This window comes from Pseudochaenichthys georgianus, chromosome 4, assembly GCF_902827115.2.
Source record: "Pseudochaenichthys georgianus chromosome 4, fPseGeo1.2, whole genome shotgun sequence".
Classification (NCBI taxonomy): Eukaryota; Metazoa; Chordata; class Actinopteri; order Perciformes; family Channichthyidae; genus Pseudochaenichthys; species Pseudochaenichthys georgianus.
The window spans coordinates 11,192,454-11,336,632 of NC_047506.1; the positions used below are offsets into that span (position 1 = coordinate 11,192,454).

General features: G+C 43.1%; 4 protein-coding genes across 6 annotated transcripts; 2 read left to right on the forward strand and 2 right to left on the reverse strand.

Moving 5' to 3' along the window:
- Positions 1-7,393: 7,393 nt before the first annotated feature.
- Positions 7,394-58,395, forward strand: clocka (clock circadian regulator a). Of its 2 annotated transcripts, XM_034081705.2 has the most exons (23): positions 7,643-7,822; positions 22,180-22,254; positions 36,491-36,720; positions 36,824-36,915; positions 43,254-43,313; positions 43,888-44,036; positions 44,120-44,211; positions 45,121-45,210; positions 45,360-45,480; positions 45,624-45,737; positions 45,819-45,937; positions 46,534-46,616; positions 47,191-47,297; positions 47,384-47,531; positions 47,633-47,708; positions 47,802-47,946; positions 48,045-48,145; positions 48,580-48,705; positions 49,186-49,347; positions 49,467-49,670; positions 55,403-55,563; positions 56,050-56,326; positions 56,825-58,395. In XM_034081705.2, the coding sequence occupies exons 4-23, from the start codon at positions 36,896-36,898 to the stop codon at positions 57,110-57,112; spliced, it is 2,643 nt and encodes an 880-aa protein (XP_033937596.1). In that variant the 5' UTR covers positions 7,643-7,822; positions 22,180-22,254; positions 36,491-36,720; positions 36,824-36,895; the 3' UTR covers positions 57,113-58,395. The 2 variants fall into 2 exon arrangements, with proteins under 2 accessions (XP_033937597.1, XP_033937596.1); XM_034081706.2 differs by lacking the exons at positions 7,643-7,822; positions 43,254-43,313 and adding an exon at positions 7,394-7,481.
- Positions 58,396-61,386: 2,991 nt separating this feature from the next.
- On the reverse strand, positions 61,387-69,648 carry tmem165 (transmembrane protein 165). The gene is made up of 6 exons (XM_034081103.1): positions 69,295-69,648; positions 68,290-68,515; positions 68,009-68,184; positions 65,888-66,070; positions 64,077-64,182; positions 61,387-63,012 (listed from the first exon to the last, which is right to left on the reverse strand). The coding sequence occupies exons 1-6, from the start codon at positions 69,445-69,447 to the stop codon at positions 62,936-62,938; spliced, it is 921 nt and encodes a 306-aa protein (XP_033936994.1). The 5' UTR covers positions 69,448-69,648; the 3' UTR covers positions 61,387-62,935.
- A 503-nt stretch (positions 69,649-70,151) lies between these two features.
- srd5a3 (steroid 5 alpha-reductase 3) lies at positions 70,152-72,374 on the reverse strand. The gene is made up of 5 exons (XM_034081429.2): positions 72,098-72,374; positions 71,773-71,924; positions 71,520-71,705; positions 71,189-71,314; positions 70,152-70,898 (listed from the first exon to the last, which is right to left on the reverse strand). The coding sequence occupies exons 1-5, from the start codon at positions 72,319-72,321 to the stop codon at positions 70,639-70,641; spliced, it is 948 nt and encodes a 315-aa protein (XP_033937320.2). The 5' UTR covers positions 72,322-72,374; the 3' UTR covers positions 70,152-70,638.
- A 31,068-nt stretch (positions 72,375-103,442) lies between these two features.
- On the forward strand, positions 103,443-123,260 carry kdr (kinase insert domain receptor (a type III receptor tyrosine kinase)). 2 transcript variants are annotated; one of them, XM_034081044.2, is made up of 31 exons: positions 103,443-103,755; positions 104,583-104,676; positions 104,767-104,969; positions 105,545-105,666; positions 106,613-106,781; positions 107,065-107,204; positions 107,614-107,797; positions 108,845-108,959; positions 109,121-109,287; positions 109,389-109,545; positions 110,987-111,107; positions 111,244-111,355; positions 111,449-111,648; positions 112,179-112,347; positions 112,780-112,926; positions 113,010-113,141; positions 114,701-114,807; positions 115,171-115,306; positions 116,260-116,364; positions 116,471-116,584; positions 116,839-116,927; positions 117,144-117,306; positions 117,426-117,517; positions 117,631-117,753; positions 117,839-117,950; positions 118,282-118,381; positions 118,470-118,575; positions 121,558-121,703; positions 121,795-121,852; positions 122,307-122,389; positions 122,508-123,260. In XM_034081044.2, the coding sequence occupies exons 1-31, from the start codon at positions 103,695-103,697 to the stop codon at positions 122,722-122,724; spliced, it is 4,044 nt and encodes a 1,347-aa protein (XP_033936935.1). In that variant the 5' UTR covers positions 103,443-103,694; the 3' UTR covers positions 122,725-123,260. The 2 variants fall into 2 exon arrangements, with proteins under 2 accessions (XP_033936935.1, XP_033936936.1); XM_034081045.2 differs by having other exon boundaries at positions 106,616-106,781.
- Positions 123,261-144,179: the final 20,919 nt, after the last annotated feature.

Below are 144,179 nucleotides of genomic sequence, written 5' to 3' on the forward strand. Positions count from 1 at the left end.
TTTATGCTGGCTGCAATTCAGTTTTACATTTTTTATTTGTATTGTTTAATGGCATGCCTTTGATACAACATTTGTATTTTTATACTGCCATCAATAAAGTACTTCTTTGACTTATCTTATCTCTTGTTGATAATGAATGGCACCCAACATAAAAAAAAATCATAAACATACATGAATTTATAAAGCAATAACAAACACCATCAGTTAGGAAAAAGCCCCTTACTTTTAAGAGATTTAAAGCAAGAAATTGAGTTTGCTAGCTAGAGGTCCTACTCTAAAACATTATTACATGTTTATTTTGTAATGGTATTAAGAATACATGATAAATACATGTAGAAATTGCTCAATTGTAATACCCTCGTTCTACTAGACTCAAACAACACATTCCTTATATATTTTAAAGACCAAAATAAACCTATAACCCATTCAAGCAAGCTTTTAACATGTCTAGAAGAAAGATTGAGGTTATATTTAATATATTATTTTATGTTGTGGATACTTTAGTCTCCATCCATGTTTACAATTGTCCACACTATTTTACACTTGCATTTATGAATATAGTTTTGCTGTGTTTTACACTTTAGTATTTTGTTTATAGTCAGCTTTGATATTTGCTTAATTGATTAGAAAGATTTTCTTTCCATGATCTGATATTTCCTCAAATGTTATTATGGGGCAGTACTTACTGGTGCTTGAATTTCAAATATTCAATTCAGATAATATTTGTTTAAAACATTTGACAAACACATGTATATGAAAAAAAAAAAGGATTTATTTATGTTCAATACAATGAATACAATGCAATGCTTGCTGTGATCACTTTCCTTCTTGCTGTGATAACAAGCCACACACCAAGAAACAAGTAAACGATCGCTTCCACATCCTCCATTGTTGTGTGTGTTTGTGAGTTGTGTCGCATTGAAGATGACGCCACTGCAGTTTTACCCAGCGTCGCTCCGCCCAAAAAGCTGATCGCCCCGCCTACACTGCGTTGCTACCCCAGGTCCTAAAGTGTAATGGAAATGCGCCACGGCCTCGGACGGCCAGCGAGGCAGCCCGAGGCCTGAGCGAGGACGCTTAGGGACGCTTAAACGGGGCTACCCCGTTGCAGTGGAAATGCGCCATAAATGACCCCTTAGCGAAAAATGCTAACGGACATTGGCACAGAACTGAAGATAAAAGTACCCTTATTACCCTTATTACTTAATATCCGATTAAAGCTGAGGTTCCACAGATTATTTAGGTATATAGTATCATCACTGAGTGATCCGAACTCGCGACAGGGGAAGCAAACACAGACATCACAACACGTACCTTTACGGAGCTTCTAGGGCAGGGGTGTCAAACTCAAGGCCCGGGGGCCAAATCCGGCCCGCGACTTCATTTCATGTGGCCCCACAAGAGCTTGCAAAAATATGATATGTTTATTATGCGGTTACATGCTACTTTACAGAAGCACGTTGCCAATAAACTACATGTCCCACAATGCATCTCAGAATTTGACTTTTCTTTTTTTAAATGTAACTTTTCTTTCAAAATGTCATTTAATGTCATTTAAATCATTTTGTGACATTCTCACTGAAGAGACTTGCAATTATTTGCCCTAGACTTCTGCTTTCAGACGTAGTTAATTATGAAGTTATTACCCTATCCGATAATAATCCAATGCCAGTGGCGAGCCGTCAGGGCCCTCTAGGCCCTCTGTGAGGGCCTAAGATATTCTAAAAAATAATATTTGAAAACATTAAAAAAAACGTTTTTTTTTAAATATTATTTTTTATATTTTTTTGTTGTTACATTTTTCATTAGTTTTACCAAAATAACTTGATTTAATTGTATTTAAAATAATATTTCCAAAGAAATAAATCCTTCGAATCTGCCTGTTCAGTTTCTGTTGGAATGTGAAGGGTTAAATGCCGTCTCTGCGAGTTATGTGAAGACCGGAGGGCTTGTTGGTCCCTCTGTAGATTCACAGAGGGCCCGCCATAGTAACTCAATGAGAGAGTAATGTCAAATGACAGTACAATTGACCAATCATATCTTCCCTCTAAATGGGCGGGCTTTATTTTCGCGGACTTTATGACAGGTTCCGCCCGCTGTGAGGTCTATGCAAGTGGTCCAGTGACGCGTCCTAAAACCCGGAAGTAAGCTTCGCTCGGATTCCCTCGACAGAAAGCAGTGGGATTTCTCCATAAGGTTTTGGAAAATAGCTCGAAATAAGGTCTGTGGAAAACGAACTTGTTAGATAAATGCACGTTTTGTTCAGCCGGATAATATCCACATGTCTACCCTACTTTTATTATTTTCGAATCAAAATCTAATCGATAGATTTATGATCGATAGATTTATAATTAGCATAAGTTCGTTCTTGATGGCTCACTTCAGTGATAGTGAGGACATCTTTGCGAAATTATTAACCGAGTCATTTTAAAGATTGAGTTACAATGATAAATTGGAGTGGCAAAGGATCAGCTGAATGACCCCGCCATGAAGTGCTTCATCCAAAAGAACAGAAGGATGGACTTTGTGTTTCAGTGATTTGATCATCAAAGGTAGGCCTAAGTCATTTTCAATGCGGGCCGCCGTGCCGACTTAATTCATTTGTAATTGCTACTTGGCTGTGTGTGCCCTGTCATGATGACAGATTATCTTCTATTGGTATCACTGACACATCCCACACCTGGTTTAGATCTTTCCTCTCCGGCCGTACTCACTTTGTCCAACTCAAACACTTCAAATCACAGTCCCATCCAGTCTTCACTGGTGTTCCTCAGGGTTCTGTCTTGGGCCCCCTCCTATTTATCATCTACCTCCTACCTCTCGGCCATATCTTCAGAAAATACGCAATCCAATTTCACTGCTACGCGGATGACACCCAGCTCTATTTTTCCACCAAACCCACCTCCACTCTCCCCCCCCTGCCCTTTCCGACTGCTTACTGGAAATCAAATCCTGGTTCTCATCCAACTTCTTAAAACTCAACAGTGATAAAACCGAGTTTCTCCTAGTTGGCTCCAAGTCCACTCTGGCTAAAACTGACAAATTCTTCCTCACTATTGACAATTCCACAGTCTCACCCACCCTCCCCCCAAGTTAAGAGTCTGGGTGTCATCCTTGACAGCACCTTATCATTTGAAGCTCACATCAACAACATCACTCGATCTGCCTACTTCCACCTCCGCAATATTAACCGCCTCCGCCCGTCACTCACACCCAACAGCACCGCCATCCTCGTCCACGCCCTTGTTACGTCCCGTATCGATTATTGCAACTCCATCCTCTCTGGTCTTCCTCAGAAATCCCTACGTAAGCTCCAACAGGTCCAAAACTCAGCCGCCCGTATCATCACCAGAACTCCTTTCATTAATCATATCACTCCGGTTCTCCAACAACTCCATTGGCTCCCCGTTAAGCAGCGCATAGACTTCAAAGTGCTGCTCCTCACCTTCAAGGCCCTTCACACTCTTGCACCTCCATATCTCTCTGAGCTCCTTCACACCTACACTCCCTCTCGTACTCTCCGATCCTCCTCTGCCTTCCAACTCATTGTACCTTCTGCACGCCTGATCACCATGGGGTCACGAGCCTTCAGCCACTCTGCCCCCCGTCTCTGGAACTCTCTCCCACAAGACATCCGCAATATGGACTCACTCCCAACCTTCAAATCCAGCCTGAAAACACACCTTTTTAAACTGGCATATTCAATTTCTTAATCTCTGCTAAACTGATTGTTGTTTTTAATTTTTTAAGTCTTGTACTGTGTGCTCTTCTTTAATTATGCTCTGTAAGGTGTCCTTGAGAGTTTTGAAAGGCGCCCATAAATAAAATGCATTATTATTATTATGATAGGTGTATAAATGATGTTATTTTGTGTGGTAGAGGGTCGCTGTCATTGATGCGTTTCACCCCAGACCGCTGTTTTGATATTCCGCTGAAGTATACGTTGAGACGTAATATCTCCTTTTTTTTCGAGGGAAGGGGGGGTCAGAGGGCCTAGGTATAAAAGTCACGGCTCGCCACTGTCCAATGCAGAGGCAATAATGTAATATAATACATTATTTTATATATATTAAATATTCATATATGCATTTTTATATAGTCTTAAAGTTACAACCGGCCCTTTGAGTGCAACCATAATGCTGATGTGGCCTGCAATGAAATTGAGTTTGACCCCCCTGTTCTAGGGGGATCGTCTCACCGTAGCTGTCAATCTGATCAAAAGACGTGTTCAATGGCATTAAAACGAGAAAAAAACGTGGCTGAATCGGTTAATCCATGGGTTTTTAACGTCTCTGTAAAAAAAAATGATTTAATTTATAATCCATAATTCCATTTGTATGTAAACATTTCAGAGCAAAAGTTAGCTGCTAATGGTAGCCACCAGAGTGGCTGCTGCTTCCGGTCTTGGCTATGCGGCAGTCTACCACACACACATTACCAAATAAGGACTATGTGGGAGTTCCCCTTGATTCCATTGGCGGTTAGAAAGATATGTCACATGTCAAAAATATTTTTTTTATACAGAGACGTTAAAAACCTATGGATTAACCGATTCAGCCGCGTTTTTTCTCGTTTTAATGCCATTGAACACGTCTTTTGATCAGATTGACAGCTACGGTGAGACGATCTCTCCCTAGAAGCTCCGTAAAGGTATACGTGTTGTGATGTCTGTGTTTGCTTCCCCTGTCGCGAGTTCGGATCACTCAGTGATGATACTATATAATAATCTGTGGAACCTCAGCTTTAATCGGATATCTTGTATGTGCAGCTACGATAAGTAATAAGGGTACTTTTATCTTGAGTTCTGTGCCAATGTCCGTTAGCATTTTTCGCTAAGGGGTCATTTAGATGCTTCTTATGAGACTTGTGTTTTGTTTTGGTAAAAATGGTTTGTATCGTCAATTAGCTGAGATCATTTCCGTTAATCTGGTATAACACATTAATAGGTTCTTAAATATTAAGATCCCCTGAGACAAAGTGTTGTGGAAAAAAAAACAGGGTCCTCGACGACGGGGACTTTGGGGTTTAACAGGTTTTTAAAAGGTATGGTAGGTAAGAATGGAGAAATCAGCTCGAGTAAACTAGAATTTGAGCACAACCGAAAAAAATCTGCCCCTTCTTTCAGACTTCCTCACATAGCCTCTCCTCCAACACACACGAACCCGCACATGACCAATGAGGGCACGAGATAAATTTGTGCACAGATGGAAGGCTGACAGGCAGGTAGGCCATCCAATTATCTGCCGCGGGCCGAGGCAGATAATTGGTCTTGCTTTTTACAGCGCCACGGCTTCCACAGATGAAATATTTGTATATATTTATTGTCAAAGCATATCATTTATTCATTTCTATCGGGATGTTAAAGGAATGGTATGCTCATGACACTCATTTTTAAATAATTATCATCCGATAAAACAGACCAGTCTCTGCCAGTCTTTCTTTTTTTTTTTTAATCCGATGACATTATCAGTGATTTTAAACTGATTATATACTGAAATAACATCAACACTGTGGGCGCCGCCATTTTCCGGACGTGACGTAAACCATGCGTTTGGTTTTCGAGGACACGTTGATCTCCATGTTATTTACTGTAGTTTCTCTCTTCAAATATGCCTCACTGTATCGCGAAATATTGCCACAATTCTGATAGGAACAATCCACGGAATGCTTAGTTCCATCTGTTGCCAAAAGGTAAGCGTAAGAAGTACATTCAGAGGCAGTGGCTAGCGAAATGTGGCCGGCCCGAACCGAAAGATTCACAGGCTCATGTATGCAGCGAACATTTCAAATTTCCGGACGACTACTCTGAGAGTATGATAAAACATAACATGGGATTTATGGAACAACCATTACTTAATGGAGATGCAGTACCATTGGTCTTTCTGATGTCATCACCGACCAGGACACCAGTTCGGCCAGTTGAGAAATCGCCCTCTGCAAGTGTGAAGCGACGGAGGAGCAGAAGTAGTGCTCGGAGTAAGAATAAGGTATGTTATAGCGCATTTCCATTGCAGCGGCTAGTCCCGTTTTAACGTCCTTTAGCGTCCAGGCCAGGCCAGTTTTTGGTGGCCTTTCCATATAGCGTAGTACCGGCTAGTGTGTATTTTCCCCCAGTTTTTTCCGGCCCCATAAAATCGTGATTCTATGGCCAGGGACAACGAAGCTGAGTATGCTAAACTAGAGAGGGAATCGCTAGCAAGGGTGGTACTACATGCATACATATAGTATCTTATATCATCTTCCTATTATACACACATGCATTTCCAAACATCTGGACTACCTATGTTGCAAATGTATTATCTCTTCAATTTACACACGGCATCTATTGCACGTCTGTCCGTCCTGGGAGAGGGATCCCTCCTTTGTTGCTCTCCCTGAGGTTTCTCCCATGTTCCCTTTAAACTGGGGGTTTTCTTCGGAAGTTTTTCCTTGTACGATGTGAGGGTCTACGGACAGAGGGTGTCGTATTGTCATACTGATAAAACATCAAAACTTCTTCCTCTGCTGACGAGTCCGAACTCAAATATTCAGCCATGTTTCCGTGTGTTGACAAAGTGAACGCATGGATGACGTCACGACCATCACGTGACTACTGAAAATGGTAAAAATGGCGGCGGCCAGACGGAATATAAAGGTTTTGATAAAAAAGAGCTATAAAATCATTATTTACCGGGGAATATCGCTGATTTCTTCAGGGTATGGTTTAAACATAATGTTTCACTAAATACTGAAGTTTTGATTAATTATCTAATGAGTGGACCATTCCTTTAAGGGCATTCTATGGAATATAACAAAAAGTGTTTCTGAAGTGAATTACCTACCTATACCTTTAAGTGCCTCTTCTAATCATAAACATGTTTCCAAAGGGATTTAGAAAGTAGATGTGGTATTTCACAATCGTTTTAATTATAAAAAGTGAGAAATTACATTTAAAAAGAAAACTAGAGTTTTCAATTGTTTTTCAGCTGAGGGCCCAAGCTTACACAATATAACCGAGAGGGCCCCCTCATGTCTGGCCCTTAGAATAACTTGAAAGTCTATTTTTAACACTTTTTCAACAAAATCAGAAGTGCATTTCAAAACATAATCATGGCCTACAAATCACACACATTTTATAAAATGTATAGCATTGATTGTAATGTAAAATTGAAGAATCAAGTTAGCATGTATAATTACAGACCTGAATAAGGGGTATTCAATTAATACATTTTCCTTTCCACATGTGGCTCAATTTGATGAAACACATTTAAGCTTTACTATATCAAATAAAAACAGACTACACTTAAAAGTTCACTGAGTCCAATCCAGGTAATGTAACCTGTCGCCCAGCTCTCTCTAAACGGGCATGTGATGTGTGATTCTCGGGGAGTGTGGACCGTAGGTCGGCCCTTTTGGCTCCAGCTCCAGCCCGGTGCGCCTGCCCTGCACAGTTAGCGCCACTGGGTGCAGGGATATCCCGATGAAGGGGGAGACTGTTCGGGGTAAGTGTGACATCTCTACCGGCGAACTCCGCTGCGTATTTTAAATATTTCATATCTGCAGCCAATCTGTGTAGGCCTATTGTGGACACACAACAGCTGCCACAGGGAACAGCTTTGCGTGTGTGTGTTTAGTGACAGAGTCTGGCCAGAGGCCCGGTGACCCACATTATTATCTAACGTTGCATGTTAGCTAGCTAGCTCCAGCTAAAAGTGGGTTAGAGTCATAGACTGTTGCAGACGAGTTGAAAGCCCGCTACGTTAGACCTGAAAACGGAGAAAGACTGCGGCTGTCCAATGTGTCACGGATACAGGTGCCATGTCAGTGTGTGTCTCATGTCGCAGTAAGTTTGTTCAAATGTATTAAGCTGTTGTTATGTTTCTGTAATAAACGTAAGTCAGAATGCTAGGCGGAGTTAGCTTTCTAGCAATCACTGCCCGGTTTACCGACCGGTGTTACCTGGCAGCAGCGGGGCGGTAGACGTGCTGAACCCACCTCTGTCACTTCAAGGCTGGCTTTAGTTCAGGTGACTTTACATACTGGAAAACCGTTCACATCTCACCGGCAAAATATTTTTCTACATCTAATGCCTTTTTTGAATGTTTTCCCCCCGGTGTTAATTACAAACTCTGTGGCAGCTGCGTTTCTCTCAAACCAAGTCTGGTTTCGCATGGATCTATTCTGCTGCTTCCCATTCAACGGACATGAAATCGATCACAATGTCACTAAATCCGCTCAGTCGCTGATCTACATGTCAGGCAGCTGAATTGTTCCTGGATCATACATGTGAACATGACAGGAAATAGATGGTTATGCAGCCTGATTTATTGGTTTTTATTTCTGAACCTGCCATTCTTTTATTATTATTATTATTATTATTATTATTATTATTATTATTATTTTTTATTTTTTTCATACACAAGAGGTGTATGAAAAAATAATGGCGGCTTCTTGTTTCCCCAAATTGTCAGTAAAATAGGTGTACAGGACAATATTTTGTTTATTTTCAATTATTTGTCACAGTCATTTATTGAAACTTGAGATGTTGAATGTCTAGTTTTGTGTCAAATAAATTATGTTTTTATAATTTACTCAAGACATCAACTGTATTGCTCTCTATGGGTAAATTAAAGCAAGTACTAGGGAAAAGTTTCTTCTGACACTTTTACACATTAGAAAATAGCTTGAATGATAGCTGGGTCAGTGACAAATAAGGGTTGGTATGATGTCCAAATCAAAAATATGCTTTAAACTTATTAAAACAACATGTTAGATGTTTGTAAATGTATAGTTTGCATTTCTGTTGGTGTCATAGTGTTTATATGACATTTCTACCATTTTTAATCAATTAAAGAATCACAGTCCCATTCAATTGTCAAATGGTGTAACCACAAAACATGACGAGTATTACATAATTCACCCTCATGGAAGTTATGTAAGTATACTGATGAAAATAATTCACAAGGATTACCCATCCTGGCTTTGAGTCTGGAATTTTTTCCAGTCTTCTGTTGTAAGTTGGGAATGGCGGGAGTTGACAGGCTCTGGCTCGGAGATCATGAAGAGCACATCAGATTCATAGGAGGTCAGGTGGATGGGGCCAGGTGAAAACATTCTTTGCACTCAGTTGTTTCATGCAGCTCACCTCTATCTCATCGCCCACAACCTGAACGATTTGCCCCACAAAAGGCTTACCCTCATAATTCACAACAATGAATTTGCCTCTCTGATTCAGCCTGGGTGGTTCTGGGACTTCTGACACATTTCTGAAGTCTACTGTCGACGGATTGTAACATTTGCAAATGGCTGCTGGTCTTGAACAGAAGTATGAAATGTCTCTGTACAGAATTGTGGCTGGCTTTGTGGAGATGACTTGATGCAGCTTCATGGTGCCCTTTACAGCTGGCACGACCTCTGGCACTTTTTCATCAAACTTTACAATATCCTCCTCAGATATCCAGGAGAAGTTAACGGTAGACTTCTGTTTAATCCGGAAGTCATAAACATCCTCAGGGGTCTGCAAATCTTTTCCTCTCTGCACTGCTGTGTCGGCAAGACGCTTCACAGTTGCCCCAACTCCATCTGGTGCGCCTTTCCCGTGTGCTTTCTCACTGAAATTCCAAGTCACACTCTTGAAACCCAAGAGAAAAGGCATAGTACTCAAGAGGTAAAAGTTATTTCGGTTCCTGTACTGTGTTACAGGTCCATCACTTATAATGTGGAGGGAGGAACGCGGCATTTCACATTTTTGTTATGGCATCACAACAGGTTCTAAAACTGCCTAAACAGCACGTTCGTCATGGCGAAGACAGCCAGAGATGGTGGCATAGGTGTGAGTGGCATCACCTGTGTATACCACACAGGTGTGGATGGTGGCCTGTTTCCGGCTGCTACCAAAGTGAAACGCCTGGATCTCGCGATTTAGCTTGCAACCATAATTTTCGGAGAAATCAATATGAACACACAGTTCATCTCTAAGAAAAGGCATCTAGCTTCTTGTTCAGGAGACTAAGAAGGTCTGCCGTCCTGCCACTCTTTTCAATCTTTTGATATTTTGCAGATGTTTTCTCCTCCACTGTAACAACAATCCGCTCCCACTGCTCCCATGTGATGATGCTATCATGTAGTGGGCCCTCAAACTCCACTTCATTGTAGCAACACTTAGTACATAAGCGGTACATGCACTTCTGGTTGGTCGGGTCACAAACAATGGTTTCCAGAAGTTCCGAAATGCTGTTCGTCAACAGAATGCCTTTCTGACAGAGTCTGTCAACGATCATTTTAAAGTTGTCATGGTCAAAGCAGCTACAGGTGTTTCGGTCGGACTCTTTCGCTTGAGTAACATAAAAAGGGCAGTATCTGAGGAACTGTCGATAGGAGACTGCATGATGTTTCAGGGCGGTTGTATTGTACTTGAAGTGGAGGTCTTTCAGAGAATGAAGAAGTACTCTCCTTTGGTGTTTCATTTTATTTTTTGTAACTGTGTCTTTCTTACCCGACAGCATGCGGCTATTTTCATCTCTACAGAGAAAGCCGACAACCCTCTCCTTTTTCTCCTCTGCAATTTTCTTGTTGTCTCTCTTCGTGTTTCTCACACTTACTTCCTTTCCTTTATTCACTTTGAGCTTATCAACTTTCCGCTGCAGATTTTTGTTGCCTTCATTCTTTCACTCTTAAGTTCCTTCTTTATTTTGATGAGCTCAAACCTTAGCTTTTCCCTTTCCTTCAGCACTGCTCTATATTGCTGGTACTTTTCTGCACTGCCCTCACAGGAGTTGAGGATGCCTGTGGTCTCTCTAAACTTGGCTGCACTTAGTCATGATCAGCAAACAACCACTATGGGCTCTGGAGGGCCAATAAGCTGGTCATCTTCTATTGAATTCAGTGAGGGAGGAGTAACCCCCTGATCCCACCGGAAGCGTCTGCACTGCGCCGCGCTGCGACCCTCCTCCTGTGTCATAACCCACCAGGCGCGTTTCAAAACGTTGCGGGAGCGTCGTGTGTGCAGCCCTCGCAGTTGTTGGATGAACGTTCCACTTCCTGCCTGCACTGCGCTGCGCCGCGTCAAAAATAGGATTCATCCTATATTTGAGAAATTCCGGCACAGCGCGGCGCAGCACGGCGCAGCGCGGCACAGCGGGTCTGGTGGAATAGCACCCATTGACTAGAGTGGCCGCGATCGCTAAAAACGCCGCAGCCGCAGCGCAGACGCTCCTGGTGGGATTAGGGGGTTAGGTTCAAAACTTTAGCAAGCACCCTTTTCTTCTCTCTGTACTGCCTCTGATACTGCTTCCACTTTTTCCTCATCTGCACCTGTTTTTCCCTGGACAGATCTGCGACTGGGATGTTTGTGATCTTTCCTTGTCTCTTTCTCCTTTGATAGCCAAGAGTAAAGATGAATAAAACTGTTAGTCCTATGTCCAGAGCTTTAATTCATCTTCCATTTTAACTTCACATCTCTCACTAAAACTACCCTTTTAGGAGATCTACAATCACTGATATTTTGCTTTCTCATGAAGTGTGTGTGTGTGTGTGTGTGGTGTGTGTGTGTGTGGTGTGTGTGTGTGTGTGTGTGTGTGTGTGTGTGTGTGTGTGTGTGTGTGTGTGTGTGTGTGTGTGTGTGTGTGTGTGTGTGTGTGTGTGGGTGTGTGTGTGTGTGTGTGTGTGTGTGTGTGTGTGTGTGTGTGTGTGTGTGTGTGTGTGTACCTTTGCCCTCTTTTAGCCAGGTAATTTGCCCTTGCAGCAGGATCCGCATTAACCCGCGCTCTGTGGCGAGCCACTTTTTCTTTACTTGTAAGAGGCATCTATTAGGAGAAGAAGAGAGAGTTCGTTGTTTGCATACACACACAAGTTCCATCTACATACTGCTTGCTTACGTGCATTATCCTATAGGAATGTGAAACAAAAAAAAGATTGATTTATAGATTTTAAAGTTCTTTTAGACTATATGTCAAGCTGCACATCATATTATCATTTTAACAGTAACAACGATAATCATTTTGAAGTTATTCTTAAGAAGTTATTCTTATTATTACTAGTATTATTATTACTATTAATAATACACATTATTAATAATACACATCCTATTATCATTTTAACAGTAACAACAATAATCATTTTGAAGTTATTCTTATTACTAGTATTATTATTATTAATAATAATAATAATAATAAACATTACAAAAGAAGAACTATTGTCCATACATTGATCAAATTACTCTCATGAAGGAAGAGGTCAAATGGAGTAACCCGGTTACACCACTGGACATTTCAAATTTAAACCAACATTTGCAGGCATTATTGTGGACGACTATGTAAACTATTCTTCATATTCATTTGAATATTTTATGATGATCCATGTTTATCAACATTTTACTGAGGCCATACCATTTGACATGTATTCTAATCATACTTGACCTTGACCTGAAAATGCTTTATTTTGTCAAATTTTAGAGAGAGTTACTAACCTTGACTTGTGGCAGTTGGGGTCTTCAGGGGTCCTTCTGTTTGACATCACATTATGTCACATGATCTTCTGGCTCAACATTTTCAAAATGGCTCCAAAAAGGGTGGGTACACCCATAGACATATAAAGAGTAGATGCCGCATCGACCGCTACTGCCTATTGGCGCTGGCGAGCCGTGGGGCTGCCATCTTGGACCGGTCACCCGCTCCACTCAGTGTAATCTGTCTGGCAGGCGCAATGAAGTGTCAGCGCATTTTATCATAACTCGCTGAATACAAAACTGATTTTCACGTTTTTTTTTTTCTGCAAACGTCATATATGTAGGCATGATACCGGATACATGATTCGGCGTATTTTAATATTCATAGTAGGCTTAACGGCAATAGAATATTCTGGTATTTGATAGCCTATAATATGTTATGTATGATAGGTATTTTGCAAAAGACACACAATATATAATATAGGCTAATATATACACACACACACACACACACACACACACACACACACACACACACACACACACACACACACACACACACACACACACACACACACACACACACCACACACACACACACACACACACATACAAAAACACTAATGGTCTATATCAGTGTTTTTCAAAGCGGGGGCCCGCCAGGGGGTGCCAGGGGGGTCACGCAAAGTTTGAGGGAAAGGGGAAGGGAAATTTTTTTTTTTAAAGTTACATTTATTTATTTTTTCAGATGTTATTAATAACTGCATATCTATCAATCTATGTGTCCTCCTTTGATGCCAATTTTTAAATATTTTTTATTTATTAATATTTTATTTTATTGTTTTTAAATCTCACGACCGCCCTTCAAGCCAATCAGAATCGAGCTGCCGCTACTGAGAGTGAAACTGAGTATCTGCTCAGCTTTTGGAGCAAGTGAGAGCTAGTGAATATTTTGCTCTGCAGCTGGATGAGAGCACGGATGTAGCAAATATTGTTGTTTATATATATGAATTTAAATATGTTTATTGTTAATATTACTGTTGAATATTATATATAATATTATTAAGGCATAAGTAGCTTTCAAAATGCTAAAAATATGTTAATTGTTCATATTACTGTTCAAAATTATATAATATTATAAAGACAGAAATCACTTTAAAAATATGTTTACTGTTGGTATTACTGTTTAATATTGTGTTAAGAATGTGTATAACAGAAGACACAATCAATGTAATGAATGACAAACAAAGATAAATACAACATTTTTTTAGAAGAATAACTGATTATTAATTATTAATACAAATATATATTAAGAAAATGTATTAAGCTGTATGATTAATTTGTCATATTTTCCATCATAATGTACTCATCATTTAAAAAAATAAAAATTGCAACAGGGGGGTCCCTGCCAGACGATAATGCTATATGGGCATGGCAAAGTTTGGGAACCCCTGGTCTATATGATAGAGAAGCAGAAGCAGATTGTGTAGGCCTACTACTCAGCTATTTTAATAAGTTGAAAAGGAAGAAACAATAATACATTATACATAGACAGAAGTTATATATCAGTAAAAATGAATATCTATATCTATGTCAGAAAAAATGAAATCTACTTCTATATCTATATAAAAAATGTAAATGTTCAAGTTAAACACAAGAACATGACACCACCCCGCCCCAAACCATATTTACACAAAGTTGCTCATGACACCCGAATGCCCCGTGCATTTCGTCAGGTAATATGCAATGGGAGCCTTCCAATGTCCTTGTAGGCCAGGGGTGCCCAACCATCACAGCTGATTAATAACGGTATCTAACTTGAGTTTTTATCATATCAAAAACCTGTTGAAATGCTACTGTTATTTTTATTACGCATCGGCAGCCTCCAGGAATGCTTCTTTCACAACTTCGCCGTCTTTGAAAGACTTTATGTGTTTCACAAGAACGTGACTGACACGTTAAGATTCTATGGTAGCAGCCTTGCTCTTGTTGTTGGGCCTGGTGAAAATGGACTGCTGTGCATTTAGCTGTCCTATCAGGCCCCTCCCCTTTTGGGAGTGTAGGGCAGAATTAGGAGGGAATTCCGTCTCGTAGCGTTTATGCACTGTTTGAAATGCCGCTCCTAAATTACCCTTCTTCGATAAGCCACGCTCACATTGCAGATGAGACAGATGAACTTTGAATTGGAATAGATACAAAAATAATCATCCTCCCACTCGGAGTGCAAATTATATATGTTTTGCTTCTGCCATGATTGCGGTCTTGTGTGTGTGCGGACTGTCACTCCTGTTGACACCGACAACGTTAGCGAACTAGTGCACTGCCCAATGCCCACCAGCCACGCCCTGACACATGGGGTCACGCCGGCCAATCACAAAGCTTTGATGCGTTCAAGTGCATTATTCTTGCACAGGAAGATTATGTTATAGGACATTAACGATAAAACAGAATATTGTTGTTCTATTTTTAGACACATCTCGCGATTGACTGGTAATCTCCCCGCGATCGACCCCGGTCGATCGCGATCGACTGGTTGGGCACCCCTGTTGTAGGCCAACCACCATGAACACAAGAGCCTCAGTAGCAACATCGGTCTCATTGTTTCCATCCCCCATGTCTACAAAACCAGACATTGACTGGTTATGTGGATTATATTGCACATGTTTTCTGATGGCCATGGCATCCAACATGAGTGCAACACATCCATATTTAGCCTGGTCTTCCTGGCATCTTCTCTCCAGCATATCCAGCATCATCTTATCATCGGGTGGCGCAGTGGTCTGTGCGTTTGATCAGCAGATCAAGGGGGCGTTGGGGAACTCCAGTTCGAAACCCGCTCCCGCCCCACTGCGTCAGGCCGTTGTGTCCTTGGGCAAGACACTTCACCCGAATTTGCTCCTGTGGGTATTGTCCACAGTAGATGACCATTACATGTATGATCTGTATGTGTAATGTGTATTTGTAAAACGCTTTGAGAGTCATTGAGGAAGCGCTATAATAAATATAAGGATTATTATCTTGTTCAGGCCAGGCTTTGCCATCCATCGTACACAGCCACTTGTAAAAAAATTGAGAAGTAGCTATTTTACGTATTTGCAACCGTAATTTCCAAAAATGAAATTGAACAACATTAAGACTACCTTTTTTTTTAGTCTCTCTGAGGTATTTGTATGCCTTTAGACCATGTAGATGGAGTGTGAGGGCAAACTCTCTGTGGTCCTTTGAGTACTCATGGCCCTGCTAAGTCTATTTGAAGATCTGAAATTGTATGAGAAAAAATTAATAAGTCCCCTTCATATAATAACAAAGGAGTTTAATAAAGAGTGTAAGAGTAAGATGTACATGAATTTCAAAGTGCTAATTTCATCTTACCTGAGTAGAAATCAAGCCTCTCTTTGAGTTCTTCATTAATGAGGTTCTTTTCCCTCAAATCCCCCAAAAGACTCCTCACTGTGGTCTTTGCCCTCTTTTCTCTAGCCATGGCATTCTTCCTCTCTCGCTCGAGACTCTCCACTCTTGCTAAAGCTTCATAGGGTCTGGCCTTAAGAGCAGTAGGAGAAGCAGGCAAGACATAGCTATGATCCTAGTAGAAAGAGGGATGAACATGGTTTGAGTGATGTTTCACTTCACACACATCACTTTGACACAACTAGAGTATGGCCCACATTCTTTCTTATAGTCATCACCTGTCAAAGCCACTGCCAGCATCATGCGTGTGTGTGTGTGTGTGTGTGTGTGTGTGTGTGTGTGAGTGTGCCAGGAATGCATGTTCAACATGTCTTCAATTGTGTGTGTATGGGTTTATTTGTGAGTGTGTTTAATATGAGTGGCAGCAAACAAGAGAGATTTTACTTTGTCTTGGACCATTATGATATGATGTTGAAAATAGAAATACTCACATCATTAGGCTGAGGTTGTGAGTGTGAGGTTGAATCTTCTGGGTTGTCCTGAGGGGCCACAGACAGGCTCTCTTCAGCTTTTCTGGAAGTAGACGTTCCTGCCCTTTTCCGGCTAAAATGAAAAAGCATAATACTTGAAAAGAATATATATACACACACACACACACACACACACACACACACACACACACACACACACACACACCACACACACACACACACACACACACACACACACACACACACACACACACACACACACACACACACACACACACACACACACACACACACACACACACACACACACACACACACACACACAGGGATAGGTATTTCACCCTGCCCTGTTATTGATAATAGAATGTTTACATTTATGAATACTAATAGCCTTATGATGATACACCTACTCTTTGGAGGTGAACCGGGAAGCTGAAGATGGAGGGAATAATACCATCTCTGAGTCGGACAATCTGTCCTGTCAAACTCGTCCTGCTTAAAATGCTCACTGCAAATCACGGATGACTCGCTTGCAGTGAACCCTTCCCTCCTCAAAGCAACTTCCCACTTCTTCCTCATATCTTTGTCTTTGGGAAACCTTCAAAATAAAAACGGGAGATTTGAGAGAGTCAACACAAAAACATTTTAAGAAGGAGGTCAAGCTTATTTTCTTCCTTCTTCTTCTTCCTAGATAGATTAGATTAGATTTTACTTTATTCATCCCACAACGGGGAAATTCACTTGTTACAGCAGCATATGATTTATAAAGTCTCAGTTGGCCATAAACATAATGTTTGCTGTCTACAATTTCGCTGGCGGACATCAATACAGTACAATAATATTCTATTTACAAAATACAACCAATAATAATGTTGAATCTTACTTGTGAAAAGTAATCCCCCGACCCCTGTTCACAATCGTCCGCCGATTTGCACAGCAATACGCCACACAGTGCTCTGGCATCTTGAAACCTCTGCTGTCTATGGGTAGAATGTCTGTACAATATGGGTAGGATGACCGGTCCAAGATGGCGGCCGTATTTCTTGCGCCCCAGCAGCCAATGCGGCGTCTACTCTTTATATGTCTATGGTTACACCACAAGACATACCAGAAGTTTGACTTAGCAGACATGATTCCCCATGTTAATGGAAATATTCAGAACTGCTATGTGTCTCTATTATTATTTGGTATTAAAAAATACTTGTTTAAGATTATGCCAATGTATTACACATTTTTTCAACAATTTATATTCTTGGTACTGCGTTTTTATGGTTACACCATTTAGACAATATTGCCCTTATTCTCTCAATATTATCTCAAAACTTAACAAAATCAGGGATTTCAAGATATGGGCCCAAAGAAAATGATATTTTAAAGTAAATTATAACTTTATTGTGAAATGTTCACATTTTTAAAGTTATTCAAACCTCAGGGACAGAACAATGAGTGGCAGGTCTTTCACCCAGCTGCACTTGAAGTCCACTTTATGCAGCCATTTCTCAAACACATTGATTTGGAGTCAGTGTGTGATGTGGGACATTACATTATGCAATGATATTTGAATGAAGGTTTCAATTAAGTTATATCCACAGCAACACTGTTGTGAGTCTGTTTGTCGTCATGGCAAACTATTCTCGTAGACACTTACAAACCCAGTGGAGGTTTTAAGCTAAAAGTGTGTAGGCCTATTTGGGAAATAATTGTTAAGTATTTTATGACTATTATACCTCATTCCTTCAAAGTGGCCATAATAATACCTTGCAGGCATTTTTTATTTGGTGATACCTTATTATTGCTCAGAGTTGTTGTTGCTAATAGTGCTCAATAGTTTGACACCTTTTTATGTAGCTGCCAGCCTGGCACTGGGGCTGGCTGCAGGTCAGGAGAAGAAAGTGTTTGGCAGACTGTTACCACTAACTGTTTCATTGTAGCTTGCTAGAAAATAATATGCAGATTACCGAATAACAATCAGCCCATACTATACTATAGACTGTCTATACAATAACAACTTCTAGTCATCTTGGAGACCTGTTCATGAATGCTGAAGATTGGCAATTAGCAGCCGTTTTAAATCGCAATGAGACATTTCATGTTCTGCAACATCCACAATTCAAATTCCAGATTTACAAGCAGAAGGCTATCACGCTTTATAACCCTTGAAATCCTGTTTTCTAATATAGACCACAGGATTTGTACAGTCTGCAAAGGCCGGCTATCATGAGGTTAAGGACGCTGTGCTTTGCCAGACGTGACCCTGACTCTGAAGTCATCTGGAATCTTTTGCAGTTGAATCCCTGTTACTTATCGTCATGTTTATGATGCGTCACACACATGAGGTCGTTATTGAATGCAGAATATGTTCATAAATTGGTCCTTTCTCAACAGTGAGTCTTTATTTCTGCCTTCACCTTATAATGTAATATTAAAGTCATATAAGGTCAAAACATCCTTTTCCAAGTACTTTTTGTTAAATATGACTATCAGATTAACTACATTTACCATTTTCTTCCTTTTATTACATGGTTTAGTTGAATACTCGATTCTGATCACGTGACACGTTGTTAATCCAGAACAGAAAGACCGCTGTCAAGGATTTATTGACCGTTGTTAAGGACGCTCACATCTGCACAAAGAAGTCCGTTCGATTTAACTGTATACAGTTTGGCTGAAAAGCAAACTGCATGCAGCCCACATCGGGATCCTGATCTGCCTGTCGGGTGTTCTTTTACCCATAATGACCGCCTCGCTGCACATTATCCCTTACTTATTATATGCAGATTTAATAGACGGCATGTGACTGTATCATGGCAACAATCAAACATGCCCCCTTCACCACTGGAGCCCTGTTGTTGTGGCTACAGACTAATCTCCTGCTGGCAATATTCAGTCTGCTTCACACAGTAATTGCTGCTAACTGTTTGTTGAGATATATTGCCTTTTTGAAAGGAAAATGTGTTTGTCGTGAGACCATCTGAATCTGGCCTTAGCAGACATCTAGTTTATACTTATGGCTCACTTTTTTGTTGTTGCTAAATTTAAAAGGATCTATTGACATACAACATACGTATGCCCAACACGCCTGTAGTAACCATAGTAACCCATAAAATCAGCACAGAGCTGATTTGTTAACAGACTTGTCACTCACTTCCAGACCAACTGACATTACTGACCATTTATTCTTGTTATGAAGGAATATGTTGTCAGCTTTATATATTTATGTTCCCACCCAAGGCAGCTGTAGTATGACCCTTAAATATGTTTATTTACGTGTTTTTTTCCAATATAGTTTAATGTCATAAGGTTATTGAGTTATCCACTGACAGGAACATGAGCTTGAGTAATCCTTTACCATCCATACAGGGTTATTTCGGTCAGATTGACCTTTCTCTGAGAGTTTAGAGGATCTTCAGCAGTTATATCTTTGGGTGGGCTTATGCACTGAATCACCAACCAAATCATCAAAATAATGTCCCATTACTTGTCGAAACTCTTAACCCTTAGATGCATAAGTAGGTCTTTGTGGACCCGGTGAGGTGGTTTTCTTGAAGTATCTTTGTAATTACATTTTTTTATCATTTCATATTCCAGCTATTCCTCAAAGAACATGTTTTGGATATCATGCCATTCACATTTTAAATTTACATTTTAAGAAATTGTAGTTTTTGTATTACTACCCTAAGCTTCCATAAGTGGGTAAAAAATGACCCGCATGCATTTTCTATGGGATCCTATGGGTACCTTTGATTCTTATCACCTGTGGCTGTCAGGAATACATTCACTGTAGACCACACAGACTACATCACAAGTGACACCTCTCAGGAAGATTATTTTACACAGCAAGATCTGATACCTGTCAGTATAATAATAATAATAATAATATAATAATCCTTATATTTATTATAGCGCTTTATCAAAGACTCTCAAAGCAAATTTGGGTGAAGTGTCTTGCCCAAGGACACAACGGCCTGACGCAGTGGGGCGGGAGCGGGTTTATAATAATAATAATAATACATTATATCTGTATAGGGCTTTTTTAAAGGACTCAAAATCGCTTTACAATATAAGGGAAGGTTAGGGTGGGGGGTAATAGGACTATCAAAGTTGATCAACCGGCATGGATTGATGGGGAGTGGGCTATGAGTAGACAAGAGGAGAAGAGATGAGTTTTGAAAAGGGACTGGAATACTGTGAGGGTCTCAGAATAGCCGAGATCTTTGGGACAATATGTTTAAAACGGTTTTTTTCAAAATGTAAAAAAAAATTCTGAAATTATGAAAAATTAAATATAAAATATTTCTAGTGTGAACCAAAATATAATACTAAATATTATACAAGTGATTTTTCTTCACCAAAAATGGCATAAAAACACATATTATTCACTTATGGAAGAGTGTAGGGTCCAGTCACTCGTGCATCTAAGGGTTAAACTAGTGAATTAATTCACTGATCTCACGGCCAACCTTCTTCATGGTGGACAAAGATTAGGTAATGTATTGGAAAAGCTCACACACATACATACATACAAAATCATGAATGTTCCAACACCATCATGTGCAAACAGAAATAAAGTTAGTAAGATAAAGAATATGTCTCACCTAAATATAGATAATAAAAACAGTCTCTCAGTGAGAAGTATTGTTGATTCTTGTAAAAATGGAGAACACGCTGACCTAGTAGATTTGCAATCAAAGTCTTATAATAACGCTTTCTGCTTTTGTGATGATGAACAATTGGGTCAAGTCTATAGGGTTTCCCCTAAAAAGGGATGAAAGTAGAGTTGCATCAGTTTTATCTGTAGCATCATTGATAGCTCCTCAGTACTCAAATTAAGCATTAGCGAATTAATTTATTGTTTTGGAAGCTGCAACTGATTGTGTTACCAAACGATGTGATGAGGTGATTGTTGTCATTAAAACAACATGATGTCACTGCAATTTAAGTGGCTTGGCCTACAAAATAAATGAGGTCAACTAGAAAACATTCATATAACAAAAATAATAATGTAACAGGAAATTAACCAACAACACTTTTACTTAGCAATACTTGTTATTCATGTATTTAATTGTATTTCTTTATCTGTTTAAATCATTGATCAATAAAAACATAAATGTGTTTGCCAGATCTAGCCTCTCATATCAAAGATTTGATGCATTTTGAGTTCAGGGAACCTTTTATTGACAATTTATTTTAACTTTACTTACATACAGATAACATGCTATGAACACAATAGGAAGTAAGTCTGTACAACAACATTAGTTTAAAGGCTCCATTTCATGAACCTGTGATTGGTATTTACTACTCATTCAACTAAAAGATACCAATACATTCAAGAGGTTTGTCATAAGAATTATCCTACCAATAAATGTTTTTATTTTTTATTTGAGGCCAATAAATCATCACTGGATGAGACTTAACTCAGTAGTGTGATAGAATTCTTTACATGGATTCTTTATCAGTACAAGGGTTATTACATTTCCAAAGCCTTTGCTGAAACACTCACTCACATGTACACTCACACCTAAGCAACTATTTTTACAATAATGACACAAAGTAACCTCACATTAATGCACTTCTCGGAGCAAATGCTTGTTTACGCTTCCTGGAAGTAAACGTCCCAGCTGATGGCCGGGGGCTCGGGTTGCTAATGAATGAACTGCCAAGAGTCGCGTGAGTCTGTGTGTGGGTGTGTGTTTGACAGTGCATGTGTTTAGAGCTGTTCTCTTATTCTGCAGTGCTGTACGAGGCTTATGGTAACCCAGACGCTTCAGTTCTGATTCAGAAATGTGAGTTTCTTCGCTTTAAGCCACACGTTAGTTACTATTTAACTATTCTAGCTTTTCTCTTTCCGTTCAACAGATGAAGAATTCAGAGTTGACTCATCCATCATGAGGTGAAGCGGTTCCTTAATTGACCACCACTCAAGGAAACAAGGTAAGGGATTGTACACTTGGATAATTATAATTATCTAGAGCTTTTGGAGAGACGTTATACACCAATTCAGTAATGTTCTATTTTTGTTCTTCAGTCTACCGATGTTTCACATAAATATAATGAAAATTGAATTGAATGCGCATGTGATGCATATGATGTGAGGGTTGAATGGATGTTTGTGAACTGCAACCTACTGCTTAGTTATTTTTCTTATCTTGTCTTAAGTGTAAATGGACAGCAGACTATGAAATGTAGCTCCTTAAGTGTCTCTACACAAGTCATATTTGCAGCTTGACCATTATTATTTACTATTAAATATAACTAAAGCTTCTGAAGCAGCTCATGATGGGTTAAAATGTTTCACAGAAAAGTTTAAAACGTGATGAAGTAGAAGTCTTGAGTTGTTTTGATGATACTTGAGAAGTGTAAACAATATTCTGGACATTAGGTAGCATGATTTCTTAATTTAAGGTTAAAACACTATTGTAACTATGGCTGTAACCAACAAGTATTTTCATTATTGATTTACAAAAAAAAAAAAAAGTTTAGTCTGCAGTTCAGACAAAAGCAACAAGTCCTAACATATTAGAAACTAGAATGGTGCATTTCGCTTGATTGATGATTTATTAGTTGTCATACTGTCTCATTGTTTCAGCAATAATAACCACAAGTTTGAATATTTACTACAATGCATGTTTGAATGGGTCTTTTGAGGAGGCAGATCCTGGATCAGCTGTCTACTTCTGCATCATCATCATCATCATCATCATCTTTATTTAAAGAGACTCTCTTGGTCCATTATTACAAGACATACAACACTCAAATATATGCATGATGAATGGTGTTTAATTTAGGATCGTGCAGTGGCACGGTATGGAAGGGCTCTCTTTATCTGAGATGAGCTGCAGTCAATAAAGTGTGATTCTAACTTTGACACATTCATCTGTAGAGTATAATACATATCGTGCAAAGTCTTCCCGGACACTACAAGGCCATTAAGCGTCTTTGAGTTTCATGAAAAGCGCTATAAAAGTCCCATGTATTATTATTATTATTATTATTATTACTCATATAACGCAAAGTCAAGTTAAGGCCTTAGTTATTAAGGTTTCTAATGGTTCATACTTGCTTTACTGTTTATTGTAGGGACAACATGTTGATTCTTAATATAAGGCTAGCTGAGTAGCTGTTTAGCATAAATACAATTTTAAATATACCAGATTTAGTGTTGGTGGTGAAATACAGTATCAGTGATATATTTTGAAAATAGGCTCTGTCTGACAGGGCTGCGTGTCTAGTCCTTCATGATGCTTCTATTTTGCCGCCAGTACTCCTTCTGAACTCAAATGTCCTACTTGGCACCGGTATGAGGCCCCTGACCGACTTTCTTCTCCTCTGGAACAGGAGGCAGTCGAGGGGGCCCCTGCCAACCGCTGCTGCTAGCCCCTCAAACATTCCTGTCTGTGGGCTGTGGAGGGAAAAAGCAAAAACAAAGACCATTTTGTGCTGCTGGGCCTGTGGATGTGTGCTTTAAGAGGAAACACAGCTTGCTGCCTCCAGTCGAGGGTTTGGGTGGTACCGCAGTGTGGTGGGCCCTGTTGACAAGCTTGTTGTGGGTTTTAATACTTAAAGGGCAAGTGACCATGACATTATTAAAAACATCCATGGTCGATCTCACATCCTAGTCACGAGGAAACCTCTATGCCTATTTCTCTACCTTTGAACCTGTAACAAAAATCCTTTATTTGTTCTTCAATGTTACAGCAAAAGTGACAACATATATAAAAAGGCAAGCACAATATTTGATATATAGGCTGTGTTTGAAATCGCATAGATATTTAATCATTTCTATTTGCCTTCATAAAATACAGAAACATATACAATTGAGTGAAAGAGGGATTGTTTATTTACTATTCTTGCACAAATGACATTATGATCAATATTGTCTTGTGATGCAGAATGTACCTTTTGCTTGATTATACTTTAGTCGGCTGGTAATGGCATGTTTCATTTTTTATTTAGTAGGTGTTCGGCAGAAGATTTAGATTGAATTTGCAGTATGTGGTTTTAAACACTATCATATTCATGTTCTTTGTAGATGCTGCCTGGATGTGCACACCTAGATTATGCTTCAGACAGGATGTGAGACTCATTTATTCATTCATGTGTTTTTGTGTGACTTCCGCCTACCGGCTGTTAAACATCTGAATAATATTATCCTAGATATTTCCCACACTTGGGGCTCTGAATATAGTTATCATAGATATTTCCTAACACTTAGGGCAGGATTTGACCTTCACCTGTGTACCAAGTATGTTTTGCAAGAGGCTGTATTGATGTCTAATGTTCCAGTGATTTTAAATTGTAAACGGCCGACTGAAGTTACTTGTCTTTCTTGGAATGTTTGTTCAACACTGGGATATTTTAGAGCAGTGGTTCCCAAACGGTGTGCCGTGGGATTTTGTGACAACCATACATTATTATTGCAATATACTACACAAAAATAATTATTTTTTAATTTACTATCAGTACTTTGTAGGTTTATATGTACGTAATCTGCGCGACTTGCGCGTCCACATCTCCACGTGCAGTGCTGCATAAACATGGCTGAGTCAGCGATAACTTTCGAGGGGTGGAGGTATGCCCATTATTTTGAGTTCGTCCGAAGAATAGACAGGAATGTGACGGTGAGGTGCAAACTGTGTCCAGGCCAGATGCTGTTATCCACTGCTGGAAACACCACGTCAAACCTCAACAAACACCAGTAAAGAACACATGCTAAGGTGAAGCTACCGCACACGCTATTTGTTGTTTGTCACGTGACGTCGTCTGTTTTTCTTCTCTGTATTCCGGTTGTTGCCTGTTTTGAATGACAAATACACACTACCGCCGCCTGCTGGTAAGGAAAGTTATTGCCACTCACGCATGCGCAGTTCGTACGTGCTCGGCGAGTAAAGTAACGAGTTACTTTATGTAGATAGTAACGAAGTAGTGTAATATATTACTTTTTTAAAAAAAGTAATATGTAATATATTACATTTTTTTTAGTAACGACCCCATCTCTGGAGTTGGCGTTCTCTACTCTGATTTACATGAAGAACAACAGGAGGTCACGGCTCTCTGTTGAACAGGACTTGCGAGTTGCCCTCTCCTCAGTGCCACCAAGGATTACAAAATGCTGTGCGCCCCGACAGGCACATGTATCTCACTAATGTGTAAAAAATATTTACAATAGCACATGTTTCAATGCTGATTGCTGAAATGTTACATTTATAATTTGTAGTTCAGGACCATGGACAATGCAGCTTCCTTGCATTGACAGTTCTCTGTGCTGAATTTCTGCTGAGTTTACTTTGCCTCATTTTTAATGTTGTGACCTGTCTGGTTTAAATGAGTGTTGCTGCTTTAATGAAGCCTAATTTGATAAAGTTTCAAAATAATTTCTGAAATATTTCGTTAATAAATATTTCATGAGTAATATAGTTGTCTTTGTCACATTTTATTTGGCATTAGTAAATAAGTATGCACATTTACAGATATTTTACATGATATGAGTGATAACACGTGTTATAAGGGCTATTTTGCACAATAGGTGTGCCTTGAGATTTTTACTTGTCCTTTGGTGTGCCTTGGGCACAAAAAGTTTGGGAACCACTGTTTTAGAGGTTCACTAATCCCCTACTCTCGGGTTTCAGGGTATGACGCAGAAGAAAACTAATGAAGAAACTCAAGGGTTTATATGACACCAATTTAGCTAACCATGTGATACAAGCCCTACCAGACAGCTTCAGCATAATAGAAAAGCTTGGTATAGCAGCACAGTGTTTCCCCTATATACAAATAGCGGCGGCGCAGCTATTTTTGCTAAATCTTGAGACATTGCCACTGTATGTACTGGCAGGGCCGATTTTTGACATAGGCGCTGTAAGTGATGAAAGTGGGGGATGTTGGGCTTATCAGGCTGTTACGATTATTGTGTTATGTCACGTTTTGTATGTCTTGTTTTGGGTGTTTTGCTGTTCTCCCTGTCATGTTTTCCTCTTGGTATATTGTCTGGTCCTTTTCCCTGTCTTTTTCCTCCTGTTGTTAGTTTCCCTGGTGTGTCTAGTTGTCTGATTGTGTTCACCTGTGGCCCTTGTGTTTCTCCTCCCCTGCCCGGCTGTTTCTCGTCTTGTGATTACCCCTCCCTGTATTTAGTCTTGTCTCTTCCTGTGTTCAGTGTTGGTTCGTCGTTTGTCTGTGACTGTGTTCACCGGGGAGTGTTCTGATTGTCAGTGTGCCATATCCTTGAAATAAAGGTATTTTCAGTTTTTTCTGCATTTGGGGGCCACAGTTCTCAACAAGGCTCCTTTCAAGGACCCTTTCGCTGGGTCTTGTCTGGCTTTTGGAGGACCTCTGAGCCTCCACAAGGCTTCAAGGCAGCATGGAAGGAAACGCAAGGCCAGGATTCCAGCACCGGCAGCCATGGTTCCGGCTCCGGTCCTAGCCCCAGCAGCCATGTTTCCGGCTTCAGAACCAGACCTTACAGCCATGATTCTGGCTTCAATTCCGGCTCCAGAGCCGGCCCATTCAGCCATGTTTCCGGCTCCAGAACCGGACCTTACAGCCATGATTCTGGCTTCAATTCCGGCCCCAGCAGCCATGGTTCCAGACCCAGTTCTGGCCCCAGCGGCCATGGTTCCAGACCCAGCTCTGGCCCCAGCTGCCATAGTCCCATCTCTTGTCCCATCTCTGCTCCCTTCTCTAGTCTTTTCTCGAGTCCTAACTCAAGTCCCTTCTCTGGTCCCCTCTCTAGTCTCTTCTCGAGTTCCCCCTCTAGTCCCATCGCAAATCCCTTCCCAAGTCCCTTCTCTAGTCCCTTCCCTAGTCCCTCCTCAGGTCATTTCTCTAGTCCCTTCTCTAGTCCCTTCTCCAGTCCCACCTGTAGTCACTTCTCTAGTCACTTCTCAGGTACCAACTCTAGTCCCATCTCAAGTCCCTTCTCTAGTCCCTTCTCTGGTCCCCTCTCTGGTCCCCTCTCTCTTCTCGAGTTCCCCCTCTAGTCCCTTCCCTAGTCCCTCCTCAGGTCACTTCTCTAGTCCCTACTCAATTCCTTTCTCAAGTCTCTCCTCTCTCCTCTAGGCTCTCCTCTAGTCCCATCTCTAGTCCCATCTCCAGTCCCTCCTTTAGTCACTTCTCTAGTCCCTTCTCAAATCCCAACTCTAGTCCCATCTCAGGTTCCCTCTCGAGTCCCCTCTCCAGTTCCCTCTCAAGTCCCCTCTCAAGTCCCCTCTCAAGTCACCTCTCGAGTTCCCTCTCAAATCCCCTCTCGAGTCCCCTCTCGAGTTCCCTCTCCAGTCCCAACTCAAGTCCCAATTCAAGTCCCTATAAGTGCCGTTGGAGGTTCCGCTGGGGGTCCTGCCGGCTCCATGCTCTGTCCTGTTGGGGGTCCCGCCGACTACTCTCCTGCCGGGGGTCCTGCCAACCCTACGTCCTGTGCCGATGGAGGTTCCGCTGGGGGTCCTGCCGGCTCCATGTCCAGTCCCGTTGGAGGTCCCGCCGACTACTCTCCTGCCGGGGGTCCTGCCAACCCTATGTCCTGTCCCGTTGGAGGTCCCACCGACTGCTCTCCTGCCGGGGGTCCTGCCAATCCCGTGTCCTGGTCCTCTTCCGTGGGGGATCCTGCTGAGGCCTGTCCCACCAGCTCCGGGTCCTGCCCGGCCTCCGGAGCTGTCTGGTCTTCGCCCTCGAGCCCGGCCCCCTGAGAGTCGCGGTCTTCGCCCTCGAGCCCGGCCCTCTGAGAGCCCGGCCCTCTGAGAGCCGCAGTCTTCACCCTCGATCCCGGCCCCCTGAGAGCCGTGGTCTTCGCCCTCGAGCCCGGCCCCCTATGAGCCCGGCCCCCTGTGAGCCGCATTCTTCGCCCTCGAGCCCGGCCACCGGAGGGCCACGGCCTTCAGCCTCGAGCCCGGCCCCCTGACTTTCCCGGCCGCGGCCCTCGCCCTCATGCTCAGCCCCCTGAGTTCGCCCGCGGTGGCCTTCGCCCCTCCATAACCCCCACCTTGGACTCTGTCTTGCCCCCGGGCCGTCCGCCCGAGTCCCCCTTCTCGGCTTCTGCCTTGCCCCCGGGCCCTCCGCCCGAGATCCCTTCCGGGTCCTCCGCGGTGCTCCTGGGTTGTCAGCCCAAACCCGTCCTCCTGACCCCCTCCACCCACCCTGGTGGCCCTAGTTTTGTGTCCCTCCTCCGGTCCCCCTCCATCCACCCTGCTGGACATTGTGTTTTTGGACGTTTATTGGACTGTTTTGGTGTTTTAGGGACGTCTGGAATCCGTCCCTTGAGGGGGGGGGGGGGGTTCTGTTACGATTAGTTGTCTCGTCTGGCTTTTGGAGGACCTCTGAGCCTCCACAAAGCTTCAAGGCAGCATGGAAGGAAACGCAAGGCCAGGATTCCAGCACCGGCAGCCATGGTTCCGGCTCCGGTCCTAGCCCCAGCAGCCATGTTTCCGGCTTCAGAACCGGACCTTACAGCCATGATTCTGGCTTCAATTCCGGCTCCAGAGCCGGCCCATTCAGCCATGTTTCCGGCTCCAGAACCGGACCTTACAGCCATGATTCTGGCTTCAATTCCGGCCCCAGCAGCCATGGTTCCAGACCCAGTTCTGGCCCCAGCGCCCATGGTTCCAGACCCAGCTCTGGCCCCAGCTGCCATAGTCCCATCTCTTGTCCCATCTCTGGTCCCTTCTCTAGTCTTTTCTCGAGTCCTAACTCAAGTCCCTTCTCTGGTCCCCTCTCTAGTCTCTTCTCGAGTTCCCCCTCTAGTCCCATCCCAAGTCCCTTCTCTAGTCCCTTCCCTAGTCCCTCCTCAGGTCATTTCTCTAGTCCCTTCTCTAGTCCCTTCTCCAGTCCCACCTCTAGTCACTTCTCAGGTACCAACTCTAGTCCCATCTCAAGTCCCTTCTCTAGTCCCTTCTCTGGTCCCCTCTCTAGTCTCTTCTCGAGTTCCCCCTCTAGTCCCTTCTCTAGTCCCTTCCCTAGTCCCTCCTCAGGTCACTTCTCTAGTCCCTTCTCTAGTCCCTACTCAATTCCTTTCTCAAGTCTCTCCTCTCTCCTCTAGGCTCTCCTCTAGTCCCTTCTCTAGTCCCATCTCTAGTCCCATCTCCAGTCCCTCCTTTAGTCACTTCTCTAGTCCCTTCTCAAATCCCAACTCTAGTCCCATCTCAGGTTCCCTCTCGAGTCCCCTCTCCAGTTTCCTCTCAAGTTCCCTCTCAAGTCCCCTCTCAAGTCCCCTCTCAAGTCACCTCTCGCGTTCCCTCTCAAATCCCCTCTCGAGTCCCCCCAGTCCCAACTCAAGTCCCAATTCAAGTCCCTACTGAACCGCTGGGGGTCCTGCCGGCTCCATGTTCTGTCCTGTTGGGGGTCCCGCCGACTACTCTCCTGCCGGGGGTCCTGCCAACCCTACGTCCTGTGCCGATGGAGGTTCCGCTGGGGGTCCTGCCGGCTCCATGTCCAGTCCCGTTGGAGGTCCCGCCGACTACTCTCCTGCCGGGGGTCCTGCCAACCCTATGTCCTGTCCCGTTGGAGGTCCCGCCGACTGCTCTCCTGCCGGGGGTCCTGCCAATCCCGTGTCCTGGTCCTCTTCCGTGGGGGATCCTGCCGAGGCCTGTCCCACCAGCTCCAGGTCCTGCCCGGCCTCCGGCGCTGTCCCGCCAGCGCCTTCCTGCCCGGCCTCCGGAGCTGTCTGGTCTTCGCCCTCGAGCCCCGGCCCCCTGAGAGTCGCGGTCTTCGCCCTCGAGCCCGGCCCTCTGAGAGCCCGGCCCTCTGAGAGCCCGGCCCTCTGAGAGCCCGGCCCTCTGAGAGCCGCAGTCTTCACCCTCAATCCCGGCCCCCTGAGAGCCGCGGTCTTCGCCCTCGAGCCCGGCCCCCTGTGAGCCGCATTCTTCGCCCTCGAGCCCGGCCACCGGAGGGCCACGGCCTTCAGCCTCGAGCCCGGCCCCCTGACTTTCCCGGCCGCGGCCCTCGCCCTCATGCTCGGCCCCCTGAGTTCGCCCGCGGTGGCCTTCGCCCCTCCATAACCCCCACCTTGGACTCTGTCTTGCCCCCGGGCCGTCCGCCCGAGTCCCCCTTCTCGGCTTCTGCCTTGCCCCCGGGCCGTCCGCCCGAGTCCCCCTTCTCGGCTTCTGCCTTGCCCCCGGGCCGTCCGCCCGAGATCCCTTCCGGGTCCTCCGAGGTGCTCCTGGGTTGTCAGCCCAAACCCGTCCTCCTGACCCCCTCCACCCACCCTGGTGGCCCTAGTTTTGTGTGCCTCCTCCAGTCCCCCTCCATCCACCCTGCTGGACATTGTTTTTTTGGACGTTTATTGGACTGTTTTGGTGTTTTAGGGACGTCTGGAATCCGTCCCTTGAGGGGGGGGTTCTGTTACGATTATTGTGTTATGTCACATTTTGTATGTCTTGTTCTGGGTGTTTTGCTGTTCTCCCTGTCATGTTTTCCTCTTGGTATATTGTCTGGTCCTTTTTCCTGTGTTTTTCCTCCTGTTGTTAGTTTCCCTGGTGTGTCTAGTTGTCTGATTGTGTTCACCTGTGGCCCTTGTGTTTCTCCTCCCCTGCCCGGCTGTTTCTCGTCTTGTGATTACCCCTCCCTGTATTTAGTCTTGTCTCTTCCTGTGTTTAGTGTTGGTTCGTCGTTTGTCTGTGACTGTGTTCACCGGGGAGTGTTCTGATTGTCCGTGTGCCATATCCTTGAAATAAAGGTATTTTAAGTTTTTTCTGCATTTGGGTCCTGCCTGCTTCACTCACCGTAACACAGGCGCTCACAGCCAAAATGCGAGCGTGGGAGCGAGCGAGGTAGAGAGAGAGAGGGCGCACCGGTACCGGCGCTGTTGTTATTAGAATCTGGTGCTAGCTGCGCTAACGGATATAAGAAGTAGATCTTTCTACAACCAGGGTGGAGGAGAGCTCTCCTGTCAGACTGAGAGGCTCAGTGAGGTAAAGGACTCTCTGAGCAGGGGTGGGGAACCTCCGGCCCCCGGGCCGTATACGGCCCGCGAGACCATTTGGTACGGCCCTCGAGGTAATTTATAAACACACGCAAAAAAGAAAACAAATTAAAGAAATCTAGACCACAAAAAAAATTAAACAAGCGAGTGCCTGTTTTTCCTGGCCAAGGTCAGGGTCCTTGAACACAACACAAGCCTAACGTGTCATCACGTGGTATATGTCTCGTCTGACAGGGGTGGAGTTCTGCCGGAGAGCACCAGAACGCCGCTCCGGGCCGGGACTTCACAAATTGCAGTACCCATAAGGAGCCATAGGCTACACATGCCGCAGTTTTTGCGTGGCTGTGTCTTTAGTTGAGAGCCCAGTGGTGATCTGTTCATCTGTCATACTGATCATACAGTCAATAACTTTGTTGTTGTTATTAGCATCTGGTTAGCTAGCTATGCTAACGAATAAGAAGCTTTTTCTACAACCAGTGAGGTAAAGGCACCTCTTTATATGATCATTATAGTTATAAAAAGACAAAATAAAGGAAACAGGTATAAAATACTATATGACGGTAAACAAAAGTTCTTATTAATAAACAAGAATACAGTTTAAAAGGGGAGTGATTTGTAAAATATCCATAAAGAAAAATAAAATCTGTTTACAGTTCTGTTTCATATGGATGTTGAGAGATGTATCCATAGATCTCTTCATTTTGCTCTCAAAGTGCACCAGATTGATGCTTTTAACTTCAATATTTAAAAAATAAATCTTCCCGGGCGAGCATGGGACCCGCCTAGAGGAGGTTAGGTCCCCCCCGACTTAAATCATGTTCACATGGATAGGAAACTAAATACATTTGCACACATCTTGTGTCCATATCTTTCTGTTTTGGTGGTCATGCCACAACTGTGCACGTGCATGCATGCACGAGTCATGGTGAGATATCTGGATTAAGAGGTTGCTTTTTCTTTGCACAGCATGAAAGAAAGGCCAAATGAATGGGCTGATATTTTTAAGCAGAGGTCAATAATTTGTACGGCCCTCGGAGGATGTTCAAAACATTGAAATGGCCCTAGAGAGCAAAAAGGTATCCCCATCCTTGGTTTAGTTAATTTTAGTCTAAGTTATCTCAGTGGGTCTCAAACAAATATGTGTTTACAAATTATGTAAACACATATTTCCAAGGCACTCCTTTATCATTATTAGGCTAAATAAAAACAGGTTTGAAATCATTCCAATGTATACTATAGGACAGTAAACCAAAAATATCGTTTAAAGTTGGAGAGATACAAAAATATGCATGAATAAATAAATGTTAACTAGGTAAAATAAGATATAAATGAACAACTAAAATAAGTTACATTTATTTGTTATTGGCTATGGTAGGTTATTGGTTTTGTTCACGTACTTATTTTATTATTAAAATGTAAACCGATCTTTTTTATATGGGTGTTTTAGAGTTGTACCCCCTAGATCAGGTCTCTAGTAATCGTGTGCTCAAAGTTCACCAGATTGAAGCATTTTACTTGTGGGTCCCAATCCTGGGGGCATACCCCCGGACCCCCCTAGAGGATGTGACGTCCACCCCCCAATTAAAACATGTTCATACAATACTGAATACATTTGAAGCCATTTTGACGTATATGACCTATGTCAATAAGTTTCTGTTTTTCTAGTGTATTTGTCTTTTGTAGAGATTTTTCATTTATTCTTTATATATAAAATCTCGCCTAGGGCAGCAAATTGTCTAAAAGCGGCTCTAGTACTAGGCCTCAAGAGCCTTTCTTGTGCTGGCAGACACATAGAAACAAATTGGCGGGGCGCCAATTTTAGTGCACACACTAAAACATTCCACGCGCTCCGCGCTCACATTATGCTGGGCCCACGTGCCTTAGCACCGCTGCTATGACTCCATCCTAGGGGAAACACTGCAGCATATTGGTTATAAGGGATGCATCCTGATGAATTTCAAAGAGCTGTTTGAGGCTTTATCCTGCATCTGTATTGTCAACTGCTGGTCCAGCCTTATGAACAAGTAGTTCCTTCCAACATTAAACAGGTTTTCTAATATGCAGTGATATTATCCTGTCCTGTGTGGTGTATGAGAATAGTTGTATACCTGCTGGTGGATATTAAATACTGGTCCTTTGGTAAACATTTGGATTATCATCACAGGGTACATTTTATGTCACCTTAATGAATGTCTGAGCCTACATATTTTTTTTTTTAGCTCTTTTTTTTACTCTCTCAGTTAACAGTGTCTCTTAATCCAATACTAGAAATACTCCCTGAGAATCTGCTTCATAATACAATAACAATGGGAGGGATTGGTTCTGTCTAATTGATGCAGAAAGCAGGCCACTCCATCAGAAAATACACATTAATGTTTACATGACGAGGATGCAGAGGTGCCATTGTTTTACATGCACAGACTTCAAACTTTAGTCTAATAGTTCTCAGTGTATGATGAAGGAAGTGCGATCTGTGCAGGAATTCAGCCAGGCTATTTTAGCTCCACACGGTGAGGCTGGTTGCCATGGTGTTGCCCATTAACACTGTTGCTGTGCTGGCTTCTCTGCACCGGGTGTGGAGGGGTGCAGCCGGGTGCGTGATGAACAGCGCCACAGATCCACTTCAGAGTGACTCATTTCCTCACAGCTCTGCTGCCCTACATCTCAGTATGTGTGCACACACAATATCAACAGACCTTCAACTGTAAACAATAGGAACATTATTATTAAAAAGTGTTTTCAGTCTGTGATTTGATGTGTGTCAGGGTGAAAAACACTTGTGTCGTTGTTTTCATTTGAATACGTCTGTGCTAGTCTATATGGTTGACATTGTGTACTGTTGACATTTTGTACGGTTGACATTATGTTTGGCTTTAAAATGAAAATTGGCTGTTTACATGTCGGGCGCTGTTTCCTTGACGCCTGTGCCCGCGACGCCTGTGCCCGCTGAGGCTCAGGGAACACCAGGACGCCTTTGTAAATAATGTGAATACATAGGGAAATCTGATATGCAGACAGTGGGATGCCATACTGCCGTCTTTTGTGAAGGAGCCATCTGTGTAAAATGTGTGGCTTTAAAGGATTTGTGTTGCCAGGGAGCGCAGTGTTATTAGTAAGAGCATGAAGGTGTTGCCTGTGGAGCTGTGATTAAGTTAGATTGGAGGAGGAGGAAGAAAGTAGGTCATTGGGCCAGCAGGTCAGTGAAGCGAGGATGACAACACAGTTATACAACCTCTGCTCACCCAGTTATACACTCACTCTGCGCTACTGCTGCAGCTGCTGATGGTACACTAGTGTCAACATTTTCCTTCCTCCTTGTATTTTGCCCTCATTTCAGTCAGGACCAGTTTCTTTTTATATTTTTTCCGTCTGCTTACCAGCTAGCTTGACTTTTCAAGATGCATAAATACTGATACTCTCTGGTTCAGAAGGTAAATCTGTGTAGAGAAAACTCTGTACTGAAACTCTCCACTCACTTTACTATGTTGCTGCAAAGGTTATTTGGTTTCTTGTTTTGACAAAACAGTCATCTCATATAAGTCACCCGTCCTTTGAATTTGTGTGAAAAGAGTCTCATGCAGTCAGAAGTAAAAATAACACTGCATAGCTGGAGGTCAATGGGCTGCAACAGAACCTACTCCCTGTCATTTTTTCCTTTGCATGTTTTAACCATAGACAACATGAAGGTGTTAATACTTCCTTCATGTTAAAACACACGACTGCTTTCCTTGTTTTGTTGAACCTGACTGTAGGTTCTGTTTAAATAACAGTATACATGCTGACTGTGGTTTAATTTACACACTGATCCCTGGTCATATTTTATGAATTAAAATATGTATTCACATTAAAAAGTATTTCAGAGGCCAAATCATTCATTGACACATTGACAGATCTTTTTAAAACATATTATTTTGCTTCTCAAACTGAGACAATAAACTTGGGTACTTTTAAATAATAATAAAAAAGGAAAATAAACAAAGCATTAACAATAAACACGAATAAAGACACAGTTCCACAGAGAAACGGAGTGTGTGTGGAGTTGCTTGGTTTCGTATATTTAGGACCTTGAACAAGATTGTGTTATAATGCCAGTTATATCAATAAGAGCAGGTGGGTTTTATGCTGTTTGGCTTAAACAGATACTTCGCTAAATAATGTATCTCCATATTTGTATATATTAGTTATTATACCTTAAGCATAAATCCCTAAAATAGCTAAAACTTCAATACAATTTCATTCGAAACATTTGTACTAATAAAAGTGTTATGTGTACCATGATACACTGAGAGGAGGGATTTTCTCACCGACACAAAAAGGCCAAAAACCCTCCCACAGGTTCTGGCGGTAACTGGTTTATGAAATAAATAGGTCAAATATTTTATGCTAGAGATCCAGTGGGCCTTCTCATTTTAATCTGACAATCTATTGTAGGCCTACCTGCGCAATAACAAAGAGTCAGGAGAGAGGAAGAATACATTTCTCTCAGAGATGTGCAGAATCTATGACTGTGATGTGGTTTTGTTTTCATTATGTGTCTGCCTCATCAGCATCCAGGGTAATACACAAGAGGCAATAGTTTAACTTTAAAAGCAATATTCACACCATCAGTAGTTGCATTGAGCCATCACATGAGGCTTCATTACTTTTCTTACAGCGTCCTACACTGACCACTGCGATTTGAAGTGGGTGACAATGAATGTGGCTCTACTGCCCAACTGTACAGAATATAGTATGTGTTATTTTTAATATTATACCAGAGTATTTCCAAGATCTTATGGTAAAAAATGATAAATAAACTAACTTCTAAACACAGTAAGACTAACATTTTACAAACATTTTACGTTTCTATCCAAAATATGGGGGCTGTACCCAATAGTTGTTTTCTCAGCACTTTGGTGGAAGTGTGCTTATTCCTGCCCTGCTGTTGGTTAATATTATATGGAGACAGTAATAGAGGACACAATGCTGCCCCCTATTTCTTTGGAGCATGTGGCTTGAAAGCACACATCCCATCTTTAAAAGAAAGTGCATTTTCATTTTTGTTTTAAATTGACTCAAACTGATTCATCACTTTATTTAACATGTTAATACCGCCTCCCAAATTAGACAGCTTCATATATGTGGCATGGTTATAATAATCACATTTTATCTGCAATCTTTTCGCTGCTTTGATACCCTGCAGTCTTCATGGCTGGCCTGATGGACATTCATCTTGTTTTAGTATTTTATTACTGACGTGTGTGTTTTTTTAACACTTTCTTATAGACTCAGATGTGCCATGAGCCAGTCTCACACCCAAAGCAGAAGAAAAACTCGGCTCATTGAATACTTCTTTTTGGCTGTTTGCCCTCTGATTGAGGAAGTTTTCAGTGACTCTCCTCCAAGACTCACAGAGCACCACCACCCCCATCACCACAGTGTGTCCACCCACACCCTTCTTTCATCCAGCAGCAACTTCCTCATTCTCTTACAGGACTGGCTGTACTGTCAGTAAGGTGAGATTTACTTTGACAATCTGACATTACTACTGTTTTCAATCACTGGGAAGAGAGGAAGCTGGTGCATGTTCTTACCGTGTGCTGTTTATTTTCCTTCAAGATTCTTTCACAAATGTCTACCTCACGATTAAAAGACCCCTCTCCAATACTGCGACCCTGAACAGGATACAAAATGACCTCGAGCATTGACCGGTGAGTTATGAGTTACCTGCATTTGGCTTGGCTTTGTATTATTGTCTTTTTTTTCTGATCAACAGTACAGATTTTGAGATAAAATTATCTGTGTTTTTTAAGTGCTGCGTTTGACACTGTTGACCACAGCATATTACTAGACCGTCTGGAAAACTGGGTGGGACTTTCGGAAACAGTTCTAAATTGGTTTTAATCCTACTTAAAGGACAGAAACAACAATCAAAGCTGATTAATAACGGTATCTAACTTGAGTTTTTATCATATCAAAAACCTGTTGAAATGCTACTGTTATTTTTATTACGCATCGACAGCCTCCAGGAATGCTTCTTTCACAACTTCACCGTCTTTGAAAGACTTCATGTGTTTCGCAAGAACGTGACTGACACGTTAAGATGCTATGGTAGCAGCCTTGCTCTTGTTGTTGGGCCTGGTGAAAATGGACTGCTGTGCATTTAGCTGTCCTTTCAGGCCCCTCCCCTTTTGGAGCGTAGGGCAGAATTAGGAGGGAATTCCGTCTCGTAGCGTTTGTGCACTGTTTTGAAATGCCGCTCCTAAATTACCCTTCTTCGATAAAGCCACGCTCGCATTGCAGATGAGACAGATGGACTTTGAATTGGAATAGATACAAAAATAATCATCCTCCCACTCGGAGTGAAAATTATATATGTTTTGCTTCTGCCATAATTGCGGTCTTGTGTGTCTGTGCGGACTGTCACTCCTGTTACGACGCTGAAGTTGGCTTCCGATTCAGAGCATCCGATTCGGCAGTTAAGGGGAAAGTTAAGGGACATTTAATTTACAGCGCTGAGCGAACAATCCTCCGTGTTTTAACCTCTTAAATCGCTGCAAAGCCGATTTATTTGGACTGGATTATCCCAGAGAGTTTAAAGATTCTTTATAACACAGTTTGAGATTTGTGAAACCTTTATTATATTTGTGAAAATACAAAAAGTGAGATTTCAGTGCTTTTTTCACATGTAGACCAGATTAGACCAGGTCCTGATCTAAAACCACTAGACCTAGACTCATCAAATCTGGACTGGATTATCCCACGGAGGCTAAATATTCTTTATAAGACAGTTTCAGATTTGTGAAACCTTTATTCTATTTGTGAAAATACAAACAAGGGAGATTTCAGTGCTTTTTTCGCATCCTGACCACATTAGACCAGGTCCTGATCTGAAACCACTAGACCTACACTCATCAAATCTGGACTGGATTATCACACAGAGGCTAAAGATTCTTTATAACACAGTTTGAGATTTGTGAAACCTTTATTCTATTTGTGAAAATACAAAAAGTGAGATTTCATTGCTTTTTTCACATGTAGACCACATTAGACCAGGTCCTGATCTAAAACCACTAGACCTAGACTCATCAAATCTGGACTGGATTATCCCACGGAGGCTAAAGATTCTTTATAACACAGTTTGAGATTTGTGAAACCTTTATTCTATTTGTGAAAATACAAAAAGTGAGATTTCATTGCTTTTTTCACATGTAGACCACATTAGACCAGGTCCTGATCTGAAACCACTAGACCTAGACTCATCAAATCTGGACTGGATTATCCCAGAGGGTCTAAAGATTCTTTATAACACAGTTTCAGATTTGTGAAACCTTTATTCTATTTGTGAAAATACAAACAAGGGAGATTTCAGTGCTTTTTTTCACATGTAGACCACATTAGACCAGGTCCTGATCTGAAACCACTAGACCTAGACTCATCAAATCTGGACTGGATTATCCCAGAGGGTCTAAAGATTCTTTATAACACAGTTTCACATTTGTGAAACCTTTATTCTATTTTATCTCATGAACCTGAATTCCTTTAACATCTCTTTCATTTTTTTGTTTGCTATGAAACAGTATTTAAGATACGAAAACTTTGTAGATAAAGAATTATCACCTAAATGAGGAGCATACACTTATTTTTATTTATGTATTCATTTGTTTAACAGGGACAGTGCACATTAATTAACATTCCTGTAAATGTGCCAGAGTTAGCCAAGAGGCTATCATCTGTTGTCCCTGGATAGATTTTATAAGTGAACCTAAAACAAATTTCATTTAAACAAGTAAATACAATCAAATTAAAACATGCAACATACATTACTGGAATACTTAAATACAAAGACAGAACAATAAAACAAAACAAAAGAACATGTTGTGACGACCCCTTCTGCCTGTCTGTGCTCCCTGCCTTGCTGTCCTCTGGCAGGTACTGGGAGTGTTGTCCTGTTTGTGCCCTGCTTGCCCAGCTGGGAGGTTCACTTTCTGATCCTGATCCTGGCCTTCCACCTGTGTTTCTGTTTTCACAAATAAAATAAAGATTTCACAAATCACAAACTGTGTTATAAAGAATCTTTAGACCCTCTGGGATAATCCAGTCCAGATTTGATGAGTGTAGGTCTAGTGGTTTCAGATCAGGACCTGGTCTAATGTGGTCTACATGTGAAAAAAGCACTGAAATCTCACTTTTTGTATTTTCACAAATAGAATAAAGGTTTCACAAATCTGAAACTGGGTTATAAAGAATCTTTAGCCTCTCTGGGATAATCCAGTCCAGATTTGATGAGTCTAGGTCTAGTGGTTTCAGATCAGGACCTGGTCTAATGTGGTCTAGATTTAAAAAAAGCAGCAAAATCTCCCTTGTTTGTATTTTCACAAATAGAATTAAGGTTTCACAAATCTGAAACTATGTTATAAAGAATCTTTAGACCCTCTGGGATAATCCAGTCCAGATTTGATGAGTCTAGGTCTAGTGGTTTTAGATCAGGACCTGGTCTAATGTGGTCTACATGTGAAAAAGCACTGAAATCTCCCTTGTTTGTATTTTCACAAATAGAATTTAGGTTTCACAAATCTGAGACTGGGTTATAAAGAATCTTTCGACCCTCTGGGATAATCCAGTCCAGATTTTATGAGTCTAGGTCTAGTGGTTTCAGATCAGGACCTGGTCTAATGTGGTCTAGATTAAAAAAAGCACTGAAATCTCCCTTGTTTGTATTTTCACAAATAGAATTAAGGTTTCACAAATCTCAAACTGTGTTATAAAGAATCTTTAGACCCTCTGGGATAATCCAGTCCAAATAAATCGGCTATGCAGCGATTTAAGACGTTCAAACACGGAGGATTGTTCGCTCAGCGCTGTAAATTAAATGTCCCTTAACTTTCCCCTTAACTGCCGAATCGGATGCTCTGAATCGGAAGCCAACTTCAGCGTGTACTCCTGTTGACACGGACAACGTTAGCGAACTAGTGCACTGCCCACTGCTCACCAGCCACGCCCCGACACATGGGGTCACGCCGGCCAATCACAAAGCTTTGATGCGTTCAAGTGCATTATTCTGGCACAGGAAAGTTATGTTACAGGACATTAACGATAACACAGAATATTGTTGTTCTATTTTTAGACACATCTCGCGATCGACTGGGAATCTCCCTGCGATCGACCGGTCGATCGCGATCGACTGGTTGGGCACCCCTGGTCTACATGCTACCACTGGCTCAGATAATGAAAAACAACAAAATAAGTTACCATAGCTATGCGGATGACACACAAATGTACGTAACAATTTCACCAGGAGACTATGCTCCAATTCAAACACTGAGTAAGTGCATTGCACAAATCAATGACTGGATGTGTCAGAACTTTCTCCAATTAAACAAAGATAAAACTGAGGTAATGGTTTTTGGAGCCAAGGCAGAACGTATAAAAGTTAGCGCTGAGCTTCAGCCTGCAATGTTCAAAACAACAGATAAAGCCAGAAATCTAGGTGTAGTCATGGACTCTGACCTGAGTTTCAACAGTCACATTAAAACAGTTACTAAATCAGCCTACTATCACCTAAAGAACATATCTAGGATTAAAAGACAAATGTCACAGCAGCAACTCCACAGTGGCAAAGCCCCGGAGGTGGATGAGATCCGCCCGGAAATGCTGAAGGCTCTGGGTGTTGAGGGACTGTCATGGTTGACACGTCTCATCAACATTGCGTGGAAGTCGGAAACAGTACCGAAGGAGTGGCAGACCGGGGTGGTGGTCCCCCTTTTCAAAAAGGGGGATCAGAGGGTGTGTGCCAATTACAGAGGCATCACACTACTCAGCCTCCCCGGGAAAGTTTACTCTAAGGTACTCGAAAGGAGGGTCAGGCCGATTGTCGAACCTCAGATTGAGGAGGAACAATGCGGATTCCGTCCTGGTCGTGGAACGACGGATCAGCTTTTTACTCTCGCAAGGATCCTGGAGGGGGCCTGGGAGTACGCTTATCCGGTCTACATGTGTTTTGTAGACTTGGAGAAGGCGTATGACCGGGTTCCCAGGGAGTTACTGTGGGAGGTGCTGCGGGAGTATGGGGTGAGGGGGTCTCTACTCAGGGCCATCCAATCTCTGTACTCCCAAAGCGAGAGCTGTGTCCGGGTCCTCGGCAGTAAGTCGGACCCATTTCCGGTGAGGGTTGGCCTCCGCCAGGGCTGCGCTTTGTAACCAATCCTGTTTGTAATATACATGGATCGGATTTCGAGGCGTAGTCGTGGGGGGGGGGGTCTGCAGTTCGGTGGACTAAGGATTGCACCACTGCTTTTTGCAGATGATGTGGTTCTGATGGCTTCATCGGTCTGCGACCTTCAGCACTCACTGGATCGGTTCGCAACCGAGTGTGAAGCGGCTGGGATGAGGATCAGCACCTCCAAATCTGAGGCCATGGTTCTCAGCAGGAAACCGATGGACTGTCCACTCCAAGTAGGGAATGAGTCCTTACCCCAAGTGAAGGAGTTCAAGTATCTCGGGGTCTTGTTCTCGAGTGAGGGAACAATGGAGCGTGAGATGGGCCGGAGAATCGGAGCAGCGGGAGCGGTATTGCAGTCGCTTTACCGCACCGTTGTGACGAAAAGGGAGCTGAGCCAGAAGGCAAAGCTCTCTGTCTACCGGGCCATTTTCGTTCCTACCCTCACCTATGGTCATGAAGGATGGGTCATGACCGAAAGAACGAGATCGCGGATACAAGCGGCCGAGATGGGTTTCCTCCGCCGGGTGGCTGGTGTCTCCCTTAGAGATAAGGTGAGAAGTTCGGTCATCAGGGAGGGACTCGGAGTTGAGCCGCTCCTCCTTTGCGTCGAAAGAAGCCAGTTGAGGTGGTTTGGGCACCTAGTTAGGATGCCACCTGGGCGCCTCCCTAGGGAGGTGTTCCAGGCACGTCCAGCTGGGAAGAGACCAAGGGGTAGACCTAGGACCAGGTGGAGGGATTATATCTCTTCGCTGGCCTGGGAGCGCCTTGGGATCCCCCAGTCAGAGCTGGTTGATGTCGCCAGGGAAAAGAAAGTTTGGGGCTCTCTGCTGGAACTGCTACCCCCGCGACCCGACCACGGATAAGCGGGAGAAGATGGATGGATGGATGGATGGATGGATGTCACAGCAGGATTTGGAAAAACTTGTCCATGCCTTTATCTTCAGTAGACTCTACTGCAATGGTGTCTTCACAGGTGTCACTAAAAAATCTATTAGAAAGCTGCAGCTGATTCAGAACGCCGCTGCTCGAGTCCTCACTAACACTAAGAAAGTGGATCACATCACTCCTGTTCTGAAGTCTTTACAGTGGCTTCCTGTGTGTCAAAGAATAGATTTCAAAATACTGCTGCTGGTTTATAGGGCACTGAATGGTTTAGGCCCAAAATACGTTTCTGACCTACTGCTAAATTATGAACCATCCAGATCTCTCAGGTCTTCAGGGACTGGTCAGCTTTCTGTCCCCAGAGTCAGAACTAAACATGGTAAAGCAGCATTCAGTTATTATGCTCCAAATATCTGGAACAAACTCCCAGAAACCTACAGGTCCGCTGCAACTCTTACTACTTTTAAATCCGGGCTGAAGACTTTTCTTTTTGTCGCTGCTTTTAATTGAACTATTCATATCTTAGACTGCACTGTAACTTTTATCCATGTATTTTTTCTTTTTATGTTTATTTGATTATCTTTTCTTTTTAATGACTGATTTTAGATGCCATTTTCTTAATGTCTTTCGTTTTTTGTAAAGCACTTTGAATTGCCTTGTGTTGAAAAGTGCTATATAAATAAACTTGCCTTGCCTTGTGATGTTACGTACTTCATGACGATTTAAGGCAATCGCCTATCAAAATTGCCATTGGTTGATTTCAATTCAAATATCTAGTTGTCTCAGCCGCATTAGATAGTCACTTTTTGGGATACTGTGTCCAGTTGCCTGCTTTAACATGAAATTTAGGATTAGGCTGGGGCTCTTAACCCAGTGTTTAAAATAGATGAATAGAGAAGGAGTATAAGAGTATCTTCTTCAACTGTTGTTGTATTTGCCCTGCAGGGATGACAGCGGTATCTTTGATGGGTTAATGGAAGAAGATGAAAAGGACAAAGCTAAACGGTACGATCCCTTTGGATTGTGTTGAGATCAAAAAAAGCTTCATGTTACTTTTTAAATCATGAATCTTAAATCATAGAGTAATTATACATCAGATGGCCTTAGTTCCTAATATAGTTGTTGTAGTTAGAGTTTATTTGCACAATATAAATACAGTTGGGGTATTTTAGAGCACTCGCAACAAGATAGCATTGCTAATGTAGCTCTGACCAATGCCCAAACTACTGTAATACATAAAGACAAAACCTCTTCTTACTCTTTTTCATCAAAGTCTGTTTATTGTGTTCACATTATGTCACAGTTTAAAACAAGTCTATCACAAGATACACATGTACCAGACAAACAGAGCTTCATGTGATACATTTCAGACATCCATAAAAGGGCAATAAATACAAATACAAAAACGTACCAAGATATTGGTTACATTGTCATTCGGTCCAGCTTCCATATCCTACACAAAGGTTACACAAAGCTGCTTAAAATGACTAAATAAACCCTCTGGCGTATACCTAATCCTCCCCAGTTTAAGATGGTACACAACATTTAAAGTGTGTTCTTATTCTTATTCTACCCACAGTGTGTCCCGTAACAAGTCTGAGAAGAAACGCAGAGATCAGTTCAATGTCCTCATCAAAGAGCTGGGCACCATGTTGCCGGGCAACACCCGCAAGATGGACAAGTCTACTATTTTGCAAAATAGCATCGACTTTCTGCACAAACATAAGGGTAAGCAGCCGGTGTGTGATCAAGATTCAGAGTTGTGGATCACACCCTTCAGCTGAACCTGTTTAATGTTTTATGTCCACCAGAGATCGCAGCTCAGTCAGAGTCAACGGAGATCCGACAGGACTGGAAGCCTCCTTTCCTCAGTAATGAAGAGTTCACTCAGCTGATGTTGGAGGTGAGCTAAAAAAATATATGACTGGGCAATATGGCCAACATCCTTTATCCCAATATTGGTAATTCCATATATATATATACATATGTACATGTTTTCTGGTAATTAAATATTGATTCTTTATTGGAAAATCCGATGGTAAAACCTATTTTTGTATAATCCTTTGTTATTTAAATACTTTTTATTTTATTTACAACTTTACTGCAAAATGAAGTGAAATAAAATTATATATAAATATATATATTTCAATCTATACCCTGACTATGTTTACATGCATGGAGTCCAGTTTTAAAAGCCACAATCTTCAAATAATTTTCACTTCAGATTTTCTGAGAAATTTGAGTTAAAGGTGGGGTAGGTAAGTTTGAGAAACCGGCTCGAGATCGCTAGAATTTGAAAATACACAACCGGAGAAAATCTGCCACTTCCTTATAGAGCCCCTCCTCCAACACACACGAACGCGCACATGACCAATGAGGGCATGAGATAAGTTTGTGCCCCGATGGAAGGCTGACAGGCAGGTAGGCCATCCAATCAGTTTAGCCGGCCCGGCTAAACGGATTGCGGCTTCTACAGATGAAATTTTTTTATGGATTTTTTGTCAAAGCACTTAAAATATTCATTGCTATCGGGATGTTAAGAGCATTCCATGGAATATAACAAAAAGTGTATCTCGAGCCGGTTTCTGAAACTTACCTACCCCACCTTTAATATCCACTTGTTATTATCATTTCAGAAGACATTGTTGGGTATTGTGACATCTCTGTATATATGATTTTATCATGGTATCATTCCCTTTGTAAAATCCTAAATTATCATTTGTTATTATTGCCCATCTTTAACTAAACGTGGAATGCTGTAGTCTTTGCATTTCCTTTTTTCTAATTCAAGAGTACATTTTGTTTCTGTCAGGCGTTGGATGGATTTTTTCTTGCAATTATGACTGATGGAAATATCATTTATGCCTCTGAGAGTGTGACGTCCCTACTTGAACATTTGCCTGTGAGTATAACGTAAATCAATAATAACGTCGTAGACTCAGTATCACATTTTCATAATATTTAAAATAGCGCCACCTGTTTAATAAAGTTTTTCTGTGTAAAGCAACTCCTGCTCAAAGATGTATTTGTGATATTTTACATGTGTTACAGTCGGATCTTGTGGACCAGAACCTTCTGAACTTCCTGCCCATGGGGGAGCATTCAGACGTGTACAAGGCTCTGTCCTCTCATAGCATGGAGGGAGAGACACTGACGCCTGAATATCTGAAAAGTAAGTAGAATATTTGACTTGCATTGTGGAATTTACATTTGTATTATTCAACTATTATATAATTGTAATGTATATGTAGTCATCCCAAGTGTCAATTATTTCCTTTCATTCTTTCTATTTAATACTGGGATGTTTTTTTCCAGCAAACAATCAGCTGGAGTTCTGTTGCCACATGCGCCGAGGGACAATAGACCCCAAAGAGCCCCCTGTGTACGAATATGTCAAGTTCATCGGAAACTTCAAGTCCCTGAATAATGGTAGGTTACATTACAATTATTTTCTGAGCTCTGGGCTGTGTTTGCTAGTCGTAAAGTTTCTGTTATTTTATTTGTCCCCAGTGCCTAACTGTGACAGAAACGGTTTTGAAGGAGTGATCCAGAGATCGCTTCACTCTGCTTATGAAGATGGAGTGTGTCTGATAGCAACTGTGAGGCTGGCCAAACCACAGTTTATCAAGGTAATAATCATAAACCGTTATTCCACTTCACACTTCTCCTTTCATCGGTTAAAACACATTCAGTTTCACACTTCACGGTTTGAATTGATTAATGAATTTAATTAGAAAATAAACCACCGGCAATGCTTGCCCCGTCACTCCATGCAAACACATTTGGGCTCCTGTAAACCATTAAAGGCAGTGCCCTGTTGACTTGAAAAACACTGTATGGTCTCTTTCCCATTGTGTTAAATCTTTTGTTCAACTGAGTTAAAGAGCTGCTCTTGATTTGCGGTTTATTGGTCCGAAATTAAGTGGCATTGAGTTTGGAATAAAGATTAAACAATACCCCAAAGTATTATGGAATGAAGGTTCTGGCACTGAAATCATGACAGTGGTTCCTGTATGAAAGACATAATGGAAATGTATTTAAACTTGTGATGCTAGTAAGTAATTCTGGTTAACAATGAACACAGCACTTTAGGAGAATGTGAATGCTTATATCTACCTCCTCAGACTGACATTATTTCCTACATCTTAGAATGTAAGTATTTATCTCATGTATTTTTAGATACATGTTAATAATGTTAAAATAAATTCCCCCCTTTCCCTCACAGGAGATGTGCACTGTAGAGGAGCCAAATGAGGAATTCACCTCCAGACATAGTTTGGAGTGGAAATTTCTCTTCTTGGACCACAGGTACAGATATCAAACAGTATCTTTGTTCCAGTTTGTTTTTCACTGTGTTTTGCTGTTAGAAAAAGGACAGGTCTGTGATAAAGTCAATGAGTGATTCCAAAGCTGCTTTTAATTGAGCTGCTCATACTCACACTACAGTATGCCTTTTAGTCATGTATTCTGTACCTGCTGTGTTTATTTATTTATTTAATTTCATTATCTTTGTTTATGCCTGTTTTTAAATGCCATTTAATTATGTATTTATTCTGTATTTGTTCTTAAATGTCTTTTTGTTTTTATTTTGTAAAGCACTTTGAATCGCCACATGCTGAAAAGTGCTATATAAATCAAATTGCCTTGCCTTGCCTTATATTAAATGCATATGCTGTAGTGAAATGTCAATGAAGCCACTTCACAATCTTCAAAGCAATGTCAATTCTCCGTGTTGAGATTGTGTCCTTTGTAGTTTAGCACTTCCAGCACTTCCAATATCATTTCTATCCCCATATCATTTTAATTAAAATTGACTATTTTTCTGCTCCATTTTTTAATTAGGGAAATATTCATTGCAACAACATTGTCTGTGTTTCTCCAGAGCTCCACCCATCATAGGTTACCTCCCATTTGAGGTGCTGGGTACATCAGGATATGACTACTACCATGTAGATGACCTGGAGACACTGGCCAAATGCCACGAACACTGTGAGTACATCTTTTTCAGGCATCACTAAAATATATCAGCTTCTTTTGAGCTTTTAATCAAGCTCCCTTTCCGTGTGTTTCTCTAGTAATGCAATATGGCAAAGGAAAGTCCTGCTACTACAGATTCCTCACCAAAGGGCAGCAGTGGATTTGGCTTCAGACTCACTACTACATCACCTACCACCAGTGGAACTCCAGACCAGAGTTTATTGTCTGCACACACACTGTTGTAAGGTACATCAAAGATTTACCCGGAGATTTCTACATTTCTAAAAGGGGGAAAAAAATAGAAAAACGCATAATCTTTATACCACATTCACTGCCTTGTTCTACAGTTACGCTGAAGTAAGAGCAGAACAGCGCAGAGAGCTTGGAATCGAAGAAATACAACCTGAGATCACAGCAGACAAGGTGAGACTTGATTGATTACTTGATTTTGGATCAGTAATCTGTGACAATGATTTGCATGGAGACCCAGATCTGACTTTCCCCCTCGCTTCACAGCAGTCCCAGGACTCAGAGTCTGAGTCCCAGCTCAACACTACCAGCCTGAAGGAGGCTCTGGATCGCTTCAACCACAGCCGGTCACCTTCGGCCTCGTCTCACAGCTCACACAAATCCTCGCACACCGCTGTGTCTGACCCAGCCTGTAAGCACGCTCTACTATTTCTGTGACTGAAACTAGTTTATACCAGGTGGCCTTCTCGTTTTTTAAACCTGAGAATCCCGTTTATGTTTCCCTCTCAGCGTCGCAGGTGAAGATTCAGGGAGACAGGAGTACACCAGGGCGCCAGCCTGTCTGTGCTGTGGAGATGACGTCAGTGCGAAGATCATCCATCAGCAGTCAGGTCAGTGAAGGACAAAGTCTGTAAAAGGGCTTTAATTAGTGGACATTTACGTGGTACGTCCACACGACAGCGTCGCGTTGAAGCTTGCCGGTGGGCATGTCTGGTGCGCGACCAACAACCAATCACATGAATCTCCCGCCCCGGACACACAAGCACGCGGTTTGATTGGCTAATGCTTGTACTGGCATATGATTCGATTGGCTGGCGCTTCCGTCGACGCTTGAACCGAGCAACGGAGGCAAAGCGACGCGACGGAACCACAATGCAGTTCGGCAAAGATTGACGTCACCCCATTCAAAGTGAATGGGAAGCGTCTCCGTTGAAGCATGCGACGCTGTGGACGTACCGTTAGGGAGAGATCAAATGCTTTGTATGGAAATGATCTTCATCCAATTTTTTTCTGGTGTTTAATGTTATGTTGTATGTTATTTCAGCAGTCGATGAGCTCCCAGACTACAGGACAGAACATGGCAACATCCGTGGTTTCACAACAACAGCAACAACAGCAACAACAACCACAGCAACAGCCTCAACAGCAACAAGTTCAGATCAGTGGGCAGGTAAGATAACTATCTCAATTGTTTCAATTCTTAATTCTCAACTATTCAGACAGCTTTTCCGGCACCTTTTTATAGTATGCTTTGGTTTAAGTAAGAAAAAACTGGAGGAAAAAGTCAAGTGGAGTTGTGCTTTGGGCTTCTCTGATAAATAGGGCTGTGTATCAATGAAATGATTTCATTAACCAATTCCGATTATCAATTAATTTCGTAACAAATATTTTATTTATCCTCATAACATTTCTAGTGCTCTGTTGCTAACATGTATTTGCAACCTAAATGTGATTTTAAAAATGTTTTTCAAACCAAATGTATAATGGATTTCGATCAGTAATCTGTGACAATGATTTGTAAGTGCCATTTTGGTGCCATTGAATCACTGTTTAAAATTGCTCCTCTTATGCTATGCTAGATACATGCATTTAAATCACCTCAGCCGTTACCATTTAACCTCCCTCTGTGTCCCGTGTCATTGTACTTCAGCAGGCCATGGTGCAGTTCTCCAGCCAGCTCGAGGTCATGCATAGCCTGAAGGGGCAGCTTGAGCAGAGGACCAGGCTGATCGAGGCCAACATTCAGCGGCAGCAGGACGAGCTGCGGCAGATCCAGGACGAGCTGCAGAGAGTGCAGGGCCAGAGCCTGCAGGTGAGACTGGGGAGAAGTGTTGTTGCTTTGCTGTTTTTCTTTTGTTCTTTTAAAAATGTATTTTCGGTTTGGGTGGAGGATTTTGCTGTTGTAGTAAGAATCGTTTCTGCATGTCTCAGATGTTCTTGCCGAAAGGAGCTGGCGGACTGAGTCTCAGCTCTGTTCAGATGGCCCAGGGGAGCGCTGTGCAGCAGGGCGGGACCCTCAGCATGCAGGGCCAGGTGGTCTCTGCAGGACTTCTACAGAGCAGCATTCAAACCCAACATGCTGTTCAGCCCCAGCAACAAATGCTGCTGCGGGAACAGAGCACAGCACTCTCACAGGTCTGACAAACTAAACAGTTCTCATTCATAACACTCCGTTCGATGTCTCACTATGGGATGCGCCTCATCGCGGAGCAAACAGAAGCATCAATCTCATTACGCCAATCCTGATTGGCTGGTGATCTTGACGTCAGCGTCAGGGAATCCACCCCCTGGGAATCCACCCCCTATAAGTAGCTTGCGCTACGTCGCATGCGTCATTCAAACACCTCTTCTCGCTTCAGAGCACATCTCTTTGGTAGCCGGGCTAGCTTAACGGTTCACAAACTGAACCCAAATCAAAATTTCGGTCGACGGGCGCTCGCCGGCTACCCTTCCTGCTTCGCAAGAAGACTGCTAATATTAACACACCAGTTAGTATTATAATCGACCTCGCCGTTTCTTCCTCGGGAATTAAGGTAAGGTTTTGATTTTTTCAAGCTAGCAACACACCTGTTGCTAGCTTGCTTTCCCTCACTACCGACACCACGGTAGCGAGGAAGTTTTTTCTTTTCTCTTTCTCACGGAGGAGGAAAGGATTAAAGAATATTAACACACCAGTTAATATTCTTTGAGAAAAAAGACCTACACCGTCCTTTTTTTCTCCGGATTAAAGACAGGTTGGTAACACTTTTTTCTCGACGACGTACCTGTTACGAGCGGGTCCTCTCCACGCCACGCGGCGAACAAGATGGACGCCTCTCTCCCTCACACCAGAGGAGTCAGGGACTCGGAGGCTCGACTCGGAGGTTGAAGATATCAGGCACAGACTCACACCAGGTCTGCTCGTGCTGCCTCGGGCTGGAACACGCCCAGGAGGCTATTGACAACCCCGGCTCGTGCGAGCATTGTGCCCGTTTCACCATAAAGAGCCTCCGCCGACGGTTAGCACGCCAAGCTAGCTTGTCGGGACAGGACCCCCTCATGTTCACTGATTTGCCGGCTGGCAATCAAGACGCGGGGGCGTCCGCCGCAGAGATTGAGCCCCTCACTGTGTCGGTCTGGGGCTCATTAATCGCGGCAGCTGCGGAACCGGAATCCCGCGCCGTGTCAGGCCGGGACCCGGTGGCGACGAGAGACGCGGGAACGGAGCTCACCATGGCTAGACCTCACCATGGCTAGACCTCACCATGGTTTCGCCCGCGGAGGATGTCCTGGAATTGGATTACATGGAGGACGAAGAGGATGCCTCTGTGTTCCTCCTGTCTGATTCGGATTAGCAAGAAGACGATATCTTCATGTCATCGGCTCAAGCTGCAAAGCCGGGAGCGATGGCTGCTCTCCCGGGCGATAGCACACCAGCTTCGCCCTGTCTGAGCATGGACCTGCAGGCTGTGTGTCAGCGTGCCGCGTCCAGGCTAGACATCCCGTGGCCCTAAATGGCCAAGGAGACCTCCAGGTCCCGTTACGAGGGGAAACATTTCCCCCAAGCAACGAGGACAAAGAGGCAACTCCTTCCGGTCTTCCCGGAGATGTTGGATGAGGTGTCGGTCTCGTGGAGAGACCGGCCCTTTAGCAACAAGGCCCCAATCCAGGGTGCCTCCTCCCTAGACTGTGACGGTATGGAGAGGCTCGGCCTGCTCCGCATACCGCCTATGGAACCGCTGGTGGCAGCCCACCTCCTACCGAGGATGGGCCAGCCGCCAAGCAGGAACCCCACGCTGCCAGCGAAGGCGGACCGATTCCAGTCGACCATGACTGAACGGTCCTACAGAGCCGCAGCGTTGTCCGCCAGGGCTCTGAACGTTTCCTCGCTGCTAACCGCATACCAAGCGGAGTTCTGCGAGGATCTGTCGAGCAATCCTGGACCGGCCGTTCTGGAAGAGATGGCCGCGGTCACAGACATTTGTCTCCGTGTTCAACGCTGCGCCGTCCAGGCCACGGGCAAAACAATGGGGATCATGGTGGTGCAGGAAAGAGCTAGATGGCTCAACCTCACCAACCTCCCAGACCGGGAAAAGGAGGATGTGCTTGACATGCCCATCGTTCCCGAGAGGATTTCCGGCTCCGCTCTCGCCTCCATGCAGAGGAGATGCGAGTCGAAAAAGAAGGAGGACGAGGCCCTCCACCTCTGCCTCCCTCGAAGGGTCCAGCCGCTGCCTTCACAGCGGCAGTCCTTCGCCCAAGCTGCCTCGAACCCTGCTCGGTTCAAAATACCTAAACAGCAGAGGTCGCAGCCCGCCCCGAGTCCCCAGCCCAGGCAGGAGACGAGGGCGAGTTGGCCTAGAAAATCTCCGGTCCCGGCTGTAGCCCAGGCGCAGCCGACCCAGAATTTCGGCCAGCAGTCGAGGAAGAAGAAGCGGGCGGCCTGACAGCCCACCCTTCTACCCTCTGTGACAGAGCTGGAAGTCCACGGTTCCCCAGCTCCAGATGTGTTCCCGCCGCCTCGAGAGATGCCTCAACACCATCCTCAAGTCCGCAAAAACACATGTCACAAGTTTGTTGTTGTTTCTAAAATAAACCCTTTTCCGCTGACGGCTTCAGGCCAAGGGCGCAGCTCAAAAAAAAAAAATGAAAAGAAAAACAATAAAAACAATAAACAGTCTGTCAATTGTTCCCCTTCTGAGAGCAGCTACGGCTTCTCTCAAAAGGCGGATTATAGACGGGTCTGTAAAGGCACCACCGTCACGCGCATGCACAGTGCCGGCTGGGGTTGTGAAGGCACCACCGTCACGCGCATGCACAGTATCGGTGGGGATTGTCGAAATGGGGCACCACCGTGTTCAGACACTAGAGGGCCCCATAACACAACAAATAGAGACTCAGAGGAAGAGACGTGACATCTCCGCTGGCTCTAAGGAGCATGCAGTGGAAGATGCTCACAACATCTGCTTGGGTTTCTCAAGACAGTAACACGGGGCTACAGACTCCAATTCGCTGTCACCCCCCCTCGCTTCTCGGGCATTCTGTATTCACAAGCCCGGGGAGAGTCAGCCCATATTCTAGAGAGAGAGATTCTCTCACTTCTAGAAAAGAGGGCTATATCTATAGTACCCGCCGAGCAGAGTCAGATTACGCAGACAAATGTCCTCGTAAAGCACCTGCTCAACCTGGGTTTCATAATAAACACAGAAAAGAGCATGTTGTGCCCAGACTGTACTCTTCCTGGGTTTACGCCTGAACTCGGTGCCCTTTACAGCCCGCCTGTCAGCGGAAAGAATGAAAGCTTTCAGAGCTTGTCTCGCTCATTTCCAGCTGCGCAAACATGTTCTCTTCAGATCATGCCTGCGGTTACTGGGGCTCATGACGTCAGCCATCCTGGTCGTACGACTGGGACGCTTACACATGGGGGAGTTTCAGCGCTGGGTAGCCGCTCTAAAACTAAACCCCGCGCGCGGAGAGTAATGGTTACTGTGAAAAGCGTAATGGCACTACGTCACTGGCCGCACACGACTTTTCTAGTACGGGGTGTGCCCATGGGTGCTGTCCTTTCACGGAAGGTGGTCACCACGGACGCATGTCTGACAGGCTGGGGAGGTATTTACGAAGGTCGTCCGGTGAGGGGTTTCTGGAACAGAGACCTCCAGCGGGCGCACATAAATTACCTGGAGCTTTTAGCGGGGTTCCTCACTCTAAAACGCTTTCTGCCTTTTCTCAGAGGACATCATGTCCTCGTGAGGACAGACAATACGACCACAATATTGTGTATAAACCGCCAAGGGGGTTTGCGTTCTCTCCAGTTACACATGCTGGCACGCAAACTGATCTTATGGAGCGGCAGACGTCTCCTCTCTCTGAGAGCGACGCACGTACCGGGAGTGATGAACCTCGGGGCGGAGCTACTGTCCAGAGGTGCACCACTATATGCAGACTGGACTCTACATCCAAGGATTGTGAGTCAGCTGTGGGTGCGTTATGGCAGAGCCGCGGTAGATCTGTTCGCATCAAAAGAAAATGCTCAATGTCAGCTGTTCTTTTCAATGCACGATTTAAACGCACCGTTAGGCGTGGACGCGCTCGTGCACGATTGGCCTCCGGGCCTTCTGTACGCGTTTCCACCCCTGACTCTGTTACCCCCAACTCTGGCCAGAGTGAAGGAGCAACGCCACACACTTACTCTGATGTTTCTGCCCTAGCCCGCAACGTACGGGCTGGCGGAGATATATCAGCTGTTGTGCGGGCAGCCATGGCAACCCCCACCACGCAGGGACAGATTATCTCAGGCGGGGGGGGCGATCCTTCACCCACGCCCAGAGCGCGGGGCACTATGGGCCTGACCCGTGAGTGGTACAATCTGAATACAGTGGGACTCCCTCAGAAGGTGATAAACACTATTCAGAGTGCGAGAGCTTCCTCCACCAGGTCTGTTTACGACTGTAAGTGGAGGGTGTTTGAGGAGTGGTGCCTTCAAGAAGGACACATCTCTTTTCAATGTCCTGTCGGGGTGATTTTATCATTTCTACAGGACTTGATCGATATACACAGAGCTTTCTCCACGATCAAGGTGTACCTGGCTGCTATTGCTGCATGCCATGTGGGCTTTGAGGGTAAGACGGCTAGCCAACATCCTTTGGTCTGCCGTTTTATGAAAGGGGCTCGCAGGCTCCTCCCTGTCTCCAGGGCGCTGGTGCCCTTATGGGACCTGGCAGTGGTTTTAAATGGGCTCAGAATGACCCCATTTGAACCCCTGGAAGGAGCTGACATGAAACATCTGTCACTCAAGACAGTGCTGTTACTGGCCCTGGCATCCGCCAAGCGGGTCAGTGATATTCATGCACTGTCTGTACATCCCTCATGCACTCAGTTCGCCCCAGGGCAAACGAGAGTGTTGTTGAAGCCCAACCCTGCCTTTACACCAAAGGTGGTTGGTTCGTGTACCCCAATTGACATTGAGGCATTTCCTCCGCCGCTGGTTTCCTCCGGGGAACAGCAGCAGGATCTGTTGTGTCCAGTCCGGGCTTTACACACATATATGGACAGATCAAAGGATCTTCGTCTTAATGACCAACTCTTCGTGTCCTGGGCTAACCCTCACAAGGGCAAGCCTGTTACTAAGCAACGGCTCTCCCACTGGATTGTGGAGGCAATTGCTTTGGCCTATACGAGTCAGAATTTGCAAGCACCTTCGGGTCTGCGGGCTCACACGACTCGGGGCCTGGCTACAACCTGGGCTTTGTTCAAGGGTGTTTCCATCCAAGACATCTGTGCAGCGGCGAGCTGATCCTCGCCGCTCATTTTTGTCCGCTTTTACAGGCTAGACGTCTCCGCTCCAAGCGTGGCCCGAGCAGTGCTGGGCACCTTGTTGAGTCGGGACTCTACCTGTTAAATTCTGGTTGATCGGTGATTTTCGAGATAAGCTCGTCTGGCAATACGGGAGCTACAATATCTCATAGTGAGACATCGAACGGAGTGTTATGAATGAGAACTATAGGTTACTTACGTAACCCCAGGAGTCAGAGTAACATGAAGTGAGATGTCTCACCAGACGGCCCTCCTTGCTATGGTGAAGCGAGAAGAGGTGCTTATTTTGAATGACGCATGCGTTGTGGCGCAAGCTACTTATAGGGGGTGATTTCCCCTGACGCTGACGTCAAGATCACCAGCCAATCAGGATTGGCGTAATGAGATTGATGCTTCTGTTTGCTCCGCGATGAGGCGCATCCCATAGTGAGACATCTCACTTCATGTTACTCTGAGCCCTGGGGTTACGTAAGTAACCTATAGTTTTCCCTGTGCTGTCCAATAAAAACATCCAACACATCTTCATCTCGTTCTGTGTATTTCAATCTCAACGCTCGTCTCTCATTTTGCAGCCTCAACAAAATCCACTGCCTTCATCTCTCTACAACACAATGATGATCCCTCAGCAGAGCCCAGCCAACGTGCTCCAGATTGCCGCCAGCCTGGCTCAGAATACTGGACACAACACTCCTGCTGTGGCCACATTTGCACAGGACCGTTCAGCTCAAATTCGGTTTGTACCCTCATTTAAAAACTGGTCCCATTGCTGTCATGATTACATTTCATATCATCACACAAAAGTGAGCTTGTTATTAAGTACTGTAAGATCATTGATTGCACTGCTATTCTGCCTAGCTCTTTAATTGTGTCTCTACAATTTAGTTTAGGGCTGAATGGAATAGTTTGAAGCTTCATTCATAACATTGAAACATCAACATTTGAACTCAACATTCCAATGTTGACAGCTGTATTTCTTTTTTTGCATGTCTATTTATTCTGTCTAAACCACAAATTGCATAGTTGCAGATAAATATTTGGCTAAATTAATATTATTAATATCATACTGCCAAGTAGACTTGGATTTCAATGGTGTCTGCATATAGTTCAAACTTCTGTAATCCAAACATTTCCAATAACTCGTCCAAGAAGACTCCTGACACAATTTCCATGTGATTCAGTGACCCTAACCAGCCTTTTGCCCACTTCCGGTCTCCCACAGGTTTCCTGCCAGTCCTCAGCTGCTCACCAAGCTAATGGCAGGGCAGATGGCATGTGGGGCCGTCATGGTCCCCACAACCATGTTTATGGGCCAAGTGGTGACTGCCTTCGCTCCTCAGCAGGGCCAGACCCAGACCATCAGCATTTCCCAGCAGCCACTACAGCAGCATCATCAGCAGCAGCAGCATCATCAGCAGGAGCAGCAGGTACAGCAGCAGTCTCAGGTCGCAGCCATGCAGCTAGGGCAGGCTCCACTGCAGCAGTCTCAGTTCCTTCAGGTAACGCTCGGGGGGAAATGAACATGAACTAACTTTGCACATTAATGATTCCAAATGACAGAGACTGATGAAGACCCTTTATGTGAGATCAGTATAGTAATATACAGCCTGCTACAACCTTGTTTGTATGTTTCAATGTATTTAAACATGTGGTAAGGACCAAACACATCATATCATAATTGAATTCAGTCAAATAAAGTCCTGGTCATGTGATGTCACTTTGCATGGAAGAAAAAGACAAATGCGCACCAATCAGAATCTGCATTTTGCATTTACTTGGAAAAACCAACTCCCATAAAATGGTAGAAACATACACATAATTAATGGTAACTGTTTGGACAATTTATTTGGTGTTTTTGTTATTTATTAAGAACATTTCAACATTTATTACAAACCAACAATCAAGTGAATCAGAAAATGCCATAATTACAAATGTCACTTAAATAAACAGGTTAATTTCCATCCAATCAACTCGCTAATCACATCTTTCCACACAAGGCTTCTCGGCTTCTTCATGGAAACCAGTCCACCCAGTTGATCCTGCAGGCGGCCTTCCCTCTGCAGCAGCAGGGTGCCTTCACTGCCACACCCCAACAACAGCAGCAACAGTTACAACAACAACAACAACAGCAGCATCATCATCATCATCATCATCATCATCAACAGAAGCAGCTACAGCAGCATAAACAGCATCATCATCATCATCATCATCATCATCATCAGCAGCAGCTGGCCCCTCACCGGGCCGACAGTCTGTCTGACCGCTCCTCTTCGCAGCAACAGTAGCTGGGGGGAGCCAATCAGAAGTGGACTGAGCCAAACCCAAGTGTGGGTGTCATTGTGACGGGTCTAAAGAGAAGTCCTGCTAAGAGTCCTGCCCCCCCACCCCCCACAGAGATCTGTTGCTGTTTGCACTCAACACCTGAGCACTGAGAGCTGCAGAGAACCGGCTCTGGGACAAGGGCCTTTCTCAAGAAAACAGGGAGCCACAGACCTTATAATGGACTCCCCCTCACACCCTCCCCTGGCCCTCTCCGTGTGTGTGTGTGTGTGTGTGTGTGTGTGTGTGTGTGTGTGTGTGTGTGTGTGTGTGTGTGTGCGTGTGTGTGCGCATGTGCGTGCGACCCTCACAGGATTGAGTTATGCAGAGCTCTCTGGTTCATTGAGGTGACGCAGAGAATCTTCTGTCGAGCTTCAAGGACGTCCTTGTTTTGGATGTTTTCTCTTTTTCTTGTTGAATATAATTATGTCAGAAAATATTTTTGAAAATGTGGTGTACATTGGACTTGAACTGTACAGAACACCAGGTGTAATATATGATGTAAATATAATGAAAAAGAAGGAACTAATATTTTATATGATGCATGAAATGAAATGTGTAGTTATTTTGAAGCTTTGAATATGCTTTAATTCTAGTGCTCTAAGAAAAATATATCTTAAAGTGGCTGATATTCTCACAGACCCCCCTCTCCGGGGAGATGTTTGTGTGTCAACAGTCAACACTGCCGATGCTGCTTGTTGTGTCACAGTTTGTTTAATCCTTGAACCGTATTTTCACAGATTTCATAATAGAGGATATTTTAAGTATTTAAAAAAGCTTTTTAAGATGTGCTTCAAGTCTGCACACTAAAAAATAAATACAACTTAAATAGTGTGAATTGACTTAAACCTACCAAGGTTAAGCTAAATGTTAGCAAACAATAATGCTGAACAACACAACACTTATTTTCTTATTTATTCATGTTTAGCACTTCCGCTGAGAATCCTCCTTTTCAGAGTTATATATGATGTACGTATGGATTTATTTGGAAACTGAGCAATCTGGTGCCACTAAATGTTTTTAAAGCTCGGTTGGATGCTACTCAATCGGAAGCTGTTGGTACCTGCTCATGTGGATAGTTATTGTAAATTGTAATCCCTGTAATGATGCTGTAAAATGTCCTTTTTGTTGTTCTGTTTATGTTTTTATGTTTCATGTGGAACCTACTTGAGCAGGTCTCCCTTGAAAAAGAGATCAATAATCTCAATGGGATACACCTGGATAAATAAAGGTTTGAAATTAAATGAAATTCAACATCTAGATATTTACCCCTTCAAATCTATTTGAAATGTGAAAGTCAGACCTGGTAACCTGAGGCTTGAGTGAAATGATTTGTGTTAGCATGGCTCTGATCAAACAGTGTTGTAATTGGCAGTCTGATCATCCATCCAGCCTTAAGTCCCTTATCTGGGTCAGCAGAGTGAGGAGAGCAGCCCAGACTCCCAGGCTCCCTCCTGCACCTTTTTCCGTGGAACATCCAGTCGGTCGTGTGGGAACTGCACCAATCACAAACCCCTTAACTAGCTCTAGTGAGGCAGCAGCTCAAAGGTCCCCTCATATCTGTGAACTGCTCGCACTCTCAGGAACAGAGAGAACCGTCGCCAACCTCTTTTCTGCAGCCTGAGTGCTGTAGCTTCAAACCAGCTTTAAGTGGTTGGAATTAAATCTGCCTTGCTTTTATGTTCCCAGTCAGGCTTTGATTTGAGAAAGCAGATTCAATTCCAGCTAATTCTCTTCATGTTGACTCACCCTAACCTAAAACCGCAATCACTGTTTAAATGGGCTACTTGGCTGCAGTGGAAGCCAGCTGTGAACCCAACACTGCCATATTAAGTTAATACAGAGAACTTTTTTAGCAAACAGTTTACGCATGTTTACGCATCAAGCATAAGAGGAGAAACTTTGTTTGGAGTTGTGTAGGTGGATTTTTTTTCTTTCCTACTTTATTGTGTACCATTTCAAAATGCTGACCAGCAGGTCGGCCTGGCAGCCTCCTCACCATCTGACCGAGTCCACCGTCAGATGGCTGAGAGCAACTAATGGTCGCTGGTCCAGTGAAATATAGAGTCGGTGTTGGACCTGTGGCCCAAGTTGTCTGGTGATACCATGTGTGCTTACATAGCATGCGTGTAATGAAGTTTGAATTTGGTGTTCATAATAATTACACCATGGAAGAAGTCCTAACTTGAGTTCATCATGTAACAGCTGGTGTTTCTACTGCCCTGAAGTCCCGCTCATTTAGTTTGAACATGTAGAAAATATATATATGTATGTAATATAAATATATATATATATATTAACCTAAATTATGGCCTTGCAATTATTATGTTTTGGTTTGACTCCAAAGTTGTCATCTGTTTCAAATGTTAGCCAGTGGGGTTCACATTATTAGATTGTTGCTATCTGTAAATTGTGTATTTAAAGTTTTAATCACTCATTTCCAAGTACATTTGGCTTGCATTATTTATGTAATTGTTTTTTTTAAAGATGCTTTCATGTTTTTTGGTTAAAGTTGTTTCATATCTAGCTGCTATATCGTGTCAATATTGCATTCCACACACACTTTTTCAAAATGTATTTAAAAACTCTGTATTATACAGAAAAATATTGCTATGGGGAATTTGAGTTTGAGGGAAGATATGATTGTTGTCCTCTGCTTATGGCAGACGCAAACTTATGATCCATGGAACCATCATAAGGCAACTATTTAGGCGAGAGAACCATGACATTTAAAAAACCTTAGCCATGGAAAAATGAAAGGCCCTCCTTTCAGAAACAAAGAAACAATTCATAACCTTCCCCCCTTTTCTGAACCTATCTCCCACTAACAACTCCCAAACAGTCCCTAACCTGCTTTCTCCACTGTGTTGTTTCTGTGCATATACAGTAGCTAGAGTATAGGTCAACCTTTACACTCCTCTTTTTGAAATCCATGTGTGGTCCTGTAACACACCAATATATAAAAAAGACACAACAGTTCTCCACATGTCGAGGGAACCTCCATGTGCAAACAGCCCTCTGGAGCGTGGTAGCGTATAGTGGGGCACTATACCTACAAGAATGTAAGTATTTAGCATGAGACGTGTGGCTGTGAGAGGCTTTGCACAATGTATGATAAGACATGCAGTAAAAGAAGAGATCCAAGTTATTTTTCTATTACCGGGATAAACCTCATTGAGCTTGCATAGACTCATGACATTAAAGAAGGTAACGGCACATCTTTCAAATGTGCGAGCATGAAGGATCTAAACGAACTGTGACATTAACACAAAGACTGTTGAGCTCCTTTCCCCCCAGAAAGGGCTGGTTACTAGAGAGTTGATGGTTATGCAAATACTTTGTTTCCAGCCTATCAAGTTCATTTCCTTGATGCAGGGAATTTAAATTGACCCAAGCTTTTTAAAAGAGAACACTAGTTATTTTTTGTTGGTAATTTCCAAGCTAGAAAACACGTTTTGTTATCTGAAGAGAGAGGATCCCTAAATGAAATTGTGGTAAATGTTGGTTGAATGTCTATAGGTGTCCCCCCTCCGTTCATATTTGTGTGGCGTTATTGTCTGGCTCATGAAATGTACTTCTGCAGTATACACGACTGTAAGACACATCTAAACCGCTGAATAGTAGATCATCCAGGTCACACCTGTTATCAGAGCAGGTGTTGGACTGCTTTCAGGTGTGACCTAAGAATCAAAATGCAGAATTTCAGCCCTGCTAGAATGGCTAGGTAGCATTTGAAATGTTTGGTCTTGCACCATTTACTCTATTTAATGCATGTACTGTCTGAAAACCAAACCTATTTTCCCATCATTACAAGGAGAGACGTTCAGTAACCATACCTAGTTATACTAAACTGTTATACAGTTATATGCTCATGCTCAGATGGAATATAAACGTAGCACTTTTTACATCCACTACTGCCACCTGCTGGTCACTTTTAGGCTCCAGTTTAAAGCTCTTCTACGGGAAATGAACTACTCAGAAAGGATCTGAAATATGACTACATTTTCAATTAACATTCCTTCACTGCTTGTAATTCATGAATTATTGCTAACAGTATACACGTGTGCCCCTTGCATTTATTTCATGAGCCAAACCAATCATAAATGTGTAAGGCAACAAGATCTATTGTTTGCTCCCCATTCAATTTGAGAATAAAACTGTAATGAAGTCTGTTGATTTGTTTTTTACTTGTGTTTCTAGGTTTGTCCACTCGGCTCAAAACAAAACACACGACTGGGTATGAAATCAGACGACACATGAAATATTTTTATTGAGCAATTTAGATTTATAGGCATTACAACCAACCTGTATCACAAACAGAAGTATTTCACAGCTGGGCACAGCCTGTCAAATATTGACAATGCAGCTTTAGCCTTTTTACCTTAAAAAAATATGTCCATTCCTTGTTTATGGTTACCTCTCCAACCCTTTCTGCTGCTACAGTACATGAAGCTAAATAAATAGATACCACTTTAAATAAAAAGGTGAAACGTTGGTTTAAAATACCCTGTCGTGTTCAGGTGTTGCTGTAGCTACAACACAGCTGCTTATGGCTAAAGGAGTGACTTATAATGGACGTTTTTAGTTAGATACATGATGGTTTCTGTCATTCATTCTGTAACTGATGTTATCGTTTATTTAGTGATTCGGGACAGCAACGATAGAGGCAGCGAGGTTCGTATTTAATGGCTATAATCACGGAGGAAGCGTGAACATGTGTGGGAGAGTGAGGCGAGTACTGGTTGTGTTCAATATCAGCACCCAAACTGAAAGCAGGAAATGCTGAAGTACCCCGATCAATATGTCCAATATGTGATTAGTGTTTTGAAAATAAGCACATAAGCAATCTTAAGCTGTGATGTAGCAACATAGGTTAAGCCACACCTGGACACAGAGGTTTCTAGTGGTTCGTGTCTCTTTAAATGACTGCTTTTATTTGAAACCGAAGATAAATTGAGGGACATTTTTGGATGAAGCCTTAAATAAAATCTCAAATCATATATCTCAAACACATTCTTTTAATTAATAATTTTCTGTTGGTTATGTTTGCAGTGTATTTCTAACACTGGGAAATTATAATGTAATGTACGCCCACTCATTATGTGGCAGATCAGATGTATCACTCAGAGAGGAAGATGGAACAACTCCTGGAAGAGTGAACTGGCAGCTCGTCCAGTTACTAATCTGTCACCTGACAGCACCTGGGCTCATGACAAATAAACATTAAACATTTAAAAAACAGAGAAGAAGAGGCAAATATTTGTAAATGGACTCGGTGTCTAATTGACGGCTTAGCGTTGAGGGAAGTACTGCACGTCAGGCTCTGTCGGGGGGGCGGTAATCAGTAACAATCCAGTCCTCCTTCGCTCACACACCTTGTGATGAGAGTACAGCTCTAACTGAGAGCTACAGTCAAATCCAATACTCTTAGCTAGCCTCTGAGCTTTGATGAGCTTTGTTCCCATCAAGACGTACAAGTCAGACTTTCAAGATCCAGGGATTTATTTCCTACGTTATCCAACTCCTGTACTTCATAAAAATAAAGCATTGCTTAGATAACAGCTCCAAAACGGCTTTAATGTGCATTCACTGTTAGGAAATGTTGGAAACAAAGGGAAGTTACAGATTGTGGTGGAACAGAGGCTAGCTCGGAGATGAGGAAAGGACTGTCTGTTGGACACACACACACACACACACACACACAGAGTCAAAACTACAGTCTCTCTACAGCAACTTAACCAAATATTACACGTATGTACAGAGAAAAAACCTGAACGTCTCTCTTCAAATTAAAATCCAGCGTCTGGCTTGATGAACAGGGCCGAGAAGGCGAAGGCCAGAAAAACTATCCCACCGACGATTGTCACTATGGAAGCAAAACAAGAAACAAATCATTGAGTTATGGGGTTAGGATATAAAGGACAATTAACTGTGTGTAGATGGTTTTAGCAACACATTTAATTATAAAATAGGAATTATGAAAAATAAATCTTAATCTGATCCAAACAATAGGCAAAGCACACTCATTCTTTGCATTTTTCTCTATACATTATAATGTATCTGACTTAATATTAGATTTTTGAAATAGATCAACATATACTTTTTGTGTATCCATGCTGCTCCAAACTGTTTAAGGAATCTCCCAGCTGGTTTTGGTGCTCTCAAGGGTAATGGTAAGCACTGATGTTTGAGCTGCTCTGGTCGCTCTGTTGCTACGATACACTGACCGGGTCAAGTTATGCTAACACTAATGGGTGGATAATAATTTGCCCCAGGGAACTGAGAGCATGGAAGCACAAGCAGTAGTGGCACAGTGTCATTAATGCTGAATCATGAAAACTAATAACTTTTTAACTGACAAGGTGTAATACCCTTATTCACTCATTTGCAGTGGATACAATCTATACATGTAAAATGAGATCCACTGTGTTTAAACGTAACTTCAACATTTATAAAGAGCGTAGAGTACAATTTAATAACGGACTGTTAACATGAAAATGAACCAGTTAGCTTTTCAAAAGTCAAACGCAAAGTCAACTTGATTGTCAATCTTTCAGTTTGTGTGTGCAGACAGAAATACCGTTTTCCACAATCCCGAATATAAAAATATGTATAAAATATGTATATCCTATATATACACAATCAATAGATACATTTAAACATGTGCACACATTAGGATACAAAAACACAACAATCAATATATACTAATTTCTTGTTTATTTCTAGTTTTGAATTTGTATTGTTTTATTGTAAAACGCCTTGTCTTTTTATGCTGCAGCAAACACAAAAATGGCCCAAATTGGGATCAATAAAGTATCATCTTATCTTATACAAAATAACAGTCACTTCAATATTTTTGGGATACTACTAATCTACATTAGTGCAAGATTGTCCATAGCAGCGTAAAAATACAAAAAAGGACTTTCTCACCTGTTCTGACAGATATTTTCTGGGCGATCATTCTCCCTCCTACCACAGCCAGTCCTGTACACAAACAGTGTCCAAGTGTACCGCCCACGGCGACTCCAAATGGATCCTAGGATTTAAAAAACAAATCTCTTTCACACTGACGCAAATTATATATTGCCTTTCCTACATATTTACAAATTAGTACATCAACACGGGGGGGGGATTTACTGTGTGTGGTGTGGCTCAAAAAGATAAAGAAATAACGTTTTTCACTGAGGGCCACATACATGCCCCTTTCACACCAGCGCCTTTTCAGCTCCGGCTCGGAGCTAGAGCCTGAAAAGCGCTGGGTTTTCCAGTTCACACCGGAGCTGCGCCGGCTCTTAGCTCCGGAATCCGCTTCATTTCCAGCTCCAAAAAATTGTCGGTCCAGAGGCAAGAGCTTTGGAGCTAAGAGGTGACGTCGCTTACGTCGAGGCGTGCAGGAAACTAAACCCACCTCCCATGGGTCGACTGTTATGCCTGCCTACAAGCAGTAGTGCCTATAAACACACTTTATAAAGTCAGGCAACACTAACCAGGCTTCGTGTGATTCTGTTTATTTGTGCCTTACTTTGACCATCCGTTCGCTGTTATCGATCATTGTGGAGAGAGGCAGACGTGTTGTTTTGTATTATTGCAGCTATCGGATGCAAGTAGTCAGTTTAGCTTCGGTTGCTATGCTAACATCACCCGTTTTATACCAGAGAAACTTTCATAACAGCGTTGTGATACCAAACAGCGTCAATTCAGACTGACACACATTCACTTAGGCTAAGGGGAACTCGGGATATGCATCAGCTGCTTGTGTGAGTCGGACAGTGAATACTTTAGAGCGGCCGCTGCAGTGTGAGCTAACCGGGAGCTAACGGGAGAATAAACTCCTGTGGAAGAGCTGCACTGCAGCGGTCGCTAAATGCTGCAGAAACACATTAATAAACAATGAACCACGGCACTCTGGAGCAAAGCATAAGGTTGGAGAAGTCGTTATTCAATTTATTCTGGCTTCGTGTGATTAAAAGCAACACGATCATCGACCCGACGCAGTTGTTGTTGTTGTTGTGAGCTGCCGTTGGGGGGCAAATCAGCGATGTAAACGGTGACGTCATGACGCAGCAGGGGCAGCTCTGGGGCGCCAGTGGGCGGTGTGCACAGAGCGGGAGCTGAAAAGGGAAACCGGAGCTGAACCAGAAAAGCTCCCGCTCGGAGCTAGAAACTGAAAAGCACTGGTGTGAAAGCCGCAACAGAAAGATATTCGAAGGGCTGGGCCACTCAGTAGAGGTGAGGTTTATTGCGTCATAAGTGAAGTTATAAGTTAGCTAAATCAATCAAATGTAAGTAAATGCTTGATACAACAGCCTACATCAAAGCTTTCCATAGGGTGTCATTTATTTTGTTAGCAGCTCATTCCTTAAAAACAGAAGCCTTAGATTGCTTAGCATAAGAGGAAATATGAAGGGTATATTTCAAGGTTGTTATATAAATAAGTTATTGGGCATTTTTCTTATCAACTTAGATTTGTTAGAACATATTTTCAACTTTAATCGACTGAAAGTGGGCTTATTAACACATGAACACTACTGTGTAATATATGTTTACAGATATATTTAGGAAGTACAATACAAGACGAGCTCAAGTTTCATTTGTGGCCCGCATTCCATTATACTTTTTTAATTTGCTGAGGGCCGATTCAAAATGGCTCGCAAGCCACATTTGGACACCCCTGCTGTAAGGTATACGATTAAAAAAAGGTATTGAAGACATGCTTTTGTCTTAAAGTTAATGTAACCAACCTCCCGCGCAGCCAGAATAATGGTGGTCAGCTGCGAGCGGTCCCCCCACTCTGCCAGGAAGGTGAGGGTGAGGGCCTGGATGAAGATGGGTGAGATGATGCTGTGCCAGTTTCCCTGAGGCAGGGCCGTCCCTGTCCCAGCCTCCACATCGGCCGTCGCATTGATCAGCTTGGCCCGCTGGAGCTGCAACGACAACACAAAACAAAGCTGAAGAAAGAGCACCGTATTTACATATTGAAATATGAGAGTATTTTTTAAATTGTATAATGTTTCACTCTTTTACACAGTATCTCCCACTAGACACAGGGATACATATTTTTAAACAGTGGCACTTTTTGCGGTACTATTTCAGGTACAATGTGTGGATGTTGCCTTCTATACTAGGTAGGAATACAAATAAAATATAAACTATTTATGAAAGATTTGTTGTTCAGCTCAAGAGATAAAAGGCATATCTGTATGGAAAACTTAACCATTACCTATATATTAGATTAGATGTACTATATTGATTGGTAAGAGTGTCTTTGTAAAGGCTTGTATGTATATATTTCTTTTTTAATATTTGTATTCTCTGGGATGGGAAAACAGAATTTTGATCCCCGTGTCACAAATAGAGGAATTGACAATAAAGTTGACTGAGGTATTTTTAGGTCTTAAAGGGGAACTATCATGCTAAATGCACTTTTTGTGCATATATATGTGTCCCCGGTGTGCCAGGGAACTCACGCAGTGTCAGAAAATAAAACACTCTCTTTTCCTCCGTACCCACATCTCTAAAAACGGGGATACAACGGAGCTGATCCAGATGTGCGTCCGATTTGACGTCATATTGGCAATGCAGACCCACAGCACTATCAGAAACGTTGCTATCAGAAACAATGCCCGACTTTTTTGAACGTAATATGGTCGGTGTTTACATTAGCATCGCTAACACTCAGAGCTAACCTGTATTGGAGAGCATGTGTGAGAAGAAGCAGGAAATAAAAAGGAACTTACCTTGTGGTATAACCGGCAAGAGAGAAAGCCTCATGAGCCAATCCATGATATGGTGTTTCATCACAGCAGTATCTGCCAGTAGAATCTCCCTCATGAGCAGGCATAAGCTCCGCCCCTCTTTTTTATCAATTTATTTTATTTCTTTTTTAAAGCTTTATACCCAAAATCAGCACTTTTGAAACAGGAAGTGAAATAAAGGGATATGAGGCATGGCTAGAATGGGTGATCTGTTTGGTATTTTGAGCAAAACACTTCATAGACATGTTTTGTATATACTTGTATCAGGGTTTCCGCTAGGATTTTTTCTCGCCGGTCAAATGTCCGGGCAGAATTTATTTTACCGGACTAATTTGAAACTTACCGGTCATATTTCAATAATAATAATAGTTGTGTAGCAGAGTTTCCGTTAGCAGGTAATCACCGGACTATGAGCAGATATGCTTCAGTTTAAAATTCAGTTCACGGGCTCATTTTTATATTGCTTCAGTTTATAATCGTAACAGATCGAAAAATTCAGATTCATTTTTCAATAAATGATTCCACAAACAAACAACATAATTATTACATTCAAACAAACTACTTGTAGTAGATAACGTACATTATTCAGAAGTTTACATCAACTTTGAATAATAACACGGGAGAAACGGATCCTCTCCCTCCCTCCCTCTCTCTCTCCCTCCCTCTCTCTCCTGACAGCACGTTAGTTTCTCATGCAGCTCGCTAAACAGAGGGCGGGGCTTCAGGTGATTATGCAGAGCTGCGTGTCTCGGTCAGACTCAGCAGCTGATCTGATCTCTCTCTCACTCCGGTTACACTTCACTCGCGTTTATGTCCATATCGATCAGATCCAGCTCTCCTGATCGGCCTTTATAGAGAGCACCGATCAAACTATTAAGAGTGAATATCGGCCGATAATGACCGGCGGCCGATCGATCGGAGCCTCCCTAATTATTACCAGACATTTTGACCGTCAGGTTTTGAATTTACCGGTTTTTTATAAATTTTACCAGCTAAAAACCGGTAATTACCGGCTAACGGAAACCCTGACTTGTATATATCTGGGACCTATGCTATTGCCTAAAAATAGCATGATAGGTGACCTTTAAGAGTACAACCTTATCTCACCTCTTCATCCTTCTTCTTGATCTCCGCCTGTACCTCCTCCAGCTCCTCCTGACCTTCATCTGGACTCATCTTCAGCCCCTCCCGCAGCATGCGTATACCGAAGATGGCGAACAGAGCGGTGGACACATAGTAAGTGTAGATTCTAGGGATGATGGTTGTGGCATAGCCAAATAGCACTGAGGGACAAAAACACAACAATTACTTCATTATTACTCAGCAAAAGAGAGAGGAATAACTCATTTTCAGTTGCATGCAAAAACAAATCGTGCACTTTTACTGACCAGAAAGACAGGTCATCAGCCCCAAGGCCAGCATGGCACCTGCCAGCACGGTGAGACGGTTGTAACGCATGGCCATGATGGCTGCAATGAAAAAGGTCTTGTCTCCCAACTCAGAGACGATGATGACGGAGATAGAGGCCACAAAGGCATGGATGAAACCCAGGTTCCCGTTGTTGGAGCCATCTTCAGAAACTACTGGGCCTATTGGATGGGGACTTGTGGCTTTCTGCAAAGGAAAGCAGTACAGTTGTGTGAGTAAAACACACTGGCAGACAGCTACAGTACATTGCACACAGTTTACTATAAGGGTCAAATGTGCATGTTTGTGGAAATATACAATTATAAATCGTCAAGTTGTTGCAGTTCTAGTCACTAAAAAGCCATTGTGATTTTGTGAAGCAACCAGCTCACACCCACACAGGATGTTGTTTGCATGTTACACCATGTTAGCTGTCAGATACACTTCTGTTAAGAGAAGCTCCCATGCTCCCGTTTAGATAAGGTCCACTATATAATACTACAACACTATATAAACAGGAGAATGGGAGTTTGTTGTGCTGTGCATATGACAATTAAGCATTTGAATATTTGAATCTTGAGTGAACATTGAACAGTGGTAAAGGTGACATCTGAAAAACGTAATATGTCATATTAATAGTTTTATTCTGATGTTATTTCTTTCTTTATCTTTGCTTACCTATTTTACTGTATTGTTTTTTGTCTCTCTTCTGTTTGGTGTTCAACGATTTTGTTGATGGGCTTTCCATTATGATCAAACTATCTTATCTAATATGTTATTTTCTTCCCATTATCTAAAATGGAAAGACTAACTTTAACCATTTGAGAGACACCCGGAGCACAATGTGGTAGCAGGTATCTCAGTTAGCATGTGCTCGCTAGCTCGGTGAGCTAACAAGCAGCGGCGGAAACCCGGCGTCAAAAATTCGGTTTCCTATCAACAACAAATAAGGATTTAATCGGTAATAATGGGGCAAAAACGTTTACCTCTTGTGGGGGTAGCTCTTGGACAGGTTTGTGCTCCTCTGGAACGGCAGAAACTCCGACCGACAACAACAACACGGCGGCGGAGAGCAGAAACAAGACGGGCATCACATTTCTATCACCCCGTCGGTTTCCTCCGCCAACCATGAGAGGCATTATGGCGTCCAAAATACTAACCAGAGACAAGTTTATGCTTTATTTTGTCGTCCGTCGATCACTTAATATCATCGGCAACAAACCTGGCTAACTTCATATTAACCACCTAGCTATACAATACAAGGAGCTCTTCAGTAATACACGTCACGATCACAGAAAATATCTGTGATTCTTGCTACCGCGTTTAGGACCAAACGACGAGAGATGATTGGACCGTTAAAGAAGTGACGTGATAGTGTAGGGCGGCTGACGTACACACAGGGCAGCTCCGTGATTGCACAGTTTCCTTGTCGGTAAGATTTCATGCTGAATGTACATTCAGTGCTTAAAAAGAGGAACAAAGAATCAAGTTATCAGGAGTATATGGTTATCATTACAAGTCATACAATGTACTAACAATAAATGAGTTGAGCTTTTAAAAGTTCAATAACATTATAAATTAAAATAAGCTTGATTTAAATATGTTTACCAGTACATATGTATATGTATCTATATGTATATCTGTACAACGTTTTTAAATGTTTCAGTTGTACCTTTGTTGTCCTTATTTCAACTGTATGCTTATATTCTGTACATTTACATCAAGAGCAGCTAAAACCAGAATCAAATCTTTGTAAGTGTTCACTTCGCCTACATCGCTAATAAAGTTGATTATGACACTTGTGTTTCACTGGGTACAAGAAACGTTGACACCTTTACAAGTCTGAATAATCTGTAGTGATTATTTTAATAAACATATTTAAATAAAAAATGCATAGGCTATGTACACATTTACAATTACAGTCATCATCATAACCAGTTCAGGTTCATTTACATAAATCAATGACTTTGCAATATGTTTAAGATAACAATGGGTATCATGTAAAAAGACAGTCTTGTAATAAAGGTGATTTGTGACATTTGTAATCACATCAGTCTCGGTGAAACAGTTCAACTGGAGGGACTGTATCTGTGGAAAATGTTTCTGCAGCAGTACCATGTCTCACATTCACACTTGACAGCTCCTGTCAACTTCCTTCATTGTTATCGTGTTGGCTATGAGCAGCTTGAGAGAGCACATTGTCAGTCAATGCTGAGAGGGAGGTGAGTTTCACTCCCACACCTTCAGTGTCTCAATGTCTCCGATATTTCTATAGGACTTAACAATTCCCAGAAAAGGAAAGCAAGAAAGATCACACCAATGATAAGTCTTCACAGCACGAAAGGTATAAATGCTTTTCTATGCTTTGGGTATGAATCATATTTGCTAATATAATGTTCATGACAAAGCTGTGCTGCCAGTGCTTGATTGAAGAGCACATAAAGGACGACAAGCCACCAGGTAAGAGACAGGCCTCCAAAGATCAAGCTCAGAGAGACGTAGATCAACAGCTCAGCCAAGTAATGCGGGCAAGACACCAGCTCGAACCAGCCTCCCTCTGGCAGTCTGTGAGCCAGCGTCTCCACCGTTCCTGAAATACACCCCAAAAGACAACAAACAAATACGTCAGTCCCCGTGTACCCGATTCACATTTTGACAATATGCATATAGTGTTCACAGTTTCCTTATTTAAAAACACTGTTGGTCTTTGCAATATATTTTGTTTTAGCATACATTTCTGAAGAAAATAAACAGTGGTTGGCTTTAAGGTAGCAACATTGCTAACACAATCTAATAATTTTTGGTAGATTAGGAAAACTTCAGTAGAAAAATATACATCATTTGTTGTTTAAGGCTCAAAAGGCAGTTGCACAAGCATACCTGACTTTCCAGTGCGAAGCCCCGCCAGCAGGACTATGGACTGATGTTGCATCAGAGAGGCCCAAATGAAAAGTACACTTCCAGCCACATGAAACCAGTCCAGCTGAGAGAGGAGGGATCCAGACCCTAAAAAAGAACATCACAAACATCAATATCATCATTCGGTTAATTAGTTGACAATACACTTGTTGTTGTTATGTTTAGCTATAGCAAACTCTTGCTCAGTGGTTGTGTTGTGCCCATAGGTTGTGCCCTATAAACTAATCCACTAAAATACCACATAGCAGTATCAGTGAATAGCAGATGTAGAGGGCTCTGATTTAAGTTTCACCTTTTCCCAGGTGATCCGAGCAGAGCACCGTCAGCCCAAGTACGATGTAATAGCACACACCAAACACATACTGCACTAAATGTAAGGCTCCATCAGAGAAAACACTGACGAACAGGCACTCCAGCAGCCTCCTCAGGGAGTGGACGCAGAGCAGCAGCTGCACCAGCACAGTGGACAGCTGTGGGACTGAAGACAGTATGATTAACACTATGAATCAAACAGGAAAACACGAACTTTAAAAAAGAGAGTCTACCTTGACTGTCGGTGCTGGGTACACCTGTCAAAATGTCTAATAGTCCAGTCAGCCATGATGGGAATGACTGATGGTGATATATAAAGTTTAGGTAGATGGCCAGAAGAAGACCGTTCCAGCCAACAGAGATGGCATAGAAATGCGAAAACCACCTGAAAATAATAATAACTCAAGATTATTCTGTTTTTAAATCTACACATTTGACATTATGAATTGAAAACAATGGAAATACAAATCTACTCAATATAAAATACACAACAATTGAATCTATGATGCATACAAGTTAAAAGGCATTATATCAACTTGTTTCCTAAATGACTGTTACCTTTTAGGGACGTCAAACGCACGCAGCCGGTTGTCTCGTTTGAGAGTTTGTTTTGTTTTTCCGTATCGAATAAGGTCCTGAAATAACAAGTAAAGACGGCCTGTGTCCCATTTTCTCGGCAAGAATGCTGAGATTTTGTGAGCACAAAAAGCGACAAGGAAACATAAAGCCAGAAAAGACCATACAACATCAGTACAGCTAAAGCTAAACGAGCTCCAAGTCATTTCTGCCGCTCTACCGGAAACAGGACCGGTGTGGGCAATGTTTTGTGCGACACAGAAAAGCATCCGTCGGAAAACAGGTGCAATGGTTCCGGAGGATTTTGCAGGCAGGAAATGTTTGGTAGCCGAATTGTTTAATTGTAAAAATGTAGTTATATGTCCCGCATTTGTGGAAAATGCCATATACTAATCGTCCACGAGTAGTGGCGTTTTCTTCTGGAGGCCAAGGGAAGCCAGGCTTCCCCTGTTTTTTCGGATTGTAGTTATAATTTTAATAAATAAATAAAAACACTTAGGCCCTTTCTCATTTCTCTAACTCCCTCCTCGACTCCTATCCTCGAGACTTAGTCCCGCCCACAGGAGATGCGAGCGGAGGAACCGAGGAGAGAGGAGGGGAAGCAGCAGGCGGTTAGAGAAATGAGAACTCCTCTCCTCTGAGCGGTCATTTTAAAGAGACGTCCATTAATGATGACAGGAGGCACAGCAGCCCTCTGTCTGATGGACAGATGTGTTCATGACCACTTATATATTTACTTTGATTCATTCACAGTGCGGTATAATGAGACAATAACAGGCTACAGATGCGGACACGCACACACACATATGTATATATTGTAGTGCCGAGAGATATGAAGTCAGAGGCGGTGTAAGGAAGGTGCAAGAATAGTAATTTATTCACAAGCTGCAAAGGACATGTTGTCGGGTCGCAGCCCGGGTCGACAAGAGAGAGAGCCAAGAGGGACACACACTATTTATAGGTAACCCATAACATGTCCGTGTGGGAACAATAACCGCAACTGTAGTTCCAAGTTTGAATTATGTCCCAGTGGTTAAATAGGTGGTCACCACACAAGCCCCCCCCAGAATTCAAACATGGCAACAAAATATATCCCCACGTCCGTGGAGGATGCACCACAAGGGCCGAGGAGGGTGGGGCCGCAGGTGAGGACCGGGCCACGAAAGGGGGCCGCAGGAGAGGGCAGGGGCCCTAACGAGGGCGAGGGCACCCACACCGGGGGCGGGCCGTCGTAAGGGGGCCGCACTAGGTGTTGCGGAGAACCCAGCAGGAAAGAGGGCACAACGGCGGCAGGCATGAAGTCCTCGGCAGGCGTCGAGGTATCCCCGGAAGAGAGGAGCAGTCCCCCTGGGAGGAAGGAGCGCAACCCGGCCGCAGGCAGACGTGCAACGGCGGCGGGCACGAAGTCCTCGGCAGGTGTCGAGGTATCTCCGGGAAGCAGGAGAGCAACCCGGATGAGAGTGTCCACATGAGGTCAACCGGCTGGTCGAACCTCCTCTCCGGCACCGGAAAAAAAATTGTTAACAGTCAGATGTCAACACGTCGTTAGTTGCTAGCCGTTAGCTGCCGCTGTTAGCCGTCAGTCATCGTTGTTATCCGTTAGCTGCTAGCCGTCGTTAGCCGTTAGCTGTCGTTGCTAGCCGTTAGCTGCCGCTGATAGTTGTCGTTAGCTGTTAGCCGTTGTTAGCTGTTAGCTGTCGTTGTTAGCCGTCGGTAGCTGCTAGTTCTCGTTAGCTGTTAGCCGTTAGCTGTCGTTATTAGCCGTCTGTAGCTGCTAGCCGTTATTAGCCCCTCGTGGTTAGCCGCTAGTCGTCGTCAGCTAGCGCAGCCAGGACGTGCAGCCGCACGCCCCGAAGAAACAAGCCCACGAGGTAGCAATCGGGTTGCTGGTCGACCCAGCAGGTCGTGCATCGACCCCCTGTTGGATGGAAGGCTGATGCGGGAATGGCGAGCAACGTCCCAGCGGGGCGTGCACCGAGCCTCAGTCCGCGTGCCGGTGGCAGCCACGGACGATTCCAAAACATCCCCGGCATTTCGAGAAAGAAACTTGAGTTCCTTTTGCCGTGTTCGGGTCCGTCCCGGAAACTTCTCGAGACTTGTCAGGGTCACCAGTGTAGTGCCGAGAGATATGGAGTCAGAGGCGGTGTAAGGAAGGTGCAAGAATAGTAATTTATTCACAAGCTGCAAAGGACATGTTGTCGGGTCGCAGCCCGGGTCGACAAGAGAGAGAGCCAAGAGGGCACACACTATTTATAGGTAACCCATAACATGTCCGTGTGGGAACAATAACCGCAACTGTAGTTCCAAGTTTGAATTATGTCCCAGTGGTTAAATAGGTGGTCACCACAATATTTATATAAATATATACAATTTCAGAATCAAACAGAGCACTCTCATAATAACGTAACACTATCAGAGACTGGATATATCCCCCCCCCCTCTCTGGTCGCTACAATGAGGAAAATAAATTACGGGCCAAAAGTTTTATTTACAAGTATTAAAAGTAAGCAGAGGACACCAAACCAACTGAGACCTGTCTGTCCACTGCATCTACGCACACACTGTAACACACACACACGCACCTACAGCTCCTAAAACAGGCTACAGCCGTTGTGTATTTTATTGTGAAGCACTAAATGGTTTTAGAAAAATATAGACTCTTTGTTTGTAGATATCTACTAAACTAAAGCAAATAAAGAGAGTAGGCCTGTTATACTGAGTGATATATATTATACACACTCAGTGTTGGGAAAGTTCACTTTCTACATGAACTAGTTCAGTTCAAAGTTCACACATTTTAAAATGAACTAGTTCAGTTCATAGTTCATAATTCAAAATGTTGAACTAAAGTTCATGGTTTCAAAAATGAACTAATTTATAGTTCATAGTTATTTTTTCAATACGTTGCTGCGAGCTATTATTTGTCTCCTGTACGATGTTAATGGGCCATTTCAATATTTACAATATCCTCAGAGGGCCGTACAAGTTATTGACCTCTGCTTAAAAAAACTAAAATCACAGCTCATTCATTTCATTCTGTGCAAAGAAAAAGCAACCTCTTAATCCAGATATCTCACCATGACTCGCGTATGCATGCACGTGCACGGTGTGGCATGACCACCAAAACAGAAAGAGATGGACACAAGATGTGTGCAAATGTATTTAGTATCCTATCCATGTGAACATGATTTAAGTGGGGGGGACCTAACCTCCTCTAGGGGGGTCCGGGGGGCATGCTCCCCTGGCAAGATTGTTTGCACTATGAGAGCAACATTAGGAGATCTATGGACACATCTCTCAACACCCAAACACAACTGTAAGCAGATTTTCTTTTAATTTATGGATATTTGACAAATCACTCCCCTTTGAAACTGTATTCTTCTTTATTAATAACTGTCATATAGTATTTTATACCTGTTTACTTTATTCTCTTGTTTTTTTTATAACTATAATGATCATATAAAGATGTGCCTTTACCTCACTGGTTGTAGACAAAGCTTCTTATATTCGTTAGCATAGCTAGCTAACCAGATGCTAATGATAACAACACAGTTATTGACTGTCTGATCAGTATGACAGATGAGCAGATCGCCACTGGGCTTTCAACTAAAGACACAGACACGCAGAAACTGCGGCATGTGTATGGACTTATCGGTACTGCAATTTCTGAAGTGCTGGAGTGGCGTTCTGGTGCTCTCCGTCAGAACTGCACCCCTGTCAGTCGAGACATATACCACGTGATGACACGTTAGGCTCGTGTTGTGTTCAAGGACCCTGACCTTGGCCAGGAAAAACAGGCACTCGCTTGTTTAATTTTTTTGCGGTCTAGATTTCTTTAATTTTTTTATTTTTTGCGTGTGTTTATAAATTACCTCGAGGGCCGTACCAAATTGTCTCGCGGGCCGTATACGGCCCGCAGGCCGGAGGTTCCCCACCCCTGCCGTAGAGTCTCACTCTGAGCGAGTGCTGCTGCAGCTGCTCTGGCTTCGTCCATACTAATGAATTCATTCATTCATTCAATGCTCGCCGGTTCCGCGGTTCCACATTGTTTGTTGTGAGGAGTCTGATATATTTAGTATATTTATATTTTAGTGCGACAGCCAGGGGTGACAGGCGCGTACGCGTCACAGGCAGCTTGCTGTTGCCAGATTGGGTGGTTTTCCGCATTATTTTGAAGCCTGTTTACGGTGTGTTTTAACTGGGTTTTCGGCTGAAAGGCATATGAAATCTGGTACACTTTTGAACGCCGTTATAATACAGTGCTGAGAATGAACGCACTTTTGAACGCCGTTATACAGCGCTGAGAATGAACGCGTTCTCAATTACGTTCATCTAGCGGAAATACAGTACGTTCAGTTCACGGTCGCCCAAAATATGAACGCGTTCATGAACGATCGTTCATTGAACGCGTTCAGGTACATCACTGTACACACTGCTCTGCTTTCTGCACGGACCTCACAGCTGTTCTCACTGTAAACATCGCGTCGGGATGAAAGCAGTTAATAAAATAATATCCAGGGGATGCATGCAGAGCTGTCATTGGCTGAGATAAGTCCGGCCGTGCGTCACGACTCTTTGAAACATCTCTGTTGCCGGAAATGCATCCACGAAGGAGCCGTGGAGGACCGTGGAGGACCCATCAGTGTATCCTCGGTTATAGCTCCTCCAGAGAGCCTCCTCGACGCTCGGTCCTCGAAGTGCATTTAGAGAAATGAGATGTCCTTCAACATGGCGCGCTAAAATTCATTTCCGGGTCACTACCGGAGGAACGAGGAGTCGAGGAGGGGGATTTGATGAAATGAGAAAGGGCCCATGAGTTTATCTCTTAAGCCATGGATGCACAATAACAACGGACCATATCGCCTTACTGCCAGCCCACGGAGCTGTAATAATGGATATATTGCACATGTTTGCTGTAATTCATCATTTGTAAAATATTATACTACATGGGCTGTATGATGTAAATCTTGTACCGTAAATGTTGTATTAAATAAAGTTAATATTACCGACGTAGATTAACGTTCCTGTAGCTTCTTATTGCACTTGCAATTGTTTTAGTTACTTGTGCGCTACTTAACATCAATAATCACAGTTACTATCCTTTTACTCCATCACATTTCAAAAAGAAATAGGCTATTGTTATTTTAACTCCACCACAGTAATCCATCATCAGCTTTACTTTTTAGATAAAGTTTTAACTCACAATTGATCATAACAGGCTTCAACATATACATTTGTATGTATTACCAAGTGGTTTCAAGTACAACCCACACAAGTATCATGCTAAATGAAGCTCTGTTGCTTGGATATCACTAGATCCTGATGTCAGCGTAATATAAAAGTACATAACGACTGATGTGTAATTTAGCATAATTTACTAGCTAGCCGCTAGCTGCTAACTGCTGCGTGCTGCCTCGTTAATATAAATCCAGTACCATGCTGTCATAAACGTGCGGTGCTGTTACGTGTACGCAAATTCACGTGCTTAATGTGAACGAGCCTTTTGGGCGGCGTGGTTAAAGTTGCGCATGCTCTATCATCATCATCATCATCATCTTTATTTAAAGAGACTCTTGGTCCATTATTACAAAACATACAACACTCAAATACAAACTAAAAAAAGGCAGCCATACCAATGTTTCCACAGAGGTGACTGGTATCGTACAGCACTGAGACACGGATTTGAAAGCAGCATAATGACAGAGTTATGAGAAACATTCAATCGACAGATGAATTTGTACATCAGACCTCTCAAAAGAGCATGGAACGTGTTGACTCGTGCATTACAGAACATTTCACTTGCACTGCACCACCTTGGTTTTCTAAGCAGTATACGCAAACAGTCATTATATGCAACCTGGAGCTTCCGGAGGCTCGCCTTCTTATACTTGACCCACAAGGGGGCAGTATAGAGAGGAGTGCAATACGCTCTAAAGAGGTTCACCTTAACCTTATCTGAACACCAAGAGAATTTTCTAGCCAACATGTTGGCTTGTATATATAAGACACGCCGCTGTCTATACATGTCATCATCATCAGCCATTTCATCTGTGATGATGTGTCCCAGATACTTCGTGTTACAGCAAACAGACAGCATCTGTCCTGACAGATAGAATGTTGGAAAACAAAGGTTCTTATCCCCTGTTGCTCTACAGATCATTACAGCGCTCTTCTTAGCATTGTATTTAACGTCAAATTTGACTCCGTAATCAGAACAAACATTTAGCAACTGTTGAAAACCAGCACTGCTAGGAGAAACAATTGCCAGATCATCGGCATACATAAGATGGTTTACAATCACATTACCAATCACACACCCTGTTTTACGGACACTTAAATCATCTGATAGATCATTCATATAGATATTAAAAAGGCTCGGTGAGAGGAGCCCCCCCTGGCGGACTCCATTACCAACACCAAATGGCGCCGAGACTGCATTCCCCCATTTGATCCGCATGCTCTGGTTGGCATACCAATAAGCCAGGATCCTAATTATACTGTTAGGCACACCTCTTTGTCTCAATTTTAAAAACAGTTTATGATGGTTAACTCGGTCAAAAGCCTTCGAGGCATCAATGAAACCAATCAGAACAGTGGAATTCTGTCTTCTATATGTTTCTACCATTTCCTTCAAAGCATAGATGCATAGCTCAGTACCATGCTTAGCCTTGAAGCCAAACTGGTTATCTGGGGTACATAAATAAGAACATAGTCTATCCAACAAAATTCTTTCCAGGACTTTGGATAACACACTGGCCAGAGCAATTGGTCTATAGTTATCCAAGCTCCCTACCTTGCCCGCTTTGTCCTTAATGACAGGGACCAAGGTAACCGTCAACATGGAGTCTGGCAACATACCATGAGTCATGAGGCCGGTAAAACAAATGGCAAGAAGAACTGCAACCTTCGGGCTTGCCAGTTTAAGGTGCTCTGCAGTGATTCGGTCAGAGCCGCATGCTTTGTTATCAGCTAGCTGTTCAATTGCTCGATAAACCTCTTTAGCTGTGATTCCCACTGTGTCACTTTTCACAACACTACCAACTTTGTAGGGGTCACTTTTAACACAATTAAGTATAGTAGAGTAATGTTGCCTCCACATCTCAGCTATGTTATCGGCTCCAGATACTCCCTCTATGGTACACGGTAATGACGTACTGGCCCTGTTCAGAGCTCTCACCTCCTTCCAGAAGCCAGTCACATCATTATGAAGGAGCTTTTCAGCCATCGAGTCCGCTCTCAATGTTTCTGTGTGTTTGTTGACATAACGAACTGCATATTTATATCTAGCATGTGTACGCTTTTTGAGATCCAGGACAGGCCCCTCTCTGAGCCTTCCTGCCTGGACCCAGGCCCCAAAAGCATTCTTGGCTTCAGCGTATTGATCAGCCACATGTGTATTCCACCCTGGCTTGACGTTGTGTCTCTTCCTAGAGTAGGTACAGCACGGTATACTGGCCTCCCATACAGCTCCCACAATACAATCATACATGTTACAGAGGTCTTCACGGTGAGAGCTTTCATTACAACCCACATCAACACACAGAGTTGCCACTTTGGGTAGATATACATCACTTAATAGGACATCAGTTCTCCCATAGTACAATAGCCTATCCTCATTTGTGAGCTTGGACCAGTCCACTTTAGTGGTACAGGCATGTTTAGCCTCCTGAGACATCTCAGGGAGACTATCACAATCTAGTGACATTATAAAAGGAATGTGATCTGACATTGATGCCTCATACACAATCTCAATTGATCTTACAATGTCATGGGCATTAGCGGTGCTTATGCAATGGTCAAGCCATGAAGTTGTATGCCAGGCCTCGCTTATATATGAATAGCTATCTGTAGGCAGAAGTATTTGGCTTGATAATATAAGATTGTTATCATCACAAAACTGTAGCATATGCTTAGCAAACAAGGACCTTTTGTCTGATATGTCAGCATTCATATCACCCACTACATAAACACTGGAGGAATGATTATCAACAATAAAAGAATGAGTATATGAGTAATATGAGTGCACATACGGGTACTTCTCAGGCATGCCGGGTAATCTGTGATGTTTCGCTCTCTCAAAAGTTGGGCCATTTTGTTATGCCATTGAGAAACTCTCATAGGAATGAATGAGGCCCCGCCTCCCACGCTGTATCCAGTTCTTATTATATATCCATGCTGCCAACCTGTGATAAATCAGGGGGCCCTTCTCACTTCTCTTATTTTTCATTTCCTCGCTGTCACTACCCGATCCGTCCCCCTGCCCGATCGGTACTGCGCATGTGCGAGATGGTCCGCCATATTGGACAACTCCGGACGGCAACACAAGATGGACACTTGACACAGTGGCTTTTAGCAAAGCTCAAAAAGAAAACTCGAGAAAGATGAGTTATTGTTATTACAACGTGACTTCACTATTATTTAACAACTCTTTTTATTGGGTTCTTTTATTTGGGGTTAAGTACATTGTCAGAATAAGTGAGAAATGGATTTAACTTCTGTTAGACAGCTATCATACTGAATACATATTTACTGTGAATGTATGCAAAAATGTATGGCATATGGCTGTCTAACAGAAGTTAAATTCATTTCTCACTTATTCTGACAATGTACTTAACCCTAAATAAAAGAACCCCATAAAAAGAGTTGTTAAATAATAGTGAAGTCACGTTGTAATAACAATAACTCATCTCTCTCGGTTTTTCTTTTTGAGCTTTGCTAAAAGCCACTGTGTCAAGTGTCCATCTTGGTTTGCCGTCCGGACTTCCGGACCATCTCGCACATGCGCAGTACCGATCGGGCAGGGGGACGGATCGGGTAGTGACACTCGCTCCTCGGTCTCGGTATCACCGGAAGTTGATTTGTCTGCGCCATCTTGAGTAGCGTCCCAATGGCCTTATTTCTGCCAGAGGAGCGAGGAGCGAGGAACGAGGAGCGAGGAGCGATAATGGAGGAGCTATAATCGAGGAACCACCAGACCATCCTTCGATAAAATCCTCAGACACTCGCCCCGCCCCCTTACTGTGTATCGCTCACTGATTGGACGATCTTATGCTTCTTGACATGAGAGCAGTTTCCCAGCGGAGTGAAGAAAACACATGAACCTCACGGGAGTCCCTCCTCAGTTTATACCGTATTTTGTTTCAATTCATGTATCATTTAGTTACAAATATGTGATATATCTGAACAACAAAGTGGTCAAAAATCATTTTATTCATTTTTTGGAAACATTTTCATGATCGCTTTTTTCGTTTTACATTTTCATTTATTGTCATTTCCATTCAGTCAACCATTAAGTGCTATTTAAAATGTTAATGTGCTACATATCCATACAAACAAACAAAGTGTGCAATCCAATGAATGTTAATCTAACTGGTGTGACAACCCTGTGGTTGTCCACCAGGTGGTGCGGCTGTAACCTGTTATGTTTGTAATCAGCAGTGATGGGACCCACCTGTGGGACTTGATTCCAGGATATAAGAGGGCTGCAGAACAGGCTCTCGCTCTCTCTCAGCTGCCCTGCTCGGTGCAGCAGGACACCGCTCCCTTGTTCTGTTTTATTGTTGTTTGTAACCACTGTGTTGCATAAAATAAATGATTGTTTTGGGCACCTCCGGTGTGGAACTTATGTTGCAAGCACAGCCAGCTTGTAACACTGGGTTTTGATAGATAATATATCTCTTTTTCTTCTCTGAATTATTTTATTTCTATTGTGCAATCAATATTAATCTAACTATTGTTCGTTTATACATTTTAAGAATGGCGTTTATCTTTTTTGAGAATGAGTTCTTTGATTTAATGTATTTGGGTCTACAACAGATGATACAAATGTTTGTGTCAGTAAATGTGTACTAACAGAGGCGGGGGTGTTTGTGAACACAACGGGGAAAGAGCTGCTGTCAGACGATCAGCTGTGCGGCGTCATCACAAACGGACGCCGCTTCACGTGACGCTCCGGAGGAAAGGACGTCCCATTGCTCTTAAAACGCATTTCCCTGCTTCTCGTGGTTTCCTTGCGTCTCTCCATGCTTCCCTGGTGGGAGGGACTAGTCGCAGGGAAACGACGCAAGTGAGGGACGCAAGGAATCCATTTAACCGAAATGAGAAGGACCCAGGGCCATGCCAAGGGAAGCCAGAGGCGGCTGGCTTCCCTTGCCTCACAATCCAATCAAATCGCATCAATTTAGTGTTGCAGTGACGCGTCCTAAAACCCGGAAGTAAGCTGCGCTCGGTTTCCCTCGACAAAAAAGCAATGAGATTTCTCCATAGGATATTGGAAAATAGCTCGAAATAAGGTCAGTGGAAAACAAACCTGTTTAATAAATGCACGTTTTGTTCAGTCGGATAATATCCACACGTCTACCCTACTTTTATAATTTTCGAATCATAAATCTAATCGATATAAGATAGATAGCGTCCACTCTCACCGCCGTTAGAAAGTAGCAAGCAACTGAAGCAAGTGCAATTATGGAGGGTGGAGATTTGGAGTATTTAATCAAAAATAATTGTACTAAACTTCCGCTACAGCAGCAGCAACAAATACAATCTGATGACAGGCCAATGCCCAAACTGGAGCTGTGTACAGAGAGGAAAAAAGGAGCGAATCGGACGTAAGACGTTAAAGACAATGATTTATTTGAAGATTTTCAGTCTGGCTTTAGAACACATCATAGCACAGAGACAGCTCTGGTTAAAGTCACAAATGACATTCTAATAGCCTCAGACAAGGGACTTGTCTCTATTCTTGTTTTGCTCGATCTCAGTGCTGCATTTGATACTATCGACCATGATATCCTATTGCAAAGACTAGAGCACTTAGTTGGCATACAGGGAACTGCTTTAGGCTGGTTTAGGTCCTATCTATCTGAACGCTCTCAGTTTGTACGTGTTAACGATGAATCTTCCACGCAAACCAAAGTTAGCCATGGAGTGCCACAGGGCTCAGTGCTCTGACCTATTTTGTTCACATTATATATGCTTCCGTTAGGCAATATTATAAGGAATCATTCTGTAAACTTTCATTGTTATGCGGATGATACTCAACTATATTTATCAATCAAGCCTGATGAAATTAATCATCTAAATAAAATTCAAGACTGCCTTAAGGACTTAAAAACGTGGATGACCTTAAACTTTTTGATGTTAAACATGACCAAAAGTTATTGTACTTGGCCCGAAGAATCTACGAAACAAATTATCTAAAGATATACTAACTATGGATGGCATTAATTTGGCCTCCAGTGAGACTGTAAGGAATCTTGGTGTTATATTTGATCAGGATTTATCCTTTAACGCCCACATAAAATCAATTTCAAGGACCGCCTACTTCCATCTACATAACATTGCAAAAATCAGGCATATCTTGCCTCAAAACGATGCAGAGAAACTAGTCCATGCATTTGTTACTTCTAGGCTGGATTATTGTAACTCTTTATTATCAGGGAGTACCAAGAAGTCAGTCAAGTCGCTTCAGCTGATTCAAAATGCTGCGGCTCGTGTACTAACCAGAGTTAGGAAAAGGGACCACTTTACTCCTGTTCTGGCTGCCTTACACTGGCTCCCTATAGAACACAGGATAGCATTTAAAATTCTTCTTCTCGCCTACAAAGCCCTTAATGGGCAGGCGCCATCTTACCTTAAAGAACTCATTATACCCTACTGTCCAAGAATGCAGGGTTGTTGGTTGTTCCTAGAATCTCTAAAAGTACAATGGGAGCCAGAGCCTTTTCTTATCAAGCTCCACATTTGTGGAATCAGCTTCCAGTTTGTGTTCGGGCGGCAGACACCCTATCCGTTTTTAAGAGTGCGCTTAAGACCTTCCTTTTTGATAAAGCTTATAGTTAGGGCTGATTAGATTCAGCCCCTAGTTTTGCTGATATAGGCTTAGTTTGTCGGGGGACATCTTACTTCTTCCTTCTCTCTGTCTATACCTGTGTACTCTCATGTTCCGATTAACCCAGCTTCCCCAAATGTCTTTCTTTTTGGTGTCTATATACGCTGGGATCCGGAGTCATGGATGATCCTGCGGTCCTGTGTCCTGGATCGCGAGCCCTGGATCTTGAGTCGTGGCTGTGGTCCTGGATCATCGGTCCTGGATGGATATCCTCGTGGATTCATCTTCCTATTATACACACATGCATTTCCAAACATTTGTTCTACCTATGTTGCAAATGTATCTTTTTAATTTACACACGGCATCTATTGCACGTCTGTCCGTCCTGGGAGAGGGATCCCTCCTCTGTTGCTCTCCCTGAGGTTTCTCCCATTTTCCCCTTTAAACTGGGTTTTCTTCGGAAGTTTTTCCTTGTACGATGTGAGGGTCTAAGGACAGAGGGTGTCGTATTGTCATACTCATATTCTGTACACACTGTGAAGACCACTGAGACAAATGTAACATTTGTGATATTGGGCTATATAAATAAACATTGATTGATTGATTGATTGATTAAAGGTCTCCTGATTTAGTTTGTGAATGAATACTAGAGTTCTCATTCATAACACTCCGTTCGATGTCTCACTATGGGATGTGCCTCATCGCGGAGCAAACAGAAGCATCAATCTCATTACGCCAATCCTGATTGGCTGGTGATCTTGACGTCAGTGTCAGGGAAATCACCCCCTATAAGTAGCTTGCGCCACAACGCATGCGTCATTCAAACACCTCTTCTCGCTTCAGAGCACATCTCTACAGTAGCCGGGCAAGCTTCACTGTCCACAGACTGAACCCAAATACCCATTTCGGTCGACGGGCGCTCGCCGGCTACTCCTTCTGCTTCGCAGGAAGACGGTAGTACTAACGCTGTTAGTATTTTAAAAATCGACCTCGCCCTTCTCTTACCCGAGAAAGTAAGGTAGGTCCGATTTTTCAAGCTAGCAGCACACCTGTTGCTAGCTTGCTCCCTCTCTACCGACACCACGGTAGCGAGGACGTTTTTTCTTTTCTCTTCTCCACGGAGGGGAAAAGGATTAAAAAGGAACATACTGCCACACCAGTCAGTATTCTCCGGGAATAAAAGACCCACACCGTCCTTTTTCTCCGGATTAAGGACAAGGTGGTAATACCTTTTTCTCCCGTCCCACCTGTCGAGAGCGGGCCCTCTCCACGCCACGAGGCGACCAAGATGGAAGCCCCTCTCCCTCACACCAGAGGAGTCAGGGACTCGGTGGCTCGACTCTGCGGCTGCGGGTTGAAGATCTCGGGCACAGACACACACCAGGTCTGTTCGTCCGGCGCTATCGACAACCCTGGCTCATGCGGACATTGTGTCCGCTTCACCGTTAAGAGCCTCCGCCGACGGTTAGCAAGACAAGCTAGCCTGTCGGAACAGGACCCCCCCATGTCCATGGACCCTGCCGGCTGGCAGTCAAGGGTCTGGGGCTCATTATCCGCGATGGCCACAGAACCGGAATCCCGCGCCCTGGCAGGCCGGGACCCGGTGACGACAAGACACGCGGGAACGGATTCCCGCGCTTTACCAAGCTGGGGCTCCCGGTTAGACCTCACCATGGTCTCACCCGCGGAGGATGTCCTCGAGCTGGACTATGTCCTCGAGCTGGACTATGAGGAGGACGAAGAGGAAGACGAAGAGGAGGACGCCCTGGCGTTCCTCCTGTCCAAGTCGGATGAACAAGAAGAGGACACCTTCATGTCATCGGCCCAGGCTGCAAAGCCTGGAGCGAGGGCTGCTCTCCCGGGCGATAGCACACCAGCTTCGCCCGGTCTGAGCATGGACCTGCAGGCCGTGTGCAAACGCGCTGCGGCCAGACTCAACGTCCCGTGGCCGGAAATGGACAAGGAGACCTCCAGGTCCCGCTACGAGGGGAAACATCTTCCCCAAGCAGCGGGCAAAAAGAGGCAACTCCTTCCGGTCTTCCCGGAAATGTTGGATGAAGTGTCGGTCTCGTGGAGAGACCGGCCCTTCAGCAACAAGGTCCCAATCCAGGGTGCCTCCTCCCTAGACTGCGACGGAATGGAGAGGCTCGGCCTGCTCCGCATACCGCCCATGGAACCGCTGGTACCGAGCAGGAACCCCACGCTGCCAGCAAAGTCGGACCGTTTTCAGTCAGCAATGACTGAAAAGTCCTACAAAGCGGCAGCGCTGTCCGCCAGGTCCCTGAACGTGTCTTCGCTGCTAACTTACCAACCTACCAAGCGGAGCTCTGCGAGGACCTGTTGGGTAGCCCGCGGAACAGCCACTCTGGACGATATGGCAGCGGTCACGGACATTTGGCTACGTGTCCAGCGCTGCGCCGTCCAGGCCACGGGCAAGGTAATGGGGATCATGGTGGTGCAGCAAAGAGCGAGATGGCTCAACCTCACCAACCTCCCTGACCGAGAAAAGGAAGATGTGCTGGATATGCCCATCGTTCCCGAGGGAATTTTCGGCTCCGCTCTCGCCTCCATGCAAAGGAGGTGTGAGACGAAGAAGAAGGAGGACGAGGCACTCCACCCAAGCTGTCTCGAACTCTGCTCGGTTTAAAGCACCGGACAAGCAGAGGTCGCAGCCCACCCCGAGTCCCCAGCCCAGGCTGGAGACAAGGGCAAGTTGGCCGAGAAAATCTCCAGTTCCGGCTGCAGCTCAGGCTCAGCCAACCCAGAATTTCGGCCAGCATTCGAGAAAGAAGTAGCGAGCGGCGTGACAGCCCCTCCTTCTCCCCTCCGTGAATGTGTTCCCGCCGCCTCGAGAGATGCCTAAACACCATCCTCAAGTCCGCACAAACACATGTCACACATTGATTGATTCCTCTGTCATAAAACATTTGCCGCTGACGCATCCAGGCTTCAGGCCGAGGGTGCAGCTCAAAAAAATGAAAAGAAAATCAATGAAGCCAATAAACAGCCCGTCAATTGTTCCCCTTCTGAGAGCAGCTACGGCATCTCTCAAAAGGCGGATTACTGACGGGTCTGTGAAGGCACCACCGCCACGCGCACTGCCGGCTGGGGCTTTAAGGGCACCACCGTCACGCGCATGCGCAGTGCCGGCTGGAGCTGTAAAGGCACCACCGTCACGCGCATGCGCAGTGCCGGCTGGAGCCGTAAGCGTGACATCTCAGCTGGCTCTAAGGAGCATACAGCAGGAGATACTCACAACATCTGCCTGGGATTCTCAAAACAGTTACACATGATCTGTTTTCACAAGCCCAGAGAGAGTCAACCCATATTCTGGAGAGAGAGGTTCTCTCCAGACCCGGCGTCATGGGCGGGCCCCATGGGGCCGGGCCCGCCCATCCAGGATTTGGGCCCGACCAGCCAGGATTTGGGCCCGCTGTTTTAATCAGGGCTGAATACAACATTTTAATTGTTTTATTATTATGTTCAGTGGCGGCGCCAGGGTATACTTGGGTAGGCTCCAGCCATACCAATAAATGGCTTTAAAGTAAGCTAAATAAAGTCCGCCAACTCGCTCGGAGTAAATTGCACAGACAGCAGTTAGTAAGATTGATTTCAGCAGTCACTTGTCTGGAAATACCGACGACTAGAAACGGTTTGAAAACTTTTGTCACGTAGTGATCATCTTCTCATTAGAACATCTTTGATAATGTCTTCTGGCCAATCAGAATCAAGATAACGACGTGGTGTTGTTGCAGGATGTCCCGACGGAGAATATTTGTGCTGTCGTACATCTCTATATACATCGATACAACATTACGTGTTGATAGAAATCAACACGTAATTAAATAAGACCCCACGGTTTGATGATTGATGTGTGGGCTGTCTTTCATTTTGACACACAGAACAATGGGGGCTATCCACCCTCATCCACAATGTAAAGTAATTCACAGCCTCTTCCCTCTTCTCTCTGTGAGGAGCAGCAGGTTCAGCTTTCAGAACAAAGTAACAAAAAACTGAAATGGCATTCATTTTTTTAAATATGTTGTGTAGTAATAGATTTATTTATTTTTCTTCTCAAGAGAAGACCAGAATGTGTATTTTATGTTAGTATTTCAAAAAATCTCCTGGGGGAGAATCTCCCCAGACCCCCCTGCAGGGGTTGGGTTTTCAGCATGTCAGCTCTTTCACAATTCAGTTTTCCCGGGAAATGTAAGTTTCGGAGTGGGCCCGCCCTGGTACATCAAATGCCCGCCCAGAGACGTATGTCTGCCGCCGGGTCTGGTTCTCTCTCTCCTAGAAAGAAGGGTTTTATCTATAATGCCCGCCGAGCAGAGTCAGATTACGCAGACAAATGTCCTCGTAAAGCACCCGCTCAACATGGGTCTCATAATAAAACTAAACCCCCTAAAACCAACCTGATCTCACCAGAATGCGTGACTCCACCACGACTCCTTAACACCGCATTGCGTGGTGGTGTCACGAACTATGTTACATTTACGTGTCGGCACCACGCAAACAACCCCAATGTAAAGTGAATGAGGCTCCTTTGTCGTGGTGCACACACGCATTTCTACAACATCCCGCAGTGAGCTTTTATTCTATAAAACGTTTTTAAAATCTACTTTATAGCTTGTAGTAACTCACGGGAGGCTTCTTTTATTTTATTTGTATTCATAATAATTTTTATCTTTCGACAGAATGTATTATGGTGCATTAGTTACGAATTTTTGTTCTCAAAAAACAGTGCATTGTGTGTAATACAACTGTGATTTTTATTAAATTAGTTTGTTTTTAAGGAAGGCCAGAGCTTCAGCTGTGTCAAATAGATTGTTCCCTTTAGTTAACGTTTTTTAAAAGAACATTATATTCCGATTTGATCATGTCCCCTTTATTGTATTACGGAGAGCAATGTGAGCATCCATTCCCATTGGATAACGCAGGATTTTACACCCGGAAGTAAGCATTCTCTGTCGATTGATTTTACAGTGCTATCTGCACTACTCATCAACTAAAAAACACCAGATTATCCTTGTTGATTACACAACATTGATTGGTTTAAGTTATGTACAATGCTTTTGTAATTTTCCCCTTCGATTCGGAGAAACAAACATTTGTTCAGTTTAGGATGGCCGAAGACACTACACTACCCAGAATCCTCAGCTATCGTTTGGGACTACACCATGTGCTTTGCTTGACAATGTTGAAGTTTACACTGAGCGACAAACAGCATTTTGAAATGGAATGTAACCCATCGACGGCACACTATTCAAAACAGGAATCGAACGTCTCCTACCCCCCACCCCCCCCCCCACCCCTTAGGTCACAGGCTCCTCCAACAGTGCAACACAATAAAACAGATAAACAGAAAAAATAGTGCAAGTCAATACAAACAGAAAAATAGTAAAAAGTGAAATAGTGCAATAAGAGTCTATACAACTGATTGGAATATGATATATTAGACAAATCATTTCTAAGTAGCAGCCAGATGAATGTTATGGATGTTATTTCAAAGTTCAGGTGTGTAATAGTCTTATGGCCTGTGGGATGAAGCTGTCCCTGAGTCTGGTGGTTTTGGTCCGGATAGAAGATAAGATAAGATAAGATGGTACTTTATTGATCCCAATTTGGGACATTGTTTTTGTTGCAGCAGCATAAAAGACAAGGCATTTTACAATAAAACAAAACCACAAATAAACAAGAATAGAAAGAAAAGAAAATAGAAAATATACGTGTTGAAATAGAAAATATACATGTAGATATTATATATGCAAATATACATATTCAAAAATATATGACAATGGAATATGGAATATCAAATATTGAACAGTTTATATATGTGTACAATGTACAGCGAGGTTGTATTAGAGAAACTATGGAGCAGAGAGTTCTCTTCCAGCCAGAGGTGATTTATTGTACAGAGTTATTGCAGTGGGCAGGAATGTGTTCCTGTATGGGTCCTTGTGACAGCGGAGCTGCAGCAGTCTGTTGGAGAAGGAGCTCCGTTGACTGTCCAGCTGCAGGTGGAGAGGATGGGTGGGGTTATCCATCATGGACAACAGCCTGTTCAGTGTCCTCCTCTCCACCACAGCTTCAAAGGGGTCCAGCTTGATGCCGATGACAGACCCAGCTTTCCTGATCACTTTATTGATCCTGCTGGTGTCACCGGCTCTGATGCTGCCCCCCCCCCCCCCCAGCAGACCGCAGCAAAGAAGAGTGCACTGGCCACAACAGACTAGAAGATCTCCAGCATCTTGCTGCACACGTGGAAGGATCTCAGCTTCCTCAGAAAATAGAGTCTGCTCATCCCCTTCTTGTACACAGCGTCAGTGTTGATCCTCCAGTTCAGCCCATAAGTGCACTCCCAGGTGCTATTGTCCTCCACAACAGCCACATCCTCTCCTAGAATGCGGCTGTTGTGCCAGATGGCAGCAGACAGAACAGTTTGTGGCTGGGGTGATGGGGGTCTTTTATAATCCTGAGGGCTTTCTTTAAGGTTAACCAGGTATTTTTACTCCACTACATTTATTTTAGTTACTTTACAAATTCTGATTAATGATGTGAAATATAAACAACCCTTAAAGCAGACTTTAGTTACACCTGAGTAAAATTCAGGGTAGGTGATTGTCAAATGCCAACAATCAGGAGAGATATTTGATTGGAGGACTGGCTTATCTAAAGCCAGTTGAGTAGCACTTGAAATGTTTTTGCTCTATGAAGCCTGATGTACTTTATGATTCTGTTTTCTTCAAGCTTGTATTTTGTTGGTCGAACGCACTTATTGTAAGTCGCTTTGGATAAAAGCGTCAGCTAAATGCAATGTAATGTAATGATTGTTGGTGCTTGAGAAGACTAAATATTTATCTGCAGATCCCTATAAAGTATATACATTACTCGTTATTCTCTACAAATAGTTAATTAAAAACTGTATATAATTGCTATTTTGGACATCCCTTTTCAAGATTTCAATATTACTCTAAACGTGTAATAACGTGCTTTAACCAGTAGGTGGTTTGGGTTAAAAATCTGTCAAGTTTACAGTGTTAACAAAATAAAATATACTGCTGTTTCTGGTTTAGTTTACGACGGATATATTTAGTTATTGTTTTGATATTTGTAACACAAAAGCGATGGAAAAACCCCACAGCAACACAGAAAAGATGGTCTTAACATGAGTAGTTAATAAAAAACAATAATATCAAAACAAATTATTACTACTAACTTTATTGTGAAATTAAAACAGAACGGTAAAAGAATAGTTTCCGGTCTATTCTGAGCCAGATCTCTGTAGATAAATACAAATACAGAACTACGACAGATGTGTAATATTTAATGCAGCCAAACCATTTATTACAATGCATTCATGTGATGACTTTCAAAGAGTAAAGCAAGCACTGCTGAATAAAGTATGATTCATCTTTTACGAAACGTTTTTTTTCATATGGAATGCAGTCAACCAATCACAGAGCTTGAGGCAACGCAGACAATAGACAAAATTACAAAAGCATTGCACACAATTTAAACCAACCAATGTTGTGTAATCAACAAGGATAATCTGGTGTTTTTGAGTTGATGAGTCGTGCAGATAGCACTGTAAAATCAATCGACAGTAAAGAGTATACTTACTTCCGGGTGTAAAATCCTGCGTTATCCAATGGGAATGGATGCTCACATTGCTCTCCGTAATACAATAAAGGGGACATTATCAAATCGGAATATAATGTTCTTTTAAAAAACGTTAACTAAAGGGAACAATCTATTTGACACAGCTGAAGCTCTGGCCTTCCTTAAAAACTAACTAATTTAATAAAAATCACAGTTGTATTACACACAATGCACTGTTTTTTGAGACCAAAAATTCGTAACTAATGCACCATAATACATTCTGACGAAAAATAAAAATTATTATGAATACAAATAAAATAAAAGAAGCCTCCCGTGAGTTACTACAAGCTATAAAGTAGATTTTAAAAACGTTTTATAGAATAAAAGCTCACTGCAGGACGTTGTAGAAATGCGTGTGTGCACCACGATAAAAGAGCCTCATTCACTTTACATTGGGGTTGTTTGCGTGGTGCCGACACGTAAATGTAACAAAGTTCGTGACTCCACCACGCATTGTGGTGTTAAGGTGTCGTGGTGGAGTCACGCATTCTGGTGAGATCAGGTTGCCTAAAACTGGATTTGAACGGGTCCACCGCGTCCCCCCTCCCCCACCCCGTCCCCAGAACTACACATGCTGGCTATTCTGTTTTGCAAAATGTTCTCTATCTATGGCACGTCTCTACTGGGAGTTGTAGTTTTAAAAGACGTTTTCGTATTTTCCCATAATAAGAAGTTGCGAGTATTAAACTGTGTACATCCCTAGAGGTTTAGGGGACAGGAAACACTCACATTTAAAACATATAATTAATAAATGGGTGTAAATTGCTTGTGCCCATAATGGGCAGCATTAATATATATACCCACATGCCAGCTAAGGTCAGAAGAGCTTTATTTAACAGCTGGTCTTATGTTTGTGACCCCTGTTGTTAATTGATAACATTACATTACATTAATTGATAAGCCTGAAACATGCACTTGTCAAGGTTCAGAGGCACATTTTGCAAATATGGCAGTAGCCATCGATCAGCTTAAGATAAGATATACTTTATTGATCCCAAGTTGGAACATTTGCGTTACATCAGCATGTGTAACAGTTAAATATGCAGTGGTGTTTATTTGTAAATCATTTAGTATAATCACATAAATTCTGTGTTTTATATTCAACAATTCTGTGTTCTTTATTTATTGATTGTTCAATACCTGACAAGGCCGGAGATGAAATATCTACATACATCTTATAAGAGTATAATACATTATGTATAATATCAGTTAAAATAAGTGCTTCAACATAGTTAACATTGCTGGAGGTATGCACAAATATTGATAGATGTCTTGTAATGCACTATTGAGGAACCTGCGACCCAAGTGTTTCATTCAATGCATAACGACACCATAGTTGTGTAGGCCTATATGATATGTCAATAAACCTTGGAAAATCTTGAAATCTTGAAAGGGATGTGCAAAATAGTCATTATATACAGTCTTTAATTAACAATTAGTAGAGAATAACGAATAATGAATATACTTTATAGGGATCCTATTAATATCAAATAATAAAAGTAATGAAATTCAATAACATGCTTTAACCACCAGGTGTCCCTTATATCATCTGTGCACCTTTATGGTGTAAATACAGCCTATCTACCAATTGGATCAAATATAAAAGTCAGCCGATTTAGTGTTGATACTGCAAGGAGACGTATTGTGTGAAAATAAATGTAAGATGTTGTTTAATGGCTGATATATTTATGATCCACGTCACGTTTTAAGTTCCTCATGTTTGTCTAGAAGTCTTCTCATCAGGGCTCTATAAATACAGAACTACGGCAGATATGTAATATTTAATGCAGCCGAACCGTGTATTACAATGACGGTATGTGATGACTTTGAAAGAGAAAAGCAAGCACACTCGGAATAAAGTATTATTATTATTTTTTTTAAATGTTTTCGGTCTGTTTCCGGTATTTGTTAATGACGATGTGCTCTGAGATGTGAGACTGGAATTGCACAGGGGAAAATAACGTAGGCTATCTTTAGATGCGGATTTTGTTAAACTAATATGTTTGCGCTGTGGACCAACACTATACATTGACGGGGAAGGGGGTAGCAATAAAGATAACACCATTAAACAGTTACACAACATAACAGAAATAATATCGATAGCAGCGTCCCTAGCAACCACCTTGGTAACAATGAAATCGTTATGGACGCAATTTCCTGAAGTAATCTTCATAATAACTAGCAAACTAAAGATCATGTACATCCACTGCACACATAATCTGAAATAACAACTCATATTTCTCGCATCAAATGACATCAAAACGCATTTTAATGGCCAAACTAACTTTAAAATAGGCATTTTCCACCGAGAATAAAACGAAGTTCGGCCATGTTTTGTTTTTCTGCAGGGAGAAATTTGAAGATCACGTGACGTCAAACAGAGCACATGGTGTAGTCCAAACGATAGCTGTGGATTCTGGGTAGTGTAGTGTCTTCTGCCATCCTTTACTCCGAAAAAATGTTTGTTTCTCCGAATCGAAGGGGAAAAATACAAAAGCATTGCACACAATTTAAACCAATCAATGTTGGGTAATTAACAAGGATAATCTGGTGTTTTTTAGTTGATGAGTAGTGCAGATATCACTGTAAAATCAATCGACAGTAAGGGGAATACTTACTTCCGGGTGTACAATTCTCCGTTATCCAATGAGAATGGACGCTCACATTGCCTTTAAGGGCAGGCCGAAACAAACGAATGCCGTGCTTCCATGAGCGTCCATAGAAGCATATGGACATCCCGTAAAACTGAAAATTGACGCTAAGGCCCCCCCCCTTGCGTTGAAAATGGACGCTAAGGCCCCCCCTTGCGTTGGAAAAAGCCGACACAGGGGACTTGACATAACGTCAACATACGACCTGGGTGTGAGGATGTGTTGCCTCAGAAGGTGATAAACACTATTCAGAGTGCGAGAGCTTCCTCCACCAGGTCTCTTTACGACTGTAAGTGGAGGGTGTTTGAGGAGTGGTGCCTTCAAGAAGGACACATCTCTTTTCAATGTCCTGTCGGGGGGATTTTATAATTTCTACAGGACTTGATCGATAAACACAGAGCTTTCTCCACAATCAAGGTGTACCTGGCTGCTATTGCTGCATGCCATGTGGGCTTTGAGGGTAAGACGGCTAGCCAACATCCTTTGGTCTGCCGTTTTATGAAGCGAGCTCGCAGGCTCCTCCCGGTTTCCAGGTCACTGGTGCCCTTATGGGACTTGGCAGTGGTTTTAAATGGGCTCAGAATGACCCCATTTGAACCCCTGGAAGGAGCTGACATGAAACATCTGTCACTCAAGACAGTGCTGTTACTGGCCCTGGCATCCGCCAAGCGGGTCAGTGATATTCATGCACTGTCTGTACATCCTTTATGCACTCAGTTCGCCCCAGAGCAAACGAGAGTGTTGTTGAAGCCCAACCCTGCCTTTACACCAAAGGTGGTTGGTTCATGTACCCCAATTGACATTGAGGCATTTCCTCCGCCGCTGGTTTCCTCCGGGGAACAGCAGCAGGATCTGTTGTGTCCAGTCCGGGCTTTACACACATATATGGACAGATCAAAGGATCTTCGTCTTAATGACCAACTCTTCGTGTCCTGGGCTAACCCTCACAAGGGCAAGCCTGTTACTAAGCAACGGCTCTCCCACTGGATTGTGGAGGCAATTGCTTTGGCCTATACGAGTCAGAATTTGCAAGCACCTTCGGGTCTGCGGGCTCACTCGACTCGGGGCCTGGCTACATCCTGGGCTTTGTTCAAGGGTGTTTCCATCCAAGACATCTGTGCAGCGGCGAGCTGGTCCTCGCCGCTCACTTTTGTCCGCTTTTACAGGCTAGACGTCTCCGCTCCAAGCGTGGCCCGAGCAGTGCTGGGCACCTTGTTGAGTCGGGACTACCTGTTAAATTCTGGTTGATCGGTGATTTTCGAGATAAGCTCGTCTGGCAATACGGGAGCTACAATTTCCCATAGTGAGACATCGAACGGAGTGTTATGAATGAGAACTATAGGTTACTTACGTAACCCCAGGACTCAGAGTAACATGAAGTGAGATGTCTCACCAGACGGCCCTCCTTGCTATGGTGAAGCGAGAAGAGGTGCTTATTTTGAATGACGCATGCGTTGTGGCGCAAGCTACTTATAGGGGGTGATTTCCCTGACGCTGACGTCAAGATCACCAGCCAATCAGGATTGGCATAATGAGATTGATGCTTCTGTTTGCTCCGCGATGAGGCGCATCCCATAGTGAGACATCTCACTTCATGTTACTCTGAGACCTGGGGTTACGTAAGTAACCTATAGTTTTTCCGAAAAACTAAAAAACGACACCGGTTATTTTTTAAACGTTGTTAATATGTTTTGGATGGATATTGTTCTAGTATTTGTTCAGGCTGTTACATACAATTAGCCTCTGTTGCTACCTGCTGGTGAGTAAATATTAAAATCAGTTCAAATTGACAACCGGTCCGCGATTTTTTTTTAATGTATCTGCCGGTCCTTGGCACAATAAAGGTTGGGAACCCTTGTAGGACTTACCACAGGTGTGTGTAATGGCGCATTTCCACTGCAACGGGGTAGCCCCGTTTAAGCGTCCCTAAGCGTCCTCGCTCAGGCCTCGGGCTGCCTCGCTGGCCGTCCAAGGCCGTGGCGCATTTCCATTACACTTTAGGACCTGGGGTAGCAACGCAGTGTAGGCGGGGCGATCAGCTTTTTGGGCGGAGCGACGCTGGGTAAAACTGCAGTGGCGTCATCTTCAATGCGACACAACTCACAAAACACACACAATAATGGAGGATGTGGAAGCGATCGTTTACTTGTTTCTTGGTGTGTGGCTTGTTATCACAGCAAGAAGGAAAGTGATCACAGCAAGCATTGCATTGTATTCATTGTATTGAACATAAATAAATCCTTTTTTTTTTTCATATACATGTGTTTGTCAAATGTTTTAAACAAATATTATCTGAATTGAATATTTTGAAATTCAAGCACCAGTAAGTACTGCCCCATAATAACATTTGAGGAAATATCAGATCATGGAAAGAAAATCTTTCTAATCAATTAAGCAAATATCAAAGCTGACTATAAACATAAATACTAAAGTGTAAAACACAGCAAAACTATATTCATAAATGCAAGTGTAAAATAGTGTGGACAATTGTAAACATGGATGGAGACTAAAGTATCCACAACATAAAATAATATATTAAATATAACCTCAATCTTTCTTCTAGACATGTTAAAAGCTTGCTTGAATGGGTTATAGGTTTATTTTGGTCTTTAAAATATATAAGGAATGTGTTTGAGTGTAGTAGAACGAGGGTATTACAATTGAGCAATTTCTACATGTATTATGTATTTATCATGTATTCTTAATACCATTACAAAATAAACATGTAATAATGTTTTAGAGTAGGACCTCAAGCTAGCAAACTCAATTTCTTGCTTTAAATCTCTTAAAAGTAAGGGGCTTTTTCCTAACTGATGGTGTTTGTTATTGCTTTATAAATTCATGTATGTTTATGATTTTTTTATGTTGGGTGCCATTCATTATCAACAAGAGATAAGATAAGTCAAAGAAGTACTTTATTGATGGCAGTATAAAAATACAAATGTTGTATCAAAGGCATGCCATTAAACAATACAAATAAAAAATGTAAAACTGAATTGCAGCCAGCATAAATATACATGGAATTGTAAATATAAAATGAACATTTTAAAGAAAATAAATAAACAAGGAAGTACAAATGTTGCATTTAAAAATTAACTAGATAAAAAATATATAATATGTACAATAACTATTAAGGTTTTTTGAAGTATCATGGAGGAGACGCTGCCCAGTCATGGTGCCGTTCCTGCTGGGCCCGATCCTCTCCTCCTCGTTTCCTCTTGCCTGGGTGACAATAAGATAATAATTAGCAATAAGGAAAACACACAGTACAGGTACAGGTCACACAAGGATATAAGAATAACATGTATAAACAGAACAACAGTAAGGTGAACTAAAGAAAGTTCTGGCCCTAGATGTTTACAATGATTGTGAAAGTGAATTACATTATGTCCAGCCTGTTGATAATGAATATAAATATATGTATATGATAGGATGTCACACACAACTGTACTAGCTGCTTACTAGCTAAGACTTTACTTGTAACAGCGCATTTCCACACAGTGATATAGCTTATTTTAATTACTGACGATGGATGATCCACGGTTTAAAAAAACAAAAAAACAATTCCAGTCGTTTTGCCTTTTCTATTTCTTACCTAGAACCACACGCTGCGGTGTCGTGATGGCACTCGGTGTTGGTGGTTGAGTCGGTGTCGATTCTTCGGCTGGGGTCCGTTCTGGATTCACTGACGATGTGGACGGAACACTGCCATCACCCGTTGTTCGGGAATGTTCCTCCTCACGAGTCCCAATGTAATCATCTAGAACAGCAAAATGACTTGTTAATTCCACAAACTACTGCAGCACAATACTAAATAGCAACAACAACTATAGAAAAGAAAAACTGAACGTAAACAATGGCACATATGGTGTTAGCAAGGGACTCCAGTAAAGCCGTTCCGTTTTCCCTACATCGCAGGAAAGTCCTCGAAAATCCGCGCTCGGACATCTGTGCAGAGACATCCTGGAACACTTTCACATTTCGCGTTGTTCCGTCGAGCTCCCGCTGGATTTTATCATCCCCAATGAGATGTAGGAACGTCGTCACCTCCTCGGTCGACCACGGTGTGCTTTTCTTCGACGTTGCCATTTTTGTAGCTCCTCCGTTTACAAAATGCTGCAAGCTTGCTTCTTGATATATATGTGACGCGAGGGATGATCTCGCGCGCGATCTTGTGACGATTCTCTCTGACCAATCAGCAGTCGAGTGTTGACGTCACAGCCCTGGCCTGGTCTGATAGAACCACGATTTTATGGGGCCGGAAAAAGAGAGAAAAAGTACCCGCTAGCCGGTACTAGGCTATATGGAAATGCCACCAAAAACTGGCCTGGCCGCTTGAGGACGGTCCAGGACGCTTAAACGGGGCTACCCGCTGCAGTGGAAATGCGCCATAAGTCCTACATCTGTATGATACAAATGTGTGTAAAATGATACCGGGTGCTGTAATCACTCATCTGGTTACATTATTGCATTGACCACCACACCCCCGACCCAAAATTGGCTTCCCCTAATTTTTTTCCCACGCCACGCTACTGTCCACGAGAAGACGTTTTTAACCTTGTACCCAGAATGTATATACAGTGTGATACGGCAGATGGCAGACTGGCCATCTGGCGAAGTCGATAGGGACTTGTTTTGGCAACTGGAAGGTCACCAGTTCAAGTCCCGGCAAGACCAAGTGCTACCGAGGTGTCCCTGAGCAAGGCACCGTTCCCTACACTGCTCCCCGGGCGCCGTTCAAAATGGCAGCCCACTGCTCCTAACACTAGGATGGGTCAAATGCAGAGAAACAATTTCCCCACGGGGATTAATAAAGTATATCAAAAAATAACAGGCCAATACAATAACCAACTATTCACCAGGGAATAGTCAAGAACCAAGGAAGGTTGAGCATATATGCTTGTTAAATCTCTTACAATATTATTTTAATAATTGCACTTGCTGGTTGCTGTTGATCAGCAAGTGACAGTGCCACAATATAAAAATAGCACATAGCTTGAGAATTGTATTGGTTTTCAAGAGTTGTAGGTACTTTATAAAGGGATGGGAGTTCAATGTAAAGCGTTGTATTGAACCTTGTAAGTTCATGTTTCATACTGTAGATTTCTTATGCAATGTAGTCTTTAAAAGTGCAATATATCCTTCTGAGATTTTGTGGAGTAGAAGTAGAAAGGGAGGTTTGCTGTACAGCTTTTGTATATGCTTTGTTGTTTTACATGCAAGTGATTGTTAAAAGCAATCAAACTTCCTCACAATTTGATCTTCATCACAGTGTTTCCAAACCTGATGTTGACCGACCTCATGGCCTTGGCCTTTCAGTCATGCTCGGTTTTTGCTGAGCTTTCCTCTCGCACTCTTACTTTGTGTGTTCTTCCTCTCTACAATGCATTAATGTGTCAAAGGAAAAGAAGTGTGTTTGTGTGAAACACTTGGTAAAGTCTTTGAGGCATTGGATTCCAGGATGCCTCTTAGAGGAGCACAGTATCCTGTCTGCGGAAGTGTGGACTGTTTCCTGTTTCATGTCCTCGGTGTCCTCATTTCTTTTTGACTGTGCCAACAGCGGGACCCTCATACCATAAAATGTGATTTGTGTCACAGAAGATTGAAATCAGTATAGAGAACAGCACAAAGTCTGAGGAAAATAGCACAAATGAATTATAAACACTGACAGAGGGAGTGTTGACTATACTATTTCCCCATTGTCTCTTGAGGGTGCAATGTGCCAGGATGCTTGTGTGGAATCTTACAAAAGCTCCGTGTTTTAGTATTCCTGCTAACCTCTGACCAAATGCTCCTAACTGTGTATTCCTAAATCCAAGTTTAACTCATCCTTTCAATTTTCTTACATTTCTTATGCTCACAGGAGTCAAATTCAAACATATTTGGAGCAAACTGAAGTCAAATATATATGTTTAGTAACTGCATTTCATTACTTTTATTTTGTGATGTTTTGTATCGGTGCTGATGGGAGCGTGATTGGCAGGCTTGGAATTTCATCATTTTAGGGGCAAGGCCATTTGGCCTTCCCGTTCACATTTTTTTTAAGGGCACAAAGGCCACATGACAGGGCACAAAGGCTGTTTGGTTCAATTACGCTGGTCAATCAACATGACTGAAAAGTGTAGCACTAACGTCAACACCAGTCGTTTTACAAATGGCTGAATAGCAATAGTGTTTCTTAAACGTATACGTTAAGTTCAGCCATAAACCACATAAATCAGTCAGGGGTGGACAGTAAGGGTACAATTGTATTGTCACTGGCCCCACCATTGTAACCACTGGCCCGGAGCATTCGTCCACCAAAAGAAAATCGACTAATAATGAAGAAAATTAACACATTTGTTGCAATAATTTATGCACTATACATTACTACTTGTACTACAACATTTTAATCATCAGTTCTTCCTCATTTTCCTCAATTGTTCATATTTGGTTTATTAAAATAATGATATTGTGGTCATTGTTAAAACATGTCTGCTATTATTATTATGAGTATTATTATTTGTATAATGCACTTTCTGCCTTCCTGTCATTAGGAGTTAGACATGTAATGGCTATATGTAATTGATTTGATTAGAACCTTCATTATCCTAAACTGGTGGGACATTTCGCCAATACCTTTATATTGTCTACTCTTCACTTACTTGGTCGGCATTGATGTACAGAGCCGACAGAAGACCTTGTTTATACTGGCATCATATTGAGAGGTGCAGTGACGCGTCCTGAAACCAGGAAGTAGCTGCTGGTTCTCTCCACAAAAAGCAATGGGATTTCTCCACAGGGTTTTGGAAAATAGCTGGAAATAAGGTCTGTGGAAAACAAACCTGTTTGATAAATGCACGTTTTGTTCAGCCGGATAATCTCCACATGTCTACCCTACTTTTATAATGTTCGAATCATAAATCTAATCGATAGATTATAAAAGGGTTTTAGGACGCGGCACTGCAGCCAACTCCCTGTCACTCCTTTAACTCCTCCGGTGACTTTCTTTTATTAGAAGATTGTTTTTTGCCCGGCGCTTGGCCGGTTACCGCTCGTATTAAAAACATGTTGGCGAATGGTTAGGTGGCGCGATAGTCTGTAGTGAAGAAGGAGCGCCCTCCCGCTCACGGGAGCCTGCTCGCGCTGTGCTCCAGCAAACAGCTGTTTGCTTTTTCCCCCAACAACGACAACCGACTCACGAAACGCTATGTTGTAGCGTTGATAAACGAAACAATTTAACTAAATTGCTAGTCAAAATACCAATACCACAGGATTTTTTTTTAAACTTTTGACAGGGGCACAAAGACCACTTTGGCCGTGAATTGCATTTTTTTTAACAGTGCATCACGGCCAAAGTGCGGGGCAACGACGGCCATGGCCGTCGTGAAATTCCCACCCTGAGTGATTGGTTAGCTTCAGCATCAGCTGACTAAGGCGTCTCTTACTGTGTCTCTTTCTCTATCGGTCTCTCTTTCTCTGTCACTCTCTCTCTCTCTCTCTCTCTCTCTCTCTCTCTCTCTGAACGCACGAGTGCTTTTTCCCATTCTTTGAATTGAGGGACACTGACCTTTTGAAGTCCCTCTAATGATCTCAGAGCATAAACACAAACACTGCCAAGATAATTCCCAGTGTGACAACTTTGAAATAGGAGTGATTTTCACAAACACTGTTACCTTAACAAACCAATGCTATTTACTGGTCGTTATGCTTTGTTGTTGTTTTTTTGGGGTAAAAAGACACATTCCTGTATTAGGGGGAGTATTGAGTCTTTTGGAGATATTATGCAGATATCACTTGCATTAAGAGGTATGTCAAATGTATATCATTGATATGTTTATCTATTACTGTGCAGAGTTCAAAGTATTCCCTTCATGTAAAATGTGAGAAGACAAAAGCAAAGGGAAAAATGGAAAAAATGTTTTGTGTTTCTAAGGTTTTTTTCAGAGGTGCAGTTGGGGTGGAGTGTCCTTCAGGAAATGTTGGTTTGGAGGAGGCTGGGCGTTTAGACGGCAGAGAGTCCCTGTAGAAGAGACCAGGCCAGGAATCACGTGGATGTAGAACATAACATATAAACACTACACCCTGCTGAGTCCATGCCAATATCCCAAAAACACAACTCAGGTGAAATGATAGTTAGTGATAACTTGGTTTTGACTTCTAAGCCTTAAAATACATCTTAGAGGGGGCATATGGCATTGTTGTAGTCTTTTGTCACACAGAGTTGTGCTATTTTCTATTTGTAAACCAGTATGGAAACAAAGTTTAAATAGAAAAATATTAAAATGACTGGACAGACACAATTAGGAGCATTTAGCAGCTGAACCAGATATTCCCTCAGAAGTTGGTGGAGGAATAAAATCATAGATAAAAGAGTTATGATAGGACCTCTATTCCCCAGGTGGACACAAACATGACTCTGAATTAATTGAAATGTTGCAGCATTAGTGAATAAGCAAGTTGTGAGAGGTTTAAATTAACCCATTTATAATAAATAATATTCAAATGTTGCAGTTTTGCAGCAAACTGGTTCTAAACTGTCAAAGACCAAGGTTTTGAATAAATATACTATAAATACTTGAATTACCAAATGAGTATTTAAAAAAACGACCTATGGTTGAAAGCAGCATTTTCTCAACTATTGTATTTAAGTACAGATTAAAGATACTTATAGTTCCTGTGACTATTTTACTATTTAATGTTACTCAAGAACTAAAATAAAGTGATTTTTACTCCACTTTTTTTTATTTGAAATATTTAGTTAGTTATTAATACAATATATAATCAATTACCCGCAGCAGCATAAGAAGTAATTAAGATTATGTCCAACTGCATAAACAATTATGACCAAAATAAATTATATATTATTATAAAGTAATAATAAATTATAAACAGTATGCAAAGACATTTTACCTTTGTTAGACTCCTTTTTTTTACTCAAGTTAAACTGCTATTGACTATTGTTATCATTCTGCAGATATAAAGATCTAAATTAAAATCTGAGTATTTCTTTAATTATCCCCTTGAAATGAAGTCTACTTTGCCTGGATATTATCTCTTTAGTTAGACATTGTAAATCCTCAAGAATCTTTACATCTCTTTAAAAGTGAGATTGACAACAAACAGCAAAAGGTCCACTTTCGGTCCCATGTGTTAGTTTTTAGTCAGGGAGAGACGCTCCTCCCCTGCAGGCAGCTCAGCTGAACGTCTCTCCATCCTCAGCAGCAGTTTCAGCTCCATTGGGACACACAGCCACATTTCACACACTGCTGATCACCTCTGAGCTTCTGCTGCTTGTTTTCATGACTTTGTGTCGGCACAAACCTTCTCCGTATTGGAATATAAAACAGAAGAATTCAATGGATTAGCGCTGACCGTGTAGGATTGTCATTATTGCTGGGAACCTTTTTTTGTATTACTTGCTGTTCATGAGGACTCCGTCCATGTTTTCTGTCGGATGATGGCTCAGGGAGTCATTCCATTGTTTGGCATTATCCTGAAAATCTGTTTTGTTGCTGGTAAGGGAATATACTACAAGTGTTCTATCTATACCTTTTTTGTAAATAACAAACTAAATACGTTTTCTAATAGAGGCAATATTATATTCTACTAGATCATTTTGTAGTTGTCTGTCAAGTTTATGTAATGCTTAACTGTGACAATGAGAACAGTTAAATACATCTGATAGAATGTGAAGAGTATTGCAGTGTGTGTCAGCTCATTTCTGTTCTGAGATTTGTTGAAAAAAAGGACGGAAATGTGAACATTTTATATATTATTGACAAAAAGGAAATAACCGACCCATCATAATCCTAGTTTGAATTTGCTAGAATAAAAAGATTCTGTTAATTTAACTCATCCAGTTAATGCCAAATAATGGCAAGCTTCCATAATGCCGATTTGGTCAGCCTTGTTTTTTTTCCAGACAATACAATGTGAGCCTTAGGGCCTCACAGGGAGGTGGTGGGCAGCCTGTATCCTCAGAAACAGGAACTCCACCTAGGCTACACTGTGCCGGGCTATTCAGCCTGACCCGGCCCATCTTCCCCTGCTTCCTGTTTTGACACGGCTCCGCCATTTTCTGCAGCAGTGGAAAAATGGCCCTGAGTAGCCAAAAGAGCCAGTTACAAAGCAGTTACCCACCCCTGTATTTTACTATACGTTTATACCATGTGCTTCATAATTGAATACATTTCCATAATTTATTTTCCTAATTGTGACATCATAATTACTTCAAGGGAATAACAGTGACCGTTGATACTTTATGTTGCATTCTTTGTAAAGCCTGTAAAGACGGATGTCATCACTGTGTTTGCTGTGATTAACTTGTTGTTTAATTCTCCAGCCATTGAACTGAGGTTTATGCCCGACCCACCAACGCTGAACATCTATGGCACCCACAGGATTAACAAATCTGACGACCTGGAACTAACATGCAGGTATAAACATACCTTACTGATTTCAATCAATCTATTGACCCATACATACAGAAACATGCATACAGACAGTCTTTTTCTCTTGACTTGCAGAGGTCGGCAGTACCTGAGGTGGGCGACCCCTCCTACCAGCACTCGCTTCTCCACCAGTGACTGCAGTGGATCGGGACTCTTCTGCACGACTCTGCAGATTTCCAACGCCACTGTCAATGAAACGGGACAGTACCAGTGCTCCTACAGAGACCTGAGAGTGGAAGATGGCAAGACCTCAGCAGCGGCTTATGTGTTCGTCCACGGTATAACTCATTTAAACTTTGTTTTGGAGTTTTGATGGCAGGAGCATGACGGTGCTTTGTTGTGTTGTGATGTTGAGTAGTACAGACAAACTTTGTACAGTGAGTATAATGTATTTATATACGGGCAGTACAGTTAACAAATATGAATTAAGGGAACACATTGGTCCAAACTCCAGGGAAATATGATACAATACTTTTAAGGGTTGGATTGTTTATATAACTGCAAATATTGTCACTTTCAACATTTTAACCCCAGAATACTGTAAAAAGTTGTACATGTATATGGTTAATAGTGTAAAAGCTACGGTAGAAAAGTATTTCTTGAAGTAATCATAATAATTCAAAAGGAAACCACTACTATGCATTATCAGAGTATTGTTACAGTAATGTAAATTCTTACTGTATCGTATAGCATTGTGTTTATTCAAACAACCAGGGTTGTACAAGAACATCTGAGAGGATAAATCCTAACGAGTCAGTTCTACCTTGACCAGCTCCTGGCCCAGTGTTGTATTCATTCGACCCTCACTTAAATGTACTTAAACTAATATCCGATTTTTCTTATTGAATTTTAGATTACAAGGTGCCATTTGTGCCATCCGACAAAGAGTTCGAGGTTGTGTTCATCCGTGAGGGAGAGCGGGTGGTGATCCCATGCCGAGGCTCAGTGGAGAACCTTAACGTCACGCTGCATACTGTAAGGAAGAGTTTTTACTTTTCTTTTCTTTTATGTTCTTTCTTTGGTAAATGTTGGAAGTGTTATGCAAGCTCAAGCACATTTTGTAGGAGGAAAGCCATCACATACAGTTATCAACATTTAAGCTAAAGAGGAAGCAATATTATGATTTTGTGAAACTCAAAAAACACAAAAAGCAGATTAAAATGTGACCATGTTTGTGCCCAGGTTTTTCCCAGTTCTTGGTACTTTTTTTTAAATCCCAAGCGAAAACAATGATTTCATTTTTCATTTAATCGTTTATTTGGCAGGGACAATGCACAATAATGAACACTTAAAACATTAAAATGTGTCAAGCTTTACAGTGCCAGATTTAGCTTTTGAGCTAATTTCCATCTCACATGAAACATTTAAGAAAATTACATTTGACAAACATAGCAGAAACAAAATACATGATATGCAAAAAGTGCAAGAGAGCAAGAGCAGCATACACAAGTATTCATGACATGGAAATACAATATAGCAGCAACGACATATAAAGTGCAAGAGAAGATACAAGAGCTACCTAAAGTGCACGAGGAGATACCCCTGTGTTAAAGTGCATTTAGCGGTGATGACATCATCAGGGTTGTTTTTCAGATTTTATGAAGCTCCTCTAAAGTCACAGATCCTATAGAGGCATGCAGACCTCATGATGAGTAAACTAACCTATGTGTAACACTTTTGAGGACCTCTTTAAACCAGTAAAACTGACACAAAATGCCTTTTTATTTAATATGGTTTTCAGGTAACATTGCCATTCTCAATACTTCCCTTATTATTCATAACTATACTTAGGATTTATATGAGTTTCCTGTTGTGGAATTTTTAAATGTAATATTATTTTATCACATAGCAATAAAAAAGTGCACTTGCAATTCTTAGTTTTATTCTATGTTCGAAATCAGTAAACTTCTGTGTCTGTCAGAAGTATCCAAATAAGGAGCTTCATCCCGATGGGAAGGACTCTCAGTGGGACGCCAGGATGGGTTTCACTGTCCCCAGTCACCTGATCAGCTACGCCGGAGTCGTGTCCTGCCAGACTCGGATTGGAAACGAGACATTTAAGTCCCCTCTCTACATTGTTGCTGTTGTTGGTAAGAGGGAGAAAGATTCACACAGAAAACTATCATTTGTTGAAGTCAAAATTGTTGAAGTAATCTATACAGGTGTATGAGCATTTTATTTAACTGAATGAATATCAAAACTTAGTGGAAAAACACTGTCTTAATGCAGGGTATTGCTTGTGTGCGTGTGACAGTAAGTAAATTAAACTTGGTGGAGCACAGAGCGAGCGAGCGAGCAAGTGTAGGGGGCGGGGCTGAGAGAGAGTCAGGAGAACAATGACTGACAGCCATGTCTTCCCTCCCTTTTCCGCAGGATTCAAGATCCATGAACTCACCCTGACCCCCGCGCAACTGAGGCTGTCTGTGGGGGAGACGCTGAAGCTCCTCTGCACCGCCAAAACTGAGCTCAATGTGGGCATCGAGTTTAACTGGACGCACTCCGGTCAGGCGCTGGTCAGTGAACAAGGCTTGTCATGCTCTTCTCCTCTCTTATGATCAATACTCTGGTATACAGTAATGTACATGAGACAGCTTCCAATCAGCCTGTTTTACCATGCAGTCTGTGTAATTCACACATCACTGAGGATAGACAGAGACATCTGACTTCCTGTTTCCCTTACACGTATTCCCTACTTCCTGCTTTCAGGAATCCTTCAGTTTATCTTTACTCCAAGTCAGAGTGCAAAGGTGACCCTGGGTGTTTATAAAGTTCTGCCTGCTCAGATAAAAAAAATACACTCATGGCAAAGCTTATATTTGGCTGTTTTTCTCTTTAAAACTGAAAATAATCTCCCACCCTTTGTTTTCCCAATTACTATTATCAACTGTCTGTTGTAAAAACAAATTGGCCCTCTCGTGTCAGACCTCGCTGAATGGTTCGAGCGAGCCCCACGCCAAACCCCACAAGAAGAAGCTGTGGAACTCCCTGGAGCTGTCCAACGAACTGGAGGTGCATAATGTGAGCGTGGATCACGCCGGGGAATACACCTGCTCCGCATCCAGTGGACAGATGGAGAAAAGTGCCTCAGCATTTCTTAAAGTGTATGGTAGGTGTACCGGAAACCACACTGCATACTTTTCATTAGCATCACCAGAAAATGTATTATCTCTTCAATTTACACACGGCATCTATTGCACGTCTGTCCGTCCTGGGAGAGGGATCCCTCCTCTGTTGCTCTCCCTGAGGTTTCTCCCATTTTTTTCCCCTTAAACTGTGGGTTTTCTCTGGAAGTTTTTCCTTGTACGATGTGAGGGTCTAAGGATAGAGGGTGTCGTTTTTCTCATACTGATATTCTGAACAATCTGTGCTGTTGTATTTGCTGTAAAGTGTCTCTACTGTAGGCTATTTTTATTATATGTACAGCACTTTGGCTCGACCAAAAATCGTTTATAAATGTGCTATATAAATAAAACTTGATTTGATTTGAGAAATACAGAGGCCTCAGGGCAGGTGTTTCTTTTGTAGTTTTTGTGTCACTTTTTCCAAGGCAACTGACAAATTGTATTAAAAGGCTGTCAGAGAATTCAAAAAATATAAATGAGTAGATAATATTGTTGAATAAGGAAGTTAAAGTAAATAAAATAAAGCTGTATACTTGTTCTTCAACCTCTAATCAGTTTATTAAAAGAAAATGTGTTTGTTTTTCTTTTACCATTACTTCCCCTTCATAAAACATATACAAACCAGCTGATTCAATTTTTCAACTCCCCCTTTTCGTTTTTGCTAACTTGGCAGAGTTGATAATTTATCTTTTCCAAATGTTTCCCCAAAAACATTTGCTTATGCTCATATGACAAATGAGATGGACCTGCTCATGCATGTGCAGAGCACTGCATTGTTATTATTATTAATTAAACCTATTTAAGTGAAATATTGCCACCTTTCTTTTCTTAAAAGACTGTAGATACTTTTAAATTTAACCAACTGAAATGCAATTTGAACTTTGTTAAATAATACAGTATGCATTCCTAGCAACAATAACACAATGATTAGAATGATAATAATATTCCTTTCAGCACTTTGACATGTGTTATGTCTCAATGTAGTTATGTGACGCAATAACATCATTTTATGATTTTTGTTGTGTTTACAGAAAAGCCTTTTATTGAGATAAAAGAGCCATGGAGGAAGGTTTGGGAGCTAAATGTGGAAGAGCAAACGTCTATTCCTGTGAAGTACACAGCCTACCCAGATCCCGAATTGAAATGGTATGTTCACAGTAGAAGAAAAGCTGTCTTCGCAGCATTTATTCGCTTACATCACTCAATGTGTGTAGTAAAAGGTGCTGAAGATATCTTTCCATTTTGACTTTGTTCATCTCAAATATGTTCTGTAACTTTTCTGATACTTCTCTCTTCTGTCTGCTTAGCTTAAAAGATGGCCAACTACTGAAAGAGGATTACAGAATAAAACTGAGAAGTGAAGCCCTCATCTTCCGTAAAGTCAAAGAAATGGATGCCGGGAATTACACAATTGTCCTGATTAATAAGATAACTAAAGAGGAACGGAGACTCTCTTTCCAGCTGCTGGTCAACGGCATGTTATAGCTTTTTTTCCCCTTGAGTATTTTTACTAAAGCTGCCTGGCGCTGTTGGTCAAGAGAGAGTGGTGATAACTTGTGTTGTTTTCTTCTACAGTTCCTCCTCGTATCATTGAGAAGGAGGTGGCAGTGGACACTGATGTGTACCTGTACGGCAGCAGCCCCACCCTACGGTGCACCGCCCGTGGATTTCCCACACCTACACACATCCAGTGGCAGTGGATGTCCAAAGAGGACTGTCCAGAGGCCTTTCTGTAAGTCACAACAATCAGTGTGTATGTGTGTGAAAGAGAAAATGAAGGGGCTTCTCTTTTGTGTATCCATGCAGTGTTCACATGCCTTCGGCCACTCATTGTCAACAGGTTGTTGATTTTGGAGAGAAGTAGCTGCTTTCGTGATGTTGACAAAAACAAGAGAAGAGACAATGGGAGCGCACTCTGACCCGATGCAGATCAGCGAATGTGATTCATGCTCTTCACAATGTCTCATTTTTAGAATGACATCAATTATTCAGACTCAGAATGTGTTTACTCATTTTCTAAAACCAGATATTTTTGGCTATCAGTCGTGTACCTTTTTGGTTAAGAACTTTAGGATGGTAGGCTTCTCTGTGTAATATGGGCATGGTGGTTACACAACAGCTTCCTCAGGTATGTTGGGAATATATGAGTGTTGATAGAAAGGAGGAGGCGTGTGTGACAGCGGCTTCGGTCAGAAGAGACCATCAGGAGGTTCCTTATCTCCTGCCTACACATACGAGCACTTCCTCAGTCCTGCACTACGTTTCCTGTTGTTCCTGTCCTGCTCTCTGTCCAAAAAAGAGCTACTTCCTGCTGAAGCTGCCTCCCTTCTTTCTCCCCCGTTATCCTTTACCTAACTATGTTGTTTTCGTGTTTCTTAAAATATGAATTGACAGTTTTTCCTCAGCCGCAATTATGTCTAATTACAAAAACCAGTAGTGTAAAGTAACTAAGTAGATATACTCAAGTACTGTACTTAAGTACAATTCTGAGGTATTTGTACCTTATTTCAAATACTACTTTGTACTTCTACTTCACTACAATTCAGAGGTTAATTGTTTACTTTTACTCCATTACATTTATTTAATACCTTTAGATACTTTGTGGATTTGGATAATGATGTGAAATATAATCACACTTAAATCTGACTTTATGGAGTAAATTCCCAAGCTACCCTGCAGTATACAAAGTAATTAAAACTAGCTGCACCTTTACCAGCTTTGAGAACACTTTAATGCATCAATAATTATAATCAAAACATATAACATATATTATTCTGATATGGGCCAATCTGCATAATGAGTACTTTTACTTTGGGTACTTTATGTATATTTTGATGCGAAAACCTTTCTACTTTTACTTGAGTAACATTGGATGCAGGTCTTTTACTTTTAACAGAATATTCCTACACTCTGGTACTTCTACTTTTACTGAAGTATAAGATCTGAGTACTTCTCCCACCTCTGACAAAGATAAAACAAAAGATAAACTCTTTGATGGATGAAACATATGAATTTCAGTCTTAGTTCTCCAGTTGTAAGTGTTAATATGTGTGTTGGTGTATCAAAGCCAGGAGCATCATCTGCAGAAGAACACTCCTACACTGTCAGGACAATTCGATTTCATAGCAAGATATGTAAGTTTCACCTGGTTTCTATTTCTTTTTGTCCAACAGGCCCGGGCTGATAAAGTCTAAGTTACCGCTAGCGGAGTGTACCGATTGGAGAGAAATCAGCAATAGCACCGGTAACCACCGTGTGGAACGAATTGTGATTGATACTGAGCATGCCTCAAAGGTAAATATGTCCTCATGATTACACCCTCCACTTCCTTCTGTCAACCACCATTAGAGTCCTATCACTTAAAAAAGACATGTTGCATTTTGATTATATTTATTGTGCAAATATTAACATAGGAAATGCATTTATCTAGAAAATCGTGAGCTCTTTGAAGATCCAGAAAGCGGAGGCTCATGCCCTCTACAGATGTATAACTGCCAACAAACTAGGAGAGGATTCACGTATCGTCTTTTTCCACGTCACACGTAAGTGCTGTTCCTTATTTCTGTCTCATGTTAGCTTTAAGACCTCATAATGCTGATCTCATCCTTGCTTTCGTTTCCATCTGTGCGCTGTAGGTGGTCTTGAGGTGAGCATGTCTCCCTCCGACGAGCCCTTGGAGGAGGATGATGTGATTCTGCGCTGTAAGGCCGACCATCTGATCTACAGAAACCTGAACTGGTTCAGTCTGAGCAACATCTCAGAGACGGAGCAGATAGCGTCAGTGCAGCCCTGTCGCCCGTGGTGGAACGTGACTGTACTTGGGAACAATTTTGAGGTACTGTAATCCCACTTTATAAGATAATATACATTATTACTTAATCATCAAATGTTTCTTGCATCACAGCAGCTTAATTTGCAACATCAACTAGAACAAATATTGAATAAAGAAACAAGGAAAAATACATTTAAAATAACATTACAATCATTCAAAACTATTCGGTTTGAGACCATTTATCGTACTTTTGATTTGAGATTAAAGTGGGATTGACTGATGCTCAAAAGGATGCTTCAGTCTTATATAAATCATGGGACCCTGTATCTCTGATTTGATGGTATTCTTAATTAATGAAAGGATCCAACCAGAGGTACTTTACACTTTTTAATTTGACCTGTTTGACCTGGTTGTTGATACAAAATATAATCAGCTAATAAATTATGATATCGGAGTAAAAAGTTGATCTACCAGCATTAATTAAAGTAGTTCAGCCTTTAGTAAGTCAGCGACCTGCAACGTTTAAATTAACTTTTATTTTATTGTAGTGAAATATCTTAATACTTAAAGTACTTCCCTCTCTTGCTCTGCAGCAAAGGCCCCAGTCCCCTGTGGTGCTGTCCAGCCTGCAGGGTACCAACGTGACCCTGGAGCTGTCGCTGCCCAACGCTTCCCTTCAGGATGAGGGTCTGTATGCCTGTCAGGTGGAAAACATCAAGACTGGGGAGAAAACCTGCCTGCTGCGCCGACTTTCTCTCAAAGGTAAAACATACGGTTCCCTTTTCATGGTTGTCAATACTGTGCCATTCAGGACCTTGGAATTGATAACTCAACTATCATTTCAATTGTATAATATTTCAACAACAAGTCTAGAAACTACTGTATTGTCAGATTTGCAATATTTGAAGTAGAGTGAGTGAGATTTTCTTTTGTCGTTTTCATTGCTGTTACTATTTTCCCTATCATTAGACAAGGCCAGTATGTGTTAAAGAATCTACAATGACATACGATAACAAATACTCTTTCATCTCTCTCTTTTACAAGCTGCGCATTTAATTAAGCAAGATTCTTTTAAAAATGATCATTTTATTCACCCTCACAATGTTTTACTTCATCTTTAAGATATTTTGAGTGATAATAACTTCACAAAGTAATGTGTTTTCTGAAATTAATGGACTTTGATTCACCTTTCAGGTCTTGCGGCTGCTAGGATCTTAAATAATATCACGGATCAAAAAGTGAACGTGAGTGCTACGATCAGTCTCCTCTGTGACGCTGCTGGGATGCCGAGGCCGGTGGTGGTGTGGACCAAAAACAACCACACTCTGGTGGAGGGCTCAGGTGAGGGGGTGCAGAGCTATTAATTGAACACTCACTCACTCCATGAGATGCCACAGCTATTAAAGAATGTGGATTTCTTTCAGGCGTGATTCTGAGTCAGCACAACAACCTTCTGACGATTCAGCGCGTGAAGAAGGAGGACAGCGGTCTGTACAGCTGCACTGCCTGCAACAGCCGGGGCTGTGACTCCTCTCGGGCCTACCTGATGACTGAAGGTCAGTCCCTCCCTGAACCATAACAGGAATAATGCTGATGGAATTGGCCAATGGGTGTAGACATGCAAATGGCCCCCCACTCCTTCTACATAGTGGCAAGACCCCAAGACTAAAAAAAGTATTCAATTAGTGTCTGTGTGTAGTCATTCTATTACTCTTTGTAGGGTTTGTATGTCTGATGTTTTCATTTTGTGTGTCTTTGTAGTTGTTTATCTCTCTTTTTTTGAGAAGCTTTTAGGTGTTTTGTGCTCTTTTTAGGCTATTTGCTTTTCCTTGTAGCCATTGGGAGTAGATTTAGGGTACATTTATTTATAAGACATCTTAATATTCACTTAAACAGACACTCAGCCCTTGGACCCCAGGGCCTGTGCCCAGTAGGCCTGTTCAATAATCCATTTATCACTGATAATAAAGAATATATTGTCATAGTTTATAGACTTTAGCCTTAACCTCTTGAGAAAACTCCCAATTCTCACACAAACTGTTTATTTATATCTGGCCTAAAGGCAACACCAAATCACATCACACAAACATTTCTTTTATATCAAAGATGTAGAGTAAGAATAACTTTACTTCCGCATGACAGGAAGTTGGCCCAGTTAGCACACATCCTCCTGGGAGTTTTTAAATCCAAAACAATGAGGAGACTGCAGGACAAAGGGAGAGGTCAGCCCTGCCCCAGCTCTCCTGTCCACCCTTTGCTGTCCTGTGCTCAGAGACACAGCAACAAACAAACACATGTCCAAACTAGAACCAGGGCCTACGTGACCTGGACCCCGCCAGCAGAATGTAGACCCCGTTACTTCAGTTATTGGCCTCGGAGTAGACAAGGGAGGGTAGAGGACGCCGCTAACAAGAAAATCTCTGATCGTGAGGGAGAACAACAATGAAGGAGAGCGAGAAACTGAAACAGAAACTGTTTAAGTTTTTCAAATCTTATATATGCCTGACATTTATGAGATCATATGTCTGACTGTGAAATCAATTACACAGTTCCTGTGTTACATAGCAAGGGGTGGTTATCAACGAGACCACTTTTTTATTGTATCTATTTTTTCTAAATACATTTCACGAGGTCATAATTTATCCGGGATGAGAAAAAAGTTAAAGAATAAACATTTATACTACACTCCCTTCAGCAATAATGTATACATTCCCTCAGCTGAATGGTTGCAGAGAGAAATGGTTACGGCATTTACACATTATGTCTCTAATAGGCCTTGTCCAAGTTGTCTTTGGCAGTATTGTGTGGCTGAGTCCTAGTCATTTGTTATGACTAGATACAATATCAGTTTGCTCAAAGTCCAGATTCCAACTGTTTCCTTCCTCCAGCCTAGTCAGGGACACACACACATGGGTATACGCCAAAGACAATGACTAACCTGTCTGAATTGTACGCAACTCTGTCAAGACGCGCCACTTAAAATATAATGGACATTCCTCTATGACTGTCCCACGTTTTTCCCGAATTTGTCAGAAAAACGGTCTGTTGTTGACACATTTTATTATAAGGTTGTTTGTGAACACTCCTGCAATTCATATTGTTGTGTTTATTCTAGGTAAAGAGGAAAAGACTAATGTGGAACTGATTGTTCCTATTGGGTCGGTGGTCATCGCCATGTTCTTCTGGTTACTGATCGTCTTTTTCATCCGTGGAAAAAAGAGAGTAAGAACTTCCTCATCCTCCCTTTGCCACACTTTTCCTTCCTTGGATTTTGCCTGCAGTTACACAGAAATACAGCTAAAACACACACACACAAGTACATACACAAGCACATACACAAGCACACACACTGTGGGGGTGTCTGACTGATTAGAAGTGACTGGTTTGGCTCTCAGTCGCTGCTCTCCTTTGTGTCCAGGAACACCAGTGCCAGTCTCTGCTCCCATAAGTCACGTACACCCACAGCACTGATTGGGCCCCTTTTACTGGAGGGGAACCAGAATCACTGTAACAATTGTGGTACCATTTATCTATTCGAAATAGGGGCTCGTTAATTCACAAATATTTTCCCTCTCACTGTTTCAGCCCAGTGGTGAGGATCTAAAGACGGGCTACCTGTCCATGATCCTGGACTCTGAGGACATGCCCATGGACGAGCAGTGTGAAAGGCTAACGTATGATGCTAACAAATGGGAGTTTCCTCGGGACAGGCTGAAGCTAGGTAAGAATACTGTAGGCATCAAGAGCCGCGTTCACACTGCGGTACTTTTCCCACAAAGGTTCATGCGAACTTAGTTCATGATCGCGTTCACACCAAAAAGAGCCGGTACTAAAAGTAGTTCATGCAAACCTTTTTACCTTTTTTGAGAAAAGAGCTATATTCCTGATTGGCTGGGCGAATTGCAAACCACGCCCCGTAAAACTCCCAAAAAGTTTTGTGAAGCCGCCATTTTATTATCCTCGCATTAGCATTATTAGCATTAGCATTAGCCCAGCGCAGAAACGCAGAGAGACTAACTTATGGCAACACAAAATAAAACATGGTGGAGCGGTGGAGATGAGGAGGTGTCGGCGTTCTGGCGATTTACTCGGAAGGCTTCAGTAGAAGCTGCTGGGACTCCCAGCAGCTTCTACTGAAGCCAGTCCCCAACTCCGGGGACTTCCGGCCGGGGACTTTGGGCGGCAGTATACGCCGTGAAGTGGGTTGCGGCCTGCCAGTAAACCCAAAGCAGAAGAAGAAGAAGAAGTGACGTCAGCGGCTTCATTTGCCTAATCCACCCCCAGGGACTTTTTCTGGTGTGAACGCGATCTGTACTTAGTTCATGCGAACTAAAGAGTTCGCATGAACCTTTGTGGGAAAAGTACCGCAGTGTGAACGCGGCTATTGTGACAAAGTGTGTAAGGAGACACCACTTTAACTTGACGTGAAAATGCCTAAGTATTCTTCAACAAGACACCTTACGAATCCCAGCTCACATAGTTTTCATAGAGTGCTAATATTTGCTAGTTAACAATAAAACGTGTAAGACTAACACAACCACTTTTATATTGCTAATCATTTAACATAAATTCATCTTAAGAATCTTTCCAAATTACCTGATGGTGTAGATTGAAAAATAAACTAAATGAAAGAGGCTATATTGTTTGTCTTCATGATAATGTTTTGTATTAAAGGTGACCCACTGGGACGAGGAGCGTTTGGTCAGGTGGTCGAAGCAGCCGCCTTTGGCATCGAGAAAGCTACCACGTGCACCACTGTTGCAGTCAAGATGCTTAAGGGTTAGTGTTCATCCTTCTTTTCACTGCCCCTAAACACATGCACCAAGGAAATACGGCCAGTGAAAAGGTTCAAACACGCAGTTAATTTAATTTCTCTGTGCTTCAGAGGGAGGCACGTCGAGTGAGTACCGCGCCTTGATGTCAGAGCTGAAAATTCTCATTCATATCGGACATCATCTCAACGTAGTCAACCTGCTGGGAGCCTGTACAAAGCCTGGAGGTGAGTCGTTATACAAAACACATACCTGTAGTGTAACATGAAAACAGTCCTATTTACTCATCTTACTGTCCTGCTTACTCGTCCCCTATTTATTTAATGAGCATCGATATTCCTGGGTAATTTACTTATTTTGCGATGTATTTGAATGTTTCTCTAATATGCCTCACACTTCCTATCAAATCAGTCCTCTGTGGTCCTGTAATATAAAGTAATGAGCTGTCTTTTAACTCTTTGCTCCCCCTCTCACTCCGTAGGGCCTCTGATGGTGATTGTGGAGTACTGTAAAAATGGAAACCTCTCCAGCTACCTGAAGAGCAAGCGAGGAGAGTACAGCCCGTACAAGGTAAATGATGCGTAACCAACATGCAGCCAGAAAACTACAGCCAACCCTCTGAGCGGTTACACGCACCATAGATCGCCGCATAGTCACATCCAAACCACAGACAATTACAGAGAAGTGCACTCTGTACTAACTATGGATTGTTTTTACTGATATGTGATGCAACCTAAATACAAATGATTATATTTCTCTTCTGTGTGTTTATGTCGTGGTCAACAGAGGAAGCGGGTAGATAGCCAGCAGTGGGCCTCAGTGGAGGAGGATGTTACCGAAGGGGACCTGGGCCTGGGGAAGATCGCCCAGCTGGACATCTGCATCGGGACGGCTGTCTGCTCCAGAGCTGCAGACAGGACATCAGGCAGCGACATGGACACTCAGGAAGGTGGGGAAGACAACTTAGAGTGACCTTAAAATACCTTTTGCATCAATGTATTGCTTGTTGACGTGTAATATTGTTCATGGCTCACATTAATGTTTATAAAATGCATAATGTGACCACAGAGAGCTCAGACGAGGAGCATCTGACAATGGAGGACCTGATATGCTACAGCTTCCAGGTGGCTAAAGGCATGGAGTTTCTCTCATCCCGCAAGGTGAACCTAGATGTATTCAGAAATCTGTTTGTACGCATGTAAACAGACGAAATTAGATAACAATCTGTCGTTGCTTGTTGACGTGAACTCATCTGTGTCTGTTTGCTCTGTAGTGTATCCACAGAGATCTAGCAGCCAGAAACATTCTGCTTTCAGAGAACAATGTGGTGAAGATCTGCGACTTTGGCCTCGCCAGAGATGTCTACAAAGACCCTGATTATGTCCGCAAGGGAGATGTGAGTTCCCCAAACGTACACATAGGTGATCAACCGAACAATTAAGGTCTGTAGGCAATAAAATGGTCATTCATTCTTGTTACAGGCACGACTCCCTCTAAAGTGGATGGCTCCGGAGACCATCTTCGACCGGGTGTACACCACACAGAGCGATGTCTGGTCCTTTGGGGTTCTGCTCTGGGAGATCTTTTCTCTAGGTACACATTTCACATAAGACTAAGGCCACACAGTATGAGACAAATATCTGATATGCAATATGTCGTTGAGCCTCATTATAAATAAACAGATTTAAAGTCTACTCAGTTCTGCCTTATGCTGCTTCAATATGCTGCCAAATTCACTTCCAAAATGGCCCTTGATGATTGTTTTCTACCGACACTTGTTTTCAACGTACTCAATTGCAATGCTATGTGTATCACGTTTAATGCAAGTTGAAATTACCATGACATTAAAAAACAATATGTTGTGCACCTCTACACTTCAGATGATCACTGTATATCTTCAACCACTTCTGTCTTACCCTCACAGGAGCTTCTCCCTATCCGGGTGTTTGCATCGACGAGTTATTCTGCCGGAGGCTTAAGGAGGGCACCAGGATGAGACCCCCAGAATACGCCACCACTGAGATGTGAGTGGAAACTTGACCTGATGCCATTTCACACAGAACTGTAAATCCCTCAATTTGACTGTTTTCCAATTGTCTTCATGCTTCATAGATACCAGACCATGTTGGACTGCTGGCTGGCTCGTCCCACAGACAGGCCAACATTTGCAGAGCTGGTGGAACATATGGGCAACCTGCTGCAGGCCAGCGCTTACCAGGTGCATAAAGCATTTAAACTCTCACTCTATGACAAATGTGGGCTGGCTTTAAGGCCCGGACACACAGGGCCGATTTCGGCCGTCGATAGATGTCTGGCCGTGGATGAGCGTCCTGTCGCCCTACTCAGATTGGTGTGTCCAGCACCGTTGTGTCTTTTCGGCCATGCCGACACCTTCCGGCACGGCAAAAGGCTGTCGGCAAAATAAATCACTCTGATTGTTTGTTCAGCTCAGCGAATCAGTGCATGAGAAGCGAAACGGAAGTGAAGAAGGCACACACAGACGGCTATTCTTTTTCATTTTCCAGTACCGCACTAAACATGTTTTCGATTATAAGTCGCTATGTGAAACAGTCTGTGAAACAGTCTGTGATGGACGAGAGTGAAAATGGAACGCACACTATTTGTTGTTTGTATATATCACGCAGTCTGTCTTCCGGTTGCATCTTTTGAATTAAGAATACACACTACTGCCGCTTGCTGGTAAGGAGAGTTATTGCCACTCACGCATGCGCAGTGCGTACGTGCTACTTGTCCGTTGGCTGAGGTCTTTGCGCTGTGTTCCAGTGGGACTTTTTGGCCAAGAAGCAGGAGACGTGAGGCGACACAACAATCGGGTCCGTCGGGACGTGGTCTTTGGTGTCAGTTTGGTGTGTCAGGGCCTTTACATCCGCGGCCCTATCAGAGACTTTGCTATCGGTAACAATGCCCGACGTGTTTTGGCCGTAATATGGTCTTTGTTTACTTTAGCAAGCATCGCTAACACTCAGAGCTAACCTGTACTGGAGAGAGTATGTGTAAAAAAGCAAGAAATAAAAAAAGGAACTCACCTTGTGGTAAACCCGCAAGAGAAAAAGCATTTGAGCTCCATACTGTTTCAGAAATAATCCTTGATGTGGTTTGGAACATGATATGGCATTTAATCACGGCAGCATTTAACTGTAGCTGCCAAGTCATTCTGAGCAGGCACAAGCTCCCCCTCCTCAATTTTTTTTTTCAAGCTAAGGACCCAGAATCAGCACTTCTCTAAAAGGGCTGAAATAGAGGGATATGAGGGATGTCTAAAATACATGATCTGTTTGGTATTTTGAGCAAAAAACATCACAGACGTGTTTTTTCTATATTTTTATATATCTGAGACCCATAACAGTGTGCGAAAAAGTACACGTCCCACCGTCCGGGACGTGTTATTTACAATATCGGACAAGTAGATCTTTCAATTGACTTGTCCGGCGGACAAGTGACGTTTTTCGCCCTGATTTATTGACAAATTATTGATACATTCAGTTTACAAAAGGCAGAACTCATTCGCAAATTGTACGTGTCCACCATTGTTCGTTTAGAAATGTTAGTTTCGGTTCTGCTTGTCGATTCCAAAGGAAATGCATCTCGCCGCTTTCTGTACAGTTAGACGGGGCGGGCGGGAAGTGTAGCACAGTGGCCGGGTTGGGAAGCAAAACTCGGTTCCGAGTAGGAACAAATAACAATTGTCCGGTACCGGGATTAATAAGAGTTGTGAGGACAGGAAGCGAGGCCGAGCCCCGCGGACCGCAGCTCTCTCTCTCTATGCTCCGTGATCGCTGCATGGTGTAGCTCATCTCTCTCTCTCTCTCTCTCTCTCTCTCTCTCTCTCTCTCTCTCTCTCTCTCTCTCTCTCTCTCTCTCTCTCTCTTTCTTTCTACACACAGCAGATCCGCTGCCCGTTTAACAGCCTCATCTTTGTCAAACTTTCTTTCTCTAACACGTAATGAAGGTTATTAAGCGTTTTAGCTCCTGTGTTGTTAATATTGATGCCATTTCCTTTATGAAGTGAAGCAGCCTCCCTGTCTGTGTCCTCGCGCTGTCCTCACATCCCCGGACCCCCAGACTCGGAGGAGCAGGATGTCAGTATTGTTTATGAAGCAGGGTATAGAAAGTATTATTGAAATGAAAATACTATTTATTTACTTTTACAAACAGTGAGCAGCTGGGCAGCTGCAGCAGGTGTAAATAAATGTGTGCAAGCGTCTTTGAGTTGTAGAAAAGCACTAGGCCTATAGGCTATAAATATAATGTATTATTATTATATGTCCTATGTGTTGGACATGTATGGTTGGACTGTGTCTCACAGGCAGGTTGCAGTGTAGCATCAGAGGAGACTGGGCCAATCGTACATTCTCAAACTGCACCACTTAGAACTAACTAAACAATGCAGAGATTATTTTTATATAATTGTGTTCAATAACCGTAAGAAATTCAACAGTATGAAGTGATTTGTAAATAGGAATACAGATTTGACTTAATGTTTTCATAAATATATTTTTCTCCCAGTTTGTCACGGGACTTATTTTGACCCTCTCAAAGAACCGGAACCGAAAATAACCGGAATCGAAAGGCAGAACCGGAATCGTTAAAATCCAAACGATACCCAACCCTTTGTGTGATGCAGTAAAATCTTACCGCTCACTTACGTTAGCGGTGTCATAAAAACCGTGGGGAAATGTAAAATACGATGGCGAAGAAGAAGATTCCAGTGGCCCAGATTTTTGTCCATTCTGGACAAGTGAAAAATGTATTCGGACAAGTACATTGCCAAACTCACTTGTCCATGGACAAGTACTCTCTAAAAACTTTTTCTCACACTGCATAATATATACCTAAAAATAGCATGATAGGAGATCTTTTAAGGCACACAAGTTATGCCAGTGTTATGGCTGTTCCCTGTACACCAGTAACACATTGAAACAAGCTTACACCCATTTGTTGAGCATTGCCAAGTCATTCTGGGAAATGTAGGAAGTCATTAGCACAAGTTAAAAGAAAACGGGCTAATGAAAACTGTAGTTGCAACAGGGGGAAGTGATGACTGCATCAGGAAAAGTAATTACTGGACAACATTAAATTACTAATTGGTAATTGTACTGATCATATTCTCATTTGTGTGGATTAATTCTCATTGAGTGTGTATTTGAGCTAATACCATTAGAGTTCTCTTTGTCTCCAGGATGGGAAGGACTACATCCCTCTGACAGTAGGCAGTGAGGCAGAAAGATCTCCAGTGACTCCTGACCCCAGGAGCCCCTACAGCAGGCCCCAAAGTGGAGAAATCCTGGAGGCTCAGCTCCACTATGACAACCCGCCGTCTCTTGGGTCAGCATGACCACTTAACTCTCCCTCTTAACTTCTAAAAGTTCAAATTTTCAGCTGTGAATCTTGTTTATAACTTATCTCCTCTGTGCAGCCGGCCCCTGAGTGTCAAGACGTTTGACGACATCCCGGTGGCGCGCAGCAGCGTCATGGTGAGTGTCAAAATCCACACATAGATTTGATTAGTCAGCGGTTTGGTTTGATTTGATTTATTTAGAACGTGTAAAACAATAATACAAATAATAATAATGAAATGAAACATGAGAATTATGATACTGTACAAATATATATATTATTGACTTACAAATTATATATAAACAAATGATCTACCTAATTACACATCCGAATAGTGGTAGTAAAAAATGTGTATTAAAACACAAATTGAGTGAGTCTCCTAAATCCAGTCTCATAAATAATTTCAGTTTCTTTCTTCTAATTATGCTTGGATCTCCCTAAAATCACATTTTAAGAGTAAATTGTTTGCAAGAAAATTACATTTATATAATATATCATAATTGAGTCCAATGAAACACAGTAGAGCTCTAAAATTGCGGGCTCACTTTACAAACCAAACGGTGTTCATATAAACGGTTGCCTCTTCTACAGGAGGGTCACACAGACAGTGAGGGCTTCTCCCCAGAGGAGGTAAAGGTTTTGAATCAACAGCTGGCAACCACGCCAAACTTCAGGTGAGAGCTACAAATCAGCATGTATATTATAGAATATCATATCTGTCTTTAAACCACACACTTCTTAAGCTGCAATTTAAAATAAACTGGACATCCCTTTCCTGTTTTCCCTCCTCAGCCAGCTGCTGCGCTGTAAGAGTAAAGAGTCTCTGGCCTCTGAGTCATCCAATCAGACGAGCGGATACCAGTCCGGCTACCACTCTGACGACACAGACACCCCCATCTATGCCAACGAGGAGGTGATCCTGAGGCACAACATGCGGAAAAAGCCTCCGCTGCACAAGACGCCTGACAAATATAACACCGAGATCCGCTACAGCACGCCACCTGTCTGACCCCCGACCTAACGCTGAGTCTTTCACTGTACAGTCACTGTTTACCTTCAGCAGGTATTACACTTTAAGAACAATGAAAACATGTAAAGGTATTTTAACAGGAAATAAGTAGCAGGGAAAAAGAAGGTTGTTTGATATGTTTGTAAGTATAGCTTTCTTTGGACAACCTGAGGAATGCTTTAATGTTTACCCAGCGAGTAAAAAGGTCTGGGAAGTTGAGACACAAGGACACGCCTACTTCCTGAGGAGCACTCCACCCACTTCCTGTAATGCAGGAAATGACATCTGGAATTTTTAGATAACGGAATCTGCAAATGTTTTCTTTCTTTCTTTTTTTATTCTCTTTTTTTTACTATTGTGTTGGCATATGTAATGCCTGCTACGGAGGCAGTTCTCACATAAATCAGAATGTTTCTATAGAGTCATATGTGTACAGTTTCTTAATGCATACCACCAACAGTATTTTGATGAAAGCGTATCACTTAACCTGCATTAAATGTAACTAGTTTTATAAAATAAAAATACTCGCATATTAACACAGCTCTTGTTTACTCTTTTATTGGACATGGAAAATCAATAACATTCATCACTGTTTGTTCATCCCAAACTTGATAATCCATGAAAAGGTTTGTCTGTTTATTTGTATAATGCACCTCTTGTATCCTTTCTCTATGTCTAACGCAAAGAAAACGGCATTTTCTCAGCCTTGGTCATTTTGTGTGTTTGTGTGTGTGTGTGCACTATAGAAACAATGCCCTGGGTATTTTTTTTAAAGCTGTTTTTAGCTCACAATGCCTATAATACCCCTGCCAAGGCCGGATTGGGTCAGTATGACACCCAGCTAAGGAAAGGGGCACATTTTAGAGCTGTGGATAAAATAAATCCCAAACGTATTCTGGATGTGTAATAATGCTTGCACTGCCACTTGAGGGATGCTGCGTAACCGCAGTGTTGTCTGAGTATGTGTAGTTATATGAACCTATAAATGTGTATACAGTGTTAAAACTTAATCTTGTTTAGATGGCTGCTGATGATTTTTGTTTGAGGATTATTCATTGTTCCAACCCCAGTTTACTGTTGTGCCGGGATGTCACTGTGACACTGAAGATCAGCCTAATACTTAAAGATGCTGGTCAGTCTGTTGGTCTGCATTAAAACACAACATATTGTGTCTACAATCAAGGACAACAAACTCAGCTAATTATAGCAAACTAAAGGAAACAACTCGCAGCCTCGGAGGAGTTGTTTCCTCACGTAACACAGGGGGGTACATTTAGCAAATCCTCCCCATTACCGGCGGAGGAGGCCAGACGGACCGCTTGATGTAATAAATAGTACATTTATATAAATAAACCTAGTTATTTTACTGTTAACAAACAAACAAATTATAATGTTTACTAATTATTAGCATTGCCAACGATGTTATTTTATCATTTGTGTAATATTAAATATTTTTTCATAAATACTTTCATATCTGATGAGAAACACTAACACTAGATTGCATTAGTAAACTATTAACAGTTTGATGTTGCACACATATGATGCTAGGTGCCAAGGTGCTATATTTAGTGTTTATTAATGATGAAATCTGATATTTGTGAAACATATAAACATAGAGTTAAAAAGTGAAATTGACCTGTAACCAAATATATACCATGGGCAGTATCAATTATTAAACTTATACTGTATATTAGTTATATTATTATGTATTACTGTCATCTACTATCCACTAATATAATACTCTGTCAAAACAGTGTCTGCATATGCCATACAAATTATTTACATTACATTACATTACATTGCATTTAGCTGACGCTTTTATCCAAAGTGACTTACAATAAGTGCGTTCGACCAACAAAATACAAACTTGAAGAAAACAGAATCATATAAGTACATCAGGTTTCATAGAGCAAAAACATTTCAAGTGCTACTCAACTGGCTTTAGATAAGCCAGTCCTTTATTAGTATATAAGTGCTTTGTTAATAGTTCTATCGCTCGAAGTGGAGTCGAAAGAGATGAGTTTTCAGTCTGCGCCGGAAGGTGTGTAAGCTATCTGCTGTCCTGATGTCAATGGGGAGCTCATTCCACCATTTTGGAGCCAGGATAGCAAACCCACGTGTTTTTGCTGATGGGAACTTGGGTCCCCTTCGCAGCGATGGTGCAGCGAGCCGTTTGGTTGATGCAGAGCGGAGTGCACGTGCTGGGGTGTACGGTTTAACCATGTCCTGGATGTAGGAAGGGCCAGATCCATTCGCAGCATGGTACGCAAGTACCATTGTCTTGAAGTGGATTCTAGCAGTTACCGGAAGCCAGTGAAGGCAGCGGAGGAGCGGCGTGGTGTGGGAGAATTTAGGAAGGTTGAAGACCAGGCGAGCAGCTGCATTCTGGATGAGCTGCAGAGGTTGGATGGCACATGCAGGTAGACCAGCCAGGAGGGAGTTGCAGTAGTCTAGGCGTGAGATGACGAGAGCCTGGACCAGAACCTGCGTCGCTTTCTGGGTCAGCTGGGGACGCATCCTCCTGATGTTGTAAAGCGTGTATCTGCAGCAGCGGGTTGTAGCAGCGATGTTTGCAGTGAAGGACAGGTTGTTATCTAGGGTCACACCCAGATTCCTTGCAGTCTGAGTCGGGGAAACAACAGAGGTGCCAATGTTGATTGTTAGGTCAAGAGTGGGACAATCTTTTCCCGGAAGGTAAAGCAGTTCAGTCTTGTCAAGGTTGAGCTTGAGGTGATGATCAGACATCCACTGAGAGATGTCAGCTGTCTAGACAAGCAGAGATGCGTGCAACGACCTGGGTCTCTGAGCGGGGAAAGGACAGAATTAATTGGGTGTCGTCAGCATAGCAGTGGTATGAAAAACCATGCGGGCTAATGACTGATCCGAGCGAGTTTGTGTACAAGGAGAAGAGGAGGGGACCAAGAACAGAGCCCTGAGGGACCCCTGTAGTTAATTGACAAGGGTCGGACTCGGACCCTCTCCAAGTAACCCTCTAGGTGCGGTCTTTGAGGTATGAGATGAGGAGGGAAAGTGCAGAGCCTGAAACTCCAAGTTCTTGGAGAGTGCGAAGGAGGATCTGATGATTCACCGTGTCGAATGCAGCAGACAGGTCCAAAAGGATGACAGAGGAGAGGGAGGCTGCTATTTATTAACCATTTAAAATGTATTATTACCATCAGTTGCCGCTTTATAATAGCCATCCAAATAATGTTTATAAATGTTTTACAAAAATGTTTTACAAATAATTTAGAGTTGTATAGAAATACTTATTTTGTTAATGTGTGCAACAATATACTGTTGAAATGACATCAACAATAGCATCACTATTATGTGTAGAGAAGTTCAAATAGAGGTATAATATATAAGAATAAAAGTTACAAAAAAAGTGGGAATTATTTGATTACAAAACTTGAAAACCTTGATTTGAAAGAACTGAGAGAACATAATGAATATATATAATGAAAATCACCCTCACTGCTCAAAGGATGTAATTATTGTTGCTTATAACTTAGCAACACCGCCCTCTGTTGAACTACAGCTGTAATTACATATCAGCTTTCTCTTATCAGTGGATATCTGCCATATGTGAAAATGCCAAATGAAATGATCATTTATAATAAAAAGGCCTCATCCCACAGACTTTTGCTGATGATTAAAAAATGAGGCATCTGACACAAAGCAATGATAAATCATCCACTGCAGGAACTGTAATTTCCTCAGGAATGGACAGAAAAGCTGAAGGCAGGGCTCTGCACTGCCAGGAAATACCTTGGCATTCAAAAACATCTCCAAAGTCAGTAAGCCACCAGGCGGCCAGCGCACAAATGGAGGCAGGAGAGACAGATAAATAAGCAGAGAGACAGACGGACAGACAGGCAGGCAGCTGGTCGCCAGTGCATGATCATAAACAGCTGCTGTGGTGTAGTGACGTCAAAGTGCAGGTTGGCAATCTGACATGGTGAAATTGATGAAAGCTTACATGCCTTATTCCTGAACAGATAGTCATTGATTTGTTTAGGTATGATAGAGAGGGATGAGGTCAGATTGTGGATTAGATCAGTTTATTTGAAGAAAGATTAATGACACCAATTAAGTCAGCAACAATGCATGCAAATACATTTAAACACCTAAAACCTAATGAAAAACGTGTTGAAATAGCTAAGTGATGGGTGACAAACATGGATGAAAGTCGTGGCTAAATGCTTTAAGCATTTAGTGTTTCCCTCTCCTAGTGCACGGCCAAACCACTCACAAAATGCAGTCAGATCAATTGTATGAAAACAATAATGTAACAATATCCACTTTTAAAAACTAATAGTGTAAACATGTATTCAAATGAACATGTTTTTGAAACAGGAGGTGGTATCAATGTAAGTGTACTTAGATCATATACCTGTAGGAGTTTGTCTGAAAAACGGTGGGTAAAACAGTAGGCTACACACCAAGCATATGATTAAAAAAAACAAAAAAACAACCCTAAGTTTAAACAATGCACAGCTACACACAAAATATCCCTCCATGATCTCGTTAACAAATAATTATTTGACTGCCATTACACTTGGGGAAAGGAAACACTTTCACCACTAATAGTGGTAGTAACGCTCCTAAGTCACCTCCCCAAACTCCAGAAGTCTGATATGAAGAAGAGTAAGAGCAGAAAGCAGGATCTCAAATACTGATGGTATCTGACATTTGGTATGTTGACAGCATGGTAATGTATTTTGGGATCAAGGGTCAGTGCTCTTTCTAATGATCTGTCATCTCGACGATTAGCTGAAATCCAGAAATGTTCACAAACACCAAGCGGCAAACTCTGGGGAACAGCCGGGACGCCAATACGGAAGTGCCACACACTGCAGTTCATACATGGGCTGCTAGGGACTGGCTGCAGAAAGGAACAATTTCCATAGACCCCCATGTTAAAATGCCCAATTTTACAGCAGAAAAAAACATGTTTCTACCCATGGATGCAATAAATATTATATCGATATAGTTAGATTCCACCTTGATGATTATGAATCTGTGAGTGAATTGTTTTCTAACACGACCCTTTTATTTATATTAGGTCTTAAAGTTTTTGCATACATTAGGGCGTGGTCACTTTGATGGACACGTACATGCACTGTCAGCTAACAGCAACTTGTCCACTCTGCTAGGCTACAACCATAGTTAACGTTAGTTAGTCATAGTACTGTACTTGACCCTTTAGCTTTAGCCGTGTTCGTGGTGATTGTGCCTTTTAGGGAATATTGTTACAAATACCAGACAATTCAAATGTCGTGCTGTGCGCTTGAATGTACTAACAGAACTTCCAAGAAGTCTAAAATGATAATATTATACATGTTAACCCCGTTCGCAGGTGTTTGTGTGCTTGGTAGCTTAGCTTGTTACTTATTAGCCAGCTAAGGATGTAACCCTTTATGCATACATATACATTTTAGTTTATGATTCAGCCTTGGGTAAGACTTTTATAGGCTATGGCTATGACGCCCATAATGCTAAACGGGAGCAAATGTTAATAGGGGACCCAATTATCCCAGTGGTGGCCGCCGGAGCTAACGGAGCCGCGGCAGTGGGCTAGCTCCAGCCGGCGTCCCGGAGCTAGCCCACTGCGGCTCCGTTAGGTCCGGGCGGTGGAGTCCGTCTTTTCTCAACTGTGAATGACAAGCATTAAGAATAACAAAATATAGCTAATTATCTTGCAGATTGTCTCATTTGATTATGAATGTAACGTTTATATAGGGGAACGACACTGTTAACTTGCTACACTGTTAACTTGTTATGCATGTATTTCATGTTAGCTTCTTAGCCTGAGCTAGCTCTGTTTACTTCCAGTTCGGAGGCAGCAGGTCCCGCCTCGGCTCCGCCTCTTTGCCCTTATTTGGAGCAGGCGGGATTAGACTCTGACATCACAGTCGAGCCGTTAGTGGCCGACTCCGCCTACTAAGGGCTTCACGGCAACTCTGCAGAATCCTATGGGTGACGTTACGGACACTACGTCCATTTATATACAGTCTATGGTTTACACACGCATATATGTACATCATAATGGAGTTGATTGCATTGTTTAACTGTCAGACTGAAATCTGTGGGCCTTTCTCATTTCTCTAATTCCCCTCCTCGACTCCTATCCTCGTGTATTAGTCCCGCCCACAGGAGATGCGAGCGTATGGTTTGCGTTCCGATAATCCAAAAATCAGCTCCTAAATTCTAACCCTATCTCTTATTCCTTGACCTCTGAGTGAAACGTCACACGGTTAAGGGATAGTGGATAGGAGAATTCAAAAGGACTTTGGAGAAGAGACTGCGGTACTTTAGAGAATCCGAATGCACTTTCACTATCCGATGTGTTTATGATGCGTCTGCTGCTGTGGGGGAACTATGGAAACTACAGTTTTCTATACAACGGACTACATGGATGTTTAATAAGAATGAGGGACTACTGTAAACTCATCTGGAGACTCTGCACCATGCTCTGATGCTGTTGTTTTATGCTTTATGAATGTGGACAACAGAGAAACATATTCTTCATGACCAAAGTTGTAATTGAAATAAAAAAGGAAAGTGACATTTATGCTCTTCACCCTCTCCCTCCGGTCCACATTAATACAAATGATCCCAATACGTATGATTGTATGAAAATATCTTAAAATAATACAAATGTATTTATTATAAACGTTAGTCCTTAACATCTATCACTGTGTACATCACCATTCAAACATCTTTTAAAAGTTGAACAAACCCCACACAGCTCAGTGAAATGTTGACTTTATTTGACAATTTCAGTAAAAACTAATGTTCATATTTCTCTTTTTGATTATAATACTGATGAACGTTCAAAACAAAGCACTTTGGCAAGTTACCACTTACGTTTTAAAATGCTTAATAAGCACCGTAACTTTCATGATAGCCTATAACTTCTCCATCATAATCGTTTGTTTCCGTGAACGGCCGACTGTTGTGTGATGCCAAATGCTGCGGCTGCAATGCATTGTGGGGCAGCGTTTTCTCCTCTCCTTTCGGCAAGGGAGGTCCAGTGGTTCCTAAGCTAAAGGAGGTTATAAAGGAAGTTTGAAACCTCCTTTCCTTTCATTTGGAGAATTGGAACGGCACTTAACATGGCTGCCACTGACGTACTTCCGGGTCATTTCACTTGGTTAGGAAGGTTCCTAAGCTAAATTGACTATTGGAACGCAACCTAGGAGTCGAGGAGGGGAACCGAGGAGAGAGGAGTGGAAGCAGCAGGTGGTTAGAGAAATGAGAAATCTTCTCCTCTGAGCGGTCATTTTAAAGAGATGTCCGTTAATGATGACAGGAGGCACAGCCCTCTGTCTGATGGACAGAACTGTGTTCATGATGACTTATATATTTACTTTTAATAAAATATTAATTAAAAATGCATGCAGAGCTGTCATTGGCTGAGATAAGTCCGGCCGTGCGTCACAACTCTTTTAAACATCACTGTTGCCGTAAATTCATCCGCGGAGGACCCATCAGTGTATCCTCAATTATAGCTCCGCCAGAGAGCCTCCTCAATGCTCGATCCTCGGTCCTCGAAGTGCATTTAGAGAAATTAGATGTGGCGTGCTGAAATCCATTTCCGGGTCACTACCAGAGGACCGAGGATTCGAGGAGTCGAGGAGGGGAAATTAGAGAAATGAGAAAGGCCCTGTACAAAGAAAGTACAGTACAAAAGTGGACAGTTAGTTACGCACGTACAAATCCCTCCAGGTCCTCCATTCAGAGGAAATATTTCCGACACATCAAAAGGAGGGGGGTTCAGATAATAAAATGTGAACCCTTTCCCCGGGGTCTGTGGGTCTACAGACAAATACCAAACCTGACAAAAAAAAGACCAAGAAGAACAAACCGCTACCAAATTAACACAGGGGCTTAGTTGCCTTTTCAACACACACACCCACACACACACACACACACACACACACACACACACACACACACACACACACACACACACACACACACACACACACACACACACACACACACACACACACACACACACACACACACACACACACACACACACACACACACACACACACACACACACACACACACACACACAGATTTGATAAGATATGCTTGTTTCATCGACAGCCCGTAGCAGCCTTATCACATATTCCTGTCATATCCCCCCGAGCTTTTTAAATGCTGCTTACACAAGCCTGTCACTCACTTGCTGGCTTGCAATCAAGATTGACTTCTGAGATACACAACAACAATTTAGGGGAAAATCAAATCCAATGGCATTTCGGTGTTTGGATACAGGGAGGGAAGAGGTCGCTTTAGAGCAAATATGCCAGATTTTGACTCAGACAAAAGCTAAATTGAAATACAAGCTTAGATGATTTCATGAAAGTAAAACATAATGATTACATTATTGAAGTAACTGAATCCCAAATAAACAGTAATATGATATGGTGTGCTAGGCGGAATAAATTGGATGATTTGTTGCAGTTAGCTGTGGCCCAAGGCCTGGAAGCGGAGCTGAGGTCTGGCAGCAGTGAGGGGAGTTTCAGCCTCTGGGCTCAGACTCTAATCCATTTTCATATCAACCTGTCTAACCTGCCTGTCGCCTGCAGGATGTGCCGCAGGGACGCAGGGCAGTTGTTCCTCAAACACAAAATGAAGGTTTGCATGCCCTTTGTGATTGTGTGCAGTCTAGCAATAGAGTTGTTTTGATGTAATTGTTCTTACAGTAAATGTTGTGATACGGTAAGATGTTTTAGTGAGGTCATAGTCTTCAGCAGGAATGAAAAACCCTGAAAGGAGTTAAAGGTCACATGTCATGGCCATTTCCACTGATAATAATTCCATTGTTGAGATCTACTAGAATATATTTATACTAGGGCCGGGACTTTAACGCGTTAATTAAGATTAATTAATTACACAAAAATTAATCGCAATTTTATCGCACTTATTTTTGCACAGCGGAACGTTTCTCACTGGATGAGTTTCAGGCGTACCGATTATACTGGAGCACCAACTAACGGTCATGACTTCAGCATGGGACTTCAAACAACAACAAACCACGGTGAACAATAGTCAAACATGAACGAACAAGCTGATGAGACCGCTTTGGTCGGCCCCGTGGATGGGACATTTTGTTTTAAAAAACGGACGGATGGAAGAGTCGACAAGAGCACGGTTGTGAGCAAATTATGCAAAAAATAATTTGCATATCACCGCAGCACATCAAAGCTAATACAAAGCATGTAGCAGCAGAGATGGGGTCGTTACTAAAAAAAAGTAATATATTACATATTACTTTAAAAAAAAGTAATATATTACACTACTTCGTTACTATCTACATAAAGTAATTCGTTACTTTACTCGTTACTTTACTCGTTACTTTACTCGTTACTTTACTCGCAGGGCCGGCCCGCCCCTCCCTGCAGGCAGATCACGCAGACTGCTAAAGTTTCAAATGTTCTCTTTAGTTCAGTTTCCATTGTCGCATAAGACTGATCCAGATAGCTCCTGAATGTTTTCCTATCTGACCATGGCTGTCCTCTGTCTCCTGACATCTGTATATTTTGCGCAGTCTATCTCTGCTCACGCTGTTGCGTCAGCGTGTTCTCCTGCGTGTTGGCCATGTGTTGCACTGGAGCCAGACTTCAGCCGAGCACGTACGAACTGCGCATGCGTGAGTGGCAATAACTCTCCTTACCAGCAGGCAGCGGTAGTGTGTATTCGTCATTCAAAACAAGCAACAACCGGAAAACAGAGAAGAAGAACTACGTGTGTGTGTGTGTGTGTGTGTGTGTGTGTGTGTGTGTGTGTGTGTGTGTGTGTGTGTGTGTGTGTGTGAGTGATATAAATAAACAACAGCTATGTGCGTTAGCTTCACCTAGCATGTGTTCTTTGCAGGTGTTTGTTGAGGTTTGATTATGACTGATTTTAGAAAGTAACGAAGTAACGCGTGTCGGGGCAATGTTAGTAACTGTAGTGTGATTACTGGATTATAAAAGTAGCGCGTTACACTACTCCGTTACCGACAAAGTAATATTATTACAGTAACGCGTTACAAAGTAACGCGTTACACCCAACTCTGTGTAGCAGCTAGCGTGGACGTTAGCCCGACTCCGAGTGCAAGGAACCACACCCTGACCCAACCCACACTCAACCAGATGACTGGTTTCAGGGCCAGGATAAGTAAGTCCACGTCTGAGAAAATAACCAAGTCCCTGGCTCACTGGAGACTCACGCAGGGCTCGACATTAAGGACTGCCCGATGGCCCGGGGCCATCTAGTATTTAGCTCGGGCAATGAAGCCTCACCTGCTGGTTGCCCGATCGGGCAATCTATTATGCCAGTATCATGCAGCTCGCGGATCCAGTAATGAGTGACCCGACAGTAAAACTAAACATATCTATAACTCGTTTAGGTAGTTTGAGAGGTAATTAAAATAGCTACGTGTGATATTCTAACCTGAAGTGTGTGTTTTGTTCCGCTCACCGCAGCATGTGGTTATGCAGAGCTGCGTGTCGAGTCTCGACTCGTCAGCAGCAGCTGATCTCTCTCTCCCGTCAGATTAGACTTCACTCGCGTTTATGTCCATATCGATCAGATCCAGCTAGTTCTAGCTAATGATATGACTACCTGCTTATTAAAAGACAACTACACAATAAGTGTCGCTATGCAACTGGATGAGGCCACAAAGTATAGCGCAGCATTATGCCTTTGTTTACATGCCCACCGGAACCCCGAGGCATTACCAACAGATTAACGCACAATCAACCCATACAGGACATCTCTTTCTCCACATTAAGTGTTAGACATTAGAGTTGACTATTCTTGTCTGTCACATACTCTTATTGCTCTAAAGGGAAATGATTTTGACCGAAGATATTTAAATTTGCCGTCTAACGGGAACTCTGACGTGTGCTTCGCGGATGCGCTCGGCTCCTCTCGACTGCTGCTCGGGTCTGCTCGGTCAGCTTCCGGATGAGGAGGCATTCGTTCGACCAACTTACAGTAGTTAACATTACAAACATTTTTAACAGGGGCCATAATAGTGTAAATAATGTTTGTTTTGGCAGTTATAACTGAATGTAATGTTTTCTACTTTTTTCCATCTGGGAAGGCATTTGCCTTCATCAGATGGAAAGTGTCTTGACCAACAACTTAAGTATTTCTTATAGCTATGCAGGGCATGCAAGCGAGCAAACACAAACAAGAACAAACAAACTGTCACAATCGAGCTGAGGACCAAAGTGCAGAACACGGGAAACCAGGGATAGTCGGTAATCAGCTTTATTGATGGCAATAGGCTGGTAGGAGACAAAACGGCAGATAGTAGGCAAAGGGCTGGTCGGGGACAGGCAAGGGTTCCAGGAGAAAGCAGGACGGGAGTCGCAGGTACAGCACGGGTCAGGGAGCAGGCGAGGCAGGCTGGTCAGGGACAGGCAGGGTCGAAACCGGGAGAGCAATCTGAAGGGTAATGCGGGAAAGACTGGCATGCTGCAAAGTACGATCTGGCACTGAGGTGAAAGTGAAGTGGGCCTAAATACTAATGGAGCTGATGGGTGCAACAGAGTGAGAGAGAGACAGGGTGTGACTACCAGGTGACTAAGGAAAGTTAATGCAGAAAATAGGTGAGTGAGAAAGCAAACTGTGACAGAACCCCCCCCTTAATGGACGGCTCCTGACGTCTAAGAAAATTTCTAGGAGAAAAAGAGAAAAAAAAAAAGAAAAACTATATATATATATATATATATATCTAAGAAGAATAGACAAAAACCTTACAGACAAAGGGTGGAAGGTGGAGGTATGGGGAAAGGCTAATACTCATCTGAGAATGCTCTCTCGGTTTCTCCCTCCTGGAAATCCTCGTCCTCCTCGACTGATGACGCTTCCCCCTCCCCCTCGACGAAGCCTCTGGTCTGTAGCGGACGAATGCCCCCTGGCTTAACGCCTGGTTGAGCGTGGGTCCTAGAAGGCTGCTCCGGGTAACGCAGGTGGAAGTCTCGGATGAGTTGAGGGTTGAGGATATGGCGAGCAGGAATCCACTGCCTTTCCTCGGGACTATAGCCCTCCCAGTCCACCAAATATTGAACCCCTCTTCCTCTGCGACGGGAACGGAGTAGACGACGAAGGGTGTAGGTAGGGCCCCCATCGATCATCCTAGGGGGTGGTGGTGGAGGGGCGGCGGGAATCATAGGACTCTCCCGGACCGGTTTAATCCTGGAAACGTGGAAGGTGGGATGGATCTTCATGTTCCGGGGAAAACTCAGTCGAACTGCTGCGGGGTTAATGACCTTGAAAATCTCGAAGGGTCCAATAAACCTGGGTGCTAACTTTTTAGACTCCACCCGAAGGGGAATGTTCTGAGTGGAAAGCCACACACTCTGGCCTACCTGGTACACAGGTGCCTTGGTGCGTCGGCGGTTCGCTGATGTGGCGTACCGGTTAGCAGACTGAAGCAGAGTTGTTCGAGCCTGCCTCCAAGTCCTCCGACAACGTCTGATGAAAGCCTGGACAGATGGGCAGGTAACCTCCTTCTCCAATGCAGAGAACAATGGGGGTTGAAAACCGTATGCACACTGAAAAGGGGAAAGACCAGTAGCGGAACTGATGAGGGTGTTGTGGGCATACTCCACCCACAGGAGTTGTTTTGACCAGGTTGTGGGATGATCGGAAGCCATGCAGCGGAGAGTGGTCTCCATCTCCTGATTCTTCCGTTCGGTCTGGCCATTGGCCTGTGGGTGGAACCCGGAGGTGAGACTGACCGTCGCCCCGATCAGTTCACAAAACTCCCTCCAAAACACAGAGGTGAACTGGGGCCCCCGGTCAGAAACCACATCAGTCGCCAGTCCGTGAATGCGAAAAACGTGGATAAGAATCAGTTCTGCCGTCTCCTTAGCTGACGGGATCTTAGGCAGGGGTACGAAATGAGCCATCTTACTAAACCGATCTACCACCGTCAAGATGGCAGTATGTCCGTGGGACGGTGGTAGACCAGTCACAAAGTCCAATGAAATATGTGACCAAGGGCGACGTGGAACCGGTAATGGATGAAGGAGTCCCGCTGGCGCTTGATGAGATGGTTTGTGCCGATTGCACACAGGACAGGCGTTCACAAACTCCCGAGTGTCAGCCTCCAGCGTGGCCCACCAGAACCGTTCTAGAACCCTCCCCTTGGTACGTTGAATTCCAGGGTGGCAGGAAAGTCTGGATCTGTGAGCCCACTGAAGCACCTCAGCCCTCAAAACCTGAGGCACAAACAAACGGTTGAGAGGACAAGAACTCGGACCGGGTTGGTCCACCAAAGCGGTCTTAACCCTCTCCTCAATCTCCCAAGTGAGGACGCCGATCACCCGAGGAGCAGGGAGAATAGTGTCCGGAATACCCCAGTTGTCTCCCCCCCTCTCGAACTGCCGGGACAAAGTGTCGGCCTTAACGTTGCGGGAGCCCGGGCGGTAGGAGAGGAAAAAATTAAACCGGGTAAAAAATAACGACCACCTGGCTTGTCGGGGATTCAGTCTTTGGGCCGACCTGATGTATTCCAGGTTCTTATGGTCGGTCCAAACCTGAAATGGTTGTTCTGTCCCCTCAAGCCAGTGTCGCCACTCCTCCAATGCCAACTTGACTGCTAGAAGCTCCCGATTCCCCACGTCATAGTTCCTCTCCGCCGGACTCAATCTCCTCGAAAAGAAAGCACAGGGATGGAGCCTCTGGTTCTCCCCAGAACGTTGCGACAGGATGGCCCCCACCCCAACGTCAGAAGCATCCACCTCCACCACCAACTGACCAGCAGGATCAGGTACCTGCAGGATAGGAGCCGATGTAAACCGGCCCTTGAGGTCCTGAAAAGCCTCCTCGGCTGCAGGGGACCATCGGAACGTCACCTTGGACGAGGTCAGGGTGGTGAGCGGGGCGGCCACGGTGCTGTAGCCACGGATGAACCGTCTGTAAATCAGGGACCCGCCACGAAGTAACCGCAGAAACCTTAGAAGGATCCATCCCCACACTTCCTTGACCCACGATGTAGCCGAGAAAGGCGACCGAGGAAGTGTGAAACTCGCACTTCTCCGTCTTGACGAACAGCGAGTTCTCCAGAAGTCTCTGGAGGACCGTCTGGACATGATGGACGTGTTCCTTGAGGTTCCTTGAAAAGATCAAAATGTCATCCAGATAAACAAAAACATAACGATCCAACATGTCCCGGAGTACGTCGTTCACCAATGCTTGGAAAACTGCAGGGGCATTGGTAAGTCCAAATGGCATCACCAGGTACTCGTAATGTCCTGAAGAGGTGTTGAAGGCGGTCTTCCATTCGTCCCCCTCACGGATTCGTACCAGGTGATACGCGTTTCGTAGATCCAGCTTAGTGAAGATTGTAGCCCCCTGTAGTAACTCGAATGCTGACGAGATGAGTGGCAAGGGATAACGATTCTTCACCGTGACGTCGTTCAGGCCCTGATAGTCAATGCAGGGTCTCAGGGTCTTGTCCTTCTTCGCCACAAAAAAAAAACCTGCTCCTGCGGGTGATGTGGAAGGACGAATAATTCCTGCAGCCAGAGAGTCATTGATGTAAGTCTCCATGGACTTCCTCTCTGGTGCCGAAAGCGAGTACAACCGGGCCTTGGGTGGAACTGCTCCTGGATGTAGCTCAATGGCGCAGTCATAGGGCCGATGAGGTGGGAGAGATGTCGCCTTAGCCTTGCTAAAAACCTCCTTAAAGTCCAAATATTCTGCCGGAACCCCTGTCACATCTGGAACCAGGTTCATATCCACAGATAGTTGAGGTGCGGAAGCCTGCTTGAGGCAAACCTGATGACAGGAGGAACTCCAACCTAAGATAGACCCAGTTGCCCAGTCAATGTTTGGGTTGTGGCGGCGGAGCCACGGATAGCCCAAAATCAGAGGGATTTGGGGGGACCGTAGCACATGAAACTGGATTGTCTCATGGTGGTTCCCCGACATGAGCATATGTACCGGCGTCGTCTGGTGTGTCACTGTTCCCAGTAGGTGACCATCCAAAGCATTAGCCGGTACCGGCTGGAGCAACCGAACCTGTTGGATGCCCAGCTGTAGTGCGAGCTCCTCGTCAATGATGCTGACATCTGATCCGGAGTCGATAAAAACAGCCAGAGCCTGAGATTTGCCTGTCAGGAGGAGTTGAGCATGGCACAAGGGTCTTAGATTGGGGATCAGCTCAGAGGTTTGGCCCACCAGTATACTCCCCATTACTGATGAGCTCTGCCTTTTACCGGACAACGGGAAACCATATGTCCAGCCTGACCACAGTAAAGGCAAAGATTACCTCTTCGACGTAACTCCCTCTCCCCAGAGGTAAGACTGGTACGACCCACTTGCATGGGCTCGGCCTCCCCGTACCGTGAGTCAGAGTAGGAATGGGAATTCTCCGCCGAAACCGGAAGTCGAAATCTCCCAGAAACCGGAAGTTGTTGTCGCGAGCAGCGGCCCACCGCTCGCGTCTGTTGCTCTCCTCTCCGGGTCTGGATTCGTCTGTCAATCCGAGAGGTGAGCTCAATCAACCCATCCAAGGAAGCAGGGAGATCATAGGAAACCAGCTCATCTCTCATATAATCCGCTAATCCTCTCAGAAATGCGTCACACTGCGCCGGCTCGTTCCAGCTGCTGCGGCAGCTGCTGGTGCGGAAGTCAAGAGCGTAATCCACCACCGTGCCGGAACCCTGGCTCAAACTCAGCCGACCCCCGGCAGCGTCGGGACCCAGACGAACGGAACCGAACACCTTCCGCATCTCCGCGGAAAATGCAGCAAAAGAGGCGCAGGCTGACGTCTGCTGCTCCCACTCTGCAGTTCCCCATAACCGGGCTCTTCCCGTCAGATGATTAACGGTGAAAGCTACACGAGCCGCCTCGGAGGCGAAGGTGTGGGGCTGCAGTGAAAACAATATGGAACAGTTTGTGAGAAAAGGACTGCATCCCTCCGGCTCACCAGCGTAGCGTTCCGGCGTTCCCACACGAGGCTCCGGAGCGTATCCCGTCGGGCCCGGGGCTGGAGCGGGCATCGGAGCTGCGGGCGGAGGGGCGGTAGCAACCATGGTAGCAGTTAGCTGTTGTACCGTGGCGCCCATCTGTTGCATCTGGGAGGTAAGGTAATCCAGCATTTGTCCCTGGGTTGAGGTTGTCTGGTGGGTCTCGGTAGCTAAGGTAGCTATCGTGACCTCCTGTCTTTGGATGGCATCCTCAACCCTTTCAAAGCGGTCTCTAGGAGACCCGGTGTTTGCTTGGTCCATTTCTGGCCAGATCGTTCTGTCACAATCGAGCTGAGGACCAAAGTGCAGAACACGGGAAACCAGGGATAGTCGGTAATCAGCTTTATTGATGGCAATAGGCTGGTAGGAGACAAAACGGCAGATAGTAGGCAAAGGGCTGGTCGGGGACAGGCGAGGGTTCCAGGAGAAAGCAGGACGGGAGTCGCAGGTACAGCACGGGTCAGGGAGCAGGCGAGGCAGGCTGGTCAGGGACAGGCAGGGTCGAAACCGGGAGAGCAATCTGAAGGGTAATGCGGGAAAGACTGGCATGCTGCAAAGTACGATCTGGCACTGAGGTGAAAGTGAAGTGGGCCTAAATACTAATGGAGCTGATGGGTGCAACAGAGTGAGAGAGAGACAGGGTGTGACTACCAGGTGACTAAGGAAAGTTAATGCAGAAAATAGGTGAGTGAGAAAGCAAACTGTGACACAAACAAGTGAAATGAAGAATAAAATTGAAATTGTACAATATAATATTGTGGTCGTTCATCTTATAATTCAGTCTAGAGAATGCACCAGACAGCATCTAAGACCTGCAAAAATCTAAATTTTCTAGGGGGACGGAGGCCCCCCAAACCCTTCGTGCCATTTTGTCCACGTGCATTTTTCAGGGCAATCTCTATTGGGCTCAGGGCCATCTGGGCCATCTAAGCTAATTTATAAAATCCTTAATGTCATGCACTTGGACTGTAGACCACTTGGAGTAAAATCCATGTGAAAATTGCTTCTCACTGTTCTCAGGTCAAATATGTATATTTGATTAAAAATGCGATTAATTTCGATGAATTAATTACAAAGCCTCTAATTAATTCGATTAATTTTTTTAATCGAGTCCCGGCTCTAATTTATACTGTGCAATTTTCCAAACTCACATTGGTTTCGCATACAGCATCTCTGTAAAGTATGTGTATTCACTCTCTCCACTAAACGGCTCGTTGCAGCTCTTGCCCCCCCCCCCCCCTCCCTGTGAGCCCAGTGTGCTCCGATTGGTCAGGACCAGTCGGGACGTTGTGAATCGCGCTAAGCTCCGTGGAGGTGTGATTTCCTTGTTTAGCGAAACACAGCCAAACTCACCCTGAGCACACACAAAGTCACAGCCGAAGTAAAAACAATAAGTGTGGCTTGATATTGAGTAAGAAAAAGGTTGATAAACGCTGTGAGAATGGGTCTGCAGAGAGAATTTCGCCGCGATCCCAACTGTCTGTTATCAGCCTGCAGCCAGGGAGGAGAGATCAACAGAGCTGCATGCACTGATTGTGTGAGGAAGTCCGTGGATTGGTCAATTTGGACCAATCAGCGGGGGCTTAACGTAACGGCTCCGCGGACGTAACGTAACGGCTCCACGGATTGGTCCATTTCGTTCCGGGGACGACATGACATGATGATGTACCCGGAAGAATCAAATGGACAGGACGTATCTCCAACGAGGCGTTTTGGGGAGGTATTTTCTGTTTTAGAGTTTTACTCCCTACAGGGTGTACTTTGAGGGTTTTGACTCTGCACACCGTTTACATGCATAAAAACCTTCATAACACACAAGGGGACGGGTAATAACCGGAAAAGCATGACATGTCACCTTTAACATGTTTCCACATCCAGGTCTTTCTACTTGAAGTCAATTAAGTTATTGATGGATTTTTCATTAGATGTTCTGAAATAAGGTCAGGGGTTAACACAAGCCTTAGAGATTACAAATGTTTTCCTACAACATTAAGCATGTCACTATACTCCACTGTTGAATTTGAAGCATTGATTGAAACAGGTGGTTGCAATCAGGGGCGCCGCCAGGGATTTTGGGCCCCATGAAAATATATCACATTGGGCCCCACCACCAGGCACAGGCCACTTTGTTTATAAATTACCTCGAGGGCCGTACCATACGGCCCGGGGGCCGGAGGTTCCCCACCCCTGCTTTAATATAATAACATTAGTATTAATATCATAACCAAAATGTTGGTGATTAACATTTGTTTACCTAATACAGACTGATCACTCAATGCTTCAAACTGTCCATCATCCTAAATAGACTAAAAGCAGTTTTTTGTTTTATATAGATCATTGGCTATGTGGGAAAATACTGTTTGAAATGTATAATTTAAATGAGATGTTAGCTTTTTGTTATATATATATATAGTTGGGTGGGTAGAAGGGGGTATCATGCACCCCCCTGAAATATACTTTTAATCAGATTTTCTAGATTGAAAAAATGGTGTAGAAAACGATTAGCTATGTTAAAAAGTTGAAAAATGGTCCCACGTATATTTTTTTCCCAAATTAGTGTTTATTTACCCTAAAAATCGAGTTTCACTCTTTTTACACCTTTCACTATATCTCAGCCATTATTGCAGATAACTGAACAAATAAGGTATCCAGATCCATGTTTTGAGGGTCAAGGAACACAATAAAACTATTCTTAAAGTGATCACATGTGTCTGTGGCATGCTATTATGCTAATTAGTGCCGCCATTACAATAAAATAGCATTTTAGTCTTGTACCAAGAACGATGTATTTTGCACCGACAGAGAAATATTCTTATAATCAGTGTTTACTAAGTGTAAAAAGTATGTAGAAAATGATGAGCTATGTTAAAATGTTGTCTGGATGTCCCACATGTATTTTTTATGCAAATTAGTGTCACAATTGCCAACAACGGAATGTTCACACTTTTCACTCAATCTCAGCCATTATTGCAGATACATGAACAAATAATGTGTCTAGACCCATGTTTTGATGGTCAAAGATCACAATAAAACTATTCCCAAAGTGATCAGATGTATCTGTGGCATGCTATGCAAATTTAGAGACGCCAATATTGCAGTACAGTAAGTGAACACATAGGGTGTCCAGACAGATGCTGTGTATTTAACCAATATTTATTTGTTTTGTACTAGCCTACAGCAAGGGTCAAACATCATAATATAAGTATTGATGTGACTACTCTTTCCCATTCCAGATAAGCAGTCAAGGTTTGGCTCTCCACTATCTGATTAATACTCAATTTGAATCATCGTTTTCAATGCTATCATCAGAGTCAAATTCCTCTTCCTCTTCGTCTTCCTGTTCACGCTCTGTCGTGTCCAGGAGATCAACCAGGGAGGTTGGCAGGACCACAGGACCACACCGGTCTCAACACTCCATCAGTCCTCATCCATCCCTGCTCCTCATCATAGGGGTTTGGTTTTTCTAAAATGGATTCATCAGCTCGCTTGTACAGGGCGACGCGATGGTTCACACGTTGGACGTGCGGCTTCAGAGCATCATAGCATGGAGGAAGGCGAGCCAGGTCAACCTTAGACTTGGCAGTGAGTTTATCGTCCTGCCCCACCATTTTGCGCAGCAACTTGGCACGGACTACGTCCACTGAAGACTCACGACTCTCTCCATATATCAGACAGGTGAATTGCTCCAACTGCTTCATCACCTCAGGCTTGACATTCCAGTTGTCACCGAGTTGACTGAACGCCCTGTGAAACTTCGGGTTCTTCTCCAGCGTTTTCAAGGGCCCCACCTTCCCCTTCCCACTGTAGGTCTTTGGACCCTCTGAAAGCCTGCAGAATATTCTGGCGGAGTAGGAGAGCAACGTTGTTGTACTTGTCTGTGGTTCCGAGAGTGTAAGCCGACCCAAAGTTTAATGACGGCTCATCATTCACACCGCCAGCAGAGAATGACACAGTCTATGCAACTGAGATGCAAGTGTACTACATCTGGCTCTTTATCAGGCACATAGGAAGCAATGGACAGCAGCCTGTGCCTGGACTAGGGGGCTTCACCTCTGCAACTGGTACTCCTCCACTCAGAAAATCAACAGTGGACTACTTCACGGCACGCCCATCCATCAACCAATCACTGACAATACAGTTGTTCGTGAGCTACTGAAGCGTTCTGAGCTAGCCACTGATCAGGTGGATCAGAGGTGGGTCCTGAATACATTTGATCTTGGTGTCTGTATGAAAGCCCTACCCATCATCTGGTGTTGGCCAAATACATTTGTCCGTCATGTGGTTATGATTGGACCCTTTCTTTACATTCTGGCGGACACCACCCCAAAGGATCTGCCGTACCCTAAGGATGCCCTGTTCATTCAGGATGGCATGGCTCTGCTCCATGTCCTCACCAACCTTCCTCCAACCTGTGGGGAGATATGCCTACAAGTGCTTGATCAGATGGTGGCCAAAAAGCACTTTTTGTTCTCGACTGACAGTTGCCATCCAGGATCTATCAAAGCACAGGAGAGCTTGAGACGTGGCAGTTCAGAGAAGATCATTTAGGCTGGACCAGCAACCAGGAAGCCATATGACTTCAAGATGTTTCTCACAAATGATGACAACAAAAAGCAACTCTGCCAGCTCCTGCTGCGTGTATGGAGTGATCAACAGGCAGCTTCAAGGCTGGAGAGAACAGACATGACAGGGATGGTCGTGGAAGGGAGAGCCCATCAACTTCTCTCCTCAAATGGCAAGGTAAATTTGAAGCCCATATTAAAAGTGATTGATGGTTTAATTATACTCTAAGTGATTATCTGTGATTTGTGTCTAGTCTCTGTCATTGTTGATCAAAGTGCAGTGTCCCATTGTGTATCAGGTTGAGGTACGTGAGCTCCCCACTATCTACAGCAACCAGGAAGAGACTGATACAAGGGTGGTACTCTACCTTCATCATGCTGCTGCCCTTGGGTACAAGAATGCTGTAGTCTGAACACCTGACACAGATATCTTTGTGATTCTTCTTTACCACGCTCATGCCATCAGGCTGACTATATACCTGGATACGGGGTCAGGGAAACATGAACAACTTCTCAACCTCTCTGAGCTCGCAGAATCCCTGGGAGAAGACTACTGTGCCACACTTCTTGGATTCCATGTGTTCAGCGGAGAAGACTGCACCAGTGCTTCAAAGGGAAGGGGAAGGTGGGGCCCTTGAAAACGCTGGAGAAGAACCCGAAGTTTCACAGGGCGTTCAGTCAACTCGGTGACAACTGGAATGTCAAGCCTGAGGTGATGAAGCAGTTGGAGCAATTCACCTGTCTGATATATGGAGAGAGTCGTGAGTCTTCAGTGGACGTAGTCCGTTCCAAGTTGCTGCGCAAAATGGTGGGGCAGGACGATAAACTCACTGCCAAGTCTAAGGTTGACCTGGCTCGCCTTCCTCCATGCTATGATGCTCTGAAGCCGCACGTCCAACGT

Bases quoted from the DNA above. Each gene is read 5' to 3' on its own strand.
- clocka (XM_034081705.2), top strand. From the start codon at position 36,896: ATGACCTCGAGCATTGACCG. The intron at 45,211-45,359 runs GTGAGTATAACG...CATGTGTTACAG, and splicing joins CCCTACTTGAACATTTGCCT to TCGGATCTTGTGGACCAGAA. The intron at 47,709-47,801 runs GTGAGACTTGAT...CTCGCTTCACAG, and splicing joins CTGAGATCACAGCAGACAAG to CAGTCCCAGGACTCAGAGTC.
- kdr (XM_034081044.2), top strand. From the start codon at position 103,695: ATGATGGCTCAGGGAGTCATTCCATTGTTTGGCATTATCCTGAAAATC. The intron at 111,649-112,178 runs GTACTGTAATCC...CTTGCTCTGCAG, and splicing joins TACTTGGGAACAATTTTGAG to CAAAGGCCCCAGTCCCCTGT. The intron at 113,142-114,700 runs GTCAGTCCCTCC...TGTTTATTCTAG, and splicing joins GGCCTACCTGATGACTGAAG to GTAAAGAGGAAAAGACTAAT.
- tmem165 (XM_034081103.1), bottom strand. From the start codon at position 69,447: ATGCCTCTCATGGTTGGCGGAGGAAACCGACGGGGTGATAGAAATGTG. The intron at 68,185-68,289 runs GTCAGTAAAAGT...TTTGTCCCTCAG, and splicing joins GCTGATGACCTGTCTTTCTG to TGCTATTTGGCTATGCCACA. The intron at 63,013-64,076 runs GTGAGAAAGTCC...TTGCTTCCATAG, and splicing joins GAAAATATCTGTCAGAACAG to TGACAATCGTCGGTGGGATA.
- srd5a3 (XM_034081429.2), bottom strand. From the start codon at position 72,321: ATGACTTGGAGCTCGTTTAGCTTTAGCTGTACTGATGTTGTATGGTCT. The intron at 71,706-71,772 runs GTAGACTCTCTT...TACTGTCTTCAG, and splicing joins ACCCAGCACCGACAGTCAAG to TCCCACAGCTGTCCACTGTG. The intron at 71,315-71,519 runs GTGAAACTTAAA...GTTCTTTTTTAG, and splicing joins CTCGGATCACCTGGGAAAAG to GGTCTGGATCCCTCCTCTCT.